The following is a 134,798-nucleotide window of genomic DNA, read 5'->3' as shown; positions in this document are numbered from 1 at the left end:
GAATTTGACTTTTTTGTATTCCACATAAGTGAGATCATTCTGTATTTGTCATTCTGTGCCTGGCTTATTTCATTTAGCATAATGTTATCCTAGTTTATTCATGTCACAAATAGCCTATTTAAGGCTGGATAATATTCCATTTTATATATATAAATATCTCACATTGTTTTATTCATTCATCTGTTGACAGACACGTACGTTGTTTCCATATCTTGACTACTCTGAATAATGCTGCAATGAACATGAGAGTACAGATGTCTCTTTAAGGTTTTATTTCCTTTGGATGTATACCCAAAAGTGGGATTATTGTATCATATGGTAGTTCTATTTTTAATTTTTTGAGGAACATCTATACAGTTTTCCCTAATGGTCGTACCAATTTACATTCCCACCAACATTGTCCAAGGGTCCCCTGTTCTCCACATCTTGGCCAACACTTGTTATCTTTTGACTTTTTTTTAAATAAGATTCTTTCTTTTTCTTTTGACTTTTCTTTTTTTTAAGTATTTGTTTATTTATTTATTTATGGCTGTGTTGGGTCTTCATTTCTGTGCGAGGGCTTTCTCTAGTTGTGGCAAGCGGGGGCCACTCTTCATCGCGGTGCGCGGGCCTCTCACTATCGCGGTCTCTCTTATTGCAGAGCACAGGCTCCAGACGCGCAGGCTCAGTAATTGTGGCTCACAGGCCCAGCTGCTCCGCGGCATGTGGGATCTTCCCAGACCAGGGCTCGAACCCGTGTCCCCTGCATCGGCAGGCAGATTCTCAACCACTGCGCCACCAGGGAAGCCCTCTTTTGACTTTTTGATAATAGCCATCCTAACAGGTGTGAGGTGACATCTCACTGTGGTTTTGATTTGCATTTCTCTAATGATTAGTAATGTTGAGCACCTTTTCATATAACTGTTGGCCATTTGTATACAGTATTTAGGAAAATGTCTATTCAGGCCCTTGCCCATTTTTTGATTGGGTTGTTTGTTTTTGTGCTATTGAGTTGTATGAGTTCCTTGTATATTTTGAATATTAATCCCTTATTGGGTGTGTAGTTTGCAAATATTTTTCTCCCATTTAATAGGTTGCCTTTTCATTTTGACTTGTTTTATGTGAATAATTTTTTTTTAGTTTTATGTAGTCCTACTTGTTTACTTTGCTTTTTTGCTGTTGCTTTAGGTGTCAAATCCAAAAAAAAAATGTCAAGACAAATGCCAAGGAGCTTACCCCCTGTGTTTTCTTCTAGGCCTTTATAATTTCAGGTCTTATGTTCAACTCTTTACTACATTTTGAGTTGATTTCTGTATATGGTGTAAGATAGGGGTCCAGTTTCATTCTTTTGAAAGTGGATATCCAGTTTTCCCAAAACCATTTATTGAAGAGATTATACATTCCACATTGTTTATTCTTGGCTCTTTTGTAAAAAATTAATTAAATATATATATATGTTTATTTCTGGGCTATCTATTAGTTTCATTGGTTTTTATGCTAATACTTTACTGTTTTGATTACAACAGCTTTGTAATACAGTTTGAACTCAGGAAGCATGATGCCTCCAGCTTTGTTCCTCTCTAGATTGTCTTGACTATTTGGGGTCTTTTGGGGTTCCACATGGACTTTAGAATTCTTTTTTCTATTGTTGTGAAAAATGCCATTAGAGTTTCAATTCTAAAATTAAAGGGATTTTAAGGGATTGAATTGAATCTGTATATTGCTTGGAGATAGTATAGACATTTTAACATAATTAATTCTTTGAGTCCATGAACATGGGAATATCTTTCCATTTATTTGTGTCTTCTTCAGTCTCTTTCATTAGTGTTTTATAGGTTTCAGTGTACAGATTTTTCATCTCCTTTGTTAAATTTATTCCTAAATATTTTGTTCTTTTCGATGCTATTGTAAATGGGTTTTCTTAATTTCTGTGGTAGTTTGTGTATAAGGAATGCAAATGATTTTGTATGTTGATTTTGTATCCTGCAACTTTACTGAATTTATTAGTTCTAACAGTTTTTTGTGGAGTCTTGAGAGATTTCTATATATTACATCATATAATCTGCAAACAGAGACAAGTTTATTTCTTCCTTTCTGATTTGGATGCCTTTTATTTCCTTTTCTTGCCTAATTGCTCTAGCTAAGACTTCCAGTACTATGTTGAATAAAAGTGGCAAGAGTGGGCATACTTGTGTTGTTCCTGATCTTAGAGGAAAAACCTTCAGCTTTTCATATTGAGTATGATGTTAGCTGTGGGCTTGTCATATATAGCCTTTATTAGGTTGAGATATGTTCCTTCTATACCCAATTTGTTGAGAGCTTTTGTCATGAAAGGATGTTGTATTTTGTCAAATGTTTTTTCTGCATTTATTGAGATAACCATATGATTTTTATCCTTCATTCTGTTAATGTGTTGTCTCACATAGATTGATTTACGTATGCTGAACCATCCTTGCATCTGAAGGATAAATTCCACTTGAACATGGTGCATGACCCTTTTTACGTACTGTTGAATTCAGTTTGCTAGTATTTTTTATTGAGGATTTTTGCATCTATGTTCATCTGGGATATTGGCCTGTTACTTTTTCTTCTTGTGTTGTCTACCTCTGGGATCAGGGTAATGCTAGCCTTGTAAAATGAGTTTGGAAGCGTTCTTTCCTTTTCTGTTTTCTGGAAGAGTTTGAGAAGGATTGGTATTAATTCTTTAAAGATTAAACTTTTAGAAGTAATATACCTGGTAAAATTCCTTGTGCTTTTTATATTTTTATAAATATTGTTATATCACCTTGAATAAAGCTGGTACTAAATTAGTCTTTCACTAAGTATATATAAGGGTAAATTTTTCCACACTGAGGGCAGCAGAACGTTTAAAAATTTTTTAAGTCTCTGGCAGGTGCCTCTTGAATGGCCCTGTTTTGTTTGAAAAACCTGGTTCAATTTTCTTACCTTCAGACTTGGTCAAATCCAACTCCGCCAAACATGATTCAGTTAAAAGGGCCAAAGGGATGACCCTTCTCACAGCCTCCATCTTTGTGAGGAGGCAGCCTTGAGGGTGAGCAGACTTTTATACTTTTCTGCATTTCATAACTATCTAGTTTCATAAGCCTCCTGGCCACCTCTAGGGAAATGTGTCAGTTTGACTATGCAAAGGGTAGATTTATGTGAGAATATAGCTGCTGTGTGACTGGTTTATTATCAGCGATCCCAAACAGTGAGTGTCTGCTCTCCCCAATTTTTTTCCTGGAAGGTTTGCAGGAGGTGCCCAGCTAAAGCTCTTCACAGGGGATCTCCAACACCTGGCACACAGTAGGCACAACCAATTCCTCGTGACACTGACTTGGGACTGTGCCTTTGCCTTACTGTTTGTTCAGATCACGAAGGGGGTAGCACCATTGACCTCTTAAGCCTTCACTGCTCTTCTGCAAAATTAAAGCCTTTGGAGTCTAAGGGATTAGCCATGTGAGGCAGGTAGTGTGGCACCTGGGCAAACTCTGAGTCCAGCTGGGTTCCTCTGAGCCTGCCAGGGTGCTGACCCTGAGGGGGAGGGGGTGGGGAGGTGGCACAGGATCAGGAGGAAAAAGAAAGTGCAGATCCAGGTTCAGTTTGGAGGAATTTCAAACTACTATGTCCAGAGAGCCTGAAGACGGCACATTAAAGTCCCTCAGGCACTACATTTTGCAGATGATAGAAAGGAATCCTGGTGTCCAAGGTGAGACTAAAAAGAGCAAGTGTGTGTATGGTGTTGCCTTCTTCTTTTTCTTTCTTTCATTCATTCAAAAAGTATCCATTAGTTACTGTTTTAGGGCCTGGGAATACAGAATTGAATATGAGAGACACAGTCCTGCCTTCATGTCTGATATGGAACTTCCTGGTGGCAAGAGAAAATTGGAAGGCATATGAACACCTAAGATGAACCTGGGAATAGATGCCAGGAGAGGAGCAGAGAAAGTGTCCTGGAACTCAAGATGGACAGGTCATTTCAAAGTGGAGGGTTTCAGAGCAGCCTCCAGGGAAGATGCAATTCTAAATTTGCTTCTTAAAACTTGTACTGGGGCTGGGAGCACTCACCCTCTAGGAAGTTTGTCCCCATCAGCCCTTCTGGCAAATTTCAGCATCACTGAAATGCTGACTATTCCATCAGCCAAGCCCTGTGCTGAGAGGACTGAAGCTCAGCAGAGAGGGGGCCTTCGGAAGATGCTGAGTTCTGTGTTCATCCCAGAGGGAGTAGCTGTTTCCTTCATTTCCAAGTTATCTTTTTTACCCCTTTTTTGTTGTTGTTGTTGTTGTTGCTTGTTTTTTGTTTTTTTGTTTTAAACTTTGGGTTTATTTATTTATTTATTTATTTATTTATTTATTTATTTATGGCTGTGTTGGGTCTTCGTTTCTGTGCGAGGGCTTTCTCTAGTTGTGGCGAGCGGGGGCCACTCTTCATCGCGGTGCGCGGGCCTCTCACTATCGCGGCCTCTCTTGTTGCGGAGCACAAGCTCCAGACGCGCAGGCTCAGTAGTTGTGGCTCACGGGCCCAGTTGCTCCACGGCATGTGGGATCTTCCCAGACCAGGGCTCGAACCCGTGTCCCCTGCATTGGCAGGCAGATTCTCAACCACTGCGCCACCAGGGAAGCCCCTTTTAGTAGGTAATCACCTGTCACTAGTTAACTCTAAGTAAACATGTGATGCTTATAAAGCAAACATTCTGTTATCACAGGAAGTACAAATTGTGGTTACAGATGGGGAGTCTGTGCTTAGAAAGGGGTGCTAGAGGCTTAGTGGAAGGCGCTAGAACAGTCAAGGGTGCATCTTGCTGCCCATTTCTGTGCTATCACACAGAATGTGTGTTAGTCAGGCTAACATTTATGGAACACATTCTGAGGCACTGTTCTAAGTGTTACATGCTTTCACTCATTTATGAGAAGTAATAACTCACTAATGGGGAAAAATAATGACTCTGATGATAAGGGTTATATTAAATGTTAATGCATTACTGCAAAGATGTGAATTAACATAATCAAAACGTGTTTTATATGAATATTTAGAAGATAAACTGTCAGAAATCACTTCATGATTGAGGTGAAGATAGCTCATTACATGCAATGTCTATTACTACGTTGATGTTTACCGGGCACATTCACAACCGGAATAAAAACTACATTTATGAGCTTCCCTTGCAGCTAGGTGAGACTATGTGATTCAGTTCTATCTAGCACAGGGGATTTAAAGAGAAATGGAATGCACAGCTTTTTTCAACCTCCTTCCTCTTTGTCTAGAATTTGGACATGAAGGTTAGAGAGCCAGCAGTCATCTTGGACCATGATATGACTTTGGGGAAAAAAAAAAACACAACACACCACAGTAGAGCACCATGGCCCCTGACATGGGAAAGGCAACCAGCCTGACTGTCTGCTGCTGGGCATCTTGAAGAGGAGAAAAATCAAATTCTTACTTGTTCAAGCCACTGTTATTTTGAGATTTTTGTTATAATCACACCTAATCTTAAGTGATAAAATAGTCAAGTGGTTTGTTCAACTTAACATGGAAAAGAAAAACCGAGCTTTTACAAGGTTTGAAGAAAATGTCTTCTTAAGAAAAGCTTTAGACACTCCTGAATCTTTTATATCAAAAGTGCAACTTTAGCGAATTTTCATATTCACTCTAATTTTATGTATACAATTATGTGATGTGATTCAAAAGCAAACACTAAAATGACAAAAGATTTTAATGTCATGCAGACTACTAGAAGAATTCTTATTTTCAAGAAAATATACTTTAGAAGCCTGAGAAAAAGACTGCTCTGAAAGTTATTGCAAATTCGGTCTTCGTGGTAAGCACTGTATTGCTTGGAGGCTTATCCTCTCAGGAGAAACTTATATTTTTACCATATTTGTCTCTAAATTAAGATCTTTCCTCTTCAGCATCCCATTGAATCTTCAGAACAACCCTATCAAGTGGGTCCTATTACCTCCATTTTACAGACAAGGAAAATGGGGCTTGGAGGAATTATATGCCACACACAAGGGTAAGCGAGTGGAGCCAAATCCAGACCTGCTAACTCGGAGCTGCAGAAGATTTAGATGGAGGAATGTTCGTGTGGGAGTGCTGGATCTGTTGCAGGAAGGGAGACCCCTTCCAGGGCCCGAGAGTGGGGTCTTGTCTAACACTCGGAAATGGATAGTCCGAGGAGACACACGTGCTGACAAAGCAGGAGACTTGATTGGGAAGGGGCGCCCGGGCGGAGAGCGGCAGGGTAAGGGAACCCAGGAGAACTGCTCTGCCACGTGGCTCGCAGTCTCAGGGTTTATGGTGATGGGGTTAGTTTCTGGGTGGTCTCTGGCCAATCATTTTGCTTGGCCCGTATCTGGTCTGACTCAGGGTCCTTCCTGGTGGCGCGCGCATTGCTCAACCGAGATGGATTCCAGCGAGAAGGATTCTGGGAGGCTGGTAGGACATATGGACTGGCGTCTCCTCTTTCCTTTTGACCTTTCCCGAATTATTCCTGTGGGTGGGTGGGTAAGGAATGTTAGTTCCACATTTCTTACCAGGACCTCCTGTTGTAAGATAACTCATGCGAGCGGTTACTATTGCGTCTGGCCAGGGCGGGTGGTTTCGGTCTGTGGTTCCCCTAACAGATCCACCCTCATCTCAGTGGGAAGCCCCCAGGAGCTTGAAGCTGGAGCTCCACAGGGCAGGATGTAAGGCACTCCCCTTAGCATGGCCTCCAACACCATCTCTGTCTCAGCCTAGCTTATTATCCAGCCTCACCTCCCACTGTACATCCCACAGCCCACACGTGTTCAAACCTCTGAGCCTGGGCCGCTTCCTCTGGCTGCCTGGGCCTGCCCTCCATCTCCTCCTCCACTTGCTCAAATCCTAATGTCTTCTCTCCAGGAAGCCTCCCCTGGGGCTCTCACCTGTCCCCCCTCCCCCCATTAATTATTCCTTCCACTGGATCTCCATGCCCATTGCTTGTGCCTCTAATGAAACCTGAATTTTGTTTGACCTACAGGTTTCCAGAGTATAATTTTACACTGTGGACAGATACTTGAGTTCAGGAACCAAAGCTTCTGTGTCTGTACTTTGTCTTGCTGAACCCACTATTTTAGACGCAGGAGGTGCTCGAGAAAATATACACTGAGAAGAATTAAGAGGATTTTGTTTGTTTGCTTTTCACATTACTTAAAAATGCTTTAGTTTGCAGGTGCTTTTCATGTCCTATCCAACTCTATCAGTCAGGGTTCTCCAGAGAAACAGAACTAATAGGATATATACAGATATATAAGAGGACACGTATAATGGAATTGCCTCACCCAATTATGGAGAATGAGCTATGACACAATATGCCTGCTGCAAGCTGGAGAACCAGGAAAGCCCGTGGTGTAATTCAGTCTGAGTCTGAAGGCCTGAGAACCAGGGGAACCAGTGGTGTAACTCCCAGTCCAAGGCCACTAAGAACCAGGGGAGGGGGGATGAGGTGGTGGGGTTGCTAGAGTGAGTCCTAGAGTCCAAGAGGAGCTCCAATGTCTGAGGGCAGAAGATTGATGTCCCAGCTCAAGAAGAGAGAGAATGAATTTGCTCTTCCTCTGCCTTTTGTTCTATTCAGTTCCTCAAGGGATTGGATGACGCCCACCCACTCGGGTGAGGACAGATCTTTACTCAGTCTACTGATTCAAATGCTAATATCTTTTGAAAACACCCACACAAACACACCCATAAATAATGGTTTAGTAGCAATCTGGGCATCCCTTAGCTCAGGAAAGTTGACCCATAAAATTAACCACAAGTCCACCCTTAGTCAACGTGGCACTCGTGGCACTCGTACGCATCTTCCTAAAGCACACTTAATCTCCAGATAAAGGCAATAATAAGGTCATAATTCCACCTAACATGATACAACTATTCTGCGTGCAACCCAAAACACACTAGTTCCTTCTCCAGAAGAGTAGGGAAGTCCTTGAGTGATGTTCACTATTTTCCTGATATCCTGTAACTTAAATACTATGATGTAAAATTAAATACTAAATGCTGATATAAAGTCAATATATCTTATGTTACATGATATGGAAATAAGAGAGGAAAGAAAACAAAGATATTTGCTTAATATATGTAAATACACACATAATATATTCATAACAAATAAGGAGGAAATATGACAGAATCCTTGTTTCTGTAACTGGTCAGATGGTAGCAGTTGGTATTTATAAACACCTTCTACTACTCATTCTGTATCCAGAGTCCCTTGTTTATGCCACAGAAGCACGATGGCAGGGGGTCAAAGTTGGCAGGCAAGCTACATTCTTCACAGCACCAGAGGCTGGGGTAAGACTCGGAGATTGTAGCCTCGGCGACCTTGTCTTGATTACTCTTGGTTATGGCCATAGCAACAGGGGCCTTTGCAGCACTTAAGAAAAACATACACAAAGCATGGAATTAGAATTTTTCATTTCAGTCCATCTGTTACAATTGTCAGGGGTGTCTGGAAAGTTTGGGGCTGGAGCCAATCAAACACATGACACCAGCCCAAGATTAAAGTGCTCTGCCCCCCGTCCCAAGTTCCTGTCTAATCCCTTTCTCTCCTAAGATTGCCAGAAATGTAAAATCAGGTTACAGCAAATAAGGGAGAGTGAATTGCAAGTGTGGGTCACGAGGTGATCACTGCAAGTCCGCCAAGTGCAGAGCATGAGGAGGTGCCAAAGTCAGCCGTCCCCTGGGTGCTGGGATTCACCTTCCAGCACACAGGCCTAACTTCCCTAGAATGGGAACACCGCTGCTTCTGACAACCAATCTGTCCCATGTTTGAAGGTTTCTTTCCCCCCAATTTAATGCTCTCTTGTCTGATCTACACTCCCTTGTCAGCTTTCCCAGGCGCTTCCCCAGAGTCCTGTAGGCCCCCCTCACCGTCCCCAAGGCCATGAATGAGAGGACACCCTGAGAGCTCCCCAACTCAGGCAAGAGGAGGTCAGCTCAGCCCGTCCTCTGGGTGAACAGAGGCAGAGACTCATTCACACGGTCTCCCCGACAGTCCCCAGTCTGCAGAGCCTGAACAGAGCGGGGCCAGCCAGTGTGCAATCAACCAGCTGAGGGTAAACTCAATGAGGTTAAGTGACAAGGCAGCACAGAGCCACCTGGCTGAGAACACTCTACTTATGAGCTCACAGCCCCAAACCAGAAGGGGAAGAAACCAAGATTCTACACGCACTGCCTTTGTCGTCTCAAACCCTCCCGCTGTTCCTAAGCTCACCCAGGGTGCGGCCACAGGGCAAGGGATGACCCCGCTCAGCACAGAGCCCCAGGATCCCCTTTGGGGGGGTGTTAGCCACTCTTACCCACATCACTCACTTTAATGTGTCAGCTACTTTGAAGTAAAGACAGATGACAACACCTATCAGCACAAATGCGGTCGTCAGTAAGCCGCCACAAATGGCAATCATAATCTTGAGGTCAAACATCTTACACACACCTGGGCAGAGAAGTGCAGGCAAGCAGTGAGTGTGAGTTCCCCCTGCCCACAATCACTTAGCAACCTCAGTATGCTTCCTTCAGTGGAGGAAGAATGAACCCAAGCCACAGAGCCTTCTTTATGCATCTAAAACATGAATGGATCTTCCCAGAGAAGCCTAGAATCCTAAGCTGGCCAGGTTGGGTAAAGGCTTATTCATGGATGAAAAAGGACTGAAATACAAAGTCCAGAGAGAAGGAAATTAATAGAAAAATTGACAAGAATCTTTTCCCTTTCACTGACAGTAATGTGCAACTGTCAGTGAAAAACAGGCCTGCACTTGAGCAAATGGTTTTATTCCCAAACACCTGGGTCTCATGAAATATATTTACTGATAGAGTCAGGATTGACCCCTTGCTGTTCAGCAAATTTTAAAATACTGTTTTATGGGAATGACTAAGGGAAAGACTTTTTAAAAAATATCATGCTGTGTAATAGAATACACAAACCCACTTCATAAGCGATTATGTTTTAAAGAAAAAAAGTTTTTAATTCTCCCACTGACAGTTGTCATGCCATCTCATGGTTTAAGGAGATTCTAGGAGACTTTGTCCCTCATTCTGTCTCAACAGGAGACCAGAGGCCTTTCTGCCATTTTCCCCCCTAAATCCTCCCAGGAAATCCAGTTTGTCTGGAATAAGCAATTTGCTTAATCTAACACAATGAAATTGGGGAACATGAGCCAGGAAAGAAGCATAAACAATTCTACTGCTAAACATACTTACTACAGTTAAACCATCCAGATCTGGATGAAGGCCAACTGGAAAAAAATCTAACAAAAAACAAAAAAACTTTAGGGAACAGGATATTTTATCAAACCTGTAATTTGAGAAACAGGGATCGAATCACCCCTGTTAGGAGGAATTAAGATCCAAGGCTGAAGAGCTCACTTTAGAAGCACAGCCTCTATCTAGCTCCAACTGCTATGCCTATCAGGCCATAGGCTGTGTGACATCAACTCTCTGGACACCAGCCCTTTCATGGAGTTCTGAATTCTGTTCCATGTGTAGGTAAATTTTAGCCCCCATGAAACAGATATACTATTTTGAATCACTTAATTCTAAGTCTTTAACTTTCCAGGTCTTATTTCCCTCACGATAATTTTAAGGATTTAAAATTTCAATTTAAAAAATAAAGGAAAAAGATAGAAATGGGGAGATTAAAAATAGTCTTGCACTTAAGAGTTCAATTATAGACGACTTTATGTTAGCTACACAATGAAATAATACAGAGCCATTTACTAGGATTCAAGCATATATGCTCATTGACATTGCAAGATTTTCATACTTTATAGTTAAAAGGGTTACAAAAATGAAAGTTGAATAGGATACCTGTTCTAAGTCAAGTATATATGATTTAAGGTACTCATACCCAGCCAATCTAGTAACATTAAATGAGGAGACTCCAGATACAGACAAGAAAGCTTAGATTTGTTTCTCCCTGCTCCTCTCTGCAAAGAATAACTGTAATACCTGAGGTAAAAAACAAAAGAAAACACAACAAAGGTCAAATGAAGGAGAACTGTGAAAGTTGGAAAGAGGAAAGCAAACTGGTTAGGGACCCTAGGCCTGGATGAGCAATATAGCCTCAGGACAGAAGAAGGTAGCCCAGGCCCGATGTTCTCCAACTCTGAATCCAGCAACAGAGGGTGGCTCTGGAGGGTTCATTCTCCCTGGATTTAATGCGAGTCCTGCTGACAAGCCCAGGCTAGCCCAGTGGCAAGGCAGACAGTGTGGGAGCCCCCTGACAGTCAGTGGCTAGTGGAAGTGGGCCCGAGATTCCCTTCTCACACCTAGATGCACCAAATGGCTTTAGCCTGGGGAATCTCCTGCTCCTTCAGGCAGCACTGCTGGGGGTTTGGGAGCCCCAGTGGCACCAAAAAAACTAAGCAGATCAAAGTAGCACTGAAAAGCCTCTGAACATTAAATTGTCATTGGGACCTCATCCCACGAAAATGGGCCAGGATCTGCATTCTAAACCTAAGCCAGGTGACTACCTGATAAAATTAAAGATTTAAATAGGACCTAGAGTCTCCTAACATAATAGCCAAAAGATTCAGGATTCAATGGAAAATCACCTGGCAGACCAAGGACCAGAGAAGTAACACCTGAATGAGAAGAGACCATGAATTGATGCTAACAGCAAGATGAATCAAATGCTGGAATTTATCCAAAGAATTGAAGACAGCATCCTACAAAGCCTTCGGTAATCAATACCAAATCTTCCTGAAATAATGACAATATAGAAATTTCAGCAAAGAAAGGGAAGCTACAACAAAAGAACCAAATAGATATTATACAACTAAGAAGTACATTAACAGAAATTAAAAAACAAAACAAAACAAAAACACCTCACTGGAAGGGTTCAGTAGCAGATGGAAATGACAGGACCAAATCAGTGAACTTGAGGACAGAACAAGAGAATTTAATAATATGAACAAAAATTAACAAAGCCTCAGGGACCTTTGGGGCCATAACAAAATATCCAACGTTTATGTTATCAGAGTCTTAGGAAAGAAGAGAGAGAATGGGGATGAGGTTTTGAAGAAATAATAGCTAAAAACTTCCCAAATTTGGTAAAAGACAGATTCAAGCTGAGAAAATCCTGAACAGGATAAAGCCAAGAAAATCCACGGCAAGACACATTCTAAATTAAACTTCTGAAAACTAAAGACAAAGAAACAAACTTGAAAGCAGCTAGAAACAACGCATTACCTACAGAGGAACACCAATTCACATGACAACGGACTTCTTTCTTGTTTGTAACCATGGAGGCCAGAAGAAAGTAGTACATGACATTTTTCCAAGTGCTAAATGAAAACAACTGTTAAATTCTGTATCTGGCAAAACTATCATTCAGGAATGGAGGAAAAAGGACATTCTCGGATGAAGAAAAACTAAAAGAATTTGTCCTGAAAAGATCTACCCCTTAAAGGACAGTTAAAGGAAAAGAAAGTAAAAATAGCTGACATACCTTTCTGAACAGGTGACATTCCAGCAGAGGCCTAGAAAAACGGGGGAGCAAAGTGAGGAGGTGTATTCCAGGCAAAGAAAATAGTAACAGAATCCCAAGGCTGCAACGGGTTTGGTGTGTTCAAGGGACAAGAAAAGGGCCACTGTGGTTAGTGGGATGCATCCAGGGGAGAGGTGGCAGGAGACGGAGTTGGAAAAATTAGCCAAGGACAAAATCTTATGGGGGTTTAAAGCTCTTAGTAGAAAGTCTAGATTTTTTTTCTGCCTGTTATAGAACACCTCTGGAGGGTGTCAGTGGGGTTTTAGCAAGGAACCCATGCAATCTGGCTGCAGAGCCTGTGCTTTTAAACATAGACCAGCGGTTCTCAAACAGAGCATGCATCCACATCAGCTGGAGGGCTTGATGAACCATGGATGGCTGGGCCCAGCCCCAGAGCTTCTGAGTCCGTATTGTGAGGTAGGGCCTGAAAATCTGCATTTCAAGTAGGTTCCCTGGGTATGCTGCTGCTGCTGCTTCCGGAACCAGACTCAAGAATGACTGCTCAATATAACTGACTTTGAATGTGACTTCCCTATAGCACCTAAGATGGAAGAGAGGAAGGACTTTCAAATGTACTGGAATAGTAATGATATTAAGAACCACGTATGTCACTCTTCCTATTTATTTATTAAATATTTATTTATTTATTTATTTATTGGCTGTGTCAGGTCTTAGTTGCGGCACATGGGATCTTTCGTTGCAGTGGGCAAGCTTCTCTCTAGTTGTGGCCAATGGGCTCCAGAGTGCACGGGCCCAGTAGTCGCAGCACTCGGGCTTAGTTGCCCCGCGGCATGTGGGATCTTAGTTCCCCGACCAGGGATCGAACGGGCGTCCCCTGCATTGCAAGACGGATTCTTAACCACTGGGCCACCAGGGAAGTCCCACTCTTGCTACTTAAGAAGATAGAGAACAGAAGAGTAGAAAGCGGGAGGGAAAAATTTAACATTTACTGGATATCTCCTATGTACTAGGCCTGTGCTAGGCAAGTCATATAAACTTCATACAAGAGAATGAAGTAGGCTGTGATATCTCCAATCTTACAGAAGAGAAAACTGAGACCAAGAAAGGTAAAGCCACTCATCCAAAGTTACACAGCAGGAATAACTAAGATGGAAAGAGAATTCAGGTTTTTCTATCGTTGTGTTTTTTTCTCTAAGTCATCTTGGAAATATGGTCTCTGAGGGCACTTGGAGAGAAAATGTCAAAATGGTAAAAAACTGAAATCCTGGGCTGCTGTCCAATGCAGGGCATGGGACTGTCCTTAAGGAGAAAGTAGTGGGACTTCTCTGGTGGTCCAGTGGTTAAGATTTCGCACTTCCACTGCAGGGGGGCGTGGGTTCAATCCCTGGTCAGGGAAATAAGATTCCACAAGCCGCACATGCTATGCATGGCGCAGCCAAAAAAAAAAAAAAAAGAAGGAGGAAGTAGTGATGTGAGGAAAGGAAGGGACAACTAGGAAGATGCTGTACTTGCTTTACCTTGAGAGAGGTGGCCATGGAAGAGGAGTCACTTCTCCTTTCAACAGCCTTGGATTTCAAATGTCAAAGGGGATCAGTTCCAAGTAAGAAGGTTCTATACCAAAACCCACATGGGCACGGGGAACAGAGAATGGAAGTAAGGGGAAGGAAAGGAGTCCTGGATTCCAGGCCCATCTTCCCCACTTACTTGATAGAATGGCTGGCAAGCAGTTCAGCTCCCTGAGCCTGTTGCTTCTTCTCGAAAGTGAAAAGATAATGAATAATGTGTGGTGTGACAATGGCAGTGGTGGCTATTAGTGTCTGAGAGGTTTCAGTGAGAACAGAGGTGTCACCACTTTGTAAACTGTGATGCCAATGTGAGCAGTTGATCCTTTTGATGGTGCCTCTTCTCCAACCACAGATGTGTTCCGTTCACAGGCTTGATCCAGATGGAAAGTGTGAAAGTGAAAACATTGTTTTTGATGGAACCTTCACCAAGGGGTCTCTGCTGGGCCCCACCAAAGATTGATTCATTGGTTTTGGGGTAAAGCTCATGAGTTTGCCTTTCTAACTAGCTCCCAGGTAAGGCAGATGGGAGGGGCTGATCAGACGGCTCTGTGTCGAGGTGTGCTATGATAGAGACCAGAGCCAACTTCCCAAGCTCAGCCTGTTATCTAAATAATAATAACCCCGAGATCTTTTGAAATGCCTATTCAGGGACCACTTCTCCCTCTGGTGTGATTTGTTAGATTGTGATTTGTTAAACCTTCATGTTTAACAAGTTCCCCAGGTGATTCTGACAGAGACTGGAGAGCAAATGAAGAGCAACACCGACTTACTTTGTCAGGCAATCAGATGTTACATGGCTGTACATTCACAGCACCCAAAGCAGAATGCCAAGAAATTCTGCACGTGAGGTCACGAGCAAAGCTCCACTCCTTTCCGAGGCCCAGAGCGAATCATGTCACCCTCCTGCTTGACAAGCCACTGATTATTTGGTGCTAACAAATCCCGAGTGGAGCAGTGATGGTTTTCCCAGGCCAGACCCAGGCTACCTTTTCAAGCCTTTCCTCTACCTGACATGCATCATATGCTTGAGCCAATCTAAACTGTTTTACTTACCCCTAAAAAGAGCCTTCTGTGTTGTTTTTTCATGTTTCACGTGTCCAGTCGCTTGCTGAGGAACGGAGAGACCAGGGCAGCTCATGAAGGCTGCACCTCAGCTAAGCTTTGAACACTAGTGTGATTTAGGGCAGGAAGAGGTGGGGATCAGTGCAGGAGGATTCTCGTCTGCCGGAATCAACAGCTTGAGGAGACTTGGGAAGAAAGGACGGGCTGCAACGCAGGTCACATGGTGGTGGCCAATGAGCCTGGAAAGCTAGGCTGGGGCTAAGTGAGGAAGAGCCTCCGGTGGTCGTCTCTGTTTATGAGCCTCGTGGCAGCAGCACGCAAACGCACTCCTTGCCCTGAACCTAAAAGGATCAAAGTCCAGTGATGATAGAGGGATGAAAACCTTAATATGCTACCACAGGAAAGACAGAGATGAATTAATACTCAAAGGGGAGGCAACGTGGAAATTAAAATAATAACCTGTATCTTTTTTTTATTTTTAATTTTTTTAATTTTTTATTTTTTTTAAATTTTTTTTTATTTATTCATTTATTTATTTATTCATTCATTTATGGCTGTGTTGGGTCTTCGTTTCTGTGCGAGGGCTTTCTCTAGTTGTGGCAAGTGGGGGCCACTCTTCATCACGGTGCGCGGGCCTCTCTTGTTGCGGAGCACAGGCTCCAGACGCGCAGGCTCAGTAATTGTGGCTCACGGGCGTAGTTGCTCCGCAGCATGTGGGATCTTCCCAGACCAGGGCTCGAACCCGTGTCCCCTGCATTAGCAGGCAGATTCTCAACCACTGCGCCACCAGGGAAGCCCTCTTTTTTTATTTTTATAAATTTATTTATTTATTTATTTTTGGCTGCGTTGCATCTTCGTTGCTGCGCACGGGCTTTCTCTAGTTGCAGAGAGCGGGGGCTACTCTTCATTGCAGTGCGCGGGCTTCTTATTGCAGTGGCTTCTCTTGCTGTGGAGCACGGGCTATAGGCGTGCGGGCTCAGTAGTTGTGGCTCGCGGGTTCTAGAGCGCAGGATCAGTAGTTATAGCGCACGGGCTTAGTTGTCCACGGCCATGTGGGATCTTCCCGGACCAGGGCTGGAACCTGTGTCCCCTGCACTGGCAGGCGGATTCTTTACCACTGCGCCACCAGGGAAGCCCCCCGTAACCTGTATCTTGATTTAATTTTTGATCACCCACACACCCCTTGCAGCCACCTCAAACTGCAGTGGTTACCCTGACACCTCCGAAGGCGCATTTGCCAGCCCTGATTTCCCAGACTTGACTTACTGGGTGTGCCACATACAAGGGGAGAAAAGTTACAAGAAAAAAAAGACTTAATAGAGATTTTGTACATGCTGTGGTCTGCTCCTCCTATCTGAGCAAATTCAGGCAGTACTTTCTCAGGTGATAATAATTTTAATAAAGCAATTATATATACATACGTAGAGCAATTTGTAAGTATAAGAAAATCAATACCTATGAATCTCTAATATATATAAAATGTAATTTAGGTTTTTATTAACATGGAGAAATTAAGAAATGGATGATCAGGAATTAAAGCTCATCTGAATTATTCTACTACTATAATCATGAATATTGTATTTATTTTAATTACTTTAGAAAACATAGCATAGGTGTTCTAGTTATAATTATATTAAAGCAATTTGTGAATCAAAGAACAGACCACAATAATCAGAAATTGTATAAACTATTAATGAAAGGGTTCAGCTTTAAATGAGACACATTTCTCCTGAGTGCTGAAAGAAATGCTACCTAATGGCTACATATGTTGTTAATAAATTAGGAAAAGACTGATAAAAGTAATATAAAAGTCCTCATGTCCCTAAGGTCAGAATGATTAATAAATGAACACACTTTATATTAGTTTTCACTTCAAAGAACTAAATTCATCAAAATACAACATACTAAATGAGTGTAAACCATCCTTTTTCATCTTAAATATTAGAAGAAAAAAAATATTTTTATTTGTTTAAGACAAGTACTTTCCAGAGTGGATGCATTTATTTTTTAGATGCAAATATATCACCTTACAACACATATACAATAGGTATAATTTCTGAAAATCATGTCTGCCAGAGAGAACTGCAATCTCCTTGATTTACATGCCTTAATCCTTCAATGCAGAACCTCAGCATTTCACACTTTAATCAGAAAAGGGCTCTGGAAAGAAGAACCTGTATCAGCTCAGAAAAGGAGAGAATTCCTTCTACTTTCTGAGTTGATGGAGATCAAACAAGATGACTTCTCTCATTTTACATCAAACATAAAATCTAAAGTAATAATCCTAACAAAGAATAGGTCAGTTCTAATTTTTACTTTTCTATCCATAACTACAGTGTAACAGAACACAAAATGGCCCCAATGTAAACCAATTTTACACATGCCAAATATCACATCTAATTTTTTATCTGAAATAAAAAAGGTAATATGGTGATCTGAAATTAAAGGTTGCAAGTCTTAAGTACCCAGTTTTCTAAGAACGATCAATTAGAAAAAGAAAAAATATCAATGAAGTATTCTAAGCATTTTTTATACCCGTAAAACATAAGGTCTTTCTAAAAATTAAGAGTATTCCAATCAAACACATACAAACTACCAACTGATGAAAAGCATTAGAAATCCTTAAAAAATTTGAAAACTTTAAGCAACCCAGAGGTATATCTTAATTTCTTATAAAAGTGAAAAATATGAAAAACAAAAATAATTTCTGACCCTATCATGTTAACTCTTAGTGTACAGGACGAGATTTACAGTTAACAGTACAGTTAAAATGAACACTGAGGTTGCTTTATGTAAGTAAACGGTGATCCTCAAATGACATTAAATAGTTGCTTTGACTTCTGGGGTTTGGATTTGTAATAAATATGTAATAAATATCTGTAGTACTTTGAACATGTTCAGTGCTATCTTTCTCCATTTGAAAGTCTTTCTCCAGAGTCATAATGTCTTAGAGGCATGCCAGAGGGTGGGGAGTTGGGACTTTGCAGCAAGTCCACTAACAAAGCAATCTTATTATCTATGTGCTCCTGGAGTTTATATATTCGCTGATCAATGTAGTCCACAAGTTTCTTTTCCATCAGTTCCATATTTTTAGAAAGAATCTTTTCCAAGTAGGAACAAATGGATTGCTCTTCCATTCTAAAAGTAAATTTAAAAAATAATAATGTAACAATTTTCCCTAATATTATAACAAAAACAACCAAACTGTAGTATGATAAAGCAGCCAACACACATTGCTGAAATCTGTCTCCACAACTATACTGTCTCCTTACAATATATTTCCAGGTTCTAAAATACACACTCAACAGGTGACCACGATCCTGAATGCCCAAAGCATTCTTACTTCTTCAATTCTTTAAACATTTAAGCATACAATTGAAATGAGAATATAAAAATGAAGATGATGGAATTTCTACCCTCAAAGAATGGCTCTTTAGAAAGGGTCCTTTTGATTTTGAGCTCCAAATCTAAAGTAATCTTGCAAAATTTTTTTAAGGTTTTCCAAGTACTTCCCCCAGCAACTGTACAATTTAAATAGTTTTTTTCTTTTTTAATCCATACAACTTTATTAAATTACTGGAAGCTTCTATGAACAACTGTGTACAGGCTTTCGTGTGGACAGATGTTTTCATTCCTCTGGGATGAATGCCCAGGAGCACACCTGTACGTTCAGTTATTAGAAACTGCCGAAATAGTTTTTAAAGTGGCTGTACCATTTTAAAACCTCACAGGATTTAAAATGAGAGATCCAGTTTCTCCACATCCTCATCAGTATTTGCTATCGTTACCACTTTTAAACTTTTTATTTTAGCCATAACTGTATAGTGGTATATTGTGGTTTTAATATGCATTTCCTTAATAGCCATGAGGTCAATCGCACATCTTTTCATGTGCTTATTTGCTTTTTGTACATCCTCTCTGATAAAATGTCTCTTTAGGTCTTTTGCCCATGTTCTAATTGGATTTTTTTAATGTTGAGTTTTGACAGTTCTTTCTATATTTTAGATATGTCATTTGTTGGATACATAATTTGCAAATATTTTTCCCCACTTTGTAATTTGTATTTTATTCCTCTTAACAGAGTTGTTCACAGGGCAAAAGTTTTACATTTTCATGGCATCCAATATATCAAATTTTCTATTACCTTGCTTTTGGTGTCATATCTAAGAAGTCTTGTCTTAGGTCCCCAAAGATTGTCCCCTATGTATTATTAGAAAAGTTTTATAGCTTTATGTTTTACATTTAAGTCTACGATCCATTTTGAGTTAATTTTTGTATAAGGTTTGAGGTTTGGGTCATGGTTCACTTTTTACCCTTTGGATATCCAATTGCTCCAGCACCATGTGTTAAAAAGACTATTCTTCCTTTATTGAATTGCTGTTGCACCTCTGTCAAAAATCAGTTGAGCATATTCATGTGGGTCTATTTCTTTTCATTTAATTTAATTATTTATTTTTATTTTTGGCTGAGTTGGGTCTTCATTGCTGCACGCGGGCTTTCTCTAATTGTGGTGAGTGGGGGCTACTCTTTGTTGTGGTGCGTGGGCTTCTCATTGCGATGGCTTTTCTTGTCGCAGAGCATGGGCTCTAGGCACGTGGGCTTCAGTAGTTGTGGCACACAGGCTCAATAGTTGTGGCTTGCAGGCTATAGAGCGCAGGCTCAGTAGTTGTGGCGCACGGGCTTAGTTGCTCCATGGCATGTGGGATATTCCCAGACCAGGGCTTGAATCCATGTCCCCTGCATCGGCAGGCAGATTCTAAACCACTGTGCCACCAGGGAAGTCCATGTGTGGGTCTATTTCTGAGCTCTCTATTATGTCCCATTGACCTATGTGTCTGTCCCTCTGCCATCACTACATCATCTTGAATACTCTCACTACATAAGACTCGACACTGGGAAGAGTGATTCCTCCCACTTCATTCTTTTATTTTTTTTAATAAATTTATTTTATTTTATTTATTTATTTTTGGTTGTGTTGGGTCTTTGTTGCTGCGCGTGGGCTTTTCTCTGGTTGTGGCAAGCAGGGGCTACTCTTCGTCGCGGTGTGCAGGCTTCTCATTGCGGTGGCTTCTCTTGTTGCGGAGCACGGGCTCTAGGCACATGGGCTTCAGTAGTTGCGGCACACGGGCTTAGTTGCTCTGCGGCATGTGGGATTTTCCCGGACCAGGGCTTGAGCCCGTGTCCCCTGCATTGGCAGGCAGATTCTTAACCACTGTGCTACCAGGGAAGCCCTCATTCTTCTTTTTCAAAGCTGTTTTAGCTATTCTACCTCTTTTGCTTTTCATATAATTTTTAAAATAATCCTGTCTATGTCTACAAAGTATTGTGGTGGAACTTCAGTATGCATTACATTAAGTCTTCATATCAATGGGGAGAATTGACAACTTTACTATGTATGAAATTGAATTTGTAATTTAAAAGTTCCCAGGAAAGAAATATCCAGGCCCAGCTGGTTTCCTTAGAGACTTCTACCAAACAGTTTAAGAAGAAATAACACTAATTTTACACAATCTCTTCTAAGACATGGAACTCATTTTATGAGGCCAGTATTACCCTCATAGAAAACCAGGCAAAGACAGTACAGGAAAAATACAGACCAGTATCTTTAATGAATTAGACGCAAGAATACTCAAAAAAATATTAGCAAATCAGATCCAGCATTGTGTAAAAAAGAATTACAGCCCACAACTAAGTGGGATTTATTCTAGGTATACAAGGCAGGTTCAGTTTTTGAAATTAATGTAATTCACTACATGAACAGACTACAGAAGAAAATTCAGGATCATATGAATGGCCATAGGAAAAATATTTGACAAAATCCTATACCCATCTATGATGAAAGAAACTCTCAGGTAACTAGGAACCAAGGAACACTAAGCCTCACGGTCCCTGAGCAATCTGACTTCTTTCCACCTTTTATAGTCTTTGTATGTTTGCTGTATTATGTCCAGGGATTATATTGGTAAAGTGGGGGATCTAAGAGAAATAGGGACATTCCATCTCAGCTGGACCCAGAAGCAGTTTTTAAATGTTTAGGTTTTTTTTTCTTTGGGTTTTATTGTTTGTTTGTTTTGTTTTGCCACATCACAAGTTGACACTGATGTAGACTATCAACTATTAAAGACTATTGTTATCTTTCCTTGTCCTGCCCAAGTAAGAACCACTTTCTTTTCATTAACTTATTAAACTCGTCAAATTTCAATGCTATTAGAGACATTAAGAAAATTTCAACCAATACAACTACCTCATTTTACATGGGAATAAAGTCTAAACCAAAAAATTTAAACAGTAAGGCAAAATAGTTAAGCTAGAACTATGATTAGAGTCCTGAATTCCAGTCTAGTGTGAAATTTGGACACATTACATCTATATAAAGGATGGGGAACATACTAAACACTTAGCCACCCCTCAATCAAAGCAGGACTGGAAAAAATTGGAATTATGAGATCAGGGGATAAGGGCCTGTACACTAGAAGTAATTTAGAGCTGAAAAATGTTTGGATGACTCCGAAATTAGCCTAGGTCACACATGATCTACAAAGGAAATCTGTTACAATGGCTCACTTCATACAATCAGGCAAAAAATGTACATATCATGGTCACCACAGCTCCTCTCCATTCATGCAGACAACTGTCTACTCTGACCCTATCTGCTGCCTGTACCCCTTCCATCAGATGCCTGAGAAGTGCTCGGCACCTCCAGTTTTACACACTTCTTTCAAAGCAATCCATCCTACTCTGCTGAGTATTTCTTTCCTACAGTGTGTTAATGGTGAAATGTAAAAGCTGCTAAAATCCTCTCTGGAAACATTTTCAGGCAGTAGTTATTGAAACAAACCTGCTTTCCTCCACCTGCCTCCCCCCTCCTGCCCCCAATCTAAACCACACTTGTCTTAAATACTTACGTAACACCAACAGTGCCTTCGCCGGGCTTGGTGATGCTTTCCTGCCACTTGGTGTTGGGTCCCACACGGAGATGGTTCACTTGACTACACAGATTCTGCAGAAAAGGCAGCAACTCAGAGTTAGGTATATGTGAGTTGTCACTTGCTTTCTTTGGTAAGAAAGAAGATACTGCATTCTTAAGATCATTCTCAGGAAGAGAATGGTTTTGTGGCACAATTTTACACTCTTGGAGGCTTGTCACATTTCCTCCACCAGCTGGCTGTGTACTTTTATCAACGTAAGCTTTTAAGTCTTCAGTCATGTTTCCAGATGTCAATCCAGTTCTGGAAGGGAAAGGTGTGGAGGATGACTTGTCGAAGGCGCCTGAAGCAGATGATGATTGCAGTCCCATCATGTGCTTGTATCCAGCGCTCCCCAAAACTGACTGAAGCTGCTCTCCAATGGGAATACAATTCTAAGCAAGGTAAATAAGAAAATGTTATTATTAACATGAATGATAATGACAGGTAACCTCTGGAGTAACTCAGAGTCAGGCAATGTGCCTTCTTTCATCTGATCCTCAAAGCTTTCACATGGAGTAGGCTATAGCTACTATCCCAATATTAAGTTAGGAGACCAAGACTAAAGTTAACTTGGCCAAGGTAACACAACTGGTCAGTGGCAGAAGCAGGACTGGAATCCAGGCCACCGAACTCCAGAGTCAGAACTTCTCATCATTTCACTAGTTTTGCTGAGGAAAATATTCAAATAAATACAAGCATACTTAGTAAAATTGCACGGGCTTATTTTAATGTTTCCACTACAAAGGCCTCCTTAATATATGGTAATAAAATGTAGTATTCTCAGTTGAGTCACAGTAATTGATAACTTTCATAGAATTAAAAATCATCTGCCCATTGTCACATATGGTAAGCCAACCTAAGGATATGTAACTTATTTTCATTGGAAGATAGACCAGATAGTTACATACTTAGGTATGATGTTATATGAGTACTTCTGTGACATTTTCAATGACTAAAACGAGCTACCTTTTGGCTAAGTCTGCCTTAATAATTTGGAGGGTAATGATTATGTTTTGTGGCCTCAACTCAACCGGCTATGCTATATTATTTCCTGAGAAGACTCAGGCTCACCTTTGAGAGCAGGTTACACTGTCTCCTATCCAGGGCCATGTTCTTGCTATGCTCTTCAATTTTTCCACAAGAGAAAAGCAAAACTACCTCTAGCCTATCTAACTGTTACGTTATACACCTCCATCCTAAATTCTAAACACAGAACTCTACCAGGGATTCTTATAGGGAATATCATCTCATACTTACTGTTGCTCAGTATCTAGTGAGAGAGACTGAGAAAAATATTACACAAGATTAGGTGAAGACACTCAGTCTGTATATTTTCTGGATATTCTAAAAAATGATTCTTGGATTAAGCCAGCCCCAAACTCATTCATTCAACAAATATTTACCAGAAATCTGCTCTGTGTTAGGTACTGTCTCAGGCACTGGTAATAAGCCAGTGAACAAAACAAATGAAAATCGCCCATCTGTGGACACTACAATCTAGGGAGCAGGGAGAGACAAACAACAAAGAAAAAACGAAAGAAAGACAATACATACTGTGAATAGAGACAGTGATAAATACCTTAGGGAAAATATAGCAGGAAAGGGGAATGACGGGAGCAGGGACGTTGGTAGGGTGGGAACAACAAAGTCCCCACGGAACTTCTACTGAACTGCCTGTTGGAGAAACTCTCTTTATAAAGAAATCTTACCTTCTTCTATTGAATGCAAATTTTGAAAAAATCTTAAATTATTTCTAAAAACGAGGATTATATACAATTGTATTTACAAAATTTAAAAATTAGACAACTCTCCTTAGGTGAAAAGGAGCTTTACTCAGTCATAAAGGAAAAACTCAATTATTTTTGGTAGTGGCAAAATTTTGGTACTACAAAAAAACTTTATGATAGAATAATGAAAATTCTACAAAACAGCAATCACATAAATAGTGGAATCAATGTCAAAATTGTACACGACAATTAATTTGGCAGAAATTTTAATTAGAAAAATCCAAATGCATTTAAGACATTTGCTATATGAGTTTTTCTATTTTGATATACAGTAATATTTTGATTATTATAAGAAATTCACTGATTTTAAAAATCAGTCATATTTTTCTCAGATAAAAGCTCTTAAGGTGATTATTTTTCACTTTGAATTAAATGTTAAGAAATTCACAGGTTAATCTATATGGCAGTGCAGTAAATGACCCAACCTTAGTTGCTGATGACTATTCTTCTACTTCTTTTGTTTGACTTTATTCAATTCTTAATTTTCTTGAGCTGTCATATGTTGCCTTGCAAGGCACCTCAAACCCTTTTAAAAGTAGGCAGAAGAATATGTATAAAATAATTCATATGTACTTACTGTTTAGGGTCCATGTCATATTTTATGTGAAAAAAAAAATTACAGAGCAGCCTAAAAAAACATAAAAGCATTTATGTAGAATTGTGTCCACATACTTGTACATGTGTATACTTAATTTCATATATGTACACATATACCCCAGATTTTTGAAAAATTGTTTATCTCTGAACATCTTGTAGGATTTCTGAAGAGACTGTCTTTAACTTTTTTAATTATAAAGAATTTGAACAAGTATCACCTTGAAAATGAAAGAAAAAAGATCTTATTTTTTTAAGATGAAAAAGGTAAACAGTGAAAACCTTGAATAACTGGATATATTTTCTTTGAGAAAACGGGGCACAGCTTTCCCTCAGATAACATTAAATGACAACTATATGCCAGACACTTTGATTCAGAATTCCTACTCAATTATTCTAAATTGCTAAAGCAAAAACAAATCAAAGTCAGCACATGTAAACTTCAAATACAAGGAAATAAGAAATCACTTTAAGAAACTTTCCAGAAAACAAGGAACCAACCACAAGGCAAAGGTGAAGCAGGGAGTCTAGAAAGCTGTTCCCCAGGTCCTTTCTTTCCTCATCAGGACAGGCCCTGCCCCAATTAACATATGAAAGTTCCAAACAGTGTGTGGTTACACCCCTTCCATAGAAGGAGAGGCTCTGCTCATGAAACATCCCTACTTTATTCTTAACAGATAGTTACAGAGCTTATATGACACTTTCCAGGAAGACATTCCATGGATTCCTTGTTTGTGGACAAAAGCAATCCTAGAGAACCAGGTATATCCTGTGAGAATCATTCCATAAATATAGCCTCCCCACGAGAAAGACTTTTATTAGCATGTTTAAAAGACAATTTAACAGGATCACCTCCTTTCTTCCCCAGGGGTTTCCCAAATGTCCCCATAGATAATGATTTAGCACGTGTGTTGGGGGGTTACCACACACGTGCTGTTGGTTGGAGGACTTGTGCTTCTATACGACAGAAGATGCGACAAGGACACACACCACGCTTGGGACTAGGATGAGAGCTGGGAGAGCACGCTTACAATATACCTTATGTACTTGTGAATGGACGGAAATTACACAGCAAAGAAAATGTATTGTTTGGGGAATTAAACAAAAAACCCTAAAAACATGGGCAAAAAAACCCACAAACTGCTATTCATGTCATTTCTTTTCCAGAGTCAAGGTTTTAAAACATAAAAATCAGTCCATGAACTGATTTTACTTAATTCATTAACCCTCTCTAATGTTTCCAAAGTTTTCCACACACAAAAAATTTCTTCTGTTTTTAAATGTTTAATCTCTATGGCTACTGGATCCTTCCCCTCAAACATCTGTTCTTAAAATATGCTATGCATAAGACTCATCTGGCATTGCCTGTATAAAATAGGTGAGTCCTGGATCACAACCTCAGTGTTTCAGGTCACTGGTGAGGGCCAGCATTCTGCACTTTATAAACATTCCAAGGGATTCTGATACCGGCTGGTTCCTTATCTCTATCATTCTTGAAACAACCCACTTTACCCTGGCTACCTGCACATTCTAACTACGCATTTACTGTTTAATCCCTCAGAATCTGGTTTCCATCTCATCACTATTCAAACTGACCCCCTGAAGATCTCCAAGGAGTCCTTAGTTGATAATCCAAAGGGCATATATATTATATAAAATTTACTCGGAGCCATGAACTAGACAGACAGGTCCTCTTTGCACAAAGCTTATATTTTAATGAGATACACAGAACAACACATAAACAAAAACAGGCAAGAAAGCGCTGATGAAAATATGATACAGATTTGGAGGAAAAGGCTAATATTTCAATCAGGGTGGTTAGGGAAGGTGTCATTCAAGATGGAATGTTTAAGATGAGGCTGAAATAACAAGAAAAAGGCAGTCTTGCTAAGATCAGGAAGAGAGGATTCTGGCCAAAGAGAACAGTTAAGAGGGCAAAGGTCCTGAGGTGGGAGCACGTCTGGATATTTGTGGAATACCCACATCAGAATGTCTAGAGCAAGGCATCTAAGGAGATGCAGCAGGAGGTGAGGTTGAGGAGGTAACAAGGGCCCAGATCTTAGATGAGAGGGTAAGGAATCTGGATTAGTTCTGAGTGTCAAGGGGAGCAGTCAGGGGGCTTTACACAGGGGAAGTCGAGTCTGCTTTACCCTCTGAGATCATTCTGGCTGCACTGCGGAGAGGGAGCACTGGAGCAGGAGGGCCAGGTAGGAACCTCCTGAGGTGTGGAGGTGAGGTAATAGTGCCAGCGGAAGAAGAGTATGGACCCTGTTCACTTTAAAGCTCTCCTTTCCATGCTTTCCAAGATCATCATCAACTCTCCTGTTCTCCTATGTCTGCCTGTTGATCCAACGATACTCGTCCTAAATTAATATTGGCAAATCTCAAGAAAGTTATATAAGTTTTAAAATTCATATTATTGGTTTTAAACTTTCATCCTGTGATCTTACCAGTATTATCGTTTAGATTGCAAACACGAATAAATTTATCCTCAAAGAGAGGAAGCAATGCCAGATAACACAGAACTAATAGCTTTGAATCCAGGTCTCCTGACATCAGATCTCTTGCGACTCTTAAGCACTGCTGTGTCCTGCTCTTCTGGTTCCTTTTTCCTCTCCCCGTATTCTTAGCAAACGCACCTACTCTCCCAGGGTCTTCCTTCCTGGCTCCGGTCTCTCCCCTCACACCCTTCCCCATCATCTACTAGGCAGGCTCCTCCCAAACCTCCCTCCACTCCCCCAGCCCCACCTGTGCTTCCAAAGCCTCACATCATCACCCCAGGGCAAGTGTTATTCACATCTAGAACTCAACACTCCCAAATTAAACTCCTTTTTCCCCCAAGTCGCTTCCTCCCTGGGGTTCCATGTATATTATGGTATCACCATTTTCAAAACTTTAGTTTCACGTTTGATTCTGTTTTTCTCCCACAGAACCCATATTAAGTTAGTTGTCAAGTCCCAATGGCCCCACTGTTGTAGCCTCTCACAATCCAGCATCAGGTTACTCCTTCCAAGTTTAGACTCTCATTAACTCTCCTCTGGATGACGGAAATAACAGAGCTGCTTTCCTTCTTGTAGCCTCACTTTCTGCCGATGCATCTTTCCTACTGACTCATCTTACACATAATAGCGGATTAAATTTATTAAAACAGAGCTAAAAAATACCCACAAACTCTATAACATCATTCAAAATCCTCTAAGATCCAGCCCCAATCTACCTGAAACTTCCCCTGTCACTTCTTCACTCCAGAGAAATGAACTTCTATTCATTTCCTAGCTACATCCTATTCCTTCCAGCACCGAAGATTTAATCCATACTGTTCTCTATCTCTCAAGTTGCATCCCTCCAAATTTACTTGCCTAATCCCACCCTTACTCTTTAAAGGCCTAGATAAAACGCTACTTCCTTTAATAAGCCTTTCTTAGCATTCCTCATCATTCCCCACTTAGATACCCTGACTCCCCTAATAAGACTATAAATAAAGATCCTTAAAGATAGGCTGATTTTTGAATCTTCGAAAGTAACCAAAACAGTGTCTTATTCTTCGAGAAGGAGCTTAATAAATGCTTGCTGAATGAATGAGCAAGAGAATTCATAGAAAACTGTTAAGTCTGTACCAAAAACATTTTTTTTGCAAGATGCTATTTTTACCTAAGTCACTAAAGGTAACAGTCAAATCAATAATAAAAGTTGACGGACTTCCCTAGTGGTGCAGTGGTTAAGAATCCGCCTGCCAATGCCGGGGACACAGGTTCGAGTTCTGGTCCAGGAAGATCCCACATGCCAAGGAGCAACTAAGCCCGTGCGCCACAACTACTGAGCCTATGCTCTACAGCCCACAAACCACAACTACTGAGCCCGCATGCCACAACTACTGAAGCCCCCATGCCTAGAGCCTGCACTCTGCAACAAGAGAGGCTACCACAATGAGAGGCCGAGCACCGCAATGAAGAGTGGCCCCTGCTCGCTGCAACTAGAGAAAGACCACACACAGCAACGAAGACCCAACGCAGCCAAAATTAAATAAATTAATTAATTAATTAAATAACTTATTAAAAAATAATTAAAAATTTAAAAACTAAAAAAAAAAAAAATAAGAATTCCGAACCAAAATAAATTGTTAAAAAAAAATAATAAAAGTTGAAAGGAAAAAATTTATGTCACCACATGTCTTTGTACGAATCCATTATTTAAAGAATTTTAATGGTATGTGGAAAGAAATCCATTTCTACTCACCTGCTGCTGGAATCTAACCATATTCATCAGTTGCTGAGCTCCAGGTGATAACTTTGACCCCAAGGACTCCATGATGGTTTGGACCCTTTCCAGGTCTATCCTTGATCCTAGAGCAGGACAGCCTGCTGAAGAATTTGCCGAAACTGGCCTCATGTGTACCACAACTTTACTGATGAACACACACTGCTTTTCACCAAAGGAGAGCAACTATTATAAAACAAAAGTTCAGGAAAATTAATAATGATAATAAAAACAACCATTATTTAAGGTCACTTCTTGTTAATACTGAAGTAAGACTGAAGCATTCAAGAATCTGAAAATTAACTTCAAGTACATTTTTAAGTTTTCTCTAGTCATAGTCAGAAAATGGCTAAAAAGTACTACATGAATTTAAAAAGTCTTACTGCAACTAAAAAATTAAGTGTAAATAATGTTTTACTTAATAGTTTAAGGAATTAAGGATAAACTATACCAATCTGAAACCTTAACATACTGAAACTTGCTATAATATTATTTAATACAAAATAAGACTCTCTAGAAACCCATGCAAAGTGTTTGCTGAAATACTAAATATAAGTCAGTATTTTAGAACTTAGAATGAATTCCAAAGGAATTCTAAGAGAATGTCCAGATGACTTAAGAGAGCGCAATAGTTTACATATAGAAAAGATGAGTTCACGATGATTTTCTAACTTGTGAAAAGAGTAAATAAAGGTCAAGCTTTGACCCTAGCTCTTCTGGCTTCTACCCCGGAAGCTCTTCCAATGCTTTATGCTTCTTCATGTTGTCCACGCTTCTAGAGCAAAAGACATTTCACGTGTGGTGTAGGACAACAAAGTAGCAAAGTGGAACGAAAACAGCATTTAGAATCAGACAGACCTGAGTTCAGTGATGGCTCTGCCTGGGTGACCATGGGCAAATGCCAAACTTGAGTCAGGAGTAAAATGAGTTCACATGGTTGTTATGAGGATTATGTGTTAAAATTTCCAGTGTATATCACTGAGTAAGTGCTCAAACATATGCATCAGTAACTATTACTTTTAACTTACATATACTATTGGCCCAGAAGAAGCTTTCATACAAACCCAAGGATTTCCCTAAATGAAACACTCTTTCACTCCCTGGTACTTCCACAGCACAGTTTTAAATACCATTCACCTTCACAGACACAGCAAACCCATACCTCACACAAAGACACAGGCGAATACAGACCCATGATCTAAAAACTCAGTGTGGCACCAAAGATGTGACTGTCATCAACAAGTAAGTAAATACCTCATGAAATGTAAACACCCGCATTCCAACCTCCATATTATCCCTGTTCTGCTTTTTAACCCCCAAGCCCTTCTCACTAGCGAATGTAGTACCTATTTTACACACTGAGTCAACCTATTATCTGTCTTTCCCACTATAATATTAGCAATGTGAGGGCTCCATTCCAATTTATTTCATAACTGCCAATTCCTAAATGCCAAGTACAGTATCTGGCATCAATACGCACTCCAACATTTGTTGGATGAATGAATCACCTTATTTAAATGACTTTAGAAACTATTAGTAGATACACCTAAAACAACATCTTGGGATAATCAGTTCTGTGCTCTTCTGTAAGTAATAATCAGTATAGAATTTTAGAGATAAAAATAATTAATCCAAGATTTATTTTCCTTAGTCCCCTAATATTACCCATGAAGTAGGTCCAAACAGGTGAAGAAACTTGCCCAAGGTTATTCTGCTAGTCAGCAAGAGAGCTCACTTAATAGTCAGGGCTTATGATTTCCAGCTCCGTACCCTTTCCCTAGATCTGATGACATCAGTAAAGTTCACCTTAACAATATTTTTCATGCTGAAGACAGCAGTCCAAATCCCTTTAACTTTGTGGTGCCCTTGTCCGAAACGTCTCTAATTATATTCTATCTTTCTACATATTTTGGGAACAAAACTGCCTGTGCTTTTTTTTGGCACCTAAGTATTATATAAAGATAAAAAATCTTTTAAACTTACGTATTATTGTAAATAAACTATACCTCGATTTAAAAAAATTTTTTTCATCACAGTTTTTCAAGGCTTAAAAGTAAAATACTACTGTATTATCAATAGTACATGTAATGACATTGCTATAAATAATAAATGTTCAAATTTTAAAAGAGGTTGACAATTTTTTAGAAAAGAATTCTTTTTACATGTTTACTAAGTATTTCTGAACTAAAACCAGGGACCAAGTTGGACTAACTACATTACCAAACCTACAGAAGATACGTATATATAGTAGAAAAACAACTGTAGTTTTCAAATTCGTTAAAATTTAGGAAGGACTTACCTTTATTTTACAAGCATGTGTGGAAGACTCCAATTTTAGATATTTTTTGTACAAAATAATCTTTTCAAGTTCACTAAAAATAAAAAAGATTTAATTTATAAAAAATTTCACACATTATCACTTTTAACAGTTACATTTAAAAATAAAGGTTTCCAGGACAATATTTAAATCCTTGGATTCCGTTTTCCCGGTGAGGCATAAACAGCTGGGACTTCCTACTGAAGTGCACTGGCTACAAAGACAACATCTGCCACTTACTAGCTATATGAGAAAATGAAATTAGATATCAAATGTATGCTCATGCAGCACAGAGCACACTGTAAAGCTCAATAACATACCCGTTATATCCAACATGCGTGGTATATAAAACACTTCATATTTTGATTCGTATTAAGGAGAGATTAGGTCAGAATCTTTGTAAGAAATCAGAAAAAAACAAGAAGTATAAAACTGGGTTAAGTATGCTGGTACGGCACAGTGCTGGGCTCACGCACTATGTGTAAAGAGTTTCCTACAGGAAAATGTTCAAAGTTCCAGACTGACAGACAACTTAATTTTTGGAAAACAGATCGTTGTGAGTTAAAGAAAACAGACAAGAAACACTTACCAGAACTTCATCTGATCATAGTCTTCCACTAACTAGCTATGATCTTTTACCAACTTCTCTCTCTTCCACTAGCTCTCAATTTCCACGTTTATAAAAACAACTAGGCTGATCTAGACTGTCTTTAAGATCCCTAAAGGTCTAAACTTCTATGTCTGCTGGTATGTTTTATTTTATTTTATTTTATTTTTTATGTGGGATCTTCCCGGACCAGGGCTCGAACCCGTGTCCCCTGCATTAGCAGGTGGATTCTTAACCACTGCGCCACCAGGGAAGCCCTGCTGGTATGTTTTTATCTTCTCTCCCCTAGTATCTGGCACCAATGTCAGAGAATCAATAAATATCACAAAAGGTCAAGAAAATAAAACACTACTTCAGAAGAACACTTCCACACGCATACGTCACAAACCTGTTATCCAGAACATTACAAACATTCTTGCCCCTACTGGTTCCACAGTACTCCTCTCCTGAGTATACTTCCATATTTCTTGCTGAACTTAAAATGCCAATAGAAACGATTTCTTCACCTCCAGGAGGGTCACATCTCAGGTAAAGGAAGCAGGGGTTTTCATCTTGGCTGTTCACGTTCCTTTGCAAAATCACCAGATCCTGGCTGAAAAGAAAATGAAGACTATTATACAGTTCTCTGAACACTGTCATTAACCCACTTAATGGGCCACAGGGGTTGACATGTTATCCTATTCATTTACATTTGCATTTGCAGTCCAAGCGCCTTGCAAAGCACTGACGAAATGCTCAACACAGAATTCATAAGGAAATGATGCTTTAGACGTGAGGGCTCTCCACTCTTCTTTTCCCTTGACTTCTGTAATACATTCTAAGCGACTTCCTATAATTGCCTGTCCAGTTAATGAAATATATGGACTGGGCAGCTAGTGTAAGTTAAAAAACAGTTCAGAAGTGGGGGTGGGGCGGGGTGCAGAATAGAATAAAGGACCAAAGTGTGCCATTTTCAAAACTAAGCTGATGAAGATTTTCGACACCTGGATTTTGTTTTTAATGCCTATTTTGGTCGACAGGAGGTTTTTGTTTCGGGATAGAAAGGCGGTTCTGATCCCGACAGGGGGCCTCAGGAGCCGACGCGACGGACACAAGGGGGAAGGGGGTGAAATGCCGAGTCTTCAGGTCACCTGCCCCCCGTCCCCTGCGTCCGACGCTCACGCCGGAGTCGCCTCCTCTTTCCCGCGGGCCCGCCCCCACCCTCCCGCCACCCGGGACCTGCCCCCTCGCCCTCGCCGCCCGCACAGACCCGTCACCGGCTCGGCTCCGGGCCCAGACCCTCTCCCCTCACGGCCCCCGCCTCCCCTCCCGGCTCCCCCAGGAGCGTGGCTGGCACCGAGCACAACCCCAGTCCCCGCCGGCCCGGCGCACCCGGTGGCAGGCGGCGCCAGCAGCTCCTCCCAGTCGGCGTCCCGGGCGCCGAGACCAGACCGGGTGAGATGGAGACTCTGGGCCAGGGCTCCGCACGCGGCATCCCAGGAAGAGGCCAGCGTCGGGCGGCGGGTCAGTGGCGGCTGTACGGTCTCGGTCTCCATCTGGCCACCTACACGCCAGGCCAGCTCCGGAACCTCTCTTACAGCTCTTTAATTTCCGCCAGACTGAGGGACTGTAAAGGAACAGAGCAACTTCCGTCTCGTCCGGCGGCAAACCCCAGAGCCGCCGCTTCTCGCCGGGGTCGGGAGAGACCAGCTACTCTAAACACGCATGCGCGCGCCGGTCGGTTTGGGCGGAGCGTTCAAAATATGCGGGGAGCGGGGGCCGAGAGCTGGAGTCCGGCGCATGCGCACTGACAGCCTGGTCCAGCTGCTGGGCTGTGCGCAGGCGCGGTGCGGCGCCCGCGGGAACCCAGTGGTGGTTTGACGTTGGCCTCAGAAATGTGTGGATGACGGTGGCTGGGCTGACCCGCAGGATTGGTCCAGTGAGGAGAGTACGTCGTGAGGTAGGTGTGGTGTCGTGGCTCTCGAGACCTGAAGGACCTCGTCCCGACCCTCGCTGTCTGTGGCGCGGACGCCGAGCCTTTCCGCGGACTGCGGTGTGGTGCGGGGGGCTGGGGACGCGGCGGCCGGGCGGTGGAGTCGACTTTTCAGGAAGCCCTCAGCCCGCGCCGCAGACGCGCTCTCTCCTCCGAGGGTGTCAGGTGGGTGCCGGTCGTTCGGCTTTAGCTGAGGAGGAGGTTGGGACGGTGTTCCCCTTGGTGTGGGGCCGGGGCGGGTGGCGTGTGAGGAAGGTCTGTGGCCGTGGGGCTTCGCCCTGTCAGGTGGCGCGGGCCGCCCTCGTGTCCCCCGGGCCGGGTGGAAGGTGGAGAAAGGCCTGGGCCCGAAGGGGGGTGGGGTCTGCCCTCCCGGCCCCGGGAATAGCGAGCAGGACGGCGGCCTCGGGTCTGCGGTGGAGCAGAATGCGAGCTGGACCTGAAGGACCCTGAAGCTTTGGGTCCGGAGAAGTGGGAGCGGGTGGCTCTTTCCCGATGCCCCCGGGATAGGAAGGTAGATGGTCCCTCCCCACCACCGCTCTCTGTCCCCTTCCTGAAGAGGCCTGTGCAGATGAGTTTTCCACCTTTTGAAAGAAAAAAGGGAGCTAGAATATAGAAAAGTGGGATGTCAGAGTTCCAAAGGCCTTGAGTGTAAAGGGCCTAATTTGCAAAGGTGTTTTAATACTCCAGACGCATTCTCGGTTGTCTACATCAGTATTTTTGTCTTATAGTTCCTGCTTCCTGTATATTAACCTTAATTCACAGTACCAGCTTTGGACAGCCCAAAGAAAATAGGCTCTTCTTCAGAAACACCCATCTCCACTTTAAGGAGCCAGGTCAATACTGTCAAGTGGACTTTGACTTTCTTGAATAAGGCTGAATGACCAAGAGTCAGGAAATTAGACTCCTATGGTCTCCCCTTTTTTTTTCGCACAGCCAGTAAATTACCAAATCTTGGTTTTCTTGGAGGAAACCTATTCTTTCTTCATCTCTGCTTCTTCTGTTTTCAAGCACTAGCTTTCATTTGAACAGTTCCAGGAGCTTCTTTACTGTCATTAGCCTTCCTTCTCAACCACTTCCACTCCATCCTCTGCACTGCCCTCTGGTGCTTGTTGCTCTTGACCGAGTACAGCCTTTGTACCTTGACTCCCGCCTGCCTCCCTGCCCTCCCATCTCCCCCACCTTTGCGCAGGCTTTTCCCTCTGGAATGCCTGTTCTTTTGGAACAGGGAAAATCCTGTTCATCGTTCAAAATGAAGCAGATCTCCACTCTGCTATAGAATTAAACTCATTCCTCTGTACGACTCGTATACTTTTAATTTATGTCAAAGAAAAACCCAAACTGGACAGTAAAAGCAGATTTTATTCAGAACTATATAGTAGGGGAAAAGACCTCAGTGTAGGACCAGGCTCAATTCTGAATACAGCATGGACAAGTGAGAATTTAAAGCCAAGGAGCAGGGTAGGGGGGTCAGTGGATAGAAAATTACTAATAAGAAACCTCAAGGGTCTAGATGATTGTGCCTGAACCTACCTAACAGAATTCTTGCTGGTGAGAGGCCAGGGTTATTAGACATCACCCAGGGGATGATGGAAGATGAGGAACCTGATTAGCTATCAAGGGTGGTCAGATATGGAGGATGGGGGATCTTGCTAAATTGACTTAGCAGTGTTCTTGCTAAAACTAGATTTTACAAGGAAATGCCCAGATGAGCCTAGGAGAAGGTTCAGGAGCCTGAATAAAGTTTGGCCAAGCAAGAATCTTTGTCAGGTACTATGATTCTCTTATGGTTTCAAACTTTATCAGTTTACATATTTGTGTTCCCTACTATGTAGGCTTGCTGAGATTAGTAATTATATTATGCCTGGTAAAGGTGTTGAGTACAGGTTTGTTGTATGGAATTGATAGATTGGTGAGAGTTGGCTGGCAGCTTGATCACAAAATAAGAGATGCAGAAAAAGGCAAAAATAGTAAATTCAGGTTTATGCTTTTTTCTTCAAAGCCAGGGTGGTGGTTGTTCAGAACTGACCTCACTCTTAATATGATAAATTACTATCGTCCTGAATTGCAACTGATTTTTTTGCCCTATTTTTCCCCTTGAAATAAATCATAAAATATATGTTGGAAACTTACCACCAATATCACTAGGATGTACTATGCAATTCTTTCACTCACTTATTTTAAAGTTCATTATTACAGCTTAATGTGTAAGAACTCAATATGCTCTTTAGAGGCATATTTCCAATCTGTTTTCAGAATATGAACCAATGCATATTTGAAAGGTACATTTTAGAAAGAAGTGACTTGTGGTATTAATTTTCTTGGGCCCATTCATTTAGTAATATGACAGTTGAGGTGTTGACCATCTTAATTTTAAGTAGAATGAGTTCTTACTGTATCTGCCCTGCCTTTTACCCAGGAGTATACTTCCCAGCAAGGTGGTTATAGGAACTTAACTATCCTCCCAGCTGGTACCACTTGAGTTGTGCCTCTTCTCCTCCCTTCCCGTTCTTTCTGGTCCCTGCAGGCCCTATGGTTGCCTGGAGTTCCTTCTTCTCACCCTGCCTCAGTGCTGGACCTGCAGTTAAGTTAGAAGCGGGAAAGAAAGAGTAACCTTCCTACCCCTTTTTCCCCAACTTCATTTATAGCTGCTCTCCACCGCCACGTCATTTATAACCTCTGTTCTGGTTAGTCCAATATTGCTGGACTGTATACAGTTTTCAATACAGCCTGGCTTCAGCCTTTCTGAAGACATGTAGGAATTATGGGGAAGCTCTTGATGTGTAGCTGAATCTGCCTACATCCATGATTATCACCTGTGTGACACCTTCTTATCCTAAAGCTGTTTTTGTAGTAAAGGGTTAACTTGTTAAGCGTGGGATGTTCAAAACTTGCCCACATTCCAAAGAAAGACCTGGTTCCGGACCAACTCCTGTCTTATCCTCTAAGCTGCTGGAATACCTGCTTAATAAAATTGTCTTTTTAACTATGGGCCTCAGCCCCGCCAGCTAGGTTATGCTAACAGTGTGATGTGTGGTGAGGGCTATACTCTTTTTTTTTTTTTTTAATATAAATTTATTTACTTATTTTTGGCTGCTTTGGGTCTTTGTTGCTGGGCACGGGCTTTCTCTAGTTGCGGCGAGTGGGGGCTACTCTTCATTGTGGCATGTGGGCTTCTCATTGCGGTGGCTTCTCTTGTTGCGGAGCACGGGCTCTAGGGCACATGGGCTTCAGTAGTTGTGGCACGCAGGCTCAGTAGTTGTGGCTCGCAGACCCTAGAGCGCAGGCTCAGTAGTTGTGGCGCATGGGCTTAGTTGCTCTGCAGCATGTGGCAACTTCCCGGCCCTGGGCTCAAACCCATGTCCCCTGCATGGGCAGGTGGATTCTTAGCCACTGCGCCACCAGGGAAGCCCCCAGGGCTATACTCTTTTAGTTTGGCCTCTGAAGAGGCTGAAGACTAAGAAACTAATGTCAGCACATTGGTGCTCCATGCCTACCTGATTGACCCCCAATAAAAACCTTGAACACCAAGACTCAGGTGAGCTTCCTTGGTTGGCAATACTCTGCACATGCTGTCACACATCATTGCTGGATGCTTGCACCTGGTTTCTCTTGGTCTCTGCTCCATGTGCCTTTGCTTTGCTAACTTTGGTCTGTATCCTTTCCTGTTTAAGAATCTGTTACAAGGCACAAACAGCAACAAGACTTGAAGAATTGTGCATTCTTCCATTAGTAACAGCAGTTAATTCTAAGTGGGGGAAGTAGTAGAGTTTTATTAGGAGATAGTGTGTGCAGCTTTAAAAAAGAACCCTGCACTACTGTTACATGCTTTTCTTGCTTCCCTGTCTCTGCCCACTGTCACTACCCTAGAGTCTTAGTAAAGAGAAGAATTAAAATTGGGGAAAAGATTTCTTTAAAGATACAAATATAGGTATTGGGGGTAAGGTAGGTAGTAATCACATAACCATGTTTTACTGCTAACTGTACATGCCTTATAACAGATTCTTAAACACTCTGGGTTTCAGAACCTCTTTATACCCTTAAACTGTTGAAAACTGCAAAGAGCTTTTGTTTATGTGGGTTTTATCTTCTACATTAAAAAAAATTAACAACCTTATTCTGCTTGGATCTACAGTAATATACACTAATGTGAACGAATCCAGTAAAAAGAGTGGCTTGAAAAGTAACCAGCATGAATAACATGGTATCATCTACGGAAAAATCCACTCCAGCTTCAGAATACCTGGCTTAAAAAGAACTTTCATAATGGACCCATTTCATGGGATTGTTTTATCCTTCATTCTTGGGGTCTTAGACTGCTTACCTAGAGTTTTAAGATCTATGTGAACTAACTCTTCTTTTGGTAAGTTAATAATGAAATAAAATAGTATCCAAGCTAAATCAACTCTTGGATGTGTTTTATTATTTTTTGTTATGTTTTTGTGACACTTGTACATGGTGAAGAAGTAACTGAGCAAAAATTCTACATAGTATGTTCACAACTCATTTTGAATATTGTGTGTTTTTTATAAAAATTACCTGTCTTTATGTATAATTGTAGAATTTTGAGGTATGTTTATTAAAGTCCTTCCAGGGATATGTTGTACTATTAGATTGCAGGTTAAGGGGAAGCTATAGAATCCTTTTTACCAGTTTTACCTTTGATAGTTGTGCTTTTATATACAACATAATGTGAACAGCCAATGTAAATTTTTAAAATTTGTAGTTATATTTATCTCTGTGCTGTGCACATTTTATTTTTCTCACTTTCTCTCCTCAAATAAATTATGAGCTTTTTTTAACACCAGACGATGTCTTTATTTATGTGTGAATCCCCAGCATTTAAGGCAGTATTTGGTACACAAATATCAAGTGAACATTGAATGGTTATAACTTTCGCATTGTTAAAATACGAGGCTCATTTATTAGGCTTTCGAGGGGGTTGATTGTTTTAAACATCTTTATAATAATTTTAAACATATGACACCATGATGGAAGTAAGGAAACAGTGAAAATCTCTGTTGGAAATCTCTAGGAATTGCTTTCTTCTGAGAAAATTGTTTTGGAAGCTTAAGAAGCCAAGGAATTGACATCGGTTTCATCTGTGAGCCAGAGGTTGGTAGCATTCAGATTCTTCTTAGCAGAACTGCTTCTTGTACCTTTGATCTTTCCTCACACACTTTGGTGGTTCTTAGGGTTAGTGAGATTGATGATTATTCTGGGTCTAAGTACCCACTTTCAGCATATTAGGTCATTTACTTTGCTTTCATCCTAACAATACCAGGAGCAAAGTGGTCTTTGGGAAATCAGAAAAACACTAGATACTAGTGTTAGTTCAAGATTTGGTAACATTTGAGTATCTGGCTCACACTTTAGGCTATCTTTATTAGGTTTTTTTAAAGAAGCTAAGAAGGAAGATAAGACTGGTGACATGATTCAGCTGGAAATGACATTGATGGTGATTATAGAAAAGGAGCGAATAAGCTTATAATTTTTACTTTGTCATAAAAACTTTAGAGGAGGAGTTATTGAAATGGGTATGAGCAATACCTCATTGGAGAGTAAAGTAAGGAAGTTCATTTTCACGGACCTATAAGTGGGTGGCAGCCAAGGAGATCAGCATTTACTAAGTGTCTACTAGGCCACAAAGTAAACATGTATTAGTTAATCTTCTCAGCAACTACAAGTGAGATTTTGGAGAGGTTGTGAACAATGCCATGCTATCAGAGTCATTTTGAGGTTAAGGTAAAGCAGTTCAAGGTCTTTTTAAAAGTAAAAATCTGTTTGTGACTAGAAAGGGGTTCCAGAAGGCTTAGCTCTAGGGATCAGTAAAGAAAAGAGAAGATGGACAAAAGTGGTGAGGGATGAGGTCTTATGGCTCTTGCTATGTTTAAATAAACCTGGGCTTTGGCAGTTAGACTGTTAGCAATTTCTGTTAGTGATTAAAGAACTTGAGTGCTGAGTTGGTGGAAAACAGTGTTAAAAGTAACCAGAGGAGAAAATCTGCTTCTGAAGATACTGGGGATGTCAGAAGGTGGAATCTCAGATTTTCTAAGTCCCCTTAAGAGGACTTCATTCATTATACAGATCAGAAACTTAAACCCAGAGTTGTCACGCATTGCTTTTTCTGCTCACTTGCTCTCAGATGAATACAGTTCCCCTTAAGGTCAACTAACATGTTTGGAACAGGCAGCTGGATCACAGTGAATTGAAAGCTCTCATGAGAAGAACAGAATGAACACCCCCAACATGGGAAGATTTAGCTAAAGCTAAAATTGGAACTGGGTGCTGGGTACCTCCTACAGCCCATGTGGTAGTCTAGGTGAGGCAAGAGTCCCATGCAATGCCTGTGGCTGTGAGTGGCAGAACTGATAGAACAGAACCAGCAAAGTAAGGTCAGTCAAGTAGTCTCACCCCAAGTTCAAAGCAGAGTGACTGCTCCAGCATGAAGGATTACTGACCAACCTCCGTTCTCTGCTGAGTATCAGAAGGAACAGAATGATGACAACTAACACTGCCCATGTGATGTAATCAATCTAATAGTGATTTAAATCAAGTTTAACAATAAATCCTAAACAGGAGTGATCTGTGTGCCTTCAGGTTATGTGTTAATATGTGAGGGAAAATGGGTCACAAATGTCTCTTGAGGATGGCCCACTTGACTATATAAATTCTGGAGGAAAGGGAGAAACTCTGAGTTAGATATATGTGAGTTATCACTTGCTTTCTTTGATAAGGAGACAGTACATTCTTAAGATCATTCTCAAGAAGAGAATGATTTTGTGGCACACCTTTACACTCTCAGAGGTGTGTAGTATTTCCTCCACTGAAGTACAGCCAAGAGTAGCTCCCTTCCCTAGGGCGAAGTGGTCAGCCCTGGGGCTGAGGGAAGAAGGGAGTGTGTGGAGCAGGACATAGTTCACATACCCAAGTGGTCTGGGCCCCATTATTTGACCCAAAAATTCACCCACCTGGACTCTCAAATATTCTGTCTCTGGTACTAAATGCAATGTTACCATGTTGGCACCCCGCTAATTTAAGAGACCACATATTCAGTAAGTATCTCATCACATTATTGTCCTTTTCTAGGTCTCAGGTGAGAGTGAGGTCTGTGAAGAAAGCTTTATAAATTCAGGGTTGTACTCTAATTATGGCTGTATGCTAACATCACATGCTTATTTTTGAACCTGTCCTTGAAGAGCATGTCTTTTTAGATAGTGGACACCTAAACTTGAAGTCATAATAGTTCGTTTTGATGTTCTGAAATATAAAACAATTTTTATAAAAATTTTAAAAAATCATTTTGTTCCAAACAGGTTGTTAAAAAAGATAACTGGTCCAAAATAACTGGTGAATTCTACCAAACATTCAAAGAGGAAATTATATCGGTTCTTTTCAATCTCTTTGAGAAGATAGAAACAGAGGGAATACTTCCTAACTCATTCTATGAGACCAGCATTACCCTAATACCAAAACCAGACATTATAAGATATTACAAGAAAAGAACACCAAAGACCAGTATCTCTCATGAATACATATGCAAAAATCCTCAACCAAATATTAGCAAATTAAATCCAGTGATGTGTAGAAAGGATTAGACACCATGACCAAGTGGGGTTTATTCTAGGCATGCAAAGCTGGCTCAACATTTGAAAATTGAGTAATGTAATATATCAACAAGTTAAAGAAGAAAAGTCACAATCATATCAGTAGATGCAGAAAAAGCATTTGACAAAATCCAACATTTTCATCATGATAAAAAAAAAAAACTCTCAGCAAACTAGGAATAGAGGGGAACTACAACTTGATAAAGAACATCTACAGGGACTTCCCTGGTGGAGCAGTGGTTAAGAATCCGCCTGCCAATGCAGGGGACACAGGTTCGAGCCCTGGTCCAGGAAGATCCCACATTCCACAGAGCAACTAAGCCCGTGGGCCACAACTACTGAGCCCGTGGGCCACAACTACTGAAGCCCATGTGCCTAGAGCCTGTGCTCTGTAACAAGAGAAGCCACCACAGTGAGAAGCCCGTGCACCGCAACGAGGAGTAGCCCCCGCTCGCTGCAACTAAAGAAAGCCCATGTGCAGCAACGAAGACCCAACACAGCCAAAAATAAATAAATTTTTAAAAAAAGAACATCTACAAAAAAACCTACAGCTAACATCATACTTAATGGTGAGAAACTAGATGCTTTCCCACAAAGATCAGGAACGAAGCAAGAATGTCTCACCACTCCTATTCAACATCATACTGGAAGCTCTAGCTAATGTAATAAGAAAAAGGAAATGAAAAGTATACAGATTGAGAAGGAAGAAAGAAAACTGTCTTTGATGACCTGTCTATGTAGAAAATCCCAAAGAATCAACCAAAAACTCCTGGAACTAATAAGTGATTATGGAAAGGTTGCAGGACACAAGATTAACATACAAAAGTCAACTGCTTTCTTAACACTAGCAACGAACAAGTAGAATTTCAAATTTAAAACAATATGATTTACATTACACCCTAAAAATGAAATACTTGGTATGAACCTAACAACATCTGTGCAAGGTCTATGTGAGGAAAACTACAAAACTCTGATGACAGAAATCAAAGAAGGATTAAATGAAAGGAGATATTCCATGTTCATGGATAGAAAGCCTTAATGTTGTCAAGATGTCAATTCTTCCCAATTTCATCTATAGATTCAACACAATCTCAATCAAAAGTCCAGTAAGTTCTTTTGTGGATATCAACAAAATTATTCTAAAGTTTATATGGTGAGGCAAACTTAGAATAGCCAACACAGTATTGAAGGAGAAGAACCAAGTCAGAGGACTGACAGTACCCGACTTAACTGTACTGCTACAGTAATCAAGACAGTGTGGTATTGGCAAAAAGAATAGACAGATCAGTGGGCAGAATACAGAGCCCGGAAATAGACTCACACAAGTATAGTCAATTGATCTTTGACAAAGAAGCAAAGACAATGCAATGGAGGAAAAAAAGGTCTTCAGCAAAATGGAGGTGGAACAAACAGATAACCACATGTAAAAAAAAAAAAAAAATGTGATAAAGGATTTTTATCTTCCACAAAAATTAATTCAAATGTAATCATAGACCTATATGCTAAATGCAAAACTATAAAACTTATAGAAGATAACATAGGAAAAAGATCTAGATGACTTTGGGTTTGGTGATGACATTTTAGATACAACTTTAAAGACACGATCCATGAAAGAAGTAATTGGTAAGCTGGAATTCATTAAAATGAAAAACTTCCACTCTGCCAAAGATAGTGTCAAGAGAACAAGAAGACAAGCCACAGACTGGGAGAAAATATTTGCAAAAGGACTGTTATCCGAAAGATACAAACAGCACTTACAACTCAACAGTAAGAAAATGAACAACCCAGTTTAAAAATGGGTAAAAGGTCTGAACAAAAACCTCACCAGAGAAGATAGTCATCCCTCAGTATCCGCTGGAGATTGATTCCAGGACCCCCATGCATATGTGCTTGTTAGCAGTATAGAGTTAACTTCTTCCACCTGGTGGGGATTTCAGTATCTGCAAAAGAGCTCAAAGGACTTGGCTCAGAATATTATCTATAACCCTTGAGGAGGAACTAAAGGTCCTTGACTTTGTTTAATGACTAAACTATTATTATTTTGTCTTGCTTGACTGTTTTCCTTTCTTTCTGCATTTTCTCACTTCTCTGATTAAATTTACTGTTTGGAACCTGGGGAAGGCCTAGGAGGCTAAAGTTTTTCTACAGACAAGAGGCAGGCGGAGGACATGATGAGGGGGGGGTCTGTTCTGGGAAGGCCCCACAGGGTCCTGTTTGGTTACACTACCCACCTATTAGAATATTTTAAACCCTGACAACACCAAGTGCTGACAAAGATATGAAGCAACAAGAACTCTCATTCATTGCAGTGGGAATGCAAAATGATACAGCCACTTTGGAAGACAGTCTGTCACTTTCTTACAAAACTAACATACTCTTACCACAAGATCCAGTAATCACGCTCCTTGGTATTTACCCAAATAACATAAGTTGAAAATTTACGTCCATTTACGTCCATAAACGCACAGATGTTTATAGTAGCTTTATTCACAATTGCCAAAACTTGGAAGCAACCAAGATAACCTTTGTAGGTGAATGGATAAACTGTGATTCATCCGGACAGTCGAGTATCATTCAGTGCTTAAAAAGATACAAGCAATCAAGCCATGAAAGACGTGAAAGAAGCAAATATGAAAAGGCTGTATGATTCCAACTATATAACCTTCTGGAAAAGGCAAAACTATGGAGGCAGCAAAAAGATAAGCAGCTGCTGGGGTAGGGAGAGATGAATAGGTAGAGCACAGAGGATTTTTAGGGCAGTGAACCTATTCTGTATGACACTATAATAATGGATACATATCATCATACATTTGCCAAAACTCATGGAATGTATAACACCAAGAGTAAACCCTGTGTAAACTGTGGACTTCGGGCGATAGTGATGTGTAGGTTCATCGATTGCAACAAATGTACCACACTGGATGTTGATAGCCAGAGAGACTGGGGGTGGGGGGAGGTATATGTGAACTCTCTGTACTTTCTGCTAAATTTTGCTATGAACCTAAAACTGCTCTTTAAAAAGTCTATCTTAAAATAAGTAAACAAACAATAACCATGTTTAAACGAGAAAAAAAAAAGGTTGCCTAGGAAAAGGGGAGGAAATGAGTGTGCGTGTGGATAAGTGATGAAAATAATAAATTAAGGAGAGGGATCTTGCACTGGGCCTATGACAATAATGTCATGAAATGAAAAGTATGTTTAATTCAATGCTCACCTTCAATCCAAGAGAAAGAAAATGAGATAATGTATGTGTACATGCTCTGTAATCACAAATATATCAGATTTAGCACTGGGTTATTGATTATATTTTGTCCCAGTATACACTGATTTTCACTCGTTCACATTTTAAACATAACTTCATATGACTAAGAAATAATCTCCTAAAATAAGGTGAAAGATAGAAAATGAATTCAATTTTTCTACACCACATCCCCACAGAGGGAATTTGTTTTATACTTCTTCACAGCTTAGCATTTCCTTTTTTTTTTTTTTAAGAATTCCTTTTATTTTAATTATTTATTTATTTATTCATTTATTTTTGGCTGTGTTGGGTCTTCGTTTCTATGCAAGGGCTTTCTCTAGTTGCGGCAAGCAGGGGCCACTCTTCATCGCGGTGCGCGGGTTTCTCAGTATCGCGGCCTCTTGTTGCGGAGCACAAGCTCCAGACGCGCAGGCTCAGTAGTTGTGGCTCACGGGCCCAGTTGCTCCGCGGCATGTGGGATCTTCCCAGACCAGGGCTCGAACCCGTGTCCCGTCTATTGGCAGGCAGATTCTCAACCACTGCTCCACAGGGGAAGCCCTAGCGTTTCTTTTTTAACACTAAAATACCTAGTATGCTCTGCATGAATGCACTGGACTTGAAGTCTGGGGATGTTCCTTTCCTGCCTTTATTTCCTCACACTTGCTGCCGACTGGCGGCGTTAGGGTGCAATGACTACTATTTACTCTGCCCTTCCACCTATCACAACTGTGAGGGGCAGCGGAGCACAGTCGTCGGACTCAGATTCGACTCCTATTTTTTGATTTCCAGTAATTGACCTTCCAAAGACTGCTGGAGGAAAAGACTCGAAGTCTCTTCTGCGATTTTCCTGGGCAACGGACTTCATCGTAAAAACCAACAAACAAAAACCCGAGGCGCAGATCCTAATGGTTTGCAAGTTTCCGGAAGGAAGGATGATTCTAACTGAAGATTGTCTAACTTTCTGACCCTTTAGGAAACGTCCAGGTTTTACGAAACGCATCCCCGTGGACTTCCCAGACTAGAGGACTCGCCTCACAGAAAGCTCAGTACCAGGGGTTCAGGGGACCAAGGGGACGACCTCGGATACAACCGCGACCACGCATGGTGTTTGGAGCCGAAGGCTCGCCCATTCCTCCATTGCGCCAATAGGCGGCGCAATAGGGCGGTGGGAGACTGTGCATGCGCAGTTGGCGGACATTGCCGCAAACAACGCTGGCAGCTACCTCGGGTCTCTCGCGACAGCATGAAGGCAGGTGAGGACGCCAGAGGAGCGCACAGCGAGAAGCCGAAGAAGCTAGGTCTCTGCGTCCTCTGTGGACTGCCCGCAGCAGGAAAGTCGACCTTCGCGCGTGCCCTCAGCCACAGTCTACGGCAGGAGAGGAGCTGGGCCGTGGGCGTCGTCGCCTATGATGACGTCATGCCAGACGCGTTCCTAGAGGAGGCGAGCGCTCGCCCGTTGGTCAGTACGGAGGGGGCGGGGCCTAGACTGCTGTCGCGGAGGGAAATCTACAAACTCCACGATTCTTGTACTGGGTAATACCTGGTGTGGGAGGTGGGTCCCTGATAGAGGAGAGACTGGAGTTCGAGGAAAGGGGAGCTGGTTTAACACAATGAGTTGACTAGAAATAGAAAACGATGCAAACAGCCACCAGCATAAGGTTAGGGTCTGAAGTCAGCGTGCAAGGTGGAAGTCCCCCATAATCAAGTATCCTCCTGAAAATCCTTTGGGAAGGTTGTTCTGAAAAGAAGGACAGAATCTCTCAAAAATTCCAACACAGCCAATTTAACATTCAGCCAGGCGAATCCAGGTATTGTGGGGCTTTAAGTTATGCGGTTTGGGGAAACCCTTTTAAAGAAAAAGGATACAAAATTATAAGTGACAGGGTACTTATTAGGGCCCCTCCTGTGACAATAGATTCTGTGCAAATGAAGGACTTGGCCTCTGAAGCTGGATCTTCATTCAACTGAGGGTAAACCTGCTTCTGCCAGAGTAGGAAAAGATGGCTGTTTCTTAGTTGACCACCAGATGAAGTAATAGGCTTGTATTTAGGGGTCAACTTGGGTTCCCAGTACATACTTCTCTTTAAGCCCTGAGATCACCCTCAGCGCTGTGAGATGCATCCCCCTGAGAAGCATGTGAAAACTGAGACTTCCGCGGGGAAGAGTAGAGTCACGTCACCCATCTCATGCTCACTCTAGAGAAAATACTTTTTGATTAACATATTCTGAAAAATTTAAAGTTATTTTTGTCATTTAGTGCCGAATGTAGATGAATTCACATAAATAAAATGCAAATATGGTGTGATTCCACTCTAAGTATATATGCAAAAATACAGTACATTTGGCACATGGAAGAATTTTGAACTTCTCCACAAAAGCTATATACTTCCCCATTCTTGGTTAACTGTGAGGTAAATACAGTATCAGGCCCCTGGTAACACCGGATTTACTTAAGTAATAGTATTTTTACCACTATGGAGAAAGCTGGAAGTTGTTGATAGGGATTGTGGTATCTGCTGGGGTTTTCCCTCACTTTTCTTATTATATTTTTTCCACTCTCCCCCTACAGACCAAGGCCATGGGGCTCATCCAGTCACCACGAGTAGGATATCTCACCTTTTAGGAAGTGATCGTGTTTCTGTTTCCTTTTGAGCGGGTTTTGCTGATGTATTTGTTTTATGTGCCATAATCTCAGTGACGGGGTAGAGCATGGACAGACAGGAGAGGGATCCTGATCTGCTGTCCTTGTGTTTTCCCTCCAGCCTTGACCTCATAACTATGTCAGTGTTCACCAGAGCCTTTGAGCAGCGCAAGACTGCTTATATTTTCAAGCTATTTATTCTCTTCTCCTCAATCTGCTTCCTCTATCTTTCCCTATCCCATTCCAATCCTGTTGTTAGCCTGAGGTCTTTTCATCTGGACCCAGGGACCTTTCAGCTGATCCTCTTTCTATCTACAACTTTTCTTATTTCAAGGGCAAATGAGCATTGCTATATCTTAGCCAAACTATTTTATTTTGGCAGGATATTGTTTTTTTTTAATTTTTGGCTGCGTTGGGTCTTCGTTGCTGCACGCGGGCTTTCTCTAGTTGCCGCGAGAGGGGGCTACTCTTTGTTGCGGTGCGGGAGCTTCTTATTGCGGTGGCTTCTCTTGTTGCGGAGCACAGACTCGAGGCGCGTGGGCTTCAGTAGTTGTGGCTCACGGGCCCTAGAGCGCAGGCTCAGTAGTTATGGTGCACAGGCTTAGTTGCTCCACAACATGTGGGATCTTCCTGGACTAGGGATCGAACACGTGTCCCTTGCATTGGCGGGCAGATTCTTAACCACTGTGCCACCAGGGAAGTCCCAGGGTATTGATTTTGGTTCCTCCTTTCTCCTGGATGGTAACAGCTTTTCATTCTTTCATTTATTCACTTATTCATTCAGTCATTTCATATACATTTCTGGAGCATCTATTAGGTGTCTGACCCTCTGCTGAAGCCTGGGTATACAGTAGACTATTGATCTAGCAGGGACATAGAGATACCTAAACAATGTAAACCCTGTTAGAGTGGAGACCCAATATACACAGAACAGGGCGTCATGATAGGCAAGGGATGATCTGAGCTGCCTTCCGCATGGCTGAGTCTGAGAAGAGTTCACAGAGAACTAACATCACTGAGTAGTTTTTCAGGCAGAGGAACAGCGTATATGAAGACATGAGGATGAGAAAGCAAGTTGTGTCTAGAGAACTCCAGATGGTTCAGAAATTATCATATGGAGCAGGGGGTTGTTGAGGCACGACCACCCTACTGGCCAAAGCCTAATATAAATTGCAATTCTATGGTATTTTGCAGCCATCCCAGTGGAAATCGCTTCGCCAGGAACTGTTGAAGTACCTTGAATACTTCTTTCTGGCTGTCATTAACGGGTGTCAGATGTCTGCCCCACCCAGCAGGACTGAAGCCATGTGGGAGGATTTTCTAACCTGCTTGAAGGATCAAGATCTGATATCTTCTTCAGCACTTGAGGCCCAGTCTCACTATCTCTTAACGAAGACTGCTGTTTCTAGACCTCTGCTTTTGATTTTAGATGACAACTTTTATTATCAAAGTATGAGATATCAAGTCTATCAGCTGGCTCGGAAATGTAATTAACACATTTTTTTCTTACACTCAGAGACATTTATTCGCATATCAAAATCACTACTGTCTTTAGTGAGAGCTTGATTGGATTAGGAGATTTATATGGATTTACTTAATTTTCAAAGCTACATGTTCAGTATTGCAAATGGTCTTTCCTGCTGCAGGTGGGGTAACGTGTCTAACGTGTCTACGAATATTTCACATTTTGGAAAAATAGTACCCTAGTAATTTTGTGGTTTTTGAATGGTTTTCAGATTCATTAGGCTTCTGCCAGCTCTTTTTAGAGTGTTCTCTCGAGACCTGTCTACAGAGGAATGGCCAGAGACCACTTCCAGTGCCTGCCGAGACCATCCACCTGATGGGAAGCAAGATAGAAAAGCCCAACCCTGAGAAAAATGCTTGGGAACACAACAGCCTCACAATTCAGAGCCCAGCATGTGCTTCAGAGGCCAGGTAGCCTACTCAGAGGTGTCCTTCACTAGCTGCTTTGCTGAGCCAGGCCCTGTGCTGAATGCTTTCCCTGTATCCACCTGGTTACTCGTCACACAAGCCTTGGAGAGGGACGTTATTTCCCCTTTCTTTAGAAGAGGAAACTGAGTGAGGAAGTTTAGTTTGCCCAGAGTCACTGAGATGGTTACAGCTGAGACGTGAACCCCGGTGTGTCTGCGAATGGGTACTCTTGTTAAAATTATACTGTTTCCCAGCGGTCAGGGCAGGGAGTTCAGAGTAGGGCACATCTCTGGTACTCTTGCTGAAGTAGCGCAGTCTAAACACATTGCCCAGTAGTTTTCTTATAGAGAGAAAAGGAGTGCAACTGGTACTAAATCCTAATTTGCCTTAACCCTCACTCCAGTTACACTGCTTGTGTAGATGTGAGGCTTGTGGCTGTGGTGGCTAATGCATTTCATTCCTAAAATAGGTCTTGAGAATTCTAGAGTTCTGGAGAGTTCTAGTTCAGCACCTTTCTGATAGAAGTTTCACTGATGATAGAAATGTTCTCTATCTGCCCTGCCCAGTATGGTAGCTGCTAGCCACATGCGACTGACCATTGAGCACTTGAAGTATAGCCAGTGCAACTTACTACCTGAATTTTTTTTTTTTAATAAATTTTATTTATTTATTTATTATTATTATTAACTTTTGGCTGTGTTGGGTCTTCGTTTCTGCGCGAGGGCTTCCCCTAGCCGCGGCAAGTGGGGGCCACTCTTCATCGCGGTGCGCGGGCCTCTCACTATCGCGGCCTCTCTTGTTGTGGAGCACAGGCTCCAGATGCGCAGGCTCAGTAATTGTGGCTCACGGGCATAGTCGCTCCGTGGCATGTGGGATCCTCCCAGACCAGGGCTCGAACCCGTGTCCCCTGCATTGGCAGGCAGATTCTCAACCACTGCGCCACCAGGAAAGCCCCTACCTGAATTTTAAATGTTATTTTAATCACTTTAAACTTAACTGGCTGCACGCGGCCCGCGGCTGCTGCATGGGACAGCGCAGTTCGAGAGGGATATTGCCCACAGTTCCTTAGTTCCTGCCTGACTGTTGTCCAGAGGGGATCAGCAGTTTTTAAAAGGCTAATTTTTTAAACTCATTCCTCAAAATGTTTTGTTCCCAGGATACAGTTTCCATGGATTTCGTAATACTCTAACATTCTAAGAAAAAAAGAAAAAAATTCGATTTAAGTAACTGTTGTTTATAGGGTTAATGAAATAAGCTATGGCTGAGATTTCTAATTTTAACTTCTCATAATATCTTGAAACGTTGAGAAGGCAAGCATGTAGCCAGTTGATGGCTCCTCTTTCTGGAATACTGAAAATGTTTTCCTTCACAAGTGAATGGCTGGTTGAGGCGTTGAGATGCCCCATTCTGCCCCGTGAGAGCAGCCTAAGGTTAGCATCTCTGCTCTGGGGGCCAGTTCTTGCTAGAAGCAAGGAGGAGTGTGAGCTTTGCCAGTGTCAGTACCAACCCTGAACATAATCTGCAGTTTTGTCTTGGGTCTTAAGAATATGGTCCAAAATAGTCATAGCATGGCTATGACTGAAGTCTGAAGTCTGGTGGCCCTGTATTGGAACTTGAAAGATGATGTGACAAATATACCTTTCCCAGGCTTCTGTGAAATACTACTACTACTACTACTACTACTACTACTACTACTACTACTACTACTACTACTACACTACTATCACCACTACTGCTATTACCACTACTATTACTGTTACCACTACCACTACTATTACCACTACTAATGCTACTACTAGTACTACTATTAGCAGCAACAGCTATTGAGCAGATACTGTGTCCTGGGCAAGTTCTGAACACTTTATATGTATAATCTGATTCAGTCCTCACAACAACCCTTTGAGGGCAGATACAATTATCCCCCTCTCATGATGGGACAGCTGAGGCCCAGGTAAGTAAAGTAACATATCCAGATAGTAAATAGCAGAGCCAAGATTTGGACCCATTGCAGGCTCACTCATTCCAGAACCTGGGCTCTTTTCTTCGTGAGAAAGATCACGTTGAGGTGAAGGTTTAATTCAGTGACTTCACTGGCTTACGTTTTTTCAGTGCTACTCCTTGTATCTGAGCAAAGTTTAAACTCCTTACCATAACTTGCACACTCTAACCCTGATTTTTTTTTTTTTAACGTTCTATTCTTTTGGGGTTTTTTTTTTGGCTGTGTTGGGTATTTGTTTCTGTACGAGGGCTTTCTCTAGTTGCGGCGAGCGGGGGCCGCTCTTCATCGCGGTGCACGGGCCTCTCACTGTCGCGGCCTCTCTTGTTGCAGAGCACAGGCTCCAGACGCGCAGGCTCAGTAACTGTGGCTCACGGGCCCAGTTGCTCCGCGGCATGTGGGATCTTCCCAGACCAGGGCTCGAACCCGTGTCCCCTGCATTGGCAGGCAGATTCTCAACCACTGTGCCTCCAGGGAAGCCCTAACGTTCTATTCTTTTACTAAAAATATGTCCATTCAAGGAAGATGTTTTTCTAGTTTGGTGACTCATAGGGGGAAAAGTTTAGGTCAGCAAAAACAGAGAGAGTGGAACGCTGGGGGGAAAAGAATCTTGTTTTTTAAGATGAGACTATTCTGGAAAACTTAAATTAGAGCTTTACTTTGACATGTAACTCTCTCATGATTGCATTAAAAGTTTTCACTTTGTATAATTAAAAATCTCATCAGACGAAAATCTGCCTGTCGTGCACATGATGTTTGAGTGACAGACTTCATAATTTATATTCTCAGAGACATGACATTCAGTACTTTTCTTTTCCTTTTTTGGAATTTTAAATCTGATCCCTAAATTTCTTTGTTTTTAATTTTTATTGGAGTATAGTTGCTTTACAATGTTGTGTTAGTTTCAGGTGACAGCAAAGTGAGTCAGTTATACCTATACCTATATCCACTCTTTTTTAGATTCTTTTCCGACATGGGCTATTACAGAGTATTGAGTAGAGTTCCCTGTGCTCTGCAGTAGGTCCTTGTTAGTTACCTATTTTATATATGGTAATGTGTACATGTCAATTCCAACCTCCCAATTTATCCTCCCCGCCCCCCAGCTCTAATCCTGATTAACTCCCCAGCCTCATAGCCCACGACTCTCCCCTTGCTCCTTTTCAACCAAACTGGCCTTTTCTGTCCCATGAACACGAGAAGCTTGTTCTTTTCTTGGGGCCATAGTGCTTGCCGTCCCCTCTACCCTTCCCACGTACGTAAGCTTCACTGGCTTCCCTGACCATCCTACCCAGCGTGAAGGGTGTTAAATAGGCTAGCCAATCACTCTCTTATGATCACTTTGTTCATTATCTTCACTCACTTATCCACTTGTCACTGTCTGAAACTATTATTTTTTGCTTATTTATTTATTCTCTGTCTCTCTCCATTATGTTATCAGGCTTAGAGAGGGTAGGGATCTTGCTACAACCCCAGCTTAGCACATAGTTTCACATACATAGTTGTACAACATTTTTCATATATGAAGATGCTCAATAAATATTTGTTAAATGAATAAATGAATTCTACTGCAACCCTCGATGACCTCTTGTCCTGTGGGGAACTTTGCAAATTCACATCCAGTAAATGAGCAGAAGCCAGAAAATAAAGACTAAGCCTCCTTCTTTAGGGAATATAAAGTTCTAGGAGCCTAAAGTTCAGCAGTTAATGAGGGAAAAGAGAGAATGTCTTTTAAAACCTTATTGATATGAGTCTTAGGAAATTAATATTTTTTACATGAGGGGATTTGGGGGCTTATCATTTGTTTTGAGCTTATACATTTTAATTTTGCAAGTAGAAGGTAGCTCCCAAATCACTTTGCTTTTCCCCTTTTGTTCAGGAGTTTGGATATACCACTTTCATTCCTCTAGAATTCAGCTTAGTACCCATAAACACAAGTTCTTTAAAAACAGGTGTTTAATATAAGGATTTATTTTATCCCACCTTGTCTTATAGACTGAAATTGACTGATTTACTGCTTACGGCTTTGGAAAATCCAATAAAATACGTGGAGGAGAATGTGGAACAAAAGGTAAGTCTTCCAGTTTAGATTTAGTATAAATGAGAAGGAACTTTTTGTAGGAAGATCTTTTTGACCTGAGTGTAAAATATGAGTAACATGTGAAAGACACTTTGTCCCTGCCTTGGCATCTTACCAGCATTCAGCTCCTGACACCTGGATGCAGTGGTACTCTGGAGGGAGCTCGCACTGCCTGGTCAAAGACGACTGTTAAATTTTCAGAAACGTTGGAGCCTGTTGACATTATGTTGGTAGCTCGAAGTGGGCGTGGATGGGAATATTTACACCGTAGAAATAGACAAAATACTATGGATAGGCTTGTTTTTTTCTCTTTGAGAGCCCGTTCCTAGACATTTAACCAGCATACTGCCCATGTGGAACCCAGTTTACAACTGGATGTATTTCGTTTAGACCCTCTCCTAGGGAAGAATAACTGGAACAGAAAAGTCACGTTTTCTTTGTCTCTTCACCTATGCATCCCCTACACTTTAGTTACTTCTTTTGTAAAACTAGATAACTGTTCCAATAACAATGTCTATTACCTAGGAAACAGACAGAATTATTTGTTCAACTAACATTCTTCATCAAGCTGATCAGACCCTCCGAAGAATTGTCTCTCAGACAATGAAGGAAGCGAAAGGTGTGTTGAGTAGTTAAGATTCTATTTAGTTGAGACTATTCTTTCCTGCTACTCTTGTTCCCTGGACGTGGGTAGTTTATTTGCTTTCATTCATAAAGTTTACATCATGTTTTCAGTTTAAATATGCAACTTGGTTATATTAAGCTAAAACTTCTACCTCTGGAACCAGGCATTCATCCATCCAGTAGGTTTTTGTTGAGTGGCTACTCTGTACTAGGCTTTATTTTGGATACTGGGGAGTTGTGAGGGAGCAGAACATCATAGTGAGGAGACAGACAAAAAATAAATAAATATATGAATATATGCCGGTGCTCTGAAGAAAAGTAAAGTAGGGTAAGGCAAGTGTAGTGATGGGAGGATTTATTTTTAAGAGGGTAATCAGGAAGGCTTCTCAGAGGAAATGGCATTGAAGCAAAGATGTGAATGAAAGGAAACAGCAAGCCATGCTGATGCTTGCAGGATCATTTCAGGCAGTGGACACATCAAGTGCAAAAGTCCACAGGTAAAGTTGGTATGTTCTAGAACAGAAAAGAAGCCATTGAGTCTGGGGTGAAGTAAGGGATGGGGAGAGGTAGTCAGGGGCCAGGTGTAAAATCAGCATGGAGTTCGAACAGGCTTAGTGCATTGTCAGTCTGAACTTAGATGAAATATGTGATAATTATAGTTTTATAAAATAATTCCTTCAGGTTTTAAATATTGAACTCTTTGCTATATTTAAAATTTGATTTAAAAAATAACAGCAGCTTAACAATTCTTGAACTCCTTTTATATGCTAAGTGCCTTATAAATACTGTTTCTAGTCTTTAGAATCCTATCAGGTAAGTGTAATTTTACAAATGGGGAAATGGAAGGTCTGAGAGGGTAAGTAACTTGTCCAAGGCTGAACTTAACACCTGCTAAATATTGTACCTGCGCAACCTGATACTGAGCTAAGTCTGATTCTAGTTTATGCTTTCTGTTATGTTCCCCTACATCACCAACATTTATTATTAATACCTTTACAAAAACTTAGACCATTGGAAAAAGAAACAATATACTAACCATATTGTTTTCCAGACTTTTTTGAACCATGATGCGTAAGCAGGTTTTAATACTGTAACCTAGTGTGTAGCCCAGTACAGACACACTCCTGCATAGAAACAAGTTTCACAAAACCCTCACATGTTTAATGAACTGTGTTCTATTTGATTCCATCTTAGAAAAACACTGGTTGCAACTTGCAACCCATTTATGCGTTGTAATGCAAAGTTTGAAAAAGAGAGCTGGAACAAAAATGGCATCAGATCAGAATGAAAACAAAAAGGTGTTGTAGGAGTTCTTTCAACTATTTGCCTGTCCGTAAAATGAAGGGAAGGGGGAATAGGGTTATGCCCAAATTACTCTTGACTCTTTTCCTACCCATTAATTTTTTGTGTGTGTGAAGGAGGTGGTACTAGCTTCCAAAACTGTGCTTAAATAAAATTTAAAAATTCAGTTCTCCTTCCATCAAGGAAGTGAAGGGACAACCCACAGAATGGGAGAAAATATTTGCAAATCACATCTCATAAGGGACTTATATCCGAAATACATAAAGGACTCTCACAACTCAACAATAAAGACAAATAACCCAATTTTTTAAATGGGCAAAGAATCTGAATAGAAATTTCTTCAGGGAAGATATACAAATGACCAGTAACCACATGAAAACATCACTAGTCATCAGGGAAATGCTAATCAAAACCACAATGAGATACCACTGCACACCCACTAGGACAGCTAGAATCCAAAAGTCCAAGTGTTTGTTAGGATGTGGAGAACTCAGAACCCACATACACCACTGGTGGGAATGTAAAGTGGTGCAGCTGCTTTGGAAAACAGCCTAGCGGTTCCTCAGACAATTGAATGTAATTACCACGGGACCTAGAAATGAAAACATATGTTCCTATAAAAATTTGTACACAAGTGCTTATAGCAGCATTATTCCTAATAGCCAAAAGGTAGAAGCAACCCAAATGTCCCATCAGCTGACAAACAAAATGTGGTCTATCCATACAATGGATTATTCAGCCATAAAAAGGAATGAAGTACTACAACATGGATGAACCTTAAAAACATTATGCAAAGTGCAAGAAGCCAGTCACAAAAGGCCACACGTTATGAGTCCAGTCATGTGAAATGTCCACAATGGGGAAATCTAGAGACCCCAAGTAGATTAACGGTTGCTTAGGGACTGAGGGCAGAGACAGGGGGAATGGAGTTAAGAGGGTGATAGCTAAAGAGTACAGATGATAAAAATGTTCAAAGATTGACTGTGGTGATAGTTGCTTATATCTGTGAATATACTAAAACCACTAAATTGTAGTTTAAATGGGTAAACTGTATGTTATGTGATTTATATCTCTGTAAAGCTGTTCAAAAAAAAAATCAGTTCTCAGTCACACTACCCACATGGCTAGTGGCTGCTGGACTGAATAGGGCAGATATAGAATATTTCCATCATTGTAGAAAATTATATTGGACAACTGTTCTAGGTATTGTCTATCAGAGCTTCAAAGCCAAATTGTCATTTTCTAGCTCTGCTTTTTTGCCTTACTACCTGTTAATTCAGTAAGAATTCAGTCAACTTATTTTGTCAACACAAAGTCCCTTTCAGGTTTATCTTTTCTGCTTGTGCATGTCATAGCAAGTTATTTAAATGATCTGCCTGTATCACATTAATGTGACCTTTGTCTATATATTACACCAACTCAATTATGATTTATAGAAGAATCTGAATGGTTTGTCTGAAGTAATCAAATTAATTTCCTGCTGTCATCAGTCCAGCTTGATTTAATTTACACAAATAATTTGAGAATATCTTTATTTTAGGTGAACAGGTGTTTCCGTACAACTTGAAACTTCTAGCCGAAGAACTTAACAAGCTCAAAGCAGAGTTTTTGGAAGACCTAAGACAAGGAAACAAAAAATACCTGTGCTTTCAACAAACCATGGGCTTATCAGATGTTATTTCTTTTTTTCATTATGAGAAAGATAACATTGTACGGAAGTATTTTTCAAAGCAGCATTAAAACTTGATTTCCAATCAAACCCATTTTGGTTACGATTCTGCAAACTAATTTAAACAAGTCTGTATTACTGGATGTTTTCTAGGCCAATGATGTGAATTGCCAAAGGGGGGGAAAAAAAAAATCAGTCCATTCTAAAAGATCCATTTGTCATAACAGAAACTACTTCAGTCAGTCACTTGTCAGATGTGACATGGATAATTAAGCATCAGAGGAAGACTTCCTCATTTATGTACCAGAACAGTTGTGGGGGGGGCAGGGGTCACACCTTAAATAAAGAGAAGAAATTAGGAAGGAGACAAGATGCTCATCACGGAACTGTTTTTGCTTTTAACTCATGCAACATCTTCTCATGGGTAAGGCACTCTACAAATCCAAACCAAGGTAGCCATAAAATCTTCAAAAATAAAAAAAAAAAAAAATGAACATTTTACACACTGGAAAATTATTTAAAAAACTAATTGGATCCTAGTTTTCAAAAAAGAAAAATCGAGATCATTAGAAAGTGTTATTTTTTATTCATATATTACAAAAGCAAAGCTTCATTCACAATATGAACTACATACTAGATAGAGTTATTTCAGCATTAAACTGCTTTCTGGAATCCCTAAACAATAGTGTGTTTTGCAACCATACTCAAGTTTTATGTTTTACATACAAAATATGTTCTTGACATCAAAGTACATATTAACAAAACCAAGTTCTAGAAACCATATACCCTCTAAGACTACTTAATGCAAAGTCCTTAGCAGGGAATTTTTTAAAAAATAATATATCCATTTGATAAATATTTTTGTAGAACTTAAATGAAGTTTATCTCTGAACATTTTTTTAGTAATATTCCCTTTGTCAAACAGTTCTGCAGATGAATGGCAAACACTTATTTCTAAAATGAAATAGCACTGGAAAATATCCAGTGAAATTTTTTCAAAGTAAAAGTCTAGCCTTTACTTGAATTTCAAGAAGTTGTAGCTACATACTATATTCATAAAATCTGAAATAAAGTTACTCCTTGTTAATCTCTTCACAGTTTCTTAAAAAAATATTAGTGGAGATAAAGTATCTACCAACTTTAAAAATCTAAACTTATGTTCACTGAACAAAAATAAATTTAGTTTCAGAACATTGCCTGTTAACAGCAAAGTATTATAAATAGTGCATGTTAAACTTTTCTGAACTCATTTCTATAAAATATTTGATTAAAAATAAAATGGGAGAAACATATTCAATACTTAATAGAAGATACTAACATCTTTCCAATACAGAATTTAACTCACAAAAAACTTAAATAAAATCCTAAATATTTTTAAAAATACAATACTAAAAAAGTGTCTAAGGTAGATTTGCTTCAAAAACTTTAGTGCATTTAGAATTAACTACAGCTTTCAAGCATCGGTACCTTTGGAATACAACTGTGCTCTTTAAGTCCTAGGAATTGTAAAATTATACATTCTAGTTTGCAATTGTGAAAAAAAATCTGTTTGAACTAAAATGTACTTTCAAAACATCTCTCCTTAGTTGTCAGAAAAAAATGTATTTGTCGGGCTTCCCTGGTGGCGCAGTGGTTGAGAATCTGCCTGCCAATGCAGGGGACGCGGGTTCGAGCCCTGGTCTGGGAAGATCCCACATGCCGCGGAGCAACTCGGCCCGTGAGCCACAACTACTGAGCCTGCGCGTCTGGAGCCTGTGCTCGGCAACGAGAGGCCGCGATAGTGAGAGGCCCGCGCTCCGCGATCAAGAGTGGCCCCCGCTTGCCACAACTAGAGAAAGCCCTTGCACAGAAACGAAGACCCAACACAGCCATACATACATAAATAAAAAGAACGTAAGCAGACAAGAATATCATTAAAAAAAAAATTTTTTTTTAAAAATGTATTTGTCACTATTTGGCCCAGAATATACAGTTAATAAAGTGATTTTTTTTTTTTTTTTTAATGAGGATCTTGAATCAGATGCGTATGTTTTTGATTGATTGATTGATTGATTGATTTTGGCTGTGTTGGGTCTTCGTTTCTGTGCGAGGGCTTTCTCCAGTTGTGGCAAGCGGGGGCCACTCTTCATCGCGATGCGCGGGCCTCTCACCGCCGCGGCCTCTCTCGCCGCGGAGCACAGGCTCCAGACGCGCAGGCTCAGCAGTTGTGGCTCACGGGCCCAGCCGCTCCGCGGCATGTGGGATCTTCCCAGGCCAGGGCTCGAACCCGTGTCCCCTGCATTAGCAGGCAGACTCTCAACCACTGCGCCACCAGGGAAGCCCAATAAAGTGATTTTAACATGAGACTTCTTCCTTTTTGTTCAATGAAAACTTTCATTTTCTATTTTGTGGTATTGCTTTTATATGAAGAATAAAATAGAAGAAAAAAATAACCACAAAAGCTTCCAAATGACAGCAACTTGTTTCTGACAATATATACATACGAGGGCCAAGTTACACATTTGGAAATGGCTGCACTAAAACTGATCTGAGCAGCGAGCGCTCCAAGCAACAGAGCAGAACAGGCTGCGGACTTTAGATTCACAAGCCTCAGATTGACAAGATTTGTTTGCAGAAACTCCTTGATGCAGCTTTTTCAACAATGCGATGGAGATTAGATTGGATATTAAACCACAGAACTCATTTTAATGGCTTTCTAGCATTTGGAAGGGAGGGCAGAAGATGCATTAACTTGGCACTTGGGGGTTTTTGTGGACTTACACCATCAACATTACCCTTTTACTATTAAGTGTAGAAGTCCTTCTTAGTTAATGCTTAATAGTTAGAATACTTGCTTAAACGGCCAATTAGTAACTTTCAAGATTTGAACCAAATTAAAAATAAAAATTTTGCAAAGTACACAGAAACCAACAGTTAGTAACAATATATTTTATTGTTTGACCAAGCTGTCCTCAGAGTCCGCTAGTTATTACACAAAAACAGCCTCCTAATCAAAATTACTTACTGTGGATTTATATAGCAAGTTTTATTTTTGTAAACAAATATCATGTTTAAATGCATTTTTATATCCATTTCCACACTTTTTTTATCCTCTTCTACTAATGATGATTCAATTCACAGTTTTATATAGTTTTCTTGCTGTACATTAAAGACTGGTAAAACTGCAAATAAGCATTACAACTTGAATTCACAGAAAATATCTTAAATGGCCAATTCTGAAGAGGAGTCCAGAATTCGTTTTGGACATATGTTCTCATTTTTGTAAATATCACTTCACCATCACATTTTCCCATGTGTTTCTATACCTACCTTTTCTTGAAAATTATGGGCAATAAATGGATAGAAGGCAGGAAAAGGAAACTTCAGATTTTGGGGGGAAGGACCGCATTTCCTAGGAATAAGATGGATGACTTCCACTGTACCTCTTTGGTCATCAAAGGAATAGAAGGAATAGCAGATTCTCAGTATAGTTATCAACCTCACGTGTACATCAGAATGAAGATTTAAATGAACAGTTCAGATTAAAAGGAAAAAAGGCATCTTCATAGATAATCCTCTGATATTTCTAGTGTTCTCATGTATTTACCTGTAGTTTTTAAAATAAATTACAAGTATAATAAAAAGAATCCAATGGAAAATTGCTGTGTGTTTGAACTACAAGTTGAATGGGCAGGTATTTTAACTATTAAACTCCATTTCCAATTTAAAGTCTTATGTTTCATTTCTTTTCAGAACTTTTACCTCATATTTTTATAACTTTAATTTTAAAAGAATTCAATGTTTTATATTTTCCCTTATGGAAAAAAGAAAGATTTACTACACTGAAATTGCTTTACTATTATCAGTTGAAATTAAACTACTGATTCAACTAAGCTATGTTAACTAAATAGTTTTTAATTAAGGGCAATTTCAAAGGCAATTCCTCCACTAAACATTGAAATAAGTTGTAACAGATTTTGTAAGAGAAAGTAATTTACCATTTTGAAATTATGGCAGAAATAATAACATCTAGCTGCAGTGTAGATGTTGAAATACCAAGGGTATCTATCAGCCTTGAAGTTTTTATGGATCATAAATGTGAGAAATTTAAATGACCACTTGTAAGATTATCATTGCACTCAAATTCTCAAATGTCTAAATGAAAGGAAAAAACAGACACCAACATGTCCAACTGTTCTAATACATAAATGACCCTGACAAGGTTTTTATGGAAAAAAAAAAAAGAAAAAAATTTTGTTTCCACTGTCAAATTTATACTCTGTATGTATAGACTTTAAATTAGCAAACACCTTAATAGGGACGACACCCCCACCCCTCCCCTGCAGAAAACAACAGTAAACTACAAAACACAAAATGGCAAACCAAGTAAAGCATAACGTGATTGTTTTCCATCAGTGTTGGTTATGTTGCCCTCTTGCAAAATGACAGGCAAAATCATACTTGTTTTTACATTTGCATCCACATATGTTACACTGAAAAGGATTTTCATACCCATGACATCCCATATGAATAGTGTAAAGGATGTTGTCGGCAAAGTACATGTCACAGTGCTGGCAGTGGTGTAGAAGCTGAGGGTCCTGGACCGGCAGGGTCGGAGCTGGAGTGCTTGGCTGACTGTTTCCCATGCTGGGAGTACTCGTGTGAGCACTTGGTTCACTGCTCGGACCTGCCACCGGACTATAGTTCCTCTGACTATGTGACGGCCGAGCTTCGGGGCTAGTGGGCGAGGAGCTCTGAGGAACACTGGCTGGCACGGCAGAAACCACCGCTTGAGCAGAGGCCTGCTGCATCATGAAAGGCTTCTCGTCGGGGCAGGGGACCACATCAGGGGATGCGGGGTTTTGGTTTTCAGGCGGCAAACTGGACAACTGTCCTGCTAGAGTTGACAGCTGGTTTAAAGGGTTGTCAACCATGAGTTCTTGGGGGTCCCTTGGCAGGCCACCAGCTGGTGTGGTTTTTGCCATACTTTCATAGGAGTCAGTCTGGATATTCGGGATCTCATGGGTAAAGTCATTAAGGTAGTCTGGCTTCTGGACCACCATGGAAGGTGGGCTTAAGTTGATTAGTGCTCGTCTGCTATAGCCCAGATTGCTTGTTTTCTTCTGTAAAACCCCCCACATTTTCTTGCTGCTTAAGGAAGACCTAGTACCTTTCATTGGTACCATTTTATGCTTGCGCCTTCGATGATGGGACAGGTTACTTCGATCACTGCAGCGGAAGGAACACAATTCACATTTATATGGTTTTTCTCCTGTATGGGAACGCATATGGGCTTCCAGATGACGCTCATAAGCAGATGCAAATGGACATAAGTGACATCTATGAGGTTTCTCACCTGTTTAAAAAGAAAAATGGGGGAGAAACTGCAAGAGTAGCTCATTTATGAAAAGTTTCGTATTTTGTCAATTCATTAGATTTAGAAATTGATCAAAAAATAAAATGCTTTTCAGAATAACACATTTGCAAAAAAAATTATTAAAATTTATTAAGAAACCTGCATATAACAACCTTTATACTATACTGACTAGTGGAATGAATCCCTTTCACAGAAGGGGTGGCTAAGGTGACATCTGAGGGTTAGCAGTGTAGCCTGCAACCGTACAGAAACCTTTTCCCTGGTCTGCAAAGGAAACGTACTTAGTAAGGATAAAGATAAAAACATTTTATCACTTCATGCTGTCTTCAGCATTAACCTGCCCAACCTGAGAAGCAGACAGATGCTGAGATTATTTAGATTAAGAAGGAAGATGGCTAAGGAAGGGGAAGCTGTACAAGGGGCCTCACTTTCTTGTATGCTGTATGCTATTGCTGTGTAAAAATGGAGTCACTTCTCCATCTATTCAAACCTTACATCCACCTTCATTTTCAAACTATCACAACTATTTATTCGATAGATCAACCTGCCCGTAAAGAAATGCCCTCTCCAGCCACTTCTCCGTTACCTGTGTGGATTCTAATGTGTTCAATGAGTCGTGCGGTGCCTTTGCTGGCATAGTTGCAGTACCGACACTTGAGCTTCCCATCAAAGGTCCTTTCAAACCCGTCTACTAACATTCCTGAGTTTTCATCCAGGGAAACTTCAACAGATGGGTGATCAAGTCCATTTTGATCACCATCTGTTCCAGCTATAAACAAAGTATAGCAAAAGAAATTATGCGTCTCAGAATCAACTCAATTTAGCAATTTAGTGTTGAGTGGTAGAAAATCTTTCATAAATTGACAGTTTGCTTAGCACAAAAGTTAAATTCACAAAAATCAGTCTTTCTGAACTGAGGTTAACTTTATACAAAAGCAGTATTCTATTAGGGGGATTTCAAATTACTAACACATAAATTATATCAGTCCTCAACATCCTTTTGAGGAAGGTAACAGGGTATGGTATTCATTTGACAGGTAAGGAGACAGAGGGGGATAAACAGAGATGGCAGTTACACATGTTTAAGATTCTAGCCACTTCTACAAATACAATGGGCAGTCATGATCATCTCCCCAAATCCTAATCTATTTAATCTAAAACAATTAAATGTTGAGTTTTGCAGTTCCGCTCAGATTACACCTATGTTCTAGATTCTGGGTTGCATTTAGGATCTTAAAATTCTAATTAAGCACATATAGGGAAATATTGTATCTGATACCTCTGAATGTTATGAACTGTAAGAATTTCAGAGTTAGAGATGTTTGGCTGTTTGCTTTTAACCTAATCAAACTACTTCTTTGTATAGATAAAGAAACTGAAAGGGCAAGTGCTCATCATCTGGAAAACCAACAACCCTGGCGGGGGACCACAACCCTGCCCTCTCGGGTCTCAGTCCAGGAACTGTCCACTGAAGCATTAAGAGGGAAATGTTTACTCCTACAGCTTCACAGGAAAAGCACTTCTGCTCCATCTGCAGGAGGCAGCGGGGCAGGTGCAGACAATTCAAGCCCTTTGCTCTACTGTTTCGTCTATCCTTCACTAGGAGAAGAGAAGTGACTTTGCTGGTTGGTGCAAGTCCAACATCCAACAGGCCCGTTGCACTGGAGGGACAGCAAGGCTCAGTGTCCCCCCCTTCTCCCATTGCTTTCCCAAGCCAGTAACTCCCGAAACAGAATGTGTATACGAAATCACTTGGGGATCGTACTAAAATACAGCTTCTGATTCAGTAGATTTGGGGTGGCACCTGACGTTTTGCACCTCTCACAAGCTCCCAGGTGATGCCTGGTCTCTGCTGTTGCTGGCCCCTGTATTACAAGGCCCTAGACCACCTAGGTCAAGGGTTAGCAAATTTTTCCTGTAAAGGTCAGATAGCAAATACTTTAGGCTTTGTGGGCCACATGGTCTCTATCCCAGCTACTCAACTCTGCTGTCCTAACTCAAAAACAGCTATAGAAAACAGGTAAACAAGCAAGCATGGCTATGTTTCAATAAGACTTTATTTATGGATGCTAAAGTTGGAATTTCATATAATTTTCACGTCATGACATTATTTTTCTTTTGTTTCCCCCCAACCCCAACCATTTAAAAATGTAGAAACCACTCTTAGCTTGCAGGTCATGTAAAAACAGCAGTCCAGATGGGGCCCACTGCCTGTAGTTTGCTACCTCCTGAGCTAAGTTCAGAAATAGACTCCAGTCTTCGTGTGGTAAGCAAACCAGACAGTCTATCTGTAGGTCAGGTAGAACAGGCTCAAGTAGGTCACTGCTTTCTCTACTCTGGTTTCTCCTCCTAGGTGGGTATACATGGTTGGCCTTCTCTTCATTTTAAGAGAAGAAACAGAAACCCCTATTTTGTCTCAGGTCTAACCCAGATTTCCTAATGGCCAAACCCCTTGTGTAATGAAGCTGGACCCCCTTTTGGTTCCTTGTGTCTGCTGTTAGCTAATAGAACCGGGAGAATGGGAAGGGAATTTAGAACCCCTAACCTTCCCACAAGACCATAATGCATCTCTGGGCCACGGTAAGCCCTGCTGGAGCTTTACTTTCCCTCAGCAAAAACTTGACATGTTTAAAGAAGGGAAAAAAAATTGCCCATATCTTTCTAGGAAAAATGGAATGATTCACATTAGTGAACAGTAGTGGGCTTCATACTACGGGTAATGACACACTAACACTAATATATTTATAAAAAGTGAATTATTTAGTAGTATTAAGATGAGTCTACCTCCCTGAAGAGCCTCTGCTTCCTTGTCCCCACTAACTGATCCAGAAATCATGTTGACATGATGGGTCTGCTGAGTCAGGTATTCCTGGAAATCTTTCACGAAGTCCAAAGGCTCTGGTTTCTTTTCACCCATCTTTGTTTTTGATTTTTGGTTTTTTTTAGTTTACAGTTCGTTATACCTACAGGGGGAAAAAAATGAAATAATTTTACGTTATTTAGGGAGATACAGTACGTATTAAAACAACAACAGTGACAGAGATTATTATGTGCCAGGCACTTCAAAGCAACAGAGAACATAATCCCTGCCTTTAAATATCTTATAATCTTCCTGGTGAACTACAGAAACACAAAATGGTGAACAACTAATATATTTAATATTTAAATAAACTGGGATTCAAACGTAGTTTTTAGAGGATAGAAAGAAATTACAAAGAGAGGAAAAAAGAGAAAATAAATTCAGAGGAAAGAAACAGGCACATCAGCAGGGATTATCAATGAATGAGACAGTAGAGAAACCAAGTGGCTCAATCGGGGCGGTTGCCGAGAATTTGTGGATGATGGAGATGGAGCATGCCTGCGTGTTCAATCCAGTCGCTACTGGCCACGTGCAGCTACTGAGGGCTTCAATGTCGCTAATACAAACGACTTGAGTTTCTTATTTTATTAATTTAAAAGTGAAATAGCTGCATGTGGCTAGTGACTATCATATCAGACAGCAAAGGCTCTTAAAACATAAGGTTCCCACGAATGAGTGCTCGAGAAGTAGGTGATCTACAACAGGGGGTGGCAAACTTTCTGTAAAAGACCAGACAGTAAATATTTTAGCCTTTGCAGGTCATGCGGTCTCCGCTGCAACCACTCAGCTGTCATTATAGTTAAAAGCAGCCATAGATAGTATGTAAAGGAATAAGTGTGACCGTGTTCCAATAAAGCTTTACAAAAACAGGAACAGAGCCAGGTTTGGCCTATGGGCTACAGTTTCCTGACCCCTGCCCTAGAAATCCAAATCACCACCTCTACCACCACCCATCATCCTACTCATTCTGAGAAAAAAAAAAAAAAAATTTTAAAGAAAAGAAAAAAATCCCTGATGCTGATGTACAGAGAATAAGCCTCATGTCAGATTTTGTAGTCATAAACTAAACTGGTCCTCACATAGGTTTATAGCCCAAATTCGCAAATCAAATAACCAAAAAGTTTTCTAGTAAGAACAAGATGAGGAAGTCTAGCACCTAGGAGACAACAGGTCTTTTTCTTCCAATAAAAATATATTTATGTAAGTGTATATGGTCTTCTTAAACATGCCATATGCTAAAAATTTCTTTCCCTAAACCCAACTATTTAATGAGTAATTTACTATCTAAAAAAGTTCTCATCTTTAACAGCCAGTAGTAGGCATTTAAAGCTAAAGATTAGTCACTTCTCTGTATATATGCTTAACTTTTTCTCAAAGCATAACATACACACAGAAAAGCACGTCAATCCTAAAGGTAGAGCTCAGTGAATCATCACAAAATGAACACATCCCTAAAATCAGCACCAGTGTCAAGAAACAGAAGGCTACCAGCATCCCAGGAGCCCCCCCCCCAACCCCGTGCACCCTTCCAGTACTAATCCCCACCCTCGCCCACACCGTGCACCAGCAAGGGCTCCACAACCCTGACTTCTGAAATTGCTGGGCCGCCAGGTATGCATATATTCAGCTTCAGATAATGCCACATAGTTTTTCAAAGTGACTGTACCATTTACACTCCCACCAGTGGGGGACAAGAGTTCTGTTGCTACACGTCCTCACCAACACTCAGGTATTTTTTGCCTTTTTCATTTTAGCCACGCTGGTGGGTGTACAGTGGTATCGCACTGGTTTTAATTTGTATGGCTTGACAATTAATTAAGCTGTGTACTTCAATTACCCACTTAGATAACCTCTATTTCATACCCAGTGAAGTATCTGTTCCCGTTCATTTTTCTATCAGGTTGTCCATCTTTTTCTAAGTAATATGTAAGAGTTCGTCAAATATTCTGGATATGGGTTCTTTATTAGATATGTATATGTTAAGTACTTCTCCCACTCTGTGGTTGCCTCCTTTTCATTTTCTTAATGGTAACTTTTGATGAACAGACGTTCTTAATATAGTCCAATTTACCCATTCCCCCCCTGCCCCGCCCTTTACAGTTAGTTGTTGGTGTCCTTGCCTATATTTTACATGAAGATGTTCTCCTGTATTTTCTTCTGAAAATTTTATTATTTTTTTACCTTGCATATTTTTATCTGGAACTGAGCTTTGTGTATGGTGAAGTAAGAATCAAAATATACTTTTTTCCCCAAGGAGACATCCAACTGTCCTAAAAACATGCATTTAATAGACCAGCCTTTCTCCACTAGACTCTTTTATCACCTTTCTAAATCAGGTGATTATATATGTGATTCTACTTCTGGATTCTCTATTCTGTTCCACTGGTCTATTTTTGTCTATCCTCACACTAACACCACACAGTCTTAATAATAAAAATCTTAATATCTCAGTAATTTAAGTCCACCAGTTGTTTTTCTTCTTCAAGAATATTTGGACTACTCTGGGTCCTTTTCAGACTAAGTTTTTCAGTGGCAAGAAATGTGGGGTTGTGGAAATGAGATAAAAGCACATTTTCTAATTAACAAAAGCTTGATCAACATTTTAAGAACTAAGACTTCTATTTTAATTGACTTAACTAGAAATCTACTGGAAACAGACTACCTTGACTGTGTTGCTACTATAGATCACTGAACTGTATAACAATTAGTTCCTTATTAGGAACTAATAAGGAACATAGGACTAGTTTTGGTTTCCCTTGTTTACTAGCCCCAGACTAATATATTTTACTTTTGTATTTCTTGTCTCCTTACATTTAATTTGTTCTTTACTCTGAACACATTTAGCCAAATAAGAACCTGCAGGTGACCAAATTCTCACTTTTCTTGATGCAACATGTATGAATAGTTCCTTTCCTCCCTTCTTAGAAGATGCCTAGGGGTTTATTATTACTACTATCTCTTTTCACTGTTTTCTAGAAAGTTGAAGCTACTGAAAATCTGTCCTCTGGATCAACAGAATATTATGGTATTAGGTCAAACTTACTAGCTTAAAGACTCTGAACAGGGTCTTCTCTAGCCTTAGTTTCCTACTTTGTAAAATGAGATAATAATACCAATTTGCAGTGCTGTTTTAAGTTTTACAGGTAAGTGTAAAGTATCTCGCAAGATGTGGAGTTTATGGCATGTCCTCAGACGACAGTAGCTATTTCTGCAGCCAAAAATGGTTACACCTTGGATTATGAAATTCCTCACTGTCCCAGATTCCAAGTGTCTTATGTTACCATTGTATATACCTCCTCTTTAGTTACCATGAAACAAATACGGTCCACCTTAGTTTCAATTATTCATATATCCCAATTTGCAATTTCCCAAATCAATTTACAATTTCCCAAACTCATCTCTTCTTATTTTACTCTTTTAGGCCACCTCTTTAAATCACTTGCTTTAGTCTGGCTCTGCTTTCTCAATCTTCAGGATTACTGCTGGTTTCTGAACAAGTTTGTTTCAGTTGCTTTTTTCCCATCTTACCTTGTTGACTTGAACTGCTCCTCTGTTTCCTAATCACTGATTAGTATTTGTTTTATGACTATACTTGATTCTGCTGATTATTTGTCCTTTAAAATTTGCCCTCTGGTTAGGGGGGAAAAAAAGTGGGCCAGTCGGCTCCAATGAAAAAGATTATCAAGAATAAGATTAAAAAATAATCTATAATAAGATTATATCTCAATAAAACTGAAAAAGAAAACCCACACCTCAAAACATACAGGGATGGGAAGCAATGTAAAAGTATACATAAAAAGGTAAGAAATATAGCAGATAAAGATGGAGAATGAGTTTCGAAAAGACAGAGAAAATAAAGAAGAGAAATGCTTTTTAAAAAAATGATCAAGAAATTTCCAGAATTAAAGATTCCTTTCAATTCAATCTGAAAGGGTTCATAGAGTGCAAAATAGAATAAATAACAATAAATAACACTTAGACACATTATTGTGAAATTTTAAAATCTCAAGGACAAAGAGAATAACATGAAACTTTCTAGTGAGGAAGAACAGCCCACCCACATAGGAAAAACAATCAGATATTGAGTATCAATGGCAACACTGGGTGCAAGGAAACAACACAGCAATTATTTACTCCAACTTAGAATGTTTTCACTTCCTCAAGCTGCTAAAGGCTAGCTTCCAAAAATCTACATCACAATTAATGGAGAAAATTTAGATGCATTCCCTTTAGAATCAAGGCAAGCATGCTTGCATCACAACAACCATTCTACACGGTACTGCAGCAGGTAAAGACCCCACACTATAAAAAGGAAAAAAGTAATAAAAGGTGTAAGGACAGGGAGATACCTCTCCCCCCGCCCCCCCCAAAAAAGAAAAGAATAAGATCTGGGAAGTTGTTTTTTAAATTGTAAAAGCTGTAAGGCCCTATAGATTGTCTGTGTTCTAATTATAAAAGCTGTAATTTAGAAAGAAATCCTGGTATTTCATTGCAACTTTGCATCACCTCTTGCCAATCAGTTCACATGAAAACTGATGTTGCCATTGGAAAATATCTGAACATACTTTGATAGGCTTCAATAAGCAAGATAAATCTTACCAAATCCTGATTAGAAAGCATAACACTGCTAAGGTACATGTGATAATGCAGGAAAAAAAGGCACAGGACTGCCATTAAGCAAGAAGAAAATGATATTTTTATACATGCATCTCAAGTTTTAAGAACTCAAGTAAGCCTAATCACAAAGAACGACTGGCATATTTTGAGTCTTGGCTATTATCACATTGTCACATTATAAGTTTCACCGTGTTCCCCGCCAAAAACTGTATGCCGATTTTCAATCAAAATGCATGATGGACTTAAAAAAACAACAACAATAAAGGATGCCAATGAAAAAAGGGAAGATAACGTTGTAAACTTGAGAGGAACTCTATTCTTAAGAATTTTAAATATACTGATATGGCTTATAGTTGTAGACATTCTGCAACGATTTAAAATTTGTCTTTCCAAAAAAAAATTTGTCTTTCCATCCCTGAGCATTTTTGTGCCCACGTGACCTACATCACCTCCCCGCCATGCAGCGTTACAGGCCCTTGCAGAGCTCTAGCCTGCAGAACAGATGAGTAGGCATGAAAGATGCCTAAATCCAGATGGACTCTATGGTCCAAATCCCAGCTTTCTCCATCTCAAGTCAGTATTCTAAGCACAATAAATAGAAAAAGAGTAATTGTGAAACTACAGAAGACTTCTTGATATCAAAAAAAAAAAAAAAAGTTTTGTATCCAAACCATCTTCCTGTCTTTAATAAAGTAATCATCAGTCTTAGGACCAAATGTTTAATCTAAGAACTCCATAAATTAACTGGTGTCTAGAGATGCATCTAAGACAGTGATAAATTTTAAAATCTTTGTGAATGTAACATAAAAATCTACGCTAGGAATCAGCAAACTATAATGCTCTCATTCCCATACTTTATGATTACCATTTCTTATGATACAGCAAAATTTCTGAGTCCTCCCTGTGATCCCTCTGATTAAAGTTAAGTTGGTATGGTATTCCATGGGGTATAGATACATGTCTATAAAGAAACTGGCTAGAATGCACCTAAATTATTTTTATGCCAATAGCTCTCCCAAACTATCCATTCAAACCTCACAAATAAGGTTCTTAGAAAACAACCAGAGACTACCCATGCTAGTGAAGGAAAGAAGCATTTGAGAAATAAGCTTTGATATCCCCAAAGAACACAAAAACGTCTTTATATATAAGCAGGTAACTTAAACTATTCTTGACCTTCCTTGGGTTCTGATATTCAAGTCCTCTGATCTTCAGTCTCATAAAAGGGAAGTTGTCCATCAATACACACACAACCAACCCCTCTTAACCAGGAGCAAACAATGTAAAACAGAGGCATCATGATACAAATTAGAAGACAACCACAACTATGAAATAGAGGTGATGTAAGAACCCGAAAGGGCTCTTTAACCTACCCTCCTCCCAAACTCTAGATTTTGAGAACAACATGATTAGGCAATAGTAGGATCTATTTTATTCACCTACCGTTTCTGGTAGGGTTATTAAACATAAGGTAACTAACAACTAACTCCCTTATACAGTAACTTAATTTGGGGTTTAGGCAGGCCTATACACATTAAGTGACTGCAGTTCTATTGAATGTGTTTACTTTTATAGCTTAATAATTATGGTCACTGAAAGATTTACTCTGCCACAGAATACACATCAATGGAGAAGTCTAACAAATGAGGTTTTGTTTGTACAGAGAATAACATAAACTTCAAAAAGAATTAGAACACATTTCCTCTGATTACATAACCATCAAAAAAACAATTCTCTGAAGGCAAAAAGGGACATTATGAGGTGCTGAGAAATCAGAAAACATAATATAAAAGTAAAAACAAATAAATAGAAGCTGGGAAAAATAAAAAAGAGGAGTTACACCATCTAACCTTTTCACCCCAAATCAGTTCCTCCTTTTTCTTGCCACTCCAACATGGATGAAATGTAGAGTAATCGAAATTTACTCTGGAGATACACCAAAGGACTCCAAAAGGCCATGGAGGGAATTTCAACTAAAATTGAAAAGCCATACAGAGGTCTGCAAAGAAAAATACACCATAAATCAAAACCTTTGTGACAAAACATTAGGATCTACGGGTTTAATAAGCTAACAAAATAACTTGTGCCAATTTTACCACTACCAGAAAAGAAAACTAAGCTAACAGATAAACAACAAAGCAGCAGGTTCACTTCAGCAAAAGCTCCAAATAATCACCAAAGAGTAACTTGCATCAGTACGACTATCTTTTTTTTTCCACTGGTGGATTTCATTTTTTGGCAAAAAATGTCACTGTCTTTCCAAATTAAGTTATTAACTTCACTTGTTCATAGTACACTTCTAAAAGGCTCAGGGGCTCAGGCTTAGTACTGCTGAACAGCTACAATTGCATAAAAACAAGGTACTAGCCTAGCCCCACAGGGAAACATTTGTGAGAAAAGGTTTAAAAAAGAAAACCCACCAGGCACGCCCAATAACAGCACATCTGATTCCCATCTTTATTATCCTCTCTATCGCAACTCAAAACACTTAGGGTTTTCTTGGGAAACACTTGGGACCCCTGGGGGCAAAAAACACAAAACGTCTCAGTTCGCTGTAACGAACTCCCAAACTTGTATTAACCTGTAGCTGTGCTGAATGCACAACATAAAGTCAAAATTAAACGGGATTTGTAAAATTGTTAGTCCAGACGTTTAAAAAGTTGTTCTAAGGAAGTTGTGTTTCTTCCAAACTGAAGTTCTGTAGAGCTCACAATTTAAAACGGCTTTACTTCTTCCACTTGTCACTCCTCTTCGGGCCTAAACAGCACACTAAGGGGACACTAAATGGGCCACGTGGTTAGTGGCAGCTGGAACCGGTTTAACTTCTATTTAGATTCAATTTACCGAGCACTTACTAGATGCATGGCTTGACTACTCGCACGCCGGACAGTTTATTAAGACTTAAATCCTGCACGAACCTCAACAGTTCTTCGCTGCAAAATCCTCCCCAAACCTCACATCTCCCCAAAATTAGAGTGCACAAGCAGTAGAAACGGATCTAGGAAGGACCGTCAGATAAAAGAAGGAAGCTTTAAAAAGTCGTCCCAACGAGCAGCCCGGAACTGGCGTCGGGGCGGCATCCTCACCAGGATTCGGAACACCTAGGAGACCCGCACCTCGGCTGATCCCCTGGCCCCGGGACCCGGTGGAGACGCAAATTTCGGGGCGGCCCCCCGCCACGACCACCTGTCAGAGCGAGAGGCAGCTCCCTACCCAGGAGCCGCCAAGCCCCTGCCAGACGGCGACGCCACCGCAGGGACCGTTCGTTTCCTCGGGGCTCCCGCGGCCAGACACCGCAACCTCCGCGCTCGGGCCAGGAAGGTACTGGAGCGTGACCCCCGCAGACCAACCGACCACGCCCGCCCCTTCGCTGAGGCTGAGTTCAGGGCGGAGTCAGCCCGTCGCGAACACCCTGCTCTCTCCTCGCGCCGCTCCTTCTTAACCGCTCTCCTCCTTAACCGCTCTCCTCAGCCGTGTCACCGCTGTCCGAGCCGGTAACCAGCTACTTACCTCCTGACAGCCGCACCGAGTAACCCCTACCGCCTTGTTCAACGCCGCTGCTGTCGCCGTCGCCTCCGCCGTCTTCGTCACCGCCGCCATGTTTGTTGTGTCTCCTGTTCCCTTCCCGCCCCACGGCCTTTCCTAACTCTCGCGTGAGCAGGGCGAAAGCGGAGAGGAAGCTGTTTGTCTATCTCGCCCTTCCGTAAGGGCTAGGGGGCGGGACAAGGGGGTGTGTGTGGGCGGGGCTCTGGCTCCACCCGCCCCCAGGTATTGGTGTGCGGCCCGGAGGCCGGCCTGAGCCGCTTCCCGGGTTCCTTGACGGCGCTTGTCCTGGGGCGCAGATGGAGGGAGCCACGGTTCGGCTGCTGCGCGGCGGCGCGCTGGTGAGTGCGCTCGCAGCGGGCGTCTTGGGGGCCCCGGATGACCTTGGCCCCGGCAGCGGGGTCTTCCCCTGATGGGACTGGGGCGCTCGGTCCACGTCCCGGGCCCGCGCTTCCCTCCCTCCGCCGGGTCTCTCTCAGACGCCTCACTGCGAGCCGGCCACGACCCCGACCTCTCTCCAGGCCTCTAGCCGAGCCGGCCTTAGTTTCTGTAAGGAGGACTGGGAGTGGCAGCTGGTGAGAAGGGGGCTAGGGGCTGGTCTAGAAGCTTCTTTGACGGAGCAATCGCCTTGCATGGAGTCGGAGAGACACAGCTGCAAGATATCTTTTGCAGGCCATTGGGTCCTGAAAGCTACCGAGTCATGAATCTTTCGAGGCATTTTGTAGAGATGTCATTTCGCTGATGTCGCTTTTCCCCAATGATTACATTTCACCGCCCAACTCTTCCCCAAAAAGATTGTTGAAATATGAGCACAGTCTCATTCTGTGCAGTGTTCGCTCGTCCTCCTTTCCTCCGCCCTGCTCCAAAGTTAGGAAGGGACCTCGGACTTGGTCGGAGTTACCGGCCAGAAAGACAATTTCCTCTGCCCCTCATCTCACAGCTGGGACATTACATCTTGCATGGTTAGGCTCACCGTAGCACTGGGGAACCCTTTCCTGTCTCACTTCTTAGAACTTGAACTGAAACCTGCCTCCCGGGAATATCCAGTTGTACCTAATTCTGCTCTCCGGACCTGCAAAAACTGTTGATTCTTGCACAGCTCTTGGCGTCGGGTTCTCATTACACTGAACATTCAGCCCTTCATCTTATGGCATGCTTTCCAGAACCGTCACACATTTGAATACATTCCCCTTTATCGGTACACTTTATGGGAATTTTCCCACTGCTGGTTGTTTGCTTTTTATATTTATTTGCATTTCTCTTTGATGAGTTAAAGGCTCTTTGCTGTTTTAGTCTGATGCCCAGCGGCAAGGTTCTTTTTGTTTCATTAGAGATAATTAATTTAGAGATAATTAATGTTGTTTGACTCTTTTACAGGCTTGGGGTATTAAGGAAATTAGTAAAATCATATTAGTGTATTGTTGCAAAGCAATACGTTTTTATGATTACTGTTTAATACTATTTTATAACTGTTGTGTAATAGTTTAGCAAAGAACGTTCCCCGTATTTCACAATTTGAGTCCTTCTTGTTCTAGAGCCAGCATTTATTGACCACATACTGTGTGGCAGGCATGTGCTCGGTGCCCCACCTGTATCATCTCATTTAATTCTCACAACCATTCTAAAAAGTGGTTTAATCTTTCAGACACAGAGGCTCACGCTGAAAAAGATTAAGTGACTTGCTCAAAGTCACTCAACTAGAAAGTGTTAAAGCTGGTGTTCTAACTCTGGTCTGTTTCTAAATTTCACATTCATGCACTCCTGCCTCCCCTTCCTCAGAGATATCAAAGACCTGTTGTTTGGAATTTTGGGTTTTATTGTGGCTTTCAGTCTTGCTTAGCTTTTAGAGCTCTTTTGCATAAGTTAGCAAATGTGATTGATGGCATGTTGCCTGTAGCATAGTGGTTTAGAACATGAGTTCTGCAGGCTAATTGCTTAGTTGTGAACCCAGGCTGTCACTTCCTACTAGTATAATCATGGGCAGCTTACTTAACCACTTTGGGTCTTAGTTTCTTGATCTGTAAAATGGGGAGAATAATAGTACATATACCATGGGGTCGTTGTGAAGATTAAATTAATTCGTATGTAGGTATGAATCACTTAAAATAGTGCCTAGCATAGAGTCAGCTGTCATTAAACGTTAGCTTATTATTGCCATGCATGAGATATTGCCAGTGCTAAATAAATAGCTTGGACAGGTATGCTTACAGGAGGTGGGGCTTGAACTGAGCGTCAAAAGAAGGGATGTCTTAGGTTTAGGTAAAGCCGCAGAGGAATGAAGATGCCAGGCTAAGGGTTGTATAAGCAAAGGTGTAGAGGTAGGAGTATACTCTGCTTGTTTGAGGAATAATTATGCCAGGATAGCTGATGTGATACGTTTGCAGAAGTTTGGAATGAATTCAGCTGGCAAGACCCTATCATGTTCAGGGGTTAGGTCCGTACTTGTTCTTATAACAGTGCGTGTAGCCCAAACAGGGTTGCCCACAGTCACGCATAACAGACCTTTTGTTTACTAAAACACAATCATTTATAATGTTATTACTCATCAGTACAGAAATGACAGTGTTTCTTTATAATTTGTTTACCATCCTTCTTTCTCTCTGGTGCCAGGAAGACTAACCATAAAGATCTTATCTGGCAGCTGTAAGATTCTCTCTCCTTTCTCTCAGGATCCTGGAATACTCACCCTATCTTGGGCTCCATTTGTCTTGATTCCTTTTTTCCTAAGTGCTAGACCAGGGTTTCTCAATTTTGGCACTATTGACATTTGAGGCCAAATAATTCTCAATTGTGGGAGGCTGTCCTGTGCATTGTAGGATGTTTAGCACCCCGGAGTTGTGACAACCAAAGGCAAAATTGCCCCTGATTGAGTACCGCTGGTATAGACCTGTACTATTGTGTGCTCCAGAAGGGTGGGAAGAAGGGACCATTCTCCTTACAACCTGGTAAAAAACTCTCAACCTATTTGCTGTACCCAGTTTGTGGACTATACGAATTGATCTTCAAGATTCCAACAGGAGCGGTTGAGATTCTGAGGTGCTGTTTGCCAAAGAGTTTTACAAGCTAAATGGTCAGTAGCTTGCAGAAGGAACTCAAAAGCACAGATACCACTTAGACCCATTTCAAAAGTTCACCTGTGGTGTAATGAGGCCCTCAGCTAGGGCGATACCACTGACGGTTAGCGAGGGAGATGGAGGAATTAGATGGACTCCACATTTTCTAAATGGAGTGGCTAAGTGATGGGCAAAGATTGGGATGTCTGGAGGAAACGTAGTTTAGGGGGAACAGAAGGAAAATTAATTAATTCTCTTTTACACTTTAAAAAGTGTCAGTAACATGTACCCCTGGAGAGTTTTGGAAGCTGGGCAGGAGGAGGATCTGGAGACCAGCAGAAAAATAAGAGCTAGAGAAGTAGGAGACAGGCAAAGCCACAGATGAGTGATGGGGCGTCTGAGGGAATGAAAGCACAAGAGGGTACAAGTCTGAACCTTTGGAGTACATTACAGACCATTCTGGGTAAATGTTGAAGAAAGGCAAAGCAAAAGGAGAATAAATGTAGGATATCAGAGGAGGCTTTGTGACAAACATGCTTTATTCAGAATTGGAGCAAAAGAAGGAGAAGGATATTTCAGTCCTTTCTTAAGAGCAAAAGTACAAGCAGAGTTTGTGCCGTGGAAAGGAAGCAACCCAAGGAAAGCAGAGGCAAGTGTTTTTTGAGAAGTTCAAAATACAGCCCCCTAACCCAGGGTCACTTTATGGAGATACGGATTGAAAACCGAGGCAGCGTGTGAACTTGGTCCATTGAGGCGTGAAGAACAGCTTGAGGTTCTAGGGCTCCCTTGACTCAGTTTGGTATTCACCTGGGGGCACTGGAATACGCCACACCTGGTCTGGAACTCAGGTGTCCTTACTTCTTTTTTTTTTTTTAATATTTATTTATTTATTTATGGCTGTGTTGGGTCTTCATTTCTGTGCGAGGGCTTTCTCTAGTTGTGGCAAGCGGGGGCCACTCTTCATCGCAGTGCGCGGGCCTTTCACTATCGCGGCCTCTCTTGTTGCGGAGCACAGGCTCCAGACGCGCAGGCTCAGTAATTGTGGCTCACGGGCCCAGCTGCTCCGCGGCATGTGGGATCTTCCCAGACCAGGGCTTGAACCCGTGTCCCCTGCATTGGCAGGCAGATTCTCAACCACTGCGCCACCATGGAAGCCCCAGGTGTCCTTACTTCTATCTTAACTGTTCTTTCTGCTACCAGCCTGGTTTCCCTGAAAAGGAGGGTGGGTCAAAGAAATTCCCAGTACCTGGTAAGGTATTGGACCCAAGTTAATTGCACAATTAAAAAAAAAAAAAGTTCATTAATAATCCCATCTTTTAAGATTCCTTTGGAAATGAAGAGAAGTTAGTCTCTGGTTTCGTTTTTGTACACTGGTAGTTTGGGAAAGAGAACTTGCTGACTTGGCTAAGGTCACACGGAAGGCAAACAGGTCTCCTTTATGCTGGTTCCTGGCACTGTGCCCTGTCTTGGTTTATGTAGCCCACTCCTGAGGCAGTCTACTATTCTTCTAGAAGGTGGTGATATTGTTAGGAACTACTAGTGGCTGGAATGAGGAGCCTGAGACTAATGGAAGGGAAAGGTTACCTGTTCAGTAGTTTTTGAGAACACCTGAGAACAGAAGCTACTGTTTCGGGAGAAAGGAAGCAGGGATTAGAGAGATTCTGGTGCCAAAGTTTTGGCTCGGGCATATGAAAACAGAAACGATCAACCTTTTTTGGGGGGGGGCGGTGGGCTGCGTTGGGTCTTAGTTGCTGCATGCGGGCTTTCTCTAGTTGCAGCGAGCGGGGGCTACTCTTGGTTGCGGTGCACGATCTTATTGCGGTGGCTTCTCTTGTTGCGGAGCACAGGCTCTAGGCACGTGGGCTTCAGTAGTTGTGGCTCGCGGGCTGTAGAGCACAGGCTCAGTAGTTGCGGTGCACAGGCTTAGTTGCTCCGCGTCATATGGGATCTTCCTGGACCAGGGCTTGAACCCGTGTCCCCTGAATTGTCAGGCGGATTCTTAACCACTGCGTCACCAGGGAAGTCCCAGGATCAACTTTTAAAATCTAAAGTCAGGTATGCAGTACTTAAGTCAGATCTTAAAATGGACATCCCAGGTTTAGTCAGAATTCAGTAAAGTTTTGCTTAGTAGAAGACTGGGAGTCCCTGAACTATTAGGGCATAGAGAAATAAGCATTGTGTAATTTACTGAACAAAAGAACATATAAACCCTGAAGGATAAAACAGCATTAATAAGTATAGGGGAGGAAAACTGTTCCCCTTTTCCCTTCTAGGTTCTTTAGCTGGTCTAATAATTAAATTGGCATGACAGATTAACAGGAGAAAAACAAATTTTGTACTTAAAGGAGCCCATAAAAAATAGAAACTCAAAGAAGTGACCAAAACCTGCAGCTTTTATGCTCCTTAGACAAAGAAACAGTACATTTGTGAAGAATTGACAAGAAAAAGAGGTTTGGGCTTGGGGTAGCTAATTAGTGAAGAAGTAACAAGCTTTGTTTATACAGCCTTCTCTGCCCTCAGTTCCTTGTCTCTGGTGATGAGGATGCCTTCTACCCTCCTGGTACAGGGAGAGTACCTTTCACAGGGGAGATTATTTCCTGTTTTCAGGGGGGACAGAGGAGGTCAGTATCCTTCTTGCACTGCTATTTCTTAAGTATCTTTAATTCAAAACGATCAGTGTAGGGACTTCCCTGGTGGTGCAGTGTTTAAGAATCCGCCTGCCAAGGCAGGGGACTCGGGTTCGAGCCCTGGTCCAGGAAGATCCCACGTGCCACGGAGCAACTAAACCCGTGCAGCACTACTACTGAGCCTGCGCTCTGGAGCCCACGTGCCACAGCTACCAAAGCCTGCGTGCCTAGAGCCCGTGCTCTGCAACAAGAGAAACCACCACAATGAGAAGCCCTCACAACTGCAATGAAGAGTAGCCCCCGCTCGCTGCAACTAGAGAGAAAGCCCGCTCACAGCAACGAAGACCCAACGCAGCCAAAAATAAATAATTAATTAATTTAAAAAAATGATCAGTGTGCCGAAGTGGCATATTTAGGGGTGGCATATTCTGCTCCCCTTTATAGGCAAATCCTCATCACACCTCCTCCTCCTCCTCATTCTTTGCTATAAGGGAAATTTGCTTCGGCATGACTCTGCCTACCTCAGCACCTAAGGCAGTAGGAGAAAGTGTGCCAGTGTAGTTCTGACATCTACTGATTACACAATGAGCCATAGCTGTCAAATCTAAATTCTGTATTAAACATTGGCCTATTGCAGAACCGTTTATATGCAATGTTAACCCTTACATCCACGGAGCATAGAAACATCAGAAAATCACTGTTCTCATTTTGCTTAGGTTAATTACCCTAAAGCAGTAACAAGCAATGAGCATAATTAAGCACATTGGTGTTTAATCTCGTATTTATTATATAAAAACTTGGCATGAAGGACCTTCTTTCTACTACTACTTCCTTTTTGGAATACCTCCTAAATATATGTCTTTTAAACAACCAGTACACAGTATTTGGCATAAGAAATAAAATGTTTAAGTATTCATTAATTCTTCTAAATCATTGATATAATTCTCATAAGCCATACCAATTCCTATAATTTTAAAGCTACAACATTTGGTTTCTCTAATTTTAAAGGAATTTAATTTACTTTTTTGGGTGTGGGGGAGGAGTGATACAATTCTTTAAAACTATTTATTTTCAGTAGATAATTGTAGAATCTCATGCAGTTATAAGAACTAATACAAAGAGATCCTGCACACCCTTTATCCAATTTGCCCCAAATGTAACATCGTACAAAACTATAGTACAGTATCACAACCAGGAAATTGACATTGATGCAAACCATCAATCTTTTTCAGGTATCTCCAGTTTTACACATAAATTTATACACTTAGTTCTGTGCGGTTTTATCACATGTATGCACCACTACAGTCAAACTACAGGACAGTTCCGTCAGCACAAGTAGCCCTTGTTTCACCCTTTTATAACTACACAACAGCCCTACTCCGCCACCCCACCTGTTTCTAACCCTTGATAACCACTGATCTATTCCCCACCTGTATAATGGTATCATTTCAAGATTATTAGGTAAATGGAATCATGTATTTGTAACCTTTTGGAATTGGCTTTTTACATTCAACATAATTATTATGACATTCAAACAAGTTGTTGCCTGAATCATACTTGGTTCCTTTTTATTGCTGAGTAGTATTCCATTGTAAAGGAAGGAAAAACTTCTTCTGCTCTCTTGGGTTTAGTGTGTGGAGCCTGCAAATTAAACTGACAAGACAGATTAACCCGAGGAAAAGGTTTACTTGATATGCATAGGGAAGTCAACAAAAGAAGTAGCTTCATTAAATAAAGTTAAAGGCTTATATACTTAGTAGGGAAATGGGAGGGGGGAGAAATTGATTCTATGGGAAAAACAAATAGGGTTCTTTAGGAAAGACCAAACAGATTTTTGAACAGATAGGAGGTAAGAAAGTTGATAACAGTGTTTAAGTATGACTGGTCTTTTCCAGAAAACCCCCCAAAAGGGGATTTACAGTAGCCTCATTTCCCAGTCGTTGCTCCTTTTAGTCAGTTAAGAAGACTTTTTTCTGCATCTGTTGAATCTCAAATGTCTTCGGCTTGGAATAATCTTTATTGGAATCTGAGGTTCCATGTGGGTCCCCATACCATGATAGGGACATGCCATGGTTGCTTAACCATTCACCTATTGAAAGACATCCAGATTGTTTCCAGTTTTTGACTATTGTGAATAAAGCTGCTATGAACATTTGTGTGCAGGTTTTTATTTGAACTTAAGCTTTCATTTCTCTAGGATAATGCCCAAGAGTACAATTACTGGGTCATATGATAACTGCATTTTTTAAAAAAATTTATTTATTTATTTATTTATTTATTGGCTGTGTTGGGTCTTCGTTTCTGTGCAAGGGCTTTCTCTAGTTGCCGCGAGCGGGGGTCACTCTTCATCGTGGTGCGCGGGCCTCTCACTATCGCTGCGGAGCACAGGCTCCAGACGCGCAGGCTCAGTAGTTGTGGCTCACGGGCCCAGTTGCTCCGCGGCATGTGGGATCTTCCCAGACCAGGGCTTGAACCCGTGTCCCCTGCATTGGCAGGCAGATTCTCAACCACTGCGCCACCAGGGAAGCCCTAATAACTGCATTTTTGTAGGAAACCACGAAACTGTTTTCCAACATGACCCCCTACCATTTTACATTCCTATCAGCAGTGTATGAGAGATCCAGTTTCTCCTCATCCTTGCCGGCAGTTGGCATTGTCAGTAATTTTTTTATTTTAGCCATTCTGATAGGTGTGTAATTATATCTCACTGTGTTAATTTAATTTTAAAATATTCTTTAGTTTCCAGCAACTTGGAGAATGGTTATTTAAGCTAAAAGATCCTTCTTTGAGTATCTTACTGTTAAAACAACAAAATTCAGCTGAATAAATTTTAAAGATTTTATTGGCTTTATTCCACAGTTCATGAATTGGGCAGCATTCCATCTAGTAAACAGAAGGAAGCTCCAAAGAGCTATACAAAATAAAAGACTTATAGGCAGGAGTGGGTGGGACTAGGAAGTTGCTAGCAGAGAGATGATTGCGGCAAAGTCACCTTCCTTTAGGGGAAGGCAGGGTCTGTCAAGCAGATGACCTCACTAGTGCCGACCAGGTAATTCCAGATTGACTGGTCTAAGAGTCCACTCCTGGGAGGAGTTGAAACTAATTAATTTAGGTATTAAGTCTGGTTTGGTGATGTGGGCTTAGCACAAGTGATTTCATTTGGGGCCTGTTGTCTTTTTTTTAACATTTCACATTTAATTATAACGTAATATTATTTTACCTTTTCTTGATCTGTAAAGTTGCTTCATTGTAAGAGGACATTAAAAATACCATCAAAATGTGCTTACCAAGAGTGAGCACTCTAATTATCTAGCTCTGGAATCATCATATGAGCTTTTTGGACTTCTTAAGTCAAAAAGGACTTAGAAGAAAAATTTTGTTCATGCATCTATTATCTTTAGCCTATATAAAAACTCAGATTAAATGTAAAAATAGAGTGCATAAAATTCTAAAAATAAACATGGGTAAATCCCTTTATTAGAGTAAGGAAGTCATCCTAATTTAAAGCTGGAGGCCATCAAAGAAAGGTTAATAATTTTGACAGACAACATAAACATCAAAATATTTTGCATGAAAAACAAACTATATGCAAAATCAAAAGACAAATGACAAAGTGGTTGAAAAAAATTTGCAACTCCTCTGTCAACTTAAAGAAAAATGCACAACATGAGAGTTGTGAGTTCAGGGACTTACTGAGGACTAAACCTGGGAGATAGCCTCTCAGTAAGTAGCTCAAAACAAACTGCCAAAAAGGTAGGGGAGGAGCCAGCATATATACGAAGGTTTCAGCTGGGAAAGACATGCAGTCAAACATACATCTTGATAAAAGACTAATACTAATCACAAGGAACAAATATCTCAAGTTAATGATTTTAGTGCTTTTTTTTAATGCACAGGAAGAATCTGGGGTCATTGAAATTCTTCCTGAGATAATATATCCATCTAGGGACCCTTTTGTAGAAAGCACAGAGTGCTTCATTGAGCCTGCAGGTTTAAAAAAAAGTCTGAATTACGTTTAGGGTGCACTCTTGGTGGGAGACTACAGTGGGTTGCGACTTTACCCTCGTATAACTGGATGATGAGGGAAGCTCTTTGTGTTTTGCTCACACCTGTCACCAAAGAGCTAATTTCCTTAATTTATATTGAGCTCCTAGAAATCAATAGGAAAAAAAAAAGAAAAACTGAATAGGAAAATGAGCACAGGACATGAATAAACAAAAACAGAATTAGAAATGGTTCTTAAATGTATGCAAAGGGGTGCAAACTCGTAAATGAAAGACAGCTATAAGAACACTTTGTGATACAATGTTTTTTTACCTATGAGATGGATGCAGAAATAAAAAAATTGGCCTACAAGCTGTTTTGGCAAGATTCTAGGGAAACAGGCACCATTATATATTTGCTAGTGGGCGTGAGAATGGTTTAACTGCTACGAAGGACAATTAGAGAAAATTTGTCAGTATTTTGAATTTATTTTTAACATTGACAGATTTCCCTCTTCTAGCTTGTGCTACAGATGTGAAATAATGTACATCAAAAGTTATTCATTGCAGCATTTTTTTTAGAAACTTTTTACTATGCATTATGTAATTAGATTCATAGGAAGTTGCATAAATACAAATAGTAGAGAGAGGTCCCCCCTATCCATCACTCAGATTCTCCCATGGTTGTATCTCAGTAGTACAATTATTGAAACCAGGAAATTGATATTATTGTAATGCCAAGGAAATGATAGCCCACCAAAGTGGCATGAAGATTACTCTAAACCTAAAACATTTGACCATTCAGCAGCCACAAGAAAGAAACATTATCTAAATTTAAACAAAGCCTCCTGAAAGTACATCTGTAGATGTAAAGAAACTGTCTTTTCTCCTATAAATCCATTTATTGTCAGTCATTTCCTATCCCCCCACCCAACCTCTACCATTAGAACCTAAGGCAGTAGAGAAGTTTTCTTCCCAAGAAATGTGTACATATAGTTCTATGGTATTTTATCACCTGTAGATTTGTGTAACCAAGTCCACAATCAAGATACAGATTGACATTCACAACAAAGAGCTCCCTTGTTACAGCATTACTTATAATAACAAGGGGAATTGTGTTACATGTTAGAAACATCTCCAGAATATTTTGCTACATGGGGAAATAAATAAATAACTAAATAAAAGGACCAGAATATGGTACGGTAGTGTGCTCTCTTAGAAGGACCAGGAGGAAAATAAGCAACTATATTTCTACTTGCTTCTGCTTGTATATGAAGAATACCAGAAGGATACATAAGAATCTCCCCTATCCCCTATGGAGGATGTTGAAAGTGGGCTGGATGGGAAATAGGGCAACAGCTTTTTTGAACATAGTTACCTGTTCAAAAAGTTTTAAGTAAGACAACTGGGGGCATGGTGGAGGGGGAGCAGGGAAGGCACAGTCGTGGATCATTTACCTTGGACAACAAGCGAATACTTTGGCTTTTGAAAGTTATAAGAGATGGACATGAGTCAAGCATGTAAACACAGATTCCAGCTCATGCTACATATGAGAGTCACCTGTCAACTGAAAAAATGTACAACGTAAAAGATGAGAATTCTGTTTTATTCAGCGGACATTCTGAGGACTTCAAGCTGGGGAGACAGCCTCTCATCACTCTGAGGGACTGCTCCAAAGAGGTAAGGGACGAGCCAAGATATATAGGGATTTTTGCAACAAAGACCGGGTGGTAGGAACATCAAAAGATTGCTGATAATTAAAAGAAAACCAGACATCTCAAGTTAATGAATTTATCACTTTTCTATGTATGGAAAGATGCAAGAGTTTTGGGCACACTGAAATCATTCCTTTGATATGCGCCTCAGCTATCTGGGGCCAGTATCCTGTGCTCTCTCCTCCTGAGTTTCCTCAGGGCTCACCGATGGAGTGGCTGTAATGTGATGGCTTGATGGCTGCAACATCCTTTGTTTACTGATTTGGCAGGCAACTTTTTTTTTTTTTTTTCACTCATACACCTCAGGGAGCATTTTAGAAATGCAGAAGCCCAGGCTTCATCCTGAGTCTGTTAGATCAGAGTCCGAATTGGTGGGGCTGAAATCTTTTACTCTAAGCTCCCCTAGGTGATCTGGGTATGTAGCCAAGAGTGGCAACCCCTGATTTAAATCTCAGGGGGACTTGTTTCAAAGACACTAACAGAGTCATTGGTAAAAGTTCCCAGGATAAACTAGTTTCTTTAGTTTAATTATGTATAACTATATTTTGCAGTTAGGTTCTTAAGAAGTCCATAAAATTGTTCTGTAGTGTGATGCTGAACATATTATTTAAGACCTACAGCTAGCATTTTTAAAAACAAGCCTACTTTGAAAGCCCAAAGAATACGTGGTTCAGGTATTTATTCATTTTAAAACATCGTAACATCAAAATTTTTATTATTAAATATTTCTCATAACACAGGTAAGTGTGGGAAATAATATAACTGGCACCCATTTCCACACAACCTGCTTTTGCTGTCTTTTTTTTTAAGAAATAAAACAATTCTGACATAAACCCTGCACTTCCACCCTCTCCACAGAAGTAACTGGCCCAGCAGTGAGGCCAGCTTTGGATCACAGGACCGGAGATCAGACAAAAGGTAGCTGATCTCACTCAGTTTATTGCACGCAATTAGCACACAACACGAGTTAGTCAAAGTAGGGAAACTAGACAAGGGGATAACAAGCCCTCCCAGGAGAAGTCCGGAAAGGAGATGTCTCAGCATGAGTGTTAGTCCTGGTCCAGCAGCGGGTGTGGAGACAAGCATGGAGGCAAAGTCGCCTTCTCCAGCAGGGCCTTCTGGCAGCGTCCATCTGCAACAGCCCAGCAGCGTGGAGTCGCGTCCTCCAACCAAGAGCCTTCAAGTCATCTCAGTGTTCTTTCTAAGGAGTCGGCCAGTAGGTGTCATGGTCACGGTGCCCAAGGGGTCTTGTCTCCAGCAGTTGCTCCTTCTGTTTCAGAGATGTCTTTCCTCAGGCTTTACCAGACAAATTCCTTAACACTCTTAATTTATCACACTAAGACGCTGGGACTCCACATTTTCTGCCATGACTCCTTTTTGACTTACTGAACATACCTCAACTCCTGTGAGTTTCACACAAGGTGAGTGGGAATCCTAACACAAGAGAAATCACAACATAACAACACTCCTGAGGCTGATGTGTATGCTTCCTGTTTATGTTTTTAGACTACATCTGTGTGTATCAATGAGAATATATACTAGCATTTGGTGTGTTTTTAAAGTGTACATAAATGCTGTCTCCCTGAATAAATCCTTTTGCAAATTACTTTTTGTGCTTAATATATATATATATATTTTTAAATTAATTAATTTATTTTATATTTTATTTTTGGCTGTGTTGGGTCTTCGTTGCTGTGCGAGGGCTTTCTCCAGTTGCGGTGAGCGGGGGGGCCTCTCACCGTCGCGGCCTCTCCTGTTGCGGAGCACAGACTGCAGACATGCAGGCTCAGTAGTTGTGGCTCACGGGCTTAGTTGCTCCGCGGCATGTGGGATCTTCCCAGACCAGGGCTCAAACCCGTGTCCCTGCATTGGTAGGCAGACTCTCAACCACTGCGCCACCAGGGAATTCCCTAGAAGGTCATTCTTAAGAGCTGTTCAAAATGGAAGGATTTTATATAAACAGGAGGGTTGGGCAAAAGAAAAAGGGCTGTTTGGGGTCAGGACATCTGGGAGAAGGTGTGCACCCAGGTGTTTTTTTTCTTTTATCAGGTACATTGCTGCTGCTTCCTCTTGGTGAGGGGGATGGAGAGGGCCCAAGTGACAGACAGTCTCATTGGTACTGACCAGAAAATTCCAAATTGGTTGATTAAGATTATACTTCCGGGGAAGGCCAAAACTGCAGTTAGGTCACGTATTAAATCTAGGTTTGATATCATGCACTTTAGCACAAGTGATGCCATTTTGGACCTGTGGTTTTTCTCTGTAACAATAAATGTTTGTTTTGGTCTTTCTCCAGGGTTCCTGGCTCACAGCTCCCAAAACTTTGGGATTTCTTAGGTAACAAGAAAAATGGGAGCATCTTTTGTTATAATATTTGGTCTCTTGTCCTCAGTTCCTGAAATCACTTAAGAGCAATAAAGGTTAAATGGGTGTCTTGTTATTCAAAACAAGCTCCTTTCAACCACTCCTGAGTTTATGTTAATGAGGCGACTTGGGAAACACCCAAGAATGGGGGCTGGTTGCCAGGGGAATGAACCACAGGCTTGGAGAGTTGGAACTTTCAGTCCCACTCAACCTCCTGGGAGGGAAGAGGGGCTAGAGGTTGAATCAGGGGTCACATGAAACCCCCATAGAAATCCAGAAGGACAGGGTTCTGAGTTTCCCAGTTGGTGAGTACATTGAGGTGCTGTGAGTGTGGTTCTCTTGGAAAGAGCATGGAAGCTCTGATACCTGTCCCCATATCTTGCCCTATACATCTCTTTATCCTGTTACCCGAAAAACTGTGTTCACCTCTTGGTGGGTGTCGAGCCAGAAGACACAATTGTGGACTGTATGGGAAGATGCAAGAGTCTGGGCTCACTGAAATCATTCCTTTGATATGCACCTCAGCTAGCTGGGACCAGTATCCTGTATTTTCACATCCTGAGTCTCCTCAGGGCTCACCGTAGGGAGTGGCTGCAGTCTGATGACTGCTAGGTGGCAGGTATTCTTTTTTCCTGAGTTCCCTCAGGGCTCACCAGCTCACTTTGGAGGGCTGCAGGCGCTGATGACTGATATCCTTTGTTTACTGATATGGCAGGAAATATTCCATTTCTCACAATCAAGCCAGAGATCAGGAGAAGGAAGGATTTATTATTTGCTGCTAAGTAAGGAGATCTTTCCCAACAGCAAAATTGGGGAAGTTTTATGCTAAGGGTACCTGCATATTCATGAGGGGGCTGGAGCAGAGGAGAATTAGCATAGAATTGGGGCAAAGGTTGATAGAGTCCAAGCTTTAGTTGACTGAAGGGTCAGAAAAGGTCACATTCATCCTCTTCTTGGATGGGGCCCTTAGTTCCTGCAGAACTCAAAGATATGTGTCAGTTTGTTATGTATATCCCTTGAAGAGGACCTTGGGACTATTTTATCACTGATCTATGGATTCTTGACTTCTTTTCTTTTTTTCCTACATTCACTCACTTTCCTTAAGATCATTAGTTACTGAGACATGTTTTAGTGCAAGCATTGTGGCCAAGCTTAGATCACAAAATGGCTTAGGCCAAAAGTGGCTTCTTATGTCAAGAAAGCCATGCCTGGTTCTCTCTCTCTGGGGACCCCCTACACTATCTGCTTACAATCTGGCTGTTCCTGAGTAGTATCCTTTTATAATAAACCAGTAATCCCATAGGTAAAATGCTCTTCTAAATTCTCTAGAGCTGCTTTAGCAAATCAAATGAACCCAAGGAGGGGGACTGGGGACTTCCCATGTATAGCTAGTGGGTCTGAAGCCCAGGTGATAACCTGGGCCTGCAGTTGGTGTGTGGGGATGTGGAGTGTGGGCCGTCGGGGGGCTGAGCCCTTAACCTGTCTGATCTGACACTGTGGTCTCCAGGTGTCACCCAACTCAGGGGCATAGAGTTTGCCTTACAGATTGTGATGAATTCCTCGCTTTCTGAGGTTCCCAAGATACCTTGAGATTTTTGCACCTGTAAGGAGGTGGCCTTCCTAATTTCCCTGATAAAGCTGCTGGGAACCTGAGAGTTTCCAGTCTTTGGAGGGATCAGACAGAGAGAAAAAGTAAATGTTTCAATTCTGCTTACAAATGGATAATTTACCAAATTGCTGTTAAGTCATAATGAGCTTAAGGGAAAGGTTTCCTTATATCTGGAAAAATACAGATTAAAAGCCAGTAGTATTTCAGACAAAACCAAAAATTTATAGCCATATTCAGTTTACTCAAGTTTATGTAACTAATCCTTTTTTGTTAACAGTTTTATGAAATCAGAGTTTCCATTAGACTTTTTGTTTTTTTTTTTTTTTTTTTTTTTTTTTTTTTAATTTATTTATTTATTTTTTTATTTTTGGCTGTGTTGGGTCTTCGGTTCGTGCGAGGGCTTTCTCCAGTTGCGGCAAGCGGGGGCCACTCTTCATCGCGGTGCGGGGACCGCTCTTCATCGCGGTGCGCGGGCCTTTCTCTATCGCGGCCCCTCCCGTCGCGGGGCACAGGCTCCAGACGCGCAGGCTCAGCAATTGTGGCTCACGGGCCCAGCTGCTCCGTGGCATGTGGGATCTTCCCAGACCAGGGCTCGAACCCGTGTCCCCTGCATTAGCAGGCAGATTCTCAACCACTGCGCCACCAGGGAAGCCCCCCATTAGACTTTTTGAATATCTTACCCAGTTCAGCAGTATGATTTAAAAGTTATTAATAACCTGTACTTGTCAAAAAGTCCTTTCTATGAATCTTCTTGAAGATGAAGCAGTTTTGCAAAGCATCAGTTTAAGTGTCTTTGAATGATAAGGGACTTAAAAAGGCAAGGTTAAAGATCTGATTACAGTGTTTTTGACAAAGAAGCTTAACCAAGTTGCTGTGACATACGACATTTTAAGATAACGACTAGAATTATAATATTATACCAGGACATATCCAAATTTCAGAAATTTTATATAATTTTTAGAATGTCTGTATTAATAGCATTTATCCATACAGTATATTCTAAATAGTTTTATCACTCATGTGATAATGCTCTCCATGTAATTTAACATACCAAATGATACTATTAAATAGTTCTCTCTGAAATGCCTCAAGGGCCCTCTGAAACGTCCCAAAGTTAGCTGGAGGGCAAAGGAACTTTAAGTAGATATTTGAGAAGTTTGTAAAAGATTTCAAAAGCAAATACAGATCACTTAAAGGCAAAGAAACTCACACAATCTGTTATCAAAAGCAGCTATCCAAGAAAACTTTATTCTCTTAACAGGCAGAGAAAACCAAGTCCAGTCTTTACTTACTGCTCCTGGAGCTTATAAGCTCATCCAAGTGCACATTTCCATTTCCACTGACCGAAAGTGAAAATTGGCAGCTGGCCAAGCAGGGGGTGGTGGGGAGAGGCAGGGAGAATCCCTGGAATGTATAGTTCCTTCCAGCAGCTGCTGGAACTTACTTGAGAATCCCCTCTCAGGCTGGCTAGCCAGGAGCAGCAGGTTCACTGAGGTCAACCCTGCAAGTCACTGCAGCTGGCAGCTCCAACTCAGGATTGCCAGAAGCAACTAGATGCCCCAAGAGCGCAGCCCCACGTTGGGTGCTAAAATCTGTTACTGAACTCGGGTTCGGCTGCTCGCCACTTAAAAGCCAATAATTGAGAGGCAAGTGTCAGAAGAAAGGAAAGATGCTTTAGTCAGAAAAGCTGGAAATCTGGGGAAAAGGTGGGCTCATGTCCCGAGACCAGCTCTGAAGATTCTGCTCAGCCATGACAGTGTTTAAAGGGAAAAAAGGGGGAAGAATCTCAGTGAATCATTGAGGCAGGAGGTTGGATTCTGCATCATTCTCCATTGTATGCAGGCTTTCTGGTTCTCTTCACATGTTATCTTGCCCAGTGATCTGCCTGCAGGATTGCTATGGGGGATGTTGGGGGTAGAGAGCTAGTTATTCTTTCTAGGAAAAGAATCAACAGGTTAGGCAAGGCATGGTGTGCATTCAGGAGAGCATAAGCCAGGAGTTTGGTTAAATTGCCTAGTGCTCTCATTCCTGTATTTAGGTTTTTGAAGGTTAGAGGGGGACAGGAATGGGGCAAAAGAGCTGCTTTTACAGGTAGTGTCAGAATTGAGTTGAATAGTAGGACATTCAGCTGGCGCTGGAAAACCGCTTGTTGGTGTGGGGAAGCCTCTCGAATGTTGGAATTGGTCCCAGAATCATTACAAGTGAATCACACAACCACGCTGAGATACAGGAGTGGGGAAGAAAGAACTTTCAGAAACAATGTTTTGACTGGGAGCCATGAGGCTAAAGACAGAACTGGACACAAGCACTCTGATTAATTTGATTCTCACAGTGGTGTGTAGCAGTTCTGAGACGATTTTATATGTGGCCTAGGTTTGAATAAGCAAATTCATCCTAGATCATGAGTCATAGCCAGGTTTCTCACTGTCAGAAGTTACCATAAGAAAATCTGGCTAGAATGAACCCTGTGAACTCTGGTACTAGAATGGCATCAAAATATGAAAAAAAGAATGTGTGCACATTCATGCACACATGCAGTGAGGAGAGCCAGGAGGACACATGTGGTGGGAACCAATGACTATTGGGGTTTAAGGTTAAGCCCTCTTGTTATATCAGAACTTGTCCTTTGGAAAAGCCAAGGTGGGTCTTCGCAGTTGATCACAGCACCTCTCCTGTGTCTTCTTTTTACCATTCAGACATGCGAAAGCTTGACTTGAAGCACTTTAAGGATGTTTCGAACAGTACTTTGTCAGCTGGAACGTAATGGAGAAGGATTGTGATTCACTCAATGAGTTTAGCAAAAGTTTCACCAGGACGCTCAGCAGTCAGTTGTTCTTAACCTTTTTTTGTGCCATCTGTGGAAAGTAGACAGCAGTGTAGTCGAGTTTATAGACCTTTTCTCAAAATGTTTTAAAATGCATAAAGTTAAATATATAGGATCACAAAGGAAATCAGTTACAATAAAAGTGATAAAAATATTTTACATTGCGATATAGGACTATGTGCTTCTTAAATAAGACCTGACAGCAGTTTGAATAACTACTATAATTTTGCAGTAGTGATGAGCACCAACAATATTTCAACTGTTATTTGATATAAAAAGATCTGTAGTTTCTTTTGGTGACAGTCACAGATAACTCAGTACTACTGTGACTTTTTCCCTACATTCATAATCAAAGGGAATGCTACATTTCAGTTAGAAGTTCGTGAAATAAAATATAGTTTTTCCCCCATCCAAGTTCGTGCACTTTGTTGTCCTGCCTTTAGGAGTCTGCAGACCCCAGATTTGATCATCAGGACTTCTAAGTGCAACAGAACTCTAGGCAGTTGAGTAGGAAACAGATCAGACTCAAGCTTCGAAAAGTATTTGGCAAGGCATAAATAACCATTATTCCATTCAAGTAGCAATTGCTGCTCTATACAAAAAAATGTGATGATGTGGTACAATGGCTTATAACTGTGGAAAATCATTTTGATGGAGTGGGCACCAAATCTGCAGAGGCTGAGGTCAACACTGAAGGGCAGGGGACAGTTGAAAATCATCGTGGAAACCTTGGGCTGAGCAGTTAAAGGCAAGGCAAGGAAACATCTCCTTTATTAGAAACTGTCATGTTAAAAGGAAATTTTTTTTCTGCCAAGAAGGATAGGTGTTATCTTTCAATGCTTCGGTTAAAAATGGATTCCATTCACTTAGCATATATAGCCACTGTATTTTATGATAAGTATCTTCAATAATCTCCCCCTACACTTGTATACCACTTTTTAAAGTACATTTGCTTCTCTTATGTCTAAAGTAATTGCTATGTGTTGAACAGTCATCTACTTTGTCAGTAGCAATATTGAGACTAAGGGGGTCACAATTGTGTCAGCAGGGAAAAATGGGTGTAGTGAGACCCACTGGCTTGTTTCTCAGTGCTGGGCATTCTGCTAAAGATAAACTTCGGTAGAAAGGGGATATATTGACAAAGAGACACAACGAATTCTGTAGTGAGTTTAGTGAAGTAAATCTCCCCTAGAAATAAGAAATGTGCGCAACGTATTGCAGCTTTTGAAATGTAATAGGCAAGTTTCATGAGCATTTTGTGGAGAAGATGGCCTGGCCCATTCTTTCATTCATTTGGATACGTATTGAGGGCCCCATCCAGCCATTGAGCAAAATCGCACCCACACTTAGTTAGTTGCATCCGTTCTCGCGTTCTTCTCTCTTTGTGCCTGCTGCTACTGATCACTCTCTCCTTCTGCTACTTGGCACCGCTCCCCTGCATGCCCCCTCGCCTAGGCCCCTTCACACTTGCATTTCTTACCTCGCTTCTCCTTACCCTGCTTTTTCATTCATGTCATCTGTTTCATCAGGAAGAGGACAGTATCTCATGTCTCCCCCTTCCTTTTTTTTAAATATTTATTTATTTATTTTGGTTGCACAGGGTCTTAGTTGCGGCAGGTGGGCTCCTTAGTTGTGGCAGGCATGTGGGATCTAGTTCCCTGACCAGGGATCGAACCCAGGCCCCTGGCATTTAGAGCACGGGGTCTCATCCACTGCGCCACAAGGGAAGTCCCCCCCCCTCCTTTTAACTAGTCCAAAGTTTTCGTGTCCCAGCTCTGTCTTTTAATGAGAAAAAAATGTTCAATGCAACTTTGCCCTGAATTATGTCTCCTTATTCTCAAAACAAAATTAGCTAGAAAAATTGAGACAGACACTTTTTTTTTTCTGACTGGCCAGTGTTCCTTTTTCTCAGGTGAATCCAAAGCAGGATATCTCTAAGGCACAGACCTGCAAAGATTGACGGATATGTAGGAGAGATTAACAATGGTTTCAAATATGGTGACTCTTGCTTCTATTTTTCTCTTTTTATAAGTAAGCTTTTCAGTGTACACTCAAAACTATTGAGAAAATATATTGCAGCATATTACTACATTTGCTTTTTAATCTGCAAAGCTTGGCTTTGTTTCTTGCCTGTTCCATAAACTGTCTTGTCCTAACTAGATCCTAAGCTTCTCAGAAGCTGGTGAACTTCGTCCCTACATGTGCTCTTAGGCATTTGACAGATACTCAGTGTATTCTGGGGTTTTTTTGGTGAATGAAAGGAAAACACTAGTTTTTTAAACAGCTTTATTGATATATAATTTACAGAGCAATATAATTCACTGTTTTTAAGAGTATAATACAATGGTTTTCAGTAAATATACAGAGCTGTGCAACCATCACCACAATCCAGTTTTGGAACATTTCCATCACCCCAAAAAGATCATTGTGCCCTTTTGCAGTCCCTCGTCATTCTCACCCTGAGCTCCAGGCAACCACCACTCTACTTTGTGTCTCTATGGATTTGCCTGTTCCGGAAATTTCTTATAAATTGACTCATATAATATATGATCTTTTGTGGCTGGTTTCTTTCACTTGGCATGTTTTTGTTTTGTTTTATGTTCAGGGAAAGACTAATTCCTCATTTGTTTCCCCTGTACTAGAATTCTACAGAATAATATTGGGAAGGTATAACAAGCATTCGAAATTGGATGATCTCTTTTTTCAACAAAATTGTAGCAAATCCTTTGCTGACTTGAAGGATTTGGGGCCCTGCAACAGGGGGACACACTAATGGCAGGAAGAGCTAGCCTTGCAGTTTAACTAAGTTACAACCATGACTCCTTCTGTTATGACCACCACTACGATATTCTTAAGGATCAGAGTAGAATTAGTCATTACCGTTTGCTGAGCTCTTACTGTACGGTGGGTACCACACTAAACCCTTGTTGTGGATTGCTTCATTAATCCTTACAAAACTTTCCAAAAGGTTATTATCCACGTTTTACAGGGAAGGAAACTAAGACTGAGAGATTTTAACTGAGAGTTTAAAAACCACTTGCCCAAGATCACATAGTTAGTAAATATCAGACTGAAACTAGTTCTTTCAGGCTCCAGAGCCCATTTTCTTCTTAACCCGTATGCTCTCTTACTAATGAGAAGCTGAAAAAACAAAACTGGCCATGGAAACCAAACAAGCATAGCTGCTTGCAGCCAGGCAGGGTGGGCTGGGGCGCTCTGCTCCCTCAGTTGCCCCTGTGCCCTCACTCATTCCTGCCCCACGAGAGAATTCTCTTCACAGTGGCCAGTCAGTACTCTTAGAAGTCCGGTTTCCTTATCCAAGAAGTTAGAGAAATGTGACATTTTAAGAATGAGTTCCACCTCGAAAGTTCTGTTTCCTTGAAGGTAGAAGTTAATTATCTGGGAAATGTGTTTATTCAGAACAGCTCATTGCCGGCCGGATAAAGGAGATATATGTTAACAAACAATTTGCAATTTTGGTTACAAGACGGTGAATCTTAATGTGCCAGGTTAATCTCCCTTATTATTATGATTTTTTATAAATTTATTTTATTTATTTATTTTTGGCTGCGTTGGGTCCTTGCTGCAGTGTGTGGGCTTCTCATTGCGGTGGCTTCTCTTGTTGCAGAGCATGAGCTCTAGGGCACATGGTCTTCAGTAGTTGTGGCTCACGGGAAGAGCGCAGGCTCAGTAGTTGTGGCGCACGGGCTCAGTCGCTCCACAGCCTGTGGGATCTTCCCGGACCAGGGCTCGAACCCATGTCCCCTGCATTGCAGGCGGATTCTTAACCACTGCGCCACCAGGGAAGTCCCAATCGCCCTTATTTTGCTGAAAGAAGTTATAAGAATGGGTTATGAAGTTATTCCCAAAGAAACTGATGTTCCAGTACTTTTCTTCCCTTTTGTGTGTGTGTTCCTTATTCAATGGGGACTGTTCCTACAGCTAAGAAGAAACTTCCCAATTTGCCTGTCTTCCTGGAAATATCCTCCTCATGTCCTAAAATCTTCCCAGTCAGAAGCTGGACTCAAAACAACAAATAAGGGCCTACCCTATGCCCCTCTGCAAACATTTACAGATGAGGAGATGATGATAAAGAGCACAGGTGAGTGAGCTTCTCAGTTTCCCCACAGTATTCCTCTGGTTGTGACTCGGGCCTACAATGTGAGATCATGTGACATGTGACATGATTGGCAGAGGTGTTCATCTAAGTTTGTGAATGGAATTTTTGACGTTAATTTAAAAAAATTTTTTTGAAAAAAGTGATACATGTCATATTAATAAAATAAAGACTTACCAGTATTTTTTTTCTCCTACAGTTAAAAAATTTGCCCAGGAACAAATTGCTCCTTTGGTTTCAAAAATGGATGAAAATTCAAAAATGGAAAAATCAGTAATACGAGGATTATTTCAACAAGGGGTATATAATTAATGATTCTTCCAATTTCAGACTTTCATAAATACCTTCCAGTGTTAAAATGTATGCATACTTTTAAATTTAGGAATTGTAATGATAGCATAATTTCCTAATCAGAATTATCTGAGATCTCTTTTAGATTGAGACCCTAGTTAAAAATTTTTAATTGAATTAACATTGTAAATTAGAAATACTGTGCTTTTTTTTTTTTTTTTTTTTTTTTTTTATGGATTTTCTTATTTATTTATTTATTTATTTATTTTTGGCTGTGTTGGGTCTTCGGTTCGTGCGAGGGCTTTCTCCAGTCGCGGCAAGCGGGGGCCACTCTTCATCGCGGTGCGGGGACCGCTCTTCATCGCGGTGCGCGGGCCTTTCTCTATCGCGGCCCCTCCCGTCGCGGGGCACAGGCTCCAGACGCGCAGGCTCAGCAATTGTGGCTCACGGGCCCAGCTGCTCCGCGGCACGTGGGATCCTCCCAGACCAGGGCTCGAACCCGTGTCCCCTGCATTAGCAGGCAGATTCTCAACCACTGCGCCACCAGGGAAGCCCGTATACTGTGCTTTTTAAGTAAAAGACTAGAAGCAAGAGCGATTTCTTTAGACCAGTGGTAATCAACTGGGGGCTATTTTTGTCCCCCAAAGGACATTTGGCAATGTCTGGAGACACTGGTTTTCACAACTGGGTGTGCTGCTGGCATCTAGTGAGATAGAGGCTGGAGATGCTGCTAAAGATCCCACAGTGCACCGGACAGCCTGCCAAGACCGAATTATCCAGCTTAATAATGCCAAGGTTAAGAACCCTACTTTAAACTTCGTACCAGAACATCCACCTGAATCCCTATGTATGTGGAAAACTTAAAAGCAAGAGGTGGTATCTGAATTCCACATTAACCAGGGCAGCCGATTTCTAAGGGAGAGGTTATCAGCATGGGAGCCCCAAGGAGAACATTTCAGAACCACTGCACTCTTCATCTCTCCCTTCTCTATAGGTGTGAAGATTTTGTATTTGGAATACCAAGGCTATCCCAGAACTAATAGCTCCTACTCAGAGCCATTGGCTTAAATCTTGTCCTGTTATCCTGTTTGAAAATTAGCCTTTTCCCCGTAACTGTTTTATTTCTTTTTTAAATTATTTATTTATTTATTTATTTATTTTTGGCTGCGTCTTCATTGCTGCGTGCCGGCTTTCTCCAGTTGCGGTGAGCGGGGGCTACTCTTCGTCGCGGTGCGCAGGCTTCTCATTGTGGTGGCTTCTCTTGCTGTGGAGCACGGGCTTCAGTAGTTGTGGCACATGGGCTCAGTAGTTGTGGCTCACGGGCTCTGGAGCGCAGGCTCAGTAGTTGTGGCACACGGGCTCAGTTGCTCCGCGGCATGTGGGATCTTCCCAGACCAGGGCTCGAACCCTTGTCCCCTGCATCGGCAGGCGGATTCTTAACCACTGCACCACCAGGGAAGCCCCCCTGTTTTATTTCTTACTGTTTAAAAGATACCAGCTTTTTTTTTTTTTTTTTTAATGCCATGTGTTGTAGTGATTTGTCCAGCTTTCTCGTAGCAGTGGGACTTGGGGAGACGGAATCTTATGTGGAGCTACAGTGGGTCAAAGAGCATCTGTGAGTCCGCTTCTCAGCCAGATTTCATCTTCGTTGTTCGCAGAACGTCTAGGCTTCTCTGAGAGGTCTTGAGCCACACTCTCCCGAGGGGCGGTTCTCGCAGGCAGGGTCACACGCAGCGACGAGTTGCCTGCCACCTCCACAGCTGCTCTTGCCTGGATGTCGTACCCCCTGGAGGGTCTGCGTTGCACATCCTGCACCAGCTATTCTCGGCCTCGTGTGACTCCTGGCTTCTGTTGTCCCCCTTCTACAGAGGTCACCTGCCATGATAACGGACAAATATTTCCAGTGTAGGGGAAATTGGTGACCTTTTTAGAGAAGCAGTGTCTCTGACAGCTGTTAAAGATATGATAGTCCGGTATTCTCATGCTGGCCCCAGTCTTCAGGCACACCCCAATCCTTGAATTCATCCTCATAGAACATCGTTTCTGGTTCTCTCAGCCTTTTTGTCCTCCCCCATGTGGTTCTAACTTCTTATCAGCTAAGTTTCCCATCAGCTTAGAATATAGCTGCAGCGCGTGTGACTCTATAGAGTGCCCGGAGAGGATAGAAAAGAAGCATTGCCCTTTTACCTGTTCACAGCTTTGGGTCTTGAATTACGTGTGCACGCATTCTCTTTCTGAAATGAGGACACTTAAAAACGGAGTGTTATGGACGTTTCATGTTCCAGACTTAGGACTGGTTACTGAACAGTCAGGCAGCTACTGGAAAGCCTTGCCCAGTATTTGGCCATGTTTACCAGGCACCTGGGCCTTGTCTAGTGTGGTTCTAGGAAACACCACCACATGTGGTCTGCTAACCATCTGGACTTGCTAAAATGGCCCAAAAGGAATGGTCATTCATTTATTATCTCGGCTGAGAGTCAAGGTGGGGGGCTGACTCGAAGAGATTACGCTAAATGAAACTAGATATTCCACTGCTTTCTTCAGTTTCCTGATTATATATTTTCTCACTATTCCATTCCAGTATCCTTCAAAACATTTTACCTCTCTTATTTTTGTTTTTTAGATCCCAAAAGGAAACAAATGATAGTTCTAGCATGTAATTTTATCCTTTGCAAATGTATTTAGTTTCTGTTACAGATTTTTTTGTTACTTAGAGTGAAAGAGCCATACCAAATTAAGATATACATACAGAATTTTAAAATTAAGCTGATGTGGTTACAAATTATTTTTGAACTTGTTCTTGCAAGGAATTGTCCCATATAAAAATAGCTTTCTTAATCTATGTTTCCTTATTTTTCCTTTAGTTGATGGGTATTGAAATTGACACAAAATATGGAGGAACAGGAGCTTCATTTTTTTCCTCTATCCTAGTGATAGAGGAATTAGCCAAAGTTGATGCATCTGTGGCTCTGGTATGTGACATCCAGAACACAGTAATTAACAGGCTAATTGAAAAATACGGAACAGAAGAACAGAAGGCTATCTATTTGCCCAAGCTAGCTACAGAACAAGTGAGTTGAGATGAGTTATTGAAATGGATCTGATCTTTTCTAAATATAGGATATTTTCAGGAGAAAAGCAGCCGAAGTGTTGGCTTTTCTATTCAGGACCACAACACAGCACCATTAATAACTCAAGCAATGCTCAATAAATTAATGCTACTAGAAAAATACACTCTGCCTCTCATTTGCCACTTGGAAATTTAGGGAATTATCATTGGACAATAAAATTATTTCTTTTTTGGTCCCAATTATATTGTCTAATACCTTTGTTGGTAGTTTCATTTATATTGAGATGTCTTTCTCCTGTAATTATGAAAACCAATTTAATTAAACTTAACATTGAATATGTGTGCTTAGGTCTTTAAATCTGCCTTAGACAAATAGTGGGGTATAGTTTGGAAAATAATACTGTCAGAATACCATTACTATTTTGATACGTACAGGCTCTTAGAAGTAGCTAAAAGTTTGATTTTCAAATGTTTATTTTGCTATAAGTGGGTATTTGTTATGTGAAGTATAAATATAGGCATCAATTTGGCATTTTTTTCTTTGCATGTGTAGATGGGCAGTTTCTGCCTTTCAGAGACTGGAGCAGGTAGCGATTCATTTGCTTTGAAGACCAAAGCTGATAAAAAGGGAAATTATTATGTCATCAACGGGTCAAAGATGTGGATTAGCAACGCCAAGGATGCCGGGCTCTTCGTGGTGATGGCAAATGTAGACCTTACTCTTGTAAGTTTGAAAACAAAGTTGCTCCCCATTTCCGTCCTAATCTTATCTCTTCATTTCTTTTTCCTACTTCCATTTCCTTTTTAGGACTTAGTCTTAAATTCTTCATTCTCCTCAGTACTGAAAAGATTAAACAACTGACATTTTTTCATCCTCTGATTTACTAATATCCTAAAATAAATACTACAATTAACATTAATAAACATTAGCTACATGGAGGACCATTTAATTAATCTCCTAATCTGTTATATAGGAGGCTAATCTTAAATTGTGTAGAATTTCAGATTTTCTATTTAATAATGAAGAATTTAAGTACCTATTTAATAGTACATTTATTTTTTTTTTTTTAATAAATTTATTTATTTATTTATTTATTTATGGCTGTGTTGGGTCTTCGTTTCTGTGCGAGGGCTTTCTCCAGTTGCGGCGAGCGGGGGCCACTCTTCATCGCGGTGCGCGGGCCTCTCACTATCGCGGCCTCTCGTTGTGGGGCACAGGCTCCAGACGCGCAGGCTCAGTAGTTGTGGCTCACGGGCCCAGTTGCTCCGCGGCATGTGGGATCTTCCCAGACCAGGGCTCGAACCCGTGCCGCCTGCATTGGCAGGCAGATTCTCAACCACTGCGCCACCAGGGAAGCCCAGTACATTTATTTTTAAGAATGTTTTATTCAATTGGAAAATAGACATATAGCAAAATGATAAAGATATCTTGTGTTTTTTGTCTAGTGTAGCATTTAATTGAATTAAATTTTAAAACTAAAATATGTAGTAAAATTAAATTTAAAATGTGGAATTCATCATGTAATACTTTAGTGTCACTTAATTTTTTTTTTAATTAATTAATTTATTTATTTATTTTTGGCTGTGTTGGGTCTTCGTTTCTGTGCGAGGGCTTTCTCCAGTTGCGGCGAGCGGGGGCCACTCTTCATTGCGGTGCGCGGGCCTCTCACTGTCGCGGCCTCTCCCGTTGCAGAGCACAGGCTCCAGACGCGCAGGCTCAGTAGCTGTGGCTCACGGGCTTAGTTGCTCGACGGCATGTGGGATCTTCCCAGACCAGGGCTCGAACCCGTGTCCGCTGCATTGGCAGGCAGATTCTTAACCACTGCGCCACCAGGGAAGCCCCCACTTAATAATTTTAATAGCCACAATGGTTTCTGAAAGAGTAAAATAAATATTAAGGTTCTTGATTTTGAACCTAATGCCCTCCCATCCTTCTTGTTTCATAATACACATGTTGCAATTCTGAGTCCATTAGTATTTACTCCTAAAGTCTGTTTTGTTTTGTTTTTTGTTTTTTTGGCTGCACTGGGTCTTTGTCGCTGTGCGCGGGCTTTCTCTAGTTGCCGCAAGCGGGGGCTACTCTTTGTTGTGGTGAGTGGGCTTCTCATTGCGGTGGCTTCTCTTGTTGTGGAGCATGGGCTCTAGGCGTGCGGGCTTCAGTAGTTGCAGCACGCGGGCTCAGTAGTTGCAGCTTACGGGCTCTAGAACGCGGGCTCGGTAGTTGTGGTGTATGGGCTTAGTTGCTCTGCGGCATGTGGGATCTTCCCAGACCAGGGCTCGAACCCGTGTCCCCTGCATTGACAGGCGGATTCTTAAGCACTGGACCACCAGGGAAGTCCCTAAGGTTTGTTTTTCGTTTTCTGTTTACTTTGAAACAAGGGATCTTATCAGTCAAAGTGTTTATAGCATTTTAAATCTTCATTTCAGGGGTATAAAGGAATTACCTGCTTCTTGGTAGATCGTGATACTGAGGGCCTTCATATAGGGAAACCAGAGAACAAAATGGGAATCAGAGCTTCTTCTACCTGCCCATTAACGTTTGAAAATGTCAAGGTGGGTATCCTAGATGTGGAATGGCTTTGCCTGGAAGTATAGCTGTGTGAGAAAGGCGTCGCGCTATTAGGCGTGCGTAGGAGAGCACTTTGTAAAACTCTTGAACGATGATCTTAGGTTAGGTTATGACCTAAATGTACTTCCCACGAGAGTTTAGGCCAGAGGTGGAAACCTGTCTGCCCAGCAGCTGGCCTCAAGAGCCAGCCCGAGGATTAATCTCATTTATACTTCATAAACCTGGTACTTGCGCATCACACATAGCTTCCGAGGAGTGTGGTGTCGGCCCAGCAAGGCCACAAGATGGGGGTGTTGCTCAGTGAGAGTGGGAAACAGCCAGGCAGCGCCCACAGCTTAGAGTCGAGTCTTAAAAAAAACGAGGAAGAGATAACTAGAATGCTGTGTTTTAGAACTTTACACAGGTCGGACAGGATGTGATGGATTTTCTACGGCTCATTAGAATGTGACCTTTTTGCTCACTGGTGATTGTGTGTGTGCCCATGGAGTGTCCTTATGGATGTCATGTGAGCCTCACTACTGCACCCCAGCTGTCTCTCTTCTCCTGATTTCCCTTTTCTTTCTCCATTCTGCCCACTCTCTCTCCTAACTGCCCATATTAAGAAGCTAAGTGTATTTTCTAAAATTACCTAGTCTAGATCTTTTTTCAAGTAAACGGTTGAATAGTTTTATGTATTTCTTCTCTCCTCCTTTCTGTTTGGTACACATGCCTGTGTACACACACACACACACACACACACACACACACACACACACGGCCCTCAGTTGATTTTTGTTGTGATAATAGTCTCAACAGAAGAAAGGTTTCCTACCCTTATATGTTTTCTGTTATTCCTAATATTTTATCTTACATTGTAGCATACAGATAAGAGTTCGGGGAGAATTGTTACTCATTTATGTTATTGATTAATTGTATGAGATTTCATTTTTCTAGATTCACCGAATGTCTGTGCTGGGCTCTGGAGGATGCAGTAGTGAACAGCATGGACTTGAGTCCTATCCTTCTGAGAGCATGTGGGAAACAGTTCAGAGGGAGACAGAGACATAGCAGATAATTTCCTTGGAGTTTAATAAGTAGCATGCTAGAGAATTATCACAGAAATTGGGAGTATATGTGCATTAAAAAATATATTACCAAAATGAATTATGTTAAATTAAATTGAGAAATAACTGCATGTTTTTCTTTTCAGGTTCCAGAAGCCAATATCCTGGGACAAATTGGACACGGCTATAAGTACGCCATCGGGGGTCTTAATGAAAGTAGAATAGGAATTGCTGCACAGGTGAGTCAAATTTTATCCCTTTAACTTGACTCTTCCACACACAGTCAATTAAAATGTAAAAAGAAAAAATGCAGGAAAACCAGTGAGTATTTGGAAGCTTGTGAACACAAGGTGGCACCCTTCCCTTCCATGAGGTAAAAGAATAGCTGCTGGCTGGGACTTCTTTAAAATTCCACTTTGGTCAATTATATAATGTCCTGAGAACCAAACAATGGCTTAGTGGTAACAGTTTTTCTGCTTTGAGAGCATTAAAGTATTATCTAATACCTGGATCGATAACTTCTTAAGTACATTATAGATTAAATGTGGTATTTTTTTAAATCAGCTTTTCAAAGTGTGTGATTCATTCTGAAATTTTTCAAATTAAGAATAAGTAACATTCTATTGTGTAGTAAGAGTCTCTATAGATAATAAAAGATTTGTTGCTTAGTGTTTTGCATGTGAAAATCAGACAAGTTTTTTGATATGGCACTTAAAATGGCAACAATTAAACACATACGTATGATGAAAACTATTCAGTTTTTTACCAAATTTGCCCTTATAGCATATTAAATTTTTCTATTAGGTGATATCAGTTATTTTCTAGAATCACAAAATGAAAAAAGTCTTTGGTTTTAGTATGAATTATTTCATTTTTGTAATGTATTTATTTTTAATCAATGAGTATCCAAAATTCAAAAACTTACAGCTTTTAGATTTTGAAGATGTTGCATATATTAGCTCTTTGGAGTATTTAAATTGTAATTGTACTCTAGTGTTTTGTTTTTGCTGCTGTTAATTTGCTAACAAAGTATTCTCAGATCAAAACTTAACCCATGTTTCACACAAAACTAGATAATGGGTCAGTAAAGAGATCTGGCTTATCTGTTCTTTTTAAAGTTTTTCTGTGATTCAACTTCATCAGATATGACATTAAAAACTACAACACTGGATTTCCTTGTTCCCAGACCTGTAAATAATATAGATGTCTGGCAGTAAATGCACAGCCTGGGCTTTAGTCTAATTACTCCAAGTTACCTTATAACCTAATTAAAAGTTAAGGTCAGAAAAAAAGAGAAAAAGGTAAGGTCTGATAGTTATTATTTCTTGGTTAATACTGTGGATGCTTTTTGGAGAAAGGGGCACATGTAACAGTGAACTGGAGGCATCCAACCTCAAGACTCTGTAGTTGTAAAGAATTTAGTTTTTCAGTATTTATAGTGAAAACATTTTACACTGTTTTGGAAAAGCCTGTTTTGACTGACAACTGATAATTACAATTTTTGTGTCAGTATACCATATTGTTGGCATATTGTAAACTTTAGTTATAAGGGTTTAATGACATCATCTTCTCTCATAGCCAAAAGTGCAGTGAGTCGCTGTCTCACTTTAATTTACTTTTGGGGTTTTGTTTTGGTTTGGTTTGGGTTTTGTCCTTTAATTTTTAGTGTAATATTCCAGTCTCCAGAAAGTTCAAAATAAAAGGCTAAAGGAAAATTTGAATGAATACTAATGAAATATTGATAAGTTTGTGGGCATTTCCCCCAAAAGCTTTAACTATTGATTTTTCTTTTCCTTTTTCTAAAACCCACATGGTTGGACATAATTAGATAGTGATTTTTTTTATTAGTTATCTATTTTAAACATATTAGTATATACATGTCAATCCCAATCTCCCAATTCATCCCACCACCACCCTCCCCTTTCCACCCTTGGTGTCCTTACGTTTGTTCTCTACATCTGTGTCTCTGTTTCTGCCTTGCAAACCAGTTCATCGGTACCATTTTTCTAGATTCCACATATATGTGTTAATATACAATATTTGTTTTTCTCTTTCTGACTTACTTCACTCTGTATGACAGTCTCTAGGTCCATCCACCTCTCTACAATTGACCCAATTTCGTTCCTTTTTATGGCTGAGTAATATTCCATTGTATATATGTACCACATCTTCTTTATTCATTTGTCTGTCAATGGGCATTTAGGTTGCTTCCATGACCTGGCTATTGTAAATAGTGCTGCAATGAACATGGGGTGCATGTATCTTTTTGAATTATGGTTTTCTCTGGGTATATGCCCAGTAGTGGGATTGCTGGGTCATACGGCAATTCTATTTTTAGCTTTCTAAGGAACCTCCATATTGTTCTCCATAGTGGCTGTATCAATTTACATTCCCACCAACAGTGCAAGAGGGTTCCCTTCTCTCCACACCCTCTCCAGCATTTGTTGTTTGTAGATTTTCTGATGATGCCCATTCTAACCGGTGTGAGGTGATATCTCATTGTAGTTTTGATTTGCATTAGTGATGTTGAGCAGCTTTTCATGTGCCTCTTGGCCATCTGTATTTAGATAGTGATTTAATGGCTACCTAATGTTAGAATTTAGAAACAATTTCTAAGCTTGAGTCATTCAATTGTTACGGAGATTAGTTTGCAATGAGACAGTCCAGCTAAAACCGTCACCACATCCTGATTAGTTCTTGAAATGTATAAACTGATGTTTTTACCAGCTCCTCTGTGCAGTTGTCCTCAACTCTGGCTGTGCATTAAAACATTAAAGAGTTTTTAGAATGCTGGTGTTTAGGCCACACTAACCACCACCCACGCACCCACCTCCCCCCCCATTATTGAGCTCCCCGAGATAATTCTCATGTGCTGCCAGGGTTGAGAAACGCTGCTCTCTTACGTTCTGATGCCCTACCCACCAAAGCTCTTGTTAATCCTGATCATATACAAAAGAAGACCAAAAGTGATCTTGCACACTTGACTTCTAGAAGGACTAGAGGCAGCTACTCTACAGTCTTTGAGGCCAGTCTTTGAGCAGAATTTCTGAGGCTCACTTTGTGCCTGGAGACTCAAGCTTAAGGGAGAAGAATCCCAAAAAGTAACCTTGGGTGCATGAGCACAGCCACGCCAGGAGATTTAGCTCCTGGAATCAAATGTGCTCTTCTTCACAGGAAATTACTCAAATTTTCTCCCAATTACTAGAACTTAAGTTCTATAAATGCAGTGGATGAAAGTCATTAACGTTAGACCTCACCATCTCGGTATCTCTAGTCCTTTCCCTACCCCAACTTTTCAATTTGCCTGTAAAAAGCATTCATAACTTGAATAATTAAGAGCATAAACTTATAAAAACTAAGAAATTCTGATTTTTTTTTTAACAGATGCTGGGACTGGCTCAAGGATGTTTTGACTACACTATTCCATATATTAAAGAAAGGGAGCAATTTGGCAAAAGAATATTTGATTTTCAGGTATATAATTATTACCATCTTTCTACAGTGCTGTGCTCTCCCTCTCCCAATTAATGAAGGGCTTCGTTACAACGCTGAAAGGGAATCCCCTCGGGGATTTTAATGGGAGAGGAAGGAATAGATCTTGGTGCATATACTTGTGACTGCTTTGACCTTCTCCAGGGGCAGAGCAGTAGTCCTTGAGGCCTGGCTATGGCATGATGCAGGATCCCTTGGTGAGCACTTGGGAGCTGCCTCCTCACTGCTTCAGAGTTCCAGGGCATGGGGTCTGTAGTCAGACTTCCTGGGTTCAAATCCTGGTTCTTTGTCTCACTAGCTTTAGTCCTTGAGCAAGTTACCTCACCTCTCCAAACCTCAACTGCCTCATCTGTAAAATAAAGATAACACTCTGTACCGTCTAGGGTGATTCAGAATCAGGTAAATGTTTTAAGTGTTTGACACATTATTAAAAATAAGTCAAATTTTTAAACCTAATTTTGTGATCATTTATTTTTTAAATCTTGGCAGTTGTTAACAATTACCTGAACTTTGAAATTTTTTAAAGAAGCAATACACGTGGTGGTTTATTTTATTATTTATTTATTTATTCATTCATTCACTCATTTATTGTGGCTGTGCTGGGTCTTTGTTGCGGCGTGCCGGCTCAGAAGTTGCGGCATGTGGGATCTTAGTTCCCCGACCAGGGATCGAACCTGGGCCCCTTGCATTGGGAGTGCAGAATCTTAACCACTGGACCGCCAGGGAGGTCCCTGTAGTGGTTTATTTTAGATTGCAGATTTTAAACAATTTTTGCAAAATGAATGTGAATTTTTGGACGGGTATATTTTGAAACTGTCAGTGTTCCACATCCAGGCAGGACTTTGACAATGAGCTGTTTTCGGAAATCACAGTTCTCTATCTTGGGCCTGAATGTTACAGGGGCTCCAACACCAAGTGGCGCACATGGCCACCCAGCTAGAAGCTGCAAGATTACTGACATACAACGCTGCAAGGCTTTTAGAAGCTGGAAGGCCATTCATTAAAGAATCATCTATGGCCAAGTACTATGCATCAGAGGTAAAAAAAAAAAAAAAAAAAAAAAGAAAAAAAGTTTATTTTTTTAAAGATATTTATTTATTAACCTCTTCATTTAGAAATGTTGGTTACGCATTTGTTTTTTGAGTAAAATAACATGAACTTTCTAGTTCCTACACCAGAAATGCAAAAAAGTAAAGCTGCCCTAGGGAGGTGCTCTGATTCTGTGAGGTCTCCATGTTTTCATAGGCTCTTAGGTGGAAACCCAGTCACCCAGTTCAGGTAGAAGGCCCGCCTACCGTAAATCCCTGGATGAGCCTCAGCTGGACGATGGTTGGGACGAAGTGAGTGCCCTGGAGATAATGTGAAATAAAAATGCCCAAGAAGGGACTGTCCATGTGTTGATGCTTCCCGCTCATGCGTATGCATCCTACACGTAACACACTGGACTTCGGTGGAAACTTAGCCTCGTCACCGGGCTGCTCTCTCCCAGCTGCGGCAGTGTGTCTTAGTCATTCCCTGGCTTCAGATATTTATTTACCCTCTTCAGCCCCCAGATTTAATCTTCTGCCTCAGCCTCCCTTCTGAGTTCCAGACGAATAGATCCCACTTCCGCTTTACCTCCCCACCTCCCCCCGACCCCAGTCGCACACCTGAGTCCACTTGACGCCCTCCTTTCCCTCATCCCCCAGTTGAACCCATCCTCAGTTTTGAGGATTCAACCCCCTAAATATTTCTTGAATTTGTTTTTCTCTCCCTTCATACTGCCACCTTTCTAGTCCAAGCTGTGCCGTTTCTTTACCAAACCACTGGAGTCACCTTCTAACCTCTCGTTTTCCCCTGTTGCTTTCTCCCATCCAGTGTCCCTTTTCAAGGTGTCCAGGAGGCCATGCCACTCTCCAGCTTTAAACCCTTCAGTGTCTCCTCACAACAAATGGGACCTTTTTATTCGTTTCATATTGCTACTTTTAACAAATTACCAAAAATTTAGTGGCCTAAGACAGTACAATTCTATTATCTCACAGCTCTGGAGGTGAGACGTCTGAAATGAGTCTCACTGGGATAAAATTAACGTGTCAGCAGAGCTGCCTTTCTGGAGGCTCTAGGGGAGAATCCATTTCCTTTTCTTTTCCAGCTCCTAGAGCCAACTCTGTTTCTTGGACTCATAGACCCTCCCTCCGTCTTCAGAGCCAACAGTGTAGCGTGTTCAGATCTGACTGCTTTCTGTTTCCGTGGTCACATCGTCTTCTCTGCCTCCCTCTTTCCTTTATAAGGACCCTTGGGATTACATGAGACCCGCCCAGATAGTCTGGGATCATCACCCCATCTCAAGGTTCTTAACTTGATCACACCTGCAAGTCTCTGTGCCATGTAGGTGATGAACATTTACACTTTCTGGGGATTCTCCTGTGGACATCTTTGGGGGCCAGTACGTTATACAAACTGCTCACCATCATGTGCGGCCCGCCTGCCCCCCATTCCCTTTTTACAGGTCACCCCGATCCCAGCGCATTGGTCCTCAGGCCCTTGAGGCTGACGAACCCGTTTTCCCCTTGGAGCCTTGCCACGTGTCATTCCTCAGCTTGAAATGTCCCCTAACTCATCCTTTAGTTCTCAGCGAGGCTGGAATTTCCTCACCTATCCCCCATCTAAGTCATGGCAGCTTCCCTAGCAGGCTCTTCTCTTGCCCCATACAGTTTTTCAGTTTCGGTGATCGCGATTCCATGTCTGTCTCTCTGAATGACCAGCAGGACCGAAAGGACAGTGAGTGACTGACCACGCCTCACCATTGTGGCTGGCAGAGTGGGTGACATAAGAAGGCCCTTGATTAACATTTGCTGAGTAAATGATACCTGTCGACAAGTATGAGTCTAAACAAATACCCTAATTTTCTTAAGAAAGTAAGAATTTTGTGAATTAATAGGATATTTTACATAAATGGTATGTATAGAGAATGGGACTAAGGAGAAATGCTAATTTATAAAATGACGTCAATCCTTCCAACTGCCAATAACAGTGAATCCATGTTACTAAGAATATTCTACAAGAGTGTTTGTAATGCATAAGTTATGTGGCTTCAACATGTGATTTGCTGCTGCTTTTTGGTAGATTGCGGGCCGAATAACTGGCAAATGTATCGAGTGGATGGGGGGAGTAGGCTACACCAAAAATTACCCTGTGGAAAAATACTTCCGAGATGCGAAGATTGGTAAATAGAGTTTTTACCTTTATTTTGTTTTATTTGACTCTGTAGGTGTTTTAGGCTGTTGTATCTGTTTGATTTTTTTTATTACTGGTACGTAAGCAAAGGCAATATTAATCTCTTCAGTTATTATGTTTATTGGCTCTCCTTTTCTTGTGGCTGGGTTTTTTTTTTGTTGTTTTGTTTTTTTTTACTTATTTTTGGCTGTGTTGGGTCTTTGTTGCTGCATGTGGGCTTTCTCTAGTTGTGGCGAGTGGGGCTACTCTTCGTTGAGGTGCACGGGCTTCTCATTGCGGTGGCTTCTCCCGTTGCGGAGCATGGGCTCTAGGCACGTGGGCTTCAGTAGTTGTGGCTCGCGGGCTCTAGAGCACAGGCTCAGCAGTTGTGGCGCACGGGCTTAGTTGCTCCACGGCACGTGGGATCTTCCCGGACCAGGGCTTGAACCCGTGTCCCCTGCATTGGCAGGCGGACTCCTATCCACTGCGCCACCAGGGAAGCCCTGTGGCTGGGTTTTTTTCCCCTACTTCTTCCTTCAAAAAAATAGATTTTTATATATATTTTTTTAAAACATCAAATTACCTTTTTAAATGCCTCAAGGCCTCTGAAAGCCTTTCAGTAAAACCACAACAAAATCTACTGTCTTAATTTTTCTTTTACTAAAAACGTTAATATTTTCTATTAGTTTAATGCTGTTGTTTGACGCTCAGTTCTAATTTTAGACGCTAAGTGCCTACCCAAGCCTGAGCGTTCCGCTGCGCCACTGCCAGGTGGGAAAATAGAAACAGCAGCTATGAAAGCTGCCTGTTCCTGAGGAGCCATCCAGGCTTGTGTGTTGAGAGTTTAGGAACAAAAAACTTCAACTGTTTAATACTGATTCTGGAAATCTGTAAACCAAATAGAAAATTGTTATCTCTAAGGCAGAATTACCTTGTCAAATAGTACCATATTCAGGGGACATTGGACAGTGTTCCTGGTAAGGTTTTACAGTAAATGCAGAGGTAATGTTTGCAGAGCTGTTTCTTGTATAGACTCTTAACCATGCCTCCACTCCTAATTGTTCCTTTTCTCCCCTTTATTTATTAAGGTACAATATATGAAGGAACTTCAAATATCCAGCTGAACACCATTGCAAAGCGCATAGATTCAGAATACTGACAGCCACGGGAGTGGGACCCCTCCCTGGTGTCACTGGTGTAAAATTTTAAACTATTGTGCCTTGTTGGGGGCTGCATTGAATGATTTTATTTAGGCCCTTCACCTTGGATCTGGAGGTAGACCTTTCCTGTCTCCTCTTTCCAATCTGCTTAACTTAGGCGCAGAAAATCATTTTTAAATTTTTGGAAGAAATGCATCCATATTTTCTCCAAAACTATTTTTAAAACTCTATATGCATTATCATTTTAGCTTCAGGGTATACAGAATTTCACTCTGTTAGAATTTGGAAAAATAAAGACAATATAAGTATTTCTTGCAGACATGGGTATTTTATATCCCTGTCATTGTGCATCAGTCAGAGAGACGTTTGTGGTAGTTGGCAATTCTATAGAAGAAATAGATTCGATTCTAAGTTGCTAAACTAGGTAGCAACTGATAAAAATTTATTTAGAAAAATCTAAAAGTTTTAGTTCTGAATATCTGAAAATGAGTGGAAAATGAGGGTATAACCCTGTAGTTTATATAATCGAAGAAAGCATTTCAACAAAGGAAAGCAATATAATTTGTTACTATAATTGACCAGTATGAAGGTGCATTTCATTATGGTTTCAGTAGATCATTTTAAAAACAAGTCTCTACGTTAGTTTTCAAGTATGAAGTTTAAATAATTTGGTTTAATAATTAGAATATACTCAATATTGTAATATTCATTTTTTTCTGTCTTTAAATTGAATACTGTTTTCTCAAAGTTAGTTATTGAGCTTTATCATAAATAGTAATTCAGAAATTATATTTTGGTTCAATGATTCTCAAGAGGAGATGTCTTGTCCCCATAAAGAAGTGTATTAAAATCTTGTAAGGAATGAGGGATAGAAGGGAGCTGTAGAGTTTGAAAAGCATATTTGGTAATATAAAAAATGACATTTCTGGGAAGGCAAAAATAAATCTGTTGTTTTACAGTCAAATTATGGAAAGGCAAAGCTCAACATAATATACGGCTGGCGATGCCATTTCTTCAGTATCAGGGATTCTCAATCAGAAGAGACCTTGTAGAGTACAGGTCCTCAGTCCCCTCAGGAGGGAGGAGGACAGTGAAGGGTGAGTGTTTTATATTTTCTGGAAGGGGGCACGGGTTAGAGATGTTGGAAAATGTTTGAAGGCTCATACAGTTGCTTAAAGTAATCACTGCTGTCAAAAGGGAAGCACTTTAGTACTTTAATGAAAGGATAATGTTTATTAAGAAAACTTGCCATTTTCAAAGTAATTTTGCTTTGCGCATTCATGTTCATTGAATTGGGTTAATTTCTATAATGGATACCATAGTTAAATATTCAGAATTGTGTAAATACAATTGAGATAGGAATTACATTAAAATATTAGGAAGAAATACGGACAAATTTAGACCTTAGATCAAAAGAGAGAAAGTCTACTTGATTTTCAGATAGGGCTGATGGAAGCCAGTCGTTCAGTGTTTTAGAACAAAAAGACAGTAATCTGATAAGGAAAGTAGGGGATGGAGGAAATGCCCTAAAGGGGGGCTTGGACATCTTTAATTTCTGTGATTATGTGAGAGAGGTGGACTTTTCAGAAAACGGAAAAGAAGCCAACGTTAGTAAAAAGAATCCCAGCTTCCTCCTGTAGAGTTACAAACACGTGAAACTACAGTAAGCCTCCTTCACATTAGCAGCATGGGAGAGGCTCCCGTGTACATCTAGACCTTGAATTTATAGTTCATATTGATACAGTTCTAATTGTGTGTATATTTTTTGTACAGGTTCACAAATAGTTGAAAATTAATTATGTATTGTAATTAATATCCGTACCTGCCTTCTTCTATTAGTGAATTGTGTTATTGTACCATTTACCAAAGAGGGTGTTGTGGGTTTTCCCCATAGTTCTTCCATTATAGCTTTTCTTAATAACCATGACTTTGGCGGTCTTGAGTTTGTGTCTAGTGGAGGACAAGCTTGTTTACCTCCTGAAGCCTGTCATTACTGTTTGTTAATTGGAGGATAGGGCTGTCATGGGGCTCAGAAGGAAGAGACTTGAACACAAGCAACAAGTTGTATTTGTGTGGCAGAGCTGGACTCAACCCAACTGCCAACTTAGTATTGTTAGACATTTCACTTTACAACACAAAAATGAATTGGTGTCAAAGATTTTAGAATTATGGAAAGCTAAATCTAGAAAGAGTTTAGAGAACCATCCAGCCAACTCTCTCATTTAAGAGTGAAGGATTCATATAGCCCAGAATACTTGCCCAAGGTCATCCATCCAGGGCCAAAGATAAGACAAGGATCCAAATGTACTAGGTCCCAATTCAGTGCTCTTCCTACTGTTTACTACTGTCTCTGTTCAACAGATTTTGGATTTCATCCTTGTTATGTTTCAATACTCTATTGATTTATTTTAGATTTAACTGATAAAGAATTAACGTTTCAGAAGTGTTAAGATTGATCAGTGTCATTACTTACATATATTAATCACCTGCCAAACACACTGGCTCTCCTAGGATGTAGCTGGTATGTCAAATGTAAAGATTATTGTGTGTGATCACTTGGTTTTATGATTATGATGTGTTTTAGTAAATGCACTAGTTATATCCTTGCTGATGCATTTTTGCTGATCTTTCATAAAGTGAAACTTTTGTTGTAATGGTACGTATCAGACTGTAATCAGTGTTACAAAATCAGTATTCTATGGAGAATGAAAAAATAAAGCACTAATTGGAGACTTTTGCTACTCTAATAAAGCAAAATTGTTTGTTATACATACAGAAGAAGTAAGAAAATAATGTAACCTTCCTGCAAGATAGACACAACACCTCTGTTTACCAAGCTGATAGCTTGACTCTCATGTAAACCAATTTTGTTTGTTTTCAGGGAAGAGGTCTTATAATTTAACTTTAAATTCTTGATGCTAAATAAAATTTTACCAGAGGGACTCCCTTTTTTTAAAAAACAAAATAAGCCACTCTTCAATAGAGAGGTCACCTCTTTTGAGCACATCTTCACAGTATAGCTCTTATCTAGCTGATATTTATTGCCCATGTTTATAGTAGTACTTCTGGAAATTTTTTATTGTTGAACCTTTTACTCAGTAATATGCTATTGTCTAACCTTATAGGAGATTTCAGCCTATCTGTTCCCCATTATTTCCTACATTATTTTAGAAATCTAGATATTAGTCCCTGTTTTCATTTGTCATTCAGTGACCTGTGCTGAGCAGTCACTGTGACCAAGGGCCCAAGGTGCTATGGACTCGAAGCTGCCATGCAAAGATGAATAAGACCAGATTCTTATCGAAATGTATTTATGTCAGGTGTCTTTTTTCTGTTCTCATTGGTGTATCCTCACACATAGAAAACCACCAAGGGCAACCCTATGCAAAAGTATTTCTTTAGATCTGTTAGAATGATAAAAATAGCACTAAGCTCTCTTGAGCTATTATCATGTGCCAGCCATTATTCTATGCTCTTGGCACATAGTAACTCACAGCCCTATAGAGTAGGTGCTCTTGTTAGCCTATTGTAAAGGCAAGGAGACTGAGGCATGAAGAGAGAAATAAATTGCTTATTGATACATGACAGAAATGATTCAAACTTGGGCAGTCTGGCTGATGAAGGCCCTCCCAGATTCATTCCTTTGGGTCTTTAAGGTTTGTTAATTTTCAGGAGTCTTCCGGTAAAATGCCACTGCCAACTAGCCCTTTATTAGCTAACAATTCTTCAGGGATTGTTTCAGATCTTTTCAAGCAGAGAAGCTAGCTGAGAACATGGCCTGTAAAAGAAATAAATAGGTGTGGTGGGAACATCTGTGTTCTCAGAGAAAGAATGGGAGAGTAGGTGGATAGGGCAGTAGGAAGATGCAGTAGAGCAGGGGTCCCCAACCCCTGGGCCATGGACCGATACCAGTCCTTGGTCTGTTAGGAACAGGGCCACACAGCAGGGGGTGAGTGGCAGGTGAGCGAGCAAAGCTTCATCTGTATTTATAGCCGCTCCCCATTGCTCACATTACCGCCTGAACTCCACCTCCTGTCAGTATTATGGTGAGTTGTATAATTACTTCATTATATATTATTACAATGTAATAATAATAGAAGTAAAGTGCACAATAAACGTAATGCACTCGAATCATCCCGAAACCATGCCCCCACCCCCCGTCCATGGAAAAATTGTCTTCCACGAAACCAGTCCCTGGTGCCAAAAAGGCTGGGGACCGCTGCAGTAGAGGGATGAGAAAAGTACTGAAAAGGGAACTACGGAAATACCCCCCCACCAAAAAAAAATCATCTCCATCACGGCCGTCAAAAAGCCGCCCTGAGGCAGGAAGAAAGACAAGCGGGATGCAGATCTGAGTGGGTGGCTGTAGGATGTTTGCTTTGCCATCGCTCGTATGGACAGCTCACATTATAAAGGAGAAAAAACCTAACTTTACAAAACTTTTTTTTTTTCTTCAAAGAAATCATGGTAAGTGTAAAAATAAGGCAGGAATATAGCCAAACATAGTAGGACTTATAAGTATAAATGAGTTAAACTCACCTGTTATAAATAAAAGATGTCAAGATGGCACAAAAGGAAAATTTAAATCCCAGCTACATAACGTTAGAAACACCTAAAAAAAAGCAGCACAGGAAAGTTGAAATAAAGAGAAGAAAAAAGACCATACAAATGCTACTAAAAGGAAAGCAGGAACAGCAATCAGAACTGAATTAGGGGCTTCCCTGGTGGCGCATTGGTTAAGAATCCGCCTGCCAATGCAGGGAACACATTGCCACGAAGCAACTAAGCCTGTGTGCTGCAACTACTGAGCCTGCATACTAGAGCCCATGAGCCACAACTACCGAGCCTGTGAGCCACAACTACTGAAGCCCGCGTGCCTAGAGCCTGTGCTCCGCAACAAGAGAAGCCACTGCAAGGAGAAGCCCGCGCACCACAACGATGAGTAGCCCCCACTCGCCACAACTAAAGAAAGCCAGGACGCAGCAACGAAGACCCAACGCAATCAAAAATAAATAAATAATTTATTTTTAAAAAAAACTGAATTAAAGGCAAAAATAATTTTAAAGGACATAAAAGGATATCTCATAATAAAACAGGAAGACTTCACCAAGAAGGTCCAATAGTCATGAAGTTTATGTCTCTAACAACGTAGTTAGGAACTATATACAACAAAACAAAAAATAAAAATACAGTGAAAACATTGACAAAGCCATAATCACAGCCTCTGACTTAGAAATCAACAAGTCAAGTAGGAAATGGTAATAGCAGATAGAGAGGGATTGGGTAGCATAATTAACAAGTTTGATATATATAGAGAGAGAGAGAGAAAACTTTTCAAATGCAAATGAATTGTCTAATTCAGAATTTTGCCACAAAGGAAACTTCTACAAATTCCAAAAAGACAGACTTACAGGCAACATTGACTGTACACAATGAGAAGTAAATAACCAAAATATAGGATGCAAAAAAGCTCATCATAACTTTAAATAACCTTGGTTAATTGGAAAATAAAGATATAAATTACAAATTGTCGATAAAAGTATGGGAAACTGAGCTGTTTTAGTCAGTGCTTCTGGGAGGATGGGCAAGAAGGCACGTCAGGGACTTTAAGGACAGCATAGTTTGTAGTAGTGAAAAATTAGAAATGGCTAGGTAGGAGAATATATAAATCATGGACATACACACTACGCAATCCTGTGCAGCAGTTTAAAAGAATAAGACCCATGTTCTGAGGTTAAATCATCACCAGCTTATATTGTTTAAGAAAATAACAAATCACATAAGATTTGTGGAGAACAGTACAAATCTATATATTTCTGTAAGTCCAAGCATGTATATAAATTCTTAGAATAAATGGGAAAATACAGTCGTCACAATGAGGGCTGCGCTGGGAGTGGGGGCCAAGAAGATGGCATGAGAATCGTTGGCATCATCTAGATTGTTTGAATTTTTATAATTTTATAATATTGTGCAATTGTAATAAAGTAAATATAATCTTGCGTAATTGAAAATAAATTAAAGCTGTGTATAGGGTTATGGAAATTTTTCACTCTTGTGCATCAATTCCCCTTTAACCAATTTTTCTGCTTTTCTCACATGGCCACAGCCACGTAGGCAGCTCCATTCGGCCACACGAGAGACAAGACTCTGACACAGAGAGGACAGAAAAGGGGTCTGACATCTAATCCCTTGAAGGTTTGACCTCTGGGTAAATAGCACTGACCACGTTGAAAGACCCTCCCACGAAAAGCAGTGTGTGTCTTGCTTTGCTGAGCGGGGACTTCCCCGGGTTGGGTTGGGCACACTTCTTTTTTTTTTTTTTTTTTTTTTTTCCCACACACACACACTGTATTTTATTTTTACAAGAGATAAATAGACTGACACCAAGCATTGTACATGGATGACCACAACAAAAGCAACAATGATTGCAATTACCAAACATGAAACACACTCATACTATGTCATAATATTGACATTCAGTCCAGTAATCCTCCACTGTAACAGCTCCTTTACTTTGCAGTGAAAATTGATTTGTATATTCTTTGCCTCTGAGTCCTTGTGGGATTTTTTTTTTTTTAATTCAGACAGAAAGTCACAAAAATTATACTCATCCTCATCAGTTCACTCAGTCCCATGTAATTAATTTTTTTTTTCATCTTGATCTTTTGTTAGCACTTTTATGAGTTCATCAGTTTTTCATTAGAGTTCTGAAAATGCTTATTCATTCAGTTCAGCAGTACAGTCAGTTACCAGAAACCTGTACTTGTCAGAGTCTTTTCCATGAATTTCTTGAAGATGAAACCCTTTTATAGGAACATACTTGCAAAATCATCAGAGTACACCCAGAACTGTCTGTAAATGACAGAAGACTTAAAAATGACCATGGTTAAAGATTTGATGAAAGTTCATAATAATGCAGTTGACAAGAAAATTAGTTATTTCTGAGATATACATTTTAAAGTAATAACTAGGATTATTACTTATAACCTTATACCAGAACATATAAGATTTTTAGAAGTTTCCTGTAATGTCTGAAACATTTATATTAACATATTTCCATACATATTTCCATACAAATACAAATATAAGATTTTTAGAAATTTCATGTAATGTCTGAAACATTTATATTAACATATTTCCATACATATTTCCATACAAATACAAATATAACATTTTTAGAAATTTCATGTAATGTCTGAAACATTTATATTAACATATTTCCATACAAATAACCCAATGAAAGTTTAGTATTAGTTGTTTTGTTTGTTTTTTTATACTGCAGGTTCTTATTAGGCATCAGTTTTATACACATCAGTGTATACATGTCAATCCCAATCGCCCAATTCAGCACACCACCATCCCCACCTCACCGCAGTTTTCCCCCCTTGGTGTCCATATGTCCATTCTCTACATCTGTGTCTCAACTTCTGCCCTGCAAACTGGCTCATCTGTACCATTTTTCTAGGTTCCACATACATGCGTTAATATACGATATTTGTTTTTCTCTTTCTGACTTACTTCACTCTGTATGACAGTCTCTAGATCCATCCACGTCTCAACAAATGACTCAATTTCGTTCCTTTTTATGGCTGAGTAATATTCCATTGTATATATGTACCACAACTTCTTTATCCATTCGTCTGTTGATGGGCATTTAGGTTGCTTCCATGACCTGGCTATTGTAAATAGTGCTGCAATGAACATTCGGGTGCATGTGTCCTTTTGAATTATGGTTTTCTCTGGGTATATGCCCAGTAGTGGGATTGCTGGGTCATATGGTAATTCTATTTTTAGTTTTTTAAGGAACCTCCATATTGTTCTCCATAGTGGCTGTATCAATTTACATTCCCACCAACAGTGCAAGAGGGTTCCCTTTTCTCCACACCCTCTCCAGCATTTGTTGTTTGTAGATTTTCTGATGATGCCCATTCTAACAGGAGTGAGGTGATACCTCATTGTAGTTTTGATTTGCATTTCTCTAATAATTAGTGATGTTGAGCATCTTTTCATGTGCTTCGTGGCCGTCTGTATGTCTTCTTTGGAGAAATGTCTATTTAGGTCTTCTGCCCATTTTTGGATTGGGGTGTTTGTTTCTTTGATATTGAGCTGAATGAGCTGTTTATATATTTTGGAGATTAATCCTTTGTCAGTTGATTCATTTGCAAATATTTTCTCCCATTCTGAGGGTTGTCTTTTTGTCTTGTTTATGGTTTCCTTTGCTGTGCAAAAGCTTTGTAGTTTCATTAGGTCCCACTTGTTTATTTTTGTTTTTATTTCCATTACTCTAGGAGGTGGATCAAAAAAGATCTTGCTGTGATTTATGTCAAAGAGTGTTCTTCCTATGTTTTCCTCTAAGAGTTTTATAGTGTCCAGTCTTATATTTAGGTCTCTAATCCATTTTGAGTTTATTTTTGTGTATGGTGTTAGGGAGTATTCTAATTTCATTCTTTTACATGTAGCTGTCCAGTTTTCCCAGCACCACTTATTGAAGAGACTGTCTTTTCTCCATTGTATATCTTTGCCTCCTTTGTCATAGATTAGTTGACCATAGGTGCGTGGGTTAATCTCTGGGCTTTCTATCTTGTTCCATTGATCTATGTTTCTGTTTTTGTGCCAGTACCATATTGTCTTGATTACTGTAGCTTTGTAGTATAGTCTGAAGTCAGGGAGTCTGATTCCTCCAGCTCCATTTTTTTGCCTCAAGACTGCTTTGGCTATTCGGGGTCTTTTGTGTCTCCATACAAATTTTAAGATGATTTGTTCTAGCTCCATAAAAAATGCCATTGGTAATTTGATAGGGATTGCATTGAATCTGTAGATTGCTTTGGGTAGTATACTCATTTTCACAATGTTGATTCTTCCAATCCAAGAACATGGTATATCTCTCCATCTATTTGTATCATCTTTAATTTCTTTCATCAGTGTCTTATAGTTTTCTGCATACAGGTCTTTTGTCTCCCTAGGTAGGTTTATTCCTAGGTATTTTATTCTTTTTGTTGCAATGGTAAATGGGAGTGTTTCCATAATTTCTCTTTCAGATTTTTCATCATTAGTGTATAGGAATGCAAGAGATTTCTGTGCATTAATTTTGTAACCTGCAACTTTACCATATTAATTAGCTCTAGCAGTTTTCTGGTGGCAGTTTTAGGATTCTCTATGTATAGTATCATGTCATCCGCAAACAGTGACAGTTTTACTTCTTCTTTTCCAATTTGTATTCCTTTTATTTCTTTTTCTTCTCTGATTGCCGTGGCTAGGACTTCCAGAACTATGTTGAATAATAGTGGTGAGAGTGGACATCCTTGTCTCGTTCCTGATCTTAGAGGAAATGCTTTCAGTTTTTCACCATTGAGAATGATGTTTGCTGTGGGTTTGTCATATATGGCCTTTATTATGTTGAGGTAGGTTCCCTCTATGCCCACTTTCTGGAGAGTTTTTATCAGAAATGGGTGTTGAATTTTGTCAAAAGCTTTTTCTGCATCTATTGAGATGATCATATGGTTTTTATTCTTCAATTTGTTAATATGGTGTATCACATTGATTGATTTGCGTATATTGAAGAATCCTTGCATCCCTGGGATAAATCCCACTTGATCGTGGTGTATGATCCTTTTAATGTGTTGTTGGATTCTGTTTGCTAGTATTTTGTTGAGGATTTTTGCATCTATATTCATCAGTGATATTGGTCTGTAATTTTCTTTTTTTGTAGTATCTTTGTCTGGTTTTGGTATCAGGGTGATGGTGGCCTCATAGAATGAGTTTGGGAGTGTTCCTTCTTCTGCAATTTTTTGGAAGAGTTTGAGAAGGATGGGTGTTAGCTCTTCTCTAAATGTTTGATAGAATTCACCTGTGAAGCCATCTGGTCCTGGACTTTTGTTTGTTGGAAGATTTTTAATCACAGTTTCAATTTCATTACTTGTGATTGGTCTGTTGATATTTTCTGTTTCTTCCTTATTCAGTCTTGGAAGTTTATACCTTTCTAAGAATTTGTCCATTTCTTCCAGGTTGTCCATTTTATTGGCATAAAGTTGCTTGTAGTAGTCTCTTAGGATGTTTTGTATTTCTGCGGTGTCTGTTGTAACTTCTCCTTTTTCGTTTCTGATTTTATTGATTTGAGTCCTCTCCCTCTTTTTCTTGATGAGTCTGGCTAATGGCTTATCAATTTTGTTTATCTTCTCAAAGAACCAACTTTTAGTTTTATTGATCTTTGCTATTGTTTTCTTTGTTTCTATTTCATTTATTTCTGCTCTGATCTTTATGATTTCTTTCCTTCTGCTAACTTTGGGTTTTGTTTGTTCTTCTTTCTCTAGTTTCTTTAGGTGTAAGGTTAGATTGTTTACTTGAGATTTTTCTTGTTTCTTTCGGTAGGCTTGTATAGCTATAAACTTCCCTCTTAGAACCGCTTTTGCTGCATCCCATAGGTTTTGGGTCGTCGTGTTTTCATTGTCATTTGTCTCTAGGTATTTTTTTATTTCCTGTTTGATTTCTTCAGTGATCTCTTGGTTATTTAGTAACGTATTGTTTAGCCTCCATGTGTTTGTCTTTTTTACGTTTTTTTCCCTGTAATTCATTTCTAATCTCATAGCGTTGTGGTCAGAAAAGATGCTTGATATGATTTCAATTTTCTTAAATTTACTGAGGCTTGATTTGTGACCCAAGATGTGATCTATCCTGGAGAATGTTCCGTGCGCACTTGAGAAGAACGTGTAATCTGCCGTTTTTGGATGGAATGTCCTATATATATCAATTAAATCTATCTGGTCTATTGTGTCATTTAAAGCTTGTGTTTCCTTATTTATTTTCATTTTGGATGATCTGTCCATTGGTGTAAGTGAGGTGTTAAAGTCCCCCACTATTATTGTGTTACTGTCGATTTCCTCTTTTATAGCTGTTAGCAGTTGCCTTATGTATTGAGGTGCTCCTATGTTGGGTGCATATATATTTATAATTGTTATATCTTCTTCTTGGATTGATCCCTGGATCATTATGTAGTGTCCTTCCTTGTCTCTTGTAACATTCTTTATTTTAAAGTCTATTTTATCTGATATGAGTATAGCTACTCCAGCTTTCTTTTGATTTCCATTTGCATGGAATATCTTTTTCCATCCCCTCACTTTCAGTCTGTATGTGTCCCTAGGTCTGAAGTGGGTCTCTTGTAGACAGCATATATATGGGTCTTGTTTTTGTATCCATTCAGCCAGTCTATGTCTTTTGGTTGGGGCATTTAATCCATTCACATTTAAGGTAATTATCGATATGTATGTTCCTATGACCATTTTCTTAATTGTTTTGGGTTTGTTTTTGTAGGTCCTTTTCTTCTCTTGTGTTTCCCACTTAGAGAAGTTCCTTTAGCATTTGTTGTAGAGCTGGTTTGGTGGTGCTGAATTCTCTTAGCTTTTGCTTGTCTGTAAAGCTTTTGATTTCTCCATCGAATCTGAATGAGATCCTGGCTGTCTTCATTTCTTTTCATTCTTTTTTCTTTAGTCTGTTCTGCAGCAGTGAATTCCACCATTCTGTCTTCCAGGTCACTTATCCGTTCTTCTGCCTCAGTTATTCTGCTATTGATTCCTTCTAGTGTAGTTTTCATTTCAGTTATTGTATTGGTCATCTCTGTTTGTTTGTTCTTTAATTCTTCTAGGTCTTTGTTAATCATTTCTTGCATCTTCTCAATCTTTGCCTCCATTCTTATTCCGAGGTCCTGGATCATCTTCACTATCATTATTCTGAATTCTTTTTCTGGAAGGTTGCCTATCTCCACTTCATTTAGTTGTTTTTCTGGGGTTTTTTCTTGTTCCTTCATCTGGTACATAGCCCTCTGCCTTTTCATCTTCTCTGTCTTTCTGTAACTGTGGTTTTTGGACCACAGGCTGCAGGATTGTAGTTTTTCTTGCTTCTGTTGTCTGCCCTCTGGTGGTTGAGGCTATCTAAGAGGCTTGATGGGAGGCTCTGGTGGTGGGTAGAGCTGACTGTTGCTGTGGCGGTCAGAGCTCAGTAAAACCTTAATCCTCTTGACTGTTGATGGGTGGGGCTGGGTTCCCTCCCTGTTGCTGTGGTGGTCAGAGCTCAGTAAAACCTTAATCCACTTGACTGTTGATGGGTGGGGCTGGGTTCCCTCCCTGTTGGTTGTTTTGCCTGAGGCAACCCAACACTGGAGCCTACCCGTGCTCTTTGGTGGGGTTAATGGCAGACTCTGGGAGGGCTCACGCCAAGGAGAACTTCCCAGGACCTCTGCTGCCAGTGTCCTTATCCCCACGGTGAAACAGAGCCACCACTTGCCTCGGCAGGAGACCCCCCAACACCAGCAGGTACATCTGGTTCAGTCTCCCCCAGGGTCACTGCTCCTTCCCCTGGGTCCCGATGCACACATTACTTTGTGTGTGCCCTCCAAGAGTGGGGTCTCTGTTTCCCCCAGTCCTGTCACAGTCCTGCAATCAATTCCCACTAGACTTCAAAGTCTGATTCTCTAGGAATTCCTCCTCCCGTTGCCGGACCCCCAGGTTGGGAAGCCTGACGTGGGGCTCAGAACCTTCACTCCAGTGGGTGGACTTCTGTGGTATAAGTGTTTGCCAGTCTGTGAGTCACCCACCCAGCAGTTATGGGATTTGATTTTACTCTGATTGCGCCCCTCCTACCGTCTCACTGTGGCTTCTCCTCTGTCCTTGGACATGGGGTATCCTCCTTGGTGAAGTCCAGGGTCTTCCTGTCAATGATTGTCCAGCAGCCAGTTGTGATTCTGGAGCTCTCGCAAGAGGGAGTGAGTGCACGTCCTTCTACTCCGCCATCTTGGTTAATCTCTGGGCACACTTCTTACACTCGGGTGTGAACTGGACCATCCGCACTGGCCTTGGGATTAGCATCTTGTCTTTAGTTGTAATTTGATTTTATGTGTTTCAGTCTGCGGTATTCAAACATAATATTTTCTTGGACAAGAAAAAAAAATTTCAAAACATCTCAAGGACCCAGGTTTAAATTGGGTGGGCAAAACTAGGGCCTATGACCTGCAAACTAGATTTTTTTTTTTAACATTTTAAATGGTATATAAATATATGCATAATCTCCTTAATTTTGCCTCTTGCCCACGAGGCGTAAAGAAAAGTTTGCCAGCCCATGATGAAAGTAGTGCCTCCTAAGTCCGATTTTACTCAAGTTGGTCAGTCTGGGTGTCACACCAAAAAAAAAAGAAAAGAAGACCTCCCCTAGGAACTCGGGTTACTATTCTCTCAGAATTTCACTTGTAGATTATCTAGCCTGATTGGCTCCTTGCTTCCATCTGCAGAAGTGCTCGGGTCTCCCCATCCTTAAAGGATAAGCTTCCGTGAGCCACTGCTGCATTCTCCCTGCACCAACCCCTCGTACTCATCGCCTGATCCTTTAATCCCTTTTTGCTTGGCGTTCACTTTTGTCAGTGAGTTTAAACCATGTTCTTAAAGTTATCTTTTTACCCTTAACTCGTGGCTGATTATATCCATTCCGAACGTAGCTTTGGATACCCCACTTCTAAGATTCTGCTTCCTTTGCTTTTTGACAAAATGTCTACTTTTGGCTGACTCTTGGTTTCTTTTCCCGTAAGTGGAAATTCTACCATTTATCAAGTTTCTACCATTGCACCTCTTCTATCCTCCATACTAACGTCCTCACTGTGTTTTAGAATGACTTCTAGTCTTAAAAGTGCAGACCAGGGACTACCAGTCCCAGAACTTCCTCGTCATTAGGTATGATGGTTATTTTCAGATCTCCTCCAGAAAGATGTCCAGCCGCCTCTGGGAAATTTATGTCTAAATTGCAGGAGGATTAAGGTAGGAGGTTGAGGTCTAGGAGACAATGTAAATAGTTACTAGTGGTATAAAGACAGGTGAAGGTATTGGGAACAGTGAAACAGCCTTCTCCTGGGCCTTCTGCCCCCATAGCACCAGAGCTCCTTGTAAAAAGGAAGATTTCCTGATTTACCGGTCAGATCACTGGGCCTGGAATCTGCCTATGTCAGAATCCCCCAGAGCATTTTTATCACATACTAAAACTTGAGTAGTGTTCAAGGGATTCCAGCCCCAGAGTCCATGTTCCTTTTCAACTTCTGCAGCGCCCCAATATAGCAGGAACGACTAAGCAAACGCAGAACTCCCCAGACACCCCACTTGCTTAGAGGGGCAGAGTGGAAGAAGCGGGCAGGGCACCACCCCCTCCCTTCTACCAAGTCCAGAGGTGACTTGCTTATTGCAGGTGACCAGTCTAGGGCGCTAGTGAGAAGCCTTGCTCCAGCTAGAAGCTGTGCACCTAGTTCTGTGGAACCAAAAGCAATTTTGGGCAATGTGTTCATTGCAATTCTCCCACCCCAAAATAGGAGACTCAGTGGGGCTTGCGTTAATGAGACCTTACCTTTGTTAGCAAGAGAGTTAATGAAGAAACTACTGATGAGATAAATCACCTTAGATTCCGTGTTTTTAAATCTAATAATTTCTCTTAGAGAGAAATGGATTTTTTCCTCTTGGAGATATAAACACAGTAAAGTAATACCAGAGTTGTAAGGTTTTGCACCTTTGCAGGGTTGGGGAGTCTGGGGGGAGCACATCTGGTTGAGTGGACAGCTTCTGTGAATCCCTTGCATTATTTTGCACTCAGTCATACAACAGAAACCTATCACTGTATAATGTATGTACAGTTCCTTTGCACATTAATACTCCATCTTTTCAACCCAATTGATTTTTCCAAGTAGACAAAGGCTAAGGATATACTTATTGATTGCTGCTAAGCTCATTTTAAGTATATTTTGTAATAAAGGGCATTTTTGAGACTGAAACAACCCTGCACTTGTCCAATGGGCAAGAAGTCTTGGGAATTACTCAGGTTGAAACGTACCAACATTAAAAGCTGGCTAGATTCATCTGTACCATTTTTCTAGCTTCCACATATATGTGCTAACGTACGGTATTTGTTTTTCTCTTTCTGACTTACTTGTAGAGCAGGAATAGAGATGCAGACGTAGAGAATGGACGTGTGGACATGGGAGGGGGAGGGGGAGTGGGATGAATTGGGAGATTGGGATTGACATATACACTACCATGTGTAAAACAGATAGCTAGTGGGAAACTATAGCGCAGGGAGCTCAGCTCAGTGCCCTGTGATGACCTAGATGGGTGGGATTGGGGGGGTGGTAGTGGGAGGGAGGCCCAAGAGGAAGGGGATATATGTATACATATAGCTGATTCACTTCGTTGTAAAGCAAAAACTAACACAACGTTGTAAAGCAACTATACCCCAATTTAAAAAAAATTTATACAAAAAAAAAAACTGGCTAGATATAGAAAGGCATGGATGTTGTTTTTTCAGCATTAAAAAATGTAGGCTCCGTTCATCTACTGTCGTGTTCTAAGAAGGCATCATTTGGTGGACATTCCTGCTGTCTTGGGGTTAGTACACTTCTCACCTCAGTTGACCCTAAGTTTATACAAATGTTTGCCTCATTCCAGCAGGTTTTTTGGTCTGAAATTTTTACTGGGCTTCAGCAAACCAGGGCAATCACCAGAAGAGTAAAAATTTCAAAACAAGTTTATTTCATCATCTCTGACTGATAATATAGATGAAGAAGAAGCTGAATCCAAATCAAATACTGTAGTGTTCACCACCGGCCCCTTAGAGGAAAGAGCTTCATGTGATTATGCAAAAGTCAGAATAGTCCACAGGCATCTAAAAGGAATATCTCTTGAAAGAAAATCCTCATGCTTCCTTGGTACCATCCAGAAGAGAGTGCTCTCAGGTAGGTGGGTTGGTTTTGAGGCTTTTCTGTAATTTCTCTCAAGACTCATTTTTCTCTTATGTTCTTCTGAAATTGTCCTATGCCCTTAACTTCTAACATTTTTCCGGCCCCTAGTTCCTCTCGCATTTTTACTACCTCACTTTATGGGTTTCCCACAGTAATTTCAGCATGCCCTGTGTAAGAGGGAACATCTCCCCCACCAGCATTTCTGCAAGTGTTCTCTGAAGGTGAGGAGGCCAGGCCCTGATGTCCCTGGGCCTGGGGCTAGCCTACCACCGGAGGCCCAGCTATGGTCTTGCTGGGTTTTTAAAAATTAATTAATTAATTAAGTTTTGGCTGTACCACATGGCTTGCAGGATCTCAGTTCCCCGACCAGGGATTGAACCCTGGGCCACAGCAGTGAAAGTCCAGAATCCTAACCACTAGGCCACCAGGGAACTCCCCTAGTCTTATTGTTTTAATCAGTAATTACTTTTTTAATTAATAAAGAGGGTGAAATTAATTAATTAATTAAAGAATGTACCTTCATAAAAAATGTAAATTGAAGTTAATGCAAAATTTAAAATTTAAATTCTTTTTCATCTGTTTCCAAAAGTTATTTTTCTTTTAAAGTACTCAAAAAAATTTTTTAAATTTTTATTTATTTATATATATATATTTTTGGCTGTGCTGGGTCTTCGTTTCTGTGCGAGGGCTCTCTCCAGCCGCGGCAAGTGGGGGCCACTCTTCATCGTGGTGTGCAGGCCTCTCACTGTCGTGGCCTCCCTTGTTGCGGAGCACAAGCTCCAGACGCACAGGCTCAGTAGTTGTGGCTCACGGGCCTAGCTGCTCCGCGGCATGTGGGATCTTCCCAGACCAGGGCTCGAACCCGTGTCCCCTGCATTAGGAGGCAGATTCTCAACCGCTGCGCCACCAGGGAAGCCCTCAAAATTATTAATATTAAAAGGCCAGGGACTTCCCTGGTGGTGCAGTGGTTGGGAATCTACCTGCCAATGCAGGGGACTCGGGTTCAATCCCAGGTCTGGGAAGATCCCACGTGCTGTGGAGCAACTAAGCCCATGTGCTGCAACTACTAAGCCCTCGCGCCACAACTACTGAGCCCACGAGCCACAACTACTGAGCCCACACATCTAGAGCCCGTGCTCCACAACAAGAGAAGCCACAGCAATGAGAAGCCCGCGCACCGCAATGAAGAGTAGCCCCCGCTCACCGCAACTAGGGAAAGCCCATGCACAGCAACGAAGAGCCAACACAGCCAAAAATAAATAAATAAAATAATTTTACAGGCCAAATAAAATTCCAACTTATATAAATTTTTTGTTATTTAAATAAAACTTAATTTTTAATTTTGATTTTTGAAATTTCAATTAGTTATTAAATACTTTTTTTTAATAAATTTATTTTATTTTTATTTATTTTTGGCTGCGTTGGGTCTTTGTTGCTGCACGCGGGCTTTCTCCAGTTGAGGTGAGCGGGGGCCCCTCTTCGTTGAGGTGCGCAAGCCTCTCATTGCGGTGGCTTCTCTTGTTGTGGAGCATGGGCTCTAGGCACGCAGGCTTCAGTAGTTGTGGCTTGCAGGCTCTAGAGCGCAGGCTCAGTAGTTGTGGCACACGGGCCCAGTTGCACCACGGCATGTGGGATCTTCCTGGACCAGGGCTCGAACCCGTGTCCCCTGCATTGGCAGGTGGATTCCTAACCACTGCGCCACCAGGGAAGCCCTTAAATACTTTTTATAGAAAAGAAGACCATTCACAATTCTAGTATTCAGTGTCCATCAGTTAATGTAACGAATTGGTGTCACATGCCATGCATGTTACATGTAGACATACATACATAAAAGTCGTGTGAATTATTAGTATTACAAAATGTTGTCAGCCACCATGTAAAACTGTTGGAAAGCTATGCCAGTTCATGGGAACTTCTGGAACTGTCCATTGGAACACAGAGGAGCCAGAAAAGGGAAGCTCTGTGCTTTGGGAAATGATCATCGGTTGTGCAAGGATCTATGCCCCTCTTGTTTTCCAAGAGGAAGGATTTGACAAGTTAGTGAATTTGTCTTTCCCCTAAGCAAATCCTCCTCACCTCCAAAGCAGTATCTCTCTCTGATATTGTCCTCATCAGGATTCAGGCTCCTTTTGTTTCAGGAACTTTGGGCGGAGGAGATGCGGTCCCCCATGACTTGAAAGGTGTTAGCCATGAGAGTGGATGCTTAGGGCTCAGGTCACCATGTGCCACCATGAGCACCAGATCCCAGTGAATACAGGGACTGTTGTGTGTTTATGAAATGCAGGGCCTGGGGCAGCAGGTCCCCTTGCCCAGGTCTAAGTGCAGTACTAACATTGAGAATATTCGTACAATACTTGCGGAATACATCATTCTGAAATGCTCCGAGACACCTTGCTGAATTCTTGGAACTGTGATGAAATAAGTTAAACTCTTTTATCTAGTTTTAAAATTGCTTCTGTTGCCACATCTTCATATAGGTTGGTAGTTCTAAGATTTGGTTCCTGACACAAGGAAAGCAGAGCTGGATACCACCACGGCCATTCCCAGTGTATGAACTAGGCATGTGATATCTGAAGCAAGGCTTCTGCTTCTCAGCCTTGACTGGGAGGTCAGGTTCAAGACCAGAGAGAAAGTGGAGGCTCTGCCCCCTTTTCCCATCCAGCTTTATCCTAAAAGCAGCTGATAGCCTTTGGGTAGAGGTGCAGGTACTCTGAGGAAAGGAGGCCAGTGCTTTTATTCTTTTTTTTTCAGCCACGCTGCGCAGCATGCGGGATCTTAGTTCCCTGACCGGGGATCAAACCCGAGCCCCCTGCAGTAGAAGCACGGGGTCCTAACCACTGGACCGCCAGGGAATTCCCCTCCAACGTTTTTATTCTTTTTTTTTTTTTTTTTCCACTAGAGCCTCCCACTGTCTACAGATGAAATCTAACACATTAGCCAGATGTCCAGTACCCTCCACAGCTTGACCCACAAACTCCTCCAATTTTCTCTTCGACGACTTTGTTACTGAGCTCAGGCTCAGGTGCAGAAAGCCAAACTCTGACAGCCAGTATTTGCAGCAAAGTAGGGGTTTATTTCAAGGTGCCAAGCAAGGGAGTGGGGGACAAGCGTCAGGTCCACTCCAACCTGGTCTGTGAGTTGGGGTGTTGCTTTTGTTTTTTTTAATTAATTAATTAATTAATTTTTGGCTGTGTTGGGTCTTCGTTTCTGTGCGAGGGCTTTCTGTAGTTGTGGCAAGCGGGGGCCACTCTTCATCGCGGTGCGCGGGCCTCTCACTATCGCGGCCTCTCTTGTTGCGGAGCACAGGCTCCAGATGCGCAGGCTCAGTAGTTGTGGCTCACGGGCCTAGTTGCTCCGCGGCATGTGGGATCTTCCCAGACCGGGGCTCGAACCCGTGTCCCCTGCATTGGCAGGCGGATTCTCAACCACTGCGCCACCAGGGAAGCCCCGTTTTTATTCTTGACAAGGGAAGGATGAGATGAGACCTGGAGCCAAGAATCGTTAGGTACTGGCTTTCAGATGTGGGGTAAAAGGGAATCAAAATCTTAAGAACAAGCAAGGAGGCAAGCTCAGGAAGCTAGAAAGAGTCAGGAGATGTCCCATGATGCTGACTATGGGGGTGGGAGGGAAGAAGAAGAACATTCAAAGGGAGAGCCTCCAGCAGTCCTGGCCCTGGAGAAGAAAAATGGACTTGGGAGCACATCGGTGGGATAGGATACTCCAGGCACTGAACTGAAGGTTTGCCTGCAGCTGAGCCTGAGTTCATGGGCGCTGAGTACATTTAGACCAAAGGAGGACTCAGTTACTCCTATTAGGGAGGAAAAAAGGAGGAGAAATATGTCAAAATAAGTTTAGGGAATTAAAAGTCAGGTGGGTTGTGAGGACTTCTGAAATTAGGAGATACACTTTTTTTTCTGGATGAGAGGAACTTTTGAGATAGCCAGGGACAGAAGGGAGAAGCAAGAAACCATGAAAAGTTTTGGTGGAATTACCTAATTGGGGGTAAGAGAGAAAGAATCTTTCCCATCTGCTATGGACTGAATGTTTGTGTTCATATATTGAAATCTTAACCCACAAAGTGGGTTAAAGTATTAGGAGGTGGGGCCTCTCGAATAGGAGGATTTGCTTTGAATAGGATTACTGCCCTTATAAAAGGACCCGGCTGAGACCCCTTGCCCCTCCAGCCACGTGAAGTTACAGTGAGAAGACGGCTGTCAATGAGGAAGCAGGTCCTCACTAGACACCGAATCCGATGCCGTCATAATCTTGAACTTCCGAGCCTTCAGAACTGAGAAATACATGTTTGTTGTTTATAAGCCACCCAGTTTAGCCTGAACAGACTAAGGCAACACCCCTGCCCCAGCCTCCAAAAAAGCTGAGGCCAGATGCTGAGAAAACGTATCTGCAGGATGGATGGCCAGATAGGAAGCACTCTTTGGTTAGTGTTTTTTCTTGAGAGAGTAGCCGCTTAGTAAATGTATCTCCTTTCTTTTACTCACTGTCTTCATTCAAGTGGGGGCCAGCTGGGAGTTGCTGGGGACACTAAAACATCCTTTGGAAAGTCAACCAGATAGGGACAATGGCATTTGCCAACACTCTTAGGGGGTTTGGGGTTTGATAAACCACTTGGATGGAGGAGGTATGAGCCTTGTCTCAGTCACCTCACAGAGCTTGGAACCCCAGAGTCCTGGGGGCCTCCGGGCTGTTTTGATTCAGCAGCTCAGCAAAGTTATCAGGCCCAGGGTCTTCCCGTCTCTGTACTCTGCCGCCCTTCCCCGGACATCATCCTCAGGCAGGTAGCCAGGGTGCTGCCGCAGCTGCAGGTGTTACCCTTTAACACAATAATGTCCAGGGGAAGAAGAGCTTCTAGGAATGATGGAAGAACAGTCCACCACAGATTTCTCTTCTTATCCTCCGGGCCAATTTTGAGTCCCATACTCATTCCAAAATCATCCCTGGCAAGAAAGTAGTATTACCTTTAGGGCAAAGAAGTACCCACCCAGGAAAGGTCCACTTCCTTAGGTACATGGATACTGGAGGAGGGTAGTTACCAGAGCAGAATCTAGGTCCGCTAGGCAGGAACAGAGAGTGGATGCTGGCTGCGTGACTCTATTTCCCGGGGCTGCCGCAACAAAACACCGTAAACTGGGTGGCTTAAAACAACAGAAATACATCCTCTCATAGTTCTGGAGGCCAGGAGTCTGGAGTCAAGGTGTCAGCAGGTCCATATCCCCTCTGGAGGCTCTAGGGAAGAACACTTCCTTGCCTCTTTGAGCTTCTGGTGGTTGCTAGCAATCGTAGGAGCTCCTTGGCTCGTGGCCGCACAACTTCCATCCCTGCCTCCATCATCACATGGCCTTCCTTGCTCTATGCGAACGTTCCTCTTCTTTCAAAGACACCAGTCATGTTGTATTTAGGGCACACCCTAATCCCGTATGACCTCGCTTTAACTTGATTACATCTGCAAAGATCTTATTTCCAAGTAAGGTCACATTCATAGGTTCCCGGTGGACATGAATTATGGGAGACACTATTCAACCCAGAACATATGGCAACCAGCTGCATCCCCCTCTGAGAGAAGACATGTCCTCTTTCAAGGGCTCTGTGACGATTAATGAGTGGTTCAGAAATGACCATCGAGAGTGGATCTGTTTAACTGCAAACAGGGTCTTCAGAGTGGCATGCAGAAACCCAGTAACCAGTGGGCCTCCTCCACCAGTTCTACCTCCAAAATAATTCTTAATATCTCTAGATCTTTCTACCTCTACTAGTACCTTAGTCCAATCTGAAGCATGATCTCTCTCTGGGAACAGTGCAGTCACCTCCTAATTGGCTTCCAGCTTCTACTTTCCCCAGTATCCAAGCCATTTTCCATAGCAGCCTGAGACAATCTTTTAAATGTTAAGTTGGGTTATTATCACTCCTCTTCAATGATTTCTCTAGAACTATTCTGTCCAGTATGAGAGCCACTAGCCACATGTGGCTATTTAAATTAAAATTAAATAAAATTAAAAATTCAATCCCTCAGTTGTTTCAGGTGCTCATTAGTCATGTTTGGCTAGTGGCTACCATATTGGGCCATGTGGATATAGGGCATTTCAGTGATTGCAGAAAGTTCTATAGGTCCCTGTGGCTCTAGAAGGTGGAGCAGCGGCTTCCACAGAAGAACAAGTGGCGTCCAGGGCACCTGGCCAAGCACACTTTACTGGTCTCCAAGAACTTGTGGCTTTGAAGCAGTATGGAAAGATTAATTTGGGGAGCTATTGCTCTTTTTTTGGGCATTTTCTCCTTTCTCTTCTCCCCATTTATGCAGGTTCTATGTTCTGTGCCTCCCACAAGGCTGGTAGCAGCACTTTCCCGACTTTTGTCCCTGTTTTCAATGGACAAAAGGGGTTTGAAGGAAAGGAGAAACCTAAATCCAATGTGGAAAATAAGTCTTGAAGGGAATTGCCCCAAATGAATCTGCCCCAAATTAAAGAGGGATTTCTTCAGATTGGAAGAGGAAAGAGAGGCCTTCCATGCCCCACATGTGGCCTAGACTAGCACCCTGGAAATGTGTGCCAGAGGGAAAGGTATTCGGGACACCAAGAGGCTGGATGTTGGGCAGAGCCCTCTGGCCTCACAAAAGATGCTGAACCACAAGCAGGTTCCAGACGCGGCAGAGGAGCCAACTGGAAGGAAGGGCCCGGGACCAGGAGAAGAGACATCTCTCGTGGAGGCAGGTGGTATGGCAGAGGACGGAGGCACTTTGATCCTGCGTGAGACCCCAGAACCCAGACAGAGCTCCTGAGAAAGGAGCCCTGAACAAAGCTGGATACCCGTCAATTTGTTGGGATGGGGCTCAGAGCTGACATCACACTGATTGATGGTATAGAGGGTGTAGGATGTGATTTTTCCCTTTTCCAGAACTGGAGCTAGAGTCCAGAGGTGCTCAAGGATCAGGGACCATACGTCTCTGTCTCCCCAGACAGTCCCAGGTCATGTCTGCTGTCTCGGAATGATTATTAATAGTGCCATCCTTCATTTTCAAAAGAGCCTTCCAATTTGGGCAATCAATTATAAGGTCACCATACCTAAGTACCTCATATTCTGAGTTCAGAAAACCCCCAGGGGTAGGACCAGCCACCTTCCCCCGGGGCCTCAGAGAGGCACCAGTTCAGTAAACCACCTTCAAAATGAGGGGAGGCCACCCACCAGAGTGGAGGAAGGGGTGTTTTACCACCCCAAATCCAAGGTTGAGGATTCTACAAGGAAGGCAGCCTGGCATTTTGTTCCCAGTTGGACACCTTACTTAGCCAGCGGATTGTTGATTTTCCCCATAAAAGCAGGAGAAAAGAGACCCAGGAAACCATGGCACAATGGGGGAACCCCCAAGAGAGGGTCAGGACCACCCCGTCTTGAGTTCTTGGTTCCAAAAAGTTAAGGAAGATGGATCCTGCTTGTGCCCACAGGCCTGAGAGCTGGCACGGGAGGTAGAGGAGATTGTGTTATACCATCTTTCTATAGACTCTTTTTTTCCCTTGAGGACAAAGAGGTATGCACAGAGGAGGAAATGCAAAGAGCCAGCAGTAAAATGCAGCCACTCTTTCAAGAGACCCCAAGGCCCAGGAAGCAAGTCCCCTTGGCAGCCAGCCCTCATTCATAACATGCACATAGAGAAGGAGCACAGAGTCAAGGAGGGGAGAGACAGCACCTGCCCAGGCCTCCCTCCCCCTCCTTCATCCCCAACTCATAACCACCCCCAGCACCAGAGGGAAAAAGGAAAAAGTCAAGAGAGACCTTGCACTCTCCCTCGTACACGCGTGCACACACACACACACACACACACACGCCACAGACTGTTAGAGACACGAGACAGGCCAGGCCATTGCTGAGATTGGGGACACACGAACCTCAAAATGCATGAGACCGCAGTTTTTTAATGAGCAGGGCTAAGTCTTAAGAACAAACCGAGGCTGTTCGATGAACCAAAAGTGACTGAATTTGTCACGTTGAACTGAGATCTACTACTGCCAAGGGAGCAGGAGAGAGGGCTTGGGTAGAGGGTAATTGGGAATGATTATTAGAAAACATCCCCGAACATTGAGCCTCAATGCTCTGTTTCCTTCTTGCTCACCTGAGTCGGTGGACCAAGATCCACACCCATCACCTGTCACTGGGCCACCTCCTGGCAGCTTCAGCTGCCTGTGATCCTTGGGTACCCTGCTCTGTCCTCTCTCTGCTCTGGGGACTACCTATGGCTTTTCAAAGGAAGCCCCCCCAAAGCAAACTAGCTGCTTCAACAAGATAACTTGAAAGGTTTTCTGAGAAATCTTGTAGTGGTAAATGTCGAGCTGCTTGGGACCCTAGGGCTTTGTCAGCTTACCCCCTTATTTATGTCCAGGGAACCTGAGTCTGGAAAGGTCAAAGCCCCTGCTCTCATGATCACGCAGTCAATGACGAAGAGGTTGGGCTTTGATAGCAGACTGCAGGGTACGGATGTCTGGTCCCCGATGTCTTAATTATACAGACCGAGGTAGCTTACTTGACCTCTCTAAGGTTTTATTTTCTTGACTGTAAAATGGAAATGATAATACCAACGCCCCCCTCGAAGGCTTGCTGTGAGGAATGAGATATACAATGCGTGTGAGCCCCAGCCAAGTAGCTGGCAGATAGTAAGCCATCCAACAAACCTTAGCTCTTATTACCAGCTGGGACCACAAGCTGGTCTGGTCTCCTGGCTCCTCATTCAATACCCTTGTCTCATAAAGTCAAATCAACTGCTAACGAGCAGGTCAGAAAGTAAAGTTGAAAAACTTCTGAAGTCCCACTTTTTCTCAAATTATAGCAACTCCTTTAGCCAAGAGTGGAATACCCTGACCCGCTTGGTTAGAGGTTAGCCGTCAAGGCCACTGC

The 134,798-nt window shown here is 41.2% G+C and overlaps 4 protein-coding genes across 8 annotated transcripts; 2 read left to right on the top strand and 2 right to left on the bottom strand.

Annotated features, from left to right (window-relative positions):
- Positions 1 to 15,630: 15,630 nt before the first annotated feature.
- On the bottom strand, positions 15,631 to 33,286 carry LOC102997380 (ATPase PAAT). 2 transcript variants are annotated; one of them, XM_057530788.1, is made up of 6 exons: positions 32,972 to 33,284; positions 31,989 to 32,192; positions 30,976 to 31,048; positions 28,656 to 28,862; positions 21,976 to 22,430; positions 15,631 to 18,208 (listed from the first exon to the last, which is right to left on the bottom strand). In XM_057530788.1, the coding sequence occupies exons 1-6, from the start codon at positions 33,133 to 33,135 to the stop codon at positions 17,974 to 17,976; spliced, it is 1,338 nt and encodes a 445-aa protein (XP_057386771.1). In that variant the 5' UTR covers positions 33,136 to 33,284; the 3' UTR covers positions 15,631 to 17,973. The 2 variants fall into 2 exon arrangements, with proteins under 2 accessions (XP_057386771.1, XP_057386772.1); XM_057530789.1 differs by lacking the exon at positions 15,631 to 18,208 and adding an exon at positions 18,272 to 20,255 and having other exon boundaries at positions 32,972 to 33,286.
- Positions 33,287 to 33,364: 78 nt separating this feature from the next.
- Positions 33,365 to 58,586, top strand: PSTK (phosphoseryl-tRNA kinase). Of its 2 annotated transcripts, XM_007173250.3 has the most exons (7): positions 33,365 to 33,539; positions 45,391 to 45,876; positions 48,253 to 48,544; positions 48,795 to 48,993; positions 52,979 to 53,054; positions 53,589 to 53,682; positions 56,530 to 58,586. In XM_007173250.3, exons 1-7 carry the CDS (start codon positions 33,483 to 33,485, stop codon positions 56,727 to 56,729), a joined length of 1,404 nt encoding a protein of 467 aa, XP_007173312.1. In that variant the 5' UTR covers positions 33,365 to 33,482; the 3' UTR covers positions 56,730 to 58,586. The 2 variants fall into 2 exon arrangements, with proteins under 2 accessions (XP_007173312.1, XP_007173313.1); XM_007173251.3 differs by lacking the exon at positions 53,589 to 53,682 and having other exon boundaries at positions 56,530 to 56,752.
- Positions 58,587 to 59,569: 983 nt separating this feature from the next.
- On the bottom strand, positions 59,570 to 73,141 carry IKZF5 (IKAROS family zinc finger 5). Of its 3 annotated transcripts, none has more exons than XM_007173253.2 (5): positions 73,002 to 73,141; positions 71,342 to 71,490; positions 64,799 to 64,977; positions 62,601 to 62,783; positions 59,570 to 61,993 (listed from the first exon to the last, which is right to left on the bottom strand). In XM_007173253.2, exons 3-5 carry the CDS (start codon positions 64,929 to 64,931, stop codon positions 61,050 to 61,052), a joined length of 1,260 nt encoding a protein of 419 aa, XP_007173315.1. In that variant the 5' UTR covers positions 64,932 to 64,977; positions 71,342 to 71,490; positions 73,002 to 73,141; the 3' UTR covers positions 59,570 to 61,049. The 3 variants fall into 3 exon arrangements, with proteins under 3 accessions (XP_007173315.1, XP_057386877.1, XP_007173316.1); XM_057530894.1 differs by lacking the exon at positions 73,002 to 73,141 and adding an exon at positions 72,578 to 72,959; XM_007173254.2 differs by lacking the exon at positions 71,342 to 71,490 and having other exon boundaries at positions 73,002 to 73,129.
- Positions 73,142 to 73,244: 103 nt separating this feature from the next.
- On the top strand, positions 73,245 to 112,915 carry ACADSB (acyl-CoA dehydrogenase short/branched chain). The gene is made up of 11 exons (XM_007173255.2): positions 73,245 to 73,375; positions 95,152 to 95,311; positions 95,526 to 95,626; positions 98,482 to 98,688; positions 99,241 to 99,411; positions 101,115 to 101,240; positions 102,446 to 102,538; positions 105,684 to 105,773; positions 106,692 to 106,829; positions 108,897 to 108,996; positions 110,075 to 112,915. Exons 1-11 carry the CDS (start codon positions 73,334 to 73,336, stop codon positions 110,143 to 110,145), a joined length of 1,299 nt encoding a protein of 432 aa, XP_007173317.2. The 5' UTR covers positions 73,245 to 73,333; the 3' UTR covers positions 110,146 to 112,915.
- The last annotated feature ends 21,883 nt before the right edge of the window (positions 112,916 to 134,798 follow it).

Source organism: Balaenoptera acutorostrata, chromosome 16 (genome assembly GCF_949987535.1).
Source record: "Balaenoptera acutorostrata chromosome 16, mBalAcu1.1, whole genome shotgun sequence".
Taxonomy (NCBI): domain Eukaryota; kingdom Metazoa; phylum Chordata; class Mammalia; order Artiodactyla; family Balaenopteridae; genus Balaenoptera; species Balaenoptera acutorostrata.
The sequence above is the reverse complement of the archived record's forward strand: the minus strand, read 5'-3'. Positions and strand labels throughout refer to the sequence as shown.

Coding starts and splice junctions, on each gene's coding strand:
- LOC102997380 (XM_057530788.1), bottom strand. CDS start 33,135: ATGGAGACCGAGACCGTACAGCCGCCACTGACCCGCCGCCCGACGCTG. Junction 32,193..32,971: donor CTGGCGCCGCCTGCCACCGG/GTGCGCCGGGCC, acceptor TTTTCTTTTCAG/CCAGGATCTGGTGATTTTGC. Junction 28,863..30,975: donor CACATGCTTGTAAAATAAAG/GTAAGTCCTTCC, acceptor GTTTTATAATAG/TTGCTCTCCTTTGGTGAAAA.
- PSTK (XM_007173250.3), top strand. CDS start 33,483: ATGACGGTGGCTGGGCTGACCCGCAGGATTGGTCCAGTGAGGAGAGTA. Junction 53,055..53,588: donor AGGAGAATGTGGAACAAAAG/GTAAGTCTTCCA, acceptor TCTATTACCTAG/GAAACAGACAGAATTATTTG. Junction 53,683..56,529: donor GACAATGAAGGAAGCGAAAG/GTGTGTTGAGTA, acceptor TCTTTATTTTAG/GTGAACAGGTGTTTCCGTAC.
- IKZF5 (XM_007173253.2), bottom strand. CDS start 64,931: ATGGGTGAAAAGAAACCAGAGCCTTTGGACTTCGTGAAAGATTTCCAG. Junction 62,784..64,798: donor AGCAGAGGCTCTTCAGGGAG/GTAGACTCATCT, acceptor CTTTGTTTATAG/CTGGAACAGATGGTGATCAA. Junction 61,994..62,600: donor ACACATTAGAATCCACACAG/GTAACGGAGAAG, acceptor CTTTTTAAACAG/GTGAGAAACCTCATAGATGT.
- ACADSB (XM_007173255.2), top strand. CDS start 73,334: ATGGAGGGAGCCACGGTTCGGCTGCTGCGCGGCGGCGCGCTG. Junction 99,412..101,114: donor CAAATGTAGACCTTACTCTT/GTAAGTTTGAAA, acceptor TCTTCATTTCAG/GGGTATAAAGGAATTACCTG. Junction 106,830..108,896: donor CCAAGTACTATGCATCAGAG/GTAAAAAAAAAA, acceptor GCTTTTTGGTAG/ATTGCGGGCCGAATAACTGG.